The sequence below is a fragment of the Talpa occidentalis genome, unplaced genomic scaffold (assembly GCF_014898055.3).
Source record: "Talpa occidentalis isolate TD23 unplaced genomic scaffold, MPIMG_talOcc4v2.1 talOcc4.5, whole genome shotgun sequence".
In the NCBI taxonomy this organism is placed as follows: Eukaryota; Metazoa; Chordata; class Mammalia; order Eulipotyphla; family Talpidae; genus Talpa; species Talpa occidentalis.
This window is the reverse complement of record NW_023604861.1, coordinates 126,559,569-126,687,648: the sequence shown is the minus strand read 5'-3', so window position 1 is coordinate 126,687,648 and position 128,080 is coordinate 126,559,569. Positions and strand designations below refer to the sequence as shown.

Genomic DNA, 128,080 nt, shown 5'->3' with positions numbered 1-128,080 from the left:
CACTTTTCCAGAAGAATGCCCAGTTCTCCAGTCAGAGATTGAGGTAGGAGTGTGACGCTGAGGCCAGGAAGGATGCTGATAATGTACATCCATTAGTGCCTCACAGGAGAGGCATTCAGAAGCCCCGGAACTGCCTGCCTTCCTTGGGCCCAACAATGGCTGCATGGAGGGAGCCTGAAGTGGCCTTTTACAGGCTCTCAGCTCAGTCCCTATCTCTGAGCACCCCCATTGCAGTCCAGCTCCCGTTTCCAGGCCCTGCTCACAGGAGCAGAACAGCCAGGACTACAGATCTGAGCAGCAGGCCTGAGGCCTGGAACCTGATCTGCACCCTGGAGCCTCAGTGCCAGAGGACAGTGACCCAGGCACAGAGCCGTGCACAGTGACCTGATGTGGGGCAGCCACTTCTCTGCACGTGTGTCCTCGAGCTCGTGTGTGCTATGCCTGTGTGAGTGTGTGTATGTGTATGTGTGTGTGTGCATGTGTGCAGTGCGAGGATACCTGAAAGGTAGTTTGGTTTTTAAAAAAATGGCCAAGGCCTCCCCTGGTGGCACAGGTGGTTGAGTGCCACACTGTGAAGCTGTCTGCAGCCTCTGCAGCGCGAGTTCGATCCTGGCTGGCCAGCAAGAATCCCACATGGCGCAGCAGACCTCTCCTGTCTTGCCCAGTGCTCCCCTCAGCAGTGTACTTCGGTCCTTCTGCCTGCTCTGCTCCCTGCTCTGGCTCTGGTGAATTCTCTTACCCTCCCACACTTCTGACTGTACCCAGTGCATGTATAAATAAACAAATCTTTAAAAATAAAAAATTAAAAAGTCACATTTTTCAAAATCTATCAATTACATCCCTGTTATGTCTCCTTTTTGTTATATTAGGTCTTTATATTGGATTTTTTTCTATTCATGATGGGTGTAGGAAGGATATATTATCTGTGAATTTCATCTCAAGAAAGTAAATATGACCTAACAGAATATTGCTCTTAAAAATGAGCCTTGGGCCTTCCTGGTGGCCCAGGGGTTAAGTCTCAGCACTATCGAGCTATCGCCAGCTACTTTGGCATGAGTTTGAACCCTGGCCAGGGAGCTAACCCACATGAGGCAGCAGACCTCTCCTGCCTTGCCCGCTGCTCCCCTCAGCAGTGGATTCCAGTAAATCTGCCTGTTCTGCTCCCGACTCTGTCTCTGGTGAATCCTCTCACCCCACACACACCTCTGGCCTGTACCCCAGTTCTTGTTTGCATAAATAAATAAAAATAAATCTAAAAAGAAGACTCCACTTTTCAGAACACAAAAGCCACTCTTACAACTCAACAATAAAAAATAATTAAAACAAGGTATAGAGGCTTGAACAGACATGTCTGCAAAGAAGTAGACAACGGGGCTCCCTGGTGGTGCAGGAGGTTAAGACACAACCTATGAAGCTGTCTGCAGCCACTGCAGCATGATTTCGATCCCCAGCCAGGGAGATACCCCCATGGTGCAGCAGGCCTCTCCTGTCACCTGCTGCTCCCCTCAGCAGTGTATTTCAGTCAGTCTGCCTGTTCTGCTCCCCACTCTATCTCTGGTGAATCCTCTTACCCCCGACATACACACCTCAGGCCTGTACCCCAGTTCTTGAATGCATAGTAAAATAAACCTTAAAAAAAAAAAAAAAAGTAGACAACCGCCAACAAAGACATGAGAAGATTCTCCACCTCATTAGCCATCAGGGAAATGCAAATAAAGATCCCAGCGAGACACCATCTCATACCCGGGGAGGGGCAACTAGGGTGAACTGAACAGAAAATAGTAAGCACTGACCAGGACGTGGAGACATTGGGACCCTCATACCTGCTAGTGCCATGTCAAATGGTGTGGAGTTGTAGAAATCAGTCTGACAGCCTCATTAAAACTTCAACACACATTTATCATGTGGCCTACACCCACAAAATGTCATAATGTTCACAGTGACTTATCCAAGACAATCATGAACTGGAAACAGCACAAATGTCCCCCCACAAGTGGATGAATAAGCTCTGATATGTTTATGCAATAGAACCGTCCTCAGCAATCAAAAGGAACAAAGTCTGATACACACAATAACATGGCTGCATCTTGAAATCTTTACACTGAATGAAAGTCAGGGGCCTCCCCTGGTGGTGGCGCAGCGGTTGAGCGCTGGGCTGCGAAGCTGCCTGCAGCCTCTGCAGCGCCGGTTCAATCCCCGGCTGCTCCCCGGCCACCAGAGGAGGGTCCCACATGGCGCACAGACCTCTCCTGCCGCCCGCTGCTCCCCTCAGCAGTGTATTTCATCAGTCTGCCTGTTCTGTTCCCCGCTCTGGCTCTGGTGAATTCTCTCACCCTCCCGCGCTTCTGACTGTACCCAGTGCTTGTATGAATAAATAAATAAATCTTTAAAAAAAAGAGAGAGAGAATCTGGAACTTTGAAAACTACTATTAAAAAAAAAAAAGTCAGGCGAGTTCTCACTGGCAGAGCAAGCCCCCCGACAGACAAAGGGTGAGGGGGGCTCACTGAGAAGTTACAGGAGGGCACTCTCTGGGATCAAGAAAATGTTCTATATCTCCATGGGGGTGTAGGCTACACAGGTTTAGGCATTTGCCAAACGTGAACAAAGTTCTATTTACCACGTGTGCTCTCACCCTAGGTAAATTACACCCCAATTTAAAAGGGGAGGGAATGGTGGGCAGGTTTCCCCTCGAGGATCTCTGGAATTTTTAACAGCCCAGCAAAGCCATGTCCCACACATCAGCCTCCTGAGCGGCCCAGGCCCTCCATCCCGTTTCCGGCCTGTGGGGGCTGGTCCCCAAGTCTGGTGGTGACCTGTCCTTGAGAGCACTGGCCCTGCCCGAGCGTCCAGGGGCCCCGCCTCATCCACCGAGGTCAGTGGGGAGTGAGGTCTGCTTGGCCTTCTCTCCGAACAAAGCCCTGGCCCCTTATGGGGCAGTTGCTGCCTCCCTTCACAGGCCTAGATTGGGGGGGTCTGGAAGGGACGTCAAAACAAAAGGGGGTAGTCATGGCTCCATCTTCTCTCTGTGCTTTTAAAAAGCTCCAGGAGTGGAGTGGGGGCAAGGCTCGCTGGGTACTGGGTAGATTTCCCAGCTGGTGCTGGTGGGGAGACGAGCTGGGGGAGGCTTTCAGGCCAGCCCGGCCCTGCCGCATCCGCGCGGCAGGCAGCCATTTGCCATCTGCGTTTGTGCCTCAGCCTTCAGCCCGCTGCACTCCAGGTGAAGTGGGTGGAAGACAAAGGCCCCAGAGCCCAGTGACTCGAGGCCGGATATGCTTCAGCCGCTAATGGTGGCCAGACCAGGGTAATGGGATGTGAAGGGCATGGGGGGATGGGGAAGAGAGAGAGCCTGGCCCGCGTGCCTTCAGAGCTTCTTAGCAAGGGTGAGGGTTGCTCCTCCACAGCCAGCCTCCCAGGGCCCTCTTGGGGCCTGTTGTTCATCTAAAATGACAGACTCAACACCCTGAGGCGTACAGGTTGGTACATGGTGGGCAGGACTGTGCCCTTCTCCAGGACTCTTTGTCCTTCAGGCCTGAGGCTGGTCAGAGCCTGTGGAGGTCAGTACAGACTGACCCAGACTGGCCCAGGGAGGTCAGTACAGACCACGACCTCCCCCACCCCGAGGCCAAGGGGAGAACATGGAAGAATCAGAGCCTCTGCAGGGAGGCTGGGTGCCCACGCTGTGTACCCAGGGGGTCCTGGGAGCGCTTGTTTTTTTCATCTCTTTTCCCCAAACTCTCTGAAATAATCACACGCCTTAAATTAATGATAAAAATGAGGATGGACCGTGGGTGCTTTGTACGTGGGTGTGGGGTAGTAACACCACCCGAAGGGGGATCCTAAGCCTCTAAAACACAAGTGATGATGTACACCCCTGTTACTGCAATAAAAAAAAAAGAAAAAAGCTTGTCTCACTTCCTGCCATGGTAGCTGAAACGCCCACGTTCCAAAATGATTCTTTACGTCAAGGCCTCGTCTTCAAGTGCGGGGAGGAAGCTGGGGGCAACGAGGGCCTGCGGCTGAGTGTCCTGTCTGGTCCCAGCTTCTCGCCTCAATGAAGACGTGTCACTGCGTGAGAGGAGCGTGTGGTCACGAGCCAGAAACTGGAGGGAGAGCAGCTGGAAGGGCCCGGCCTGCGTGGACGGGCCTAGAGACACTGTAACTGGGGCTCGGGATCTGCAAGGCCAGTCTTTGGAAACATTTTCCCACAAGACCTTGAAGAGGCGGTTTTCAAGGTGGTGCTCGTGCATCAGGCCTTCAGGGCCGCAGGTGAATGAAATCCTGGGTGGCTGGGGAGGAAACCTGAGCAGGGAGGGTGGAGGCAAGGAGCAGGAGGATTTGCATATGCATTTTTGCATTTTTAGCCTTGAAGAATTTACATGAAAACAAAACACAAAGGGTTTGGACACACTGGATGACTAGCTAGCTGCTGGCTCAGTGAGATTAGGGCATTTCCTCTATTTATTCTGGTCTCATTTTTACTTTTCTTTAACAACCATGTTTGATTGAGTACGAAAAAACACAGTTGTGTTAAATTTTAAAAACAATAACATGGAAGTAAGTTCCTGACCCTGAGCATAATAAAATGGTTATTTTGAAAAACCAAATTCTTATTCTTTTTTTTTTTTTTTTTTTTTTTTATAGAGGCATGTTTTATTTGTTTGTTTGTTTGTTTATACATGCACTGGGTACAGTCAGAAGCGCGGGAGGGTGAGAGAATTCACCAGAGCGGGGAGCAGAGCAGGCAGAAGGACCGAAGTACACTGCTGAGGGGAGCAGCGGGTGGCAGGAGAGGTCTGCGCGCCATGTGGGACCCTCCTCTGGTGGCCGGGGAGCAGCCGGGGATCGAACTGGTGCCGCAGAGGCCACGGGCAGCTTCGCAACCCAGCGCTCAACCGCTGCGCCACCGGGGAGGCCCCCAAATTCTTATTCTTTCGAGAAGAACCAAAACAGGGTGGTGAAACACAGGTGTAGGGGGTTAATGGTGTAGTGATGGGTGAAACTAGACTTTCAGGGTGAGCACAATGTAGTCTATGTAGATGTTAAAATATAAAGCTGCACCCCAAACTTAAATGAGAAAAAATAAACTCATAGATTATGGAAGAAAATGGTGGTCACCAGGAAGGAAGGGAGATGGTGACTAAGCAAATTGGGTAAGGTGGGTCAATTGTAAGGTGAGCAGTGAAAGCCAGACTTTTGGCAGGGATCATGATGAGCATGTTCACATGTTGAATTAAAACACTATACAGCTGGGGGCCTCCCTGGTGGCACAGGGGATAAAATCTCAGCGTGATCAAGGCTAGCGCCAGTCACTGCAGCATGAGTTCAATCCCTGGCCAGGAAGCCAACCCACACAGAGCAGCAGACCTCTCCTGTCTCGCCCGCTGCTCCCCTCCGCAGTGTATTTCAGTAGATCCACCTGTTCTGCTCCCCACTGTCTCTGGTGAATCCTTACCCCCCCAACACACACATACCTCTGGCCTGTACCCCAGTTCTTGTATGCATAAATAAAAATAAATCTTGGGGCCTCCCTGGTGGCGCAAGGGGTTAAGCACCGCACTATGAAACAATCCACAACCTCTGAAGCATGAGTTCGATCCCCAGCTGGCCAGGGAGCAACTCACATGGCACAGCAGACCTCTCCTGACTCGCCCGCTTCTCCCCTCAGCAGTGTATTTCAGTCAATCTGCCTGTTCTGCTCCCCACTCTGTCTCTGGTGAATCCTCTCACTCTCTGCATCTCTGGCCTGTACCCAGCTCTTGTATGAATAAATAAATAAATCTTTTAAAATAAATAAAAATAAATCTTAAAAAATAAACTACACACCTGTAAGGGCAGGACTGGATACAGTGCAGGTTTTCTGATCCCATGCAGACCGGGTAAAGGAGGAGTCAGAGTCCTCAGTAGTTTTGCAGGTTTTTTATTTGGGGTTCACCAGGCATATGGCAGGCAGGGGTGCTGGCTGGGGGGCTGGGAGGCTGGCAGGCCTCCCAGCCCCCAGCAAGTCCTCACTCTATCTGGGCTCTCTAGCGTTCGTTCTGCTGCTTCTCGGCTTCGGCTTCGGCTGCGGCGGCTGCTGGTGCTGGTGCTGCTGGCGTCCCCCCGTGACGCCGCCCTTAAAAACACAGTCTTAGCTCAGCTGAATCCCATCTACCTATGCCCACACCCTATTCCAGGTGCCCACCATCAGGCATGCATTCAGGACAAGGATCCATCATCTATCCTGATGGCGGAAGGGCAGAAAAGCCTGATATTTTCTTTACCCTACAGTCCACCCCCTCAGGGTTTTCTGCCATACAGTCTATACATATATACACAATTTTCTAAGCAAACAAACAATGCAGCCATGGCCCACAAAAGCAAATACATCAAATAACAAAATACAACATAACAAAATACAACAGAACACAAATAAGTCCAGGCAGGGCACCAACCAAGTGCAAAAGACAATTATTGGTACCAGCAGATGAGCCACCAAATCTGCTGCCGAAGGCACTGCTCATACGAGGGAGGGGAAATCACACACGGCATCTGCTATAACACACCAGGAGCCGTCAGGCTTCCTGGCCTTCTCTGGCTGTAGTCTCGGCTACAAGACACACACAGCATCCACCCCCAGGATGCACTAGCTCTGGGATTGGCAATTTTATTCTGTTGGGGGTAATCGCCAACCCTCAGGGTTTCTGTCTGCAGTCGCTCCAACACTCGGCCTTCATGGCCACCCATGCGACTCACAGACCCCTGCTCTCAAGCCAACCCACTGCACAAGCACATGGGTCGGGGATCCAAACTTTGCATTTGGCTTGGGCTCCACCCCAAGCCACATTCCCCACCCGTCCCCCAAGGACGGGCTCCTCAGCTCCTCACCCTCACTCAAGAATGAGCAGGGCATCACCCATAGGTGATTTTACGAGACTCACAGGGCTTCAGCATACCCAGGCTGCTTAACAGCCGCTTTAGGGCTTCTCAACTTAGCATCAGTACCAGCTTTTGCCACCTTAGTTGGCTTTTCTCCTCCACCTGGCCACTGGGCATACACAGGCTGCTTTTGGCCATCTAGGCCCACTGGCCACCCCCAGATTCTCAAAAAATAAACATAACCTGCTAAGGTCCTCCGCCTTCTGGCGAGATTGTCAGTCCAAAATCATCAGTTCATCAGTCTATCAGTCCATTGGCCTCTCCCTGCTTCAGCAATGGCCTGCTGCCTCAGGGGTCATTGGCTGGTCCTTTCCGGTGTCGTTGGCTGGTCCTATCCGGTGTCGTTGGCTGGTCCTTTCCGGTGTCGTTGGCTGGTCCTCTCGGGCGTCTCCCCACGCCAGGTCTTGTCCTGTAGCTCGTGGACGTATCCATCTTCTGTACCGCCATGGCGCCTCCAGCGTCGTCACAGTCAGTCTTTTACTCCTTAGTCCCTCCAGGTCTTCGGAGGGCTCCAATACCCGTCTGCATGGATCTTGCCGACATACGCCAATTGTAAGGGCAGGACTGGATACAGTGCAGGTTTTCTGATCCCATGCAGACCGGGTAAAGGAGGAGTCAGAGTCCTCAGTAGTTTTGCAGGTTTTTTATTTGGGGTTCACCAGGCATATGGCAGGCAGGGGTGCTGGCTGGGGGGCTGGGAGGCTGGCAGGCCTCCCAGCCCCCAGCAAGTCCTCACTCTATCTGGGCTCTCTAGCGTTCGTTCTGCTGCTTCTCGGCTTCGGCTGCGGCGGCTGCTGGTGCTGGTGCTGCTGGCGTCCCCCCGTGACGCCGCCCTTAAAAACACAGTCTTAGCTCAGCTGAATCCCATCTACCTATGCCCACACCCTACTCCAGGTGCCCGCCATCAGGCATGCATTCAGGACAAGGATCCATCATCTATCCTGATGGCGGAAGGGCAGAAAAGCCTGATATTTTCTTTACCCTACAACACCTGAATGTTATAAACCAACGTTACCAATGTTACCTCTTTTAAAGAGCCAAAACAATGATGTGGAAGAGTATTTATTTATTTTTAATTTAAATATTTCATGTTATATAATTCTTACATCTTTTTTCATCTTTGCACAATGTATGCATTTTCATTTTGGTTATATTCCCCATACAATTGCACCCCCCTTATTTTGACTCTAGTCCTTCCTTTCCCCGCCCCTCCCTCCTTCCCCCCCCCCGTAGTGTGTCTCTGGTTTATAGTTGTTTGTTGATTTTCATTTTTTACTTTGTATTGATTAGTCTTTTTCCTGATCTCATATTTAGGTTTTCTAGATTCCTGCTATGAGTGAGACCATCCGGTATTTTTCTTTTTCTTTCTGGCTTATTTCGCTGAGCATGATCCCTTCCAGCGCCATCCATGTTGCTGAAAATTGCATGTGTTTATCTTTTTTGATTGCTGAGTAATATTCCATGATGTATATGTACCACATCTTGATCCAGTCATCTATTTTGGGGCATTTGGGTTGATGTGGGAGAGTATTTAGCCTTTATAGCTCAAAACAATGGCGAGCATCCCCAACAGATCTATCAGAGACAAACAGAACCAGGCAAAGGCATCTCCTCAAAAAAGCCCGGCTATGAACACATATGCGGCCTTTATAACTTGTTGTTTCTAAATGCGGAATGCTATTCTGTTATAGAGATCTTGTACAACTTAGCCAACTCACCAGCTACTGATGGCAGTGTATGTTCCCAATTTTGCCGGCTCACCTTACCCATTGGTGTGTATTGAGCTGTCTGGTGTGAGACATGGAGCAAGACCAGGTGCTGGGAATGCACTGTAAACAAAGCAGTCTTTGTTTTTGAAGGTTGTGTTTCAATGTGAGACAGACACTCAAGAAAATAAACACCCAGATAAATGTATAATTGCAGATTGTGATAAGGAACATGGAAGAAAAAGCACTCCAGCATGGAGTGCTCCAGTAAGGCGCTCCAGTATGGTGCAACATTTGAAAACGATCAGGATTATGATGACAATAACAATAATAATAATAAACATTGCAAGAGATGAAGCAAGCAGTTAAAGCTCTGTGCAAAGCAAAAAGCTGTTTAAGGAAGGAAATATAATCAGGGCACTAATTTGTCATTGCAGTGAGTAATATTTACATTGTTCCAATGATTTAACTAAATGTGAAGTATCAGTTTAGAGATCTTGGAAAGGAGTAGGGTCAGAGGAAATCAATAACTGTTTAAAATGGATACATCAAACACAGCAGCAATAGAGTGTTATTAGAGAAACTGAGTTAACTACCAGGAAAAAAAAGGGAAGTGAAAGTTGCCTCTAAGCAGAGGGCTAGATGTTGAAAAAGGACAAAGTGGAAACATTGCTTTTTATTCATTCATTTATTCATTCCACACACACTAACACGACCAGGCCTCGTCCTAGGCACCAAAGATACAGAAGAAAGCAAAACAGCCAAAAAACGGAGTTTACATTTAGGAAGGGGACACCACAAGTGAAATCCACCCTATGTTAGAGTGGCAAGTGCTACGAAAAAAAAATGCAGGCGAGAAGGATGGACTGGGGAGGGCATTACAATTTTACATAGATGAACCAGAGGGCAGCTAAGTGATATTTAAGAAGAGAAATGGGGGGCCTCCCTGGTGGCGCAAGGGGTGAAGCACCACACTGTGAAGCAACCCTCAGCCTCTGCAGCATGAGTTCCATCACTGGTCGGCAAGGGAGAGGCCCACATGGCACGGCAGACCTCTCCTGTCTTGTCCGCTGCTCCCCTCAGCAGTGTATTTCAGTTGTCTGCCTGTTCTGCAACCCACTCTGTCTCTGGTGGATCCTCCCACCCCCAGCATCTCTGGCCTGTACCCCAGCTCTTGTATGCATAAATAAATCTTTGAAAAGAAGAAGAAGAAGAAGAAGAAGAAAGGGGGGAAGCAAAAGCAGCCACAGCTGGGAGAAGAGCATATAAAGCAAAGAATAAACGCAAAGCCGTAGAGGCAGAACAGGCCACTGAGCAAGCGTTCTATGATCCCGAAGACCGGGTAAAGGAGGAGTCAGAGTCCTCAGTGGCTTTGGCAGGTTTTTTATTTAGATTACCAGGTACACAGCAGGCAGGGGTGCTGGGGGTGCCGGGAGGCTGGCAGGCCTCCCAGCCCCCAGCAGGTCTTCACTCTGGGCTCTTGGGCCTTCTCTCAGCTTCTGCTTCTCTTGCTTCTCTCTCAGCTTCTCTCTCGGCTTCTGCTGGCATCCCTGTGATGCTGCCCTTAAAAGCCCAGTCTCAGCCCAGGTGAATCCCATCTACCTCTGCCCACACCCTACTCCAGGCGCCCGCCATCAGGCATGCATTCAGGACCGCAAGGATCCACCATCTGTCCTGAGGGCGGGAGGGCAGAAAAGCCTGACATTTTTCCTTACCCTACAAACGCCCCTGTGGCAGGAGAGGTCCCATGGTTGGGAAATGAGACCTGTGCGGCTGGACTCTACAGTTAGCAGGGGGAGAGAGGTAGGAGGGGAGGCAGAGAGGTAGCTAGTGTTCAGGTCAGGGAGCACCTTGGGGGCCGCTGGTTGTACCTTCTGTGAGTAGTTGATCTTCTCCCCACGTGTTTCCCTAACTGGTTCACATTGTTAAAACCTGCTCTGGCGCTTGCAATCCCGACCGTAGGGCAGCTCTGCCCTCTGGTGGCCACCTAGTGCAGCGCCGTGGTGGCAAAGCTTTAATAATTCAATGTGCTCTCATCACCTTAATAGCCTGGATGCTATTCCAGCTTCCAATCTTTGGACTGTTTCATACCAAGTTCCGGCATTCAGCCAGCATCGAGCACACCCTGCACATCCCAGGCCCTGGGCCCAGGCTGTGAGCAGAACAAGGAAAAGTCACTGTTTCTGTGCTGCTGTTCTGGCTATCACCACACTGCCTTTTTCACCCGATGTCTTCAGGTTATTGTAACTGGTGTTGCCACATACTCTTTGTAAGAACTACTGCTGATGCCAGCCCCTCAGGTGAAAGTCCTCAGCTGAGTAGCTTCTTCAAATCAGAACAAGGCAGGGAACAAGCGTTTAGTCCCTGTCTTTGCAAGAGTGAGGGGAAGCTGCGAGAGAGCCTCCACATGCCCCCACCGGGCTTGAACGGTCCTGGGCTGGAGGCGTGCTTTGACTCCACAACTCCCACCTGCCAGGCATCCTTCTAGGGGCTGAGGGACAGCGGTGGGCAGAGCACTGTGCCCACTTGTGAGAAGGGGGCATGAGACACATCATCAAAAAATAACATCAATTTCATTGTTATACATGAAAGGGCAAAATAGCTGACCCCCCCCCCCGTCTGACTTAATCTGAGGGGTTCACTGCCCCAGGGAAACCTCTTTTAACCTCAGAACTCAGTAGCAGTCAAACAGGGCCCAGCAGTGGGGGGCAGGGATGGCGCCCTGAGCCCAGAGGCAGGGGACAAGGAAGGGTAGGGGCAGGGCCAGGGGATTTTGTCCTCCAGGCAATAGGAACCCACTGCAGGGTTTTGGGGGTTTTGTTTAAATATTTATTTTTTTATGCATATAAGAACTGGGGTGTAGGCCAGAGTCGCGGGGGTGAGGATGCGCCAGAGACAGAGTGGGGAGCAGAACAGGTGGATCGCCTGAAATGCGCTGCTGAGGGGAGCAGCGGGTGAGACAGGAGAGGTCTGCTGTGCCATGTGGGTAGCTCCCTGGCTGGCAGTGGCTATGGATAGCTTCATAATGCTGAGACCTCACGCCGAACCACCAGGGAGGCCCCAGTGTAGGGTTTTGAACAATGTTTTTGGGCAGGTCTGGCCTCTGAGAAAGGTGCCCTGTAACAAACATAACCACTTAGAAAACGTACTCAGAGAAGAGAGTCCATTTATAAAAGTAACAGAAAGATCCAACTATTTAGAGTGTCACTAATGGAGAAATAAGTAACCCACATCCTAAGAAAAGCTGTAAACTTTCCTGAGGGACAGAAGAGAGGATTTGAATTTGGAAAAACATATTTTTGTCTTGAGCAAGACAGTATTGTAAAAATGTGAAGTTTGCTTAAACTTACCAATATATTTGCCACAATTGTAATAAAAGCTCCTGACCACAGGGGCCTCCCTGGTGGCGCAAGGGATTAAGCACCGCACTATGAAGCAATCCGCAGCCTCTGCAGCACAAGTTCGATCCCCGGCCGGCCAGGGAGAAACCCATGCGGCGCAGCAGACCTCTCCTGACGCGCCCGCTGCTCCCCTCAGCAGTGTGCTTCGATAAGTCTGCCTGTTCTGTTCCCTGCTCTGTCTCTGGTGAATCCTCACCCCCCACACCTCTGGCCTGTACCCCAGCTCTTGTATGCATGAATAAGTAAATCTTTAAAAAAAAAAAAAAAGGATAAAAGTCCCTCATGGCAAAAATACATAGTCAAAAGGCAAAATGTCCAGTCATATGGGAGACATTGTGTTAATTTCCTTAACTACAAAGAACGCTTAGAACTCACTCAACTGAAGATCAAGGATGCAGTAGAAAGAACAGGCCAGAAGACACAGAGCAGAGGAGAGATCCGGGTGGGGGTGCACAGCTTGGCCTCTTACATTTTAAAATACAGATGAAAAGAAGTTACAGTTTTCCACCTGTCAGGTTGACAAAGGTATGGGCCAGTGGTGGGAAGGGGGAAGAGAAACAGACTGTGGAAAGCGGCACAGCCTGAATGAGAGATAACTGGGTGACAGAGATTGACACTTTAATTGCACGTCCCCATTAAGCCAGCAATTCCACTTCTAGGAATTGATTTCCCTGCAGCATTATTTATAAGAGCAGCAGGCTGGGAACAACAGGGCAGGATGCTGGCCTGTGAAGATATGAAAAGATCCCCAGCCTACACTTGGAAGCAACAATGCAAGGTGTGGAGGTCTAAATTGTTGGGGTTTTAAGGTTACATAATTTCCATATGTATAACTATACATTTATGTGCAATTACTGGCAGGCAGGAAAACACATACTTTGAAAAGGGTTGGAAGGATGTAGAAGAAATCTGGAAGAAGGCCTGGAGGTTGGGGATGGGGAGGAGGGGTCCATCTTTGACTTTTCACTTTCTAGCCTCCTTTACTTGACTTTTCGCCAGGAGCCTGGATTTCTTTGGTACTGGTATCAGAATGCGTCGCTGCCACAGATGCGGCTTTAAGTGCTGAGGCTGCTGCAGCGTGAATTGAACACAGGGGCTGCCGTGGCTGGTGCACAGTGGGCATCACACACATGACGGGGGCTGGGTGGTGGTGGCTGAAAAGACATGCGTGAATGCGGGATTTACTTAAAGGGCAACACTGACAGGAAGGAGGTGAGAATTGGGGGCTCCTGGAGTCAATCCTCAAACCCCCCTTTGTGTCCTACACACAAGTTCCATAAAGACAGACATGGGCCTCCCCAGTGGTGCAGCGGTTGAGCGCTGGGTTGCGAAGCTGCCCGCGGCCTCTGCAGCGCCGGTTCGATCCCCGGCTGCTCCCCGGCCACCGGAGGAGGGTCCCACAGGGCGCGCAGACCTCTCCTGCCGCCCGCTGCTCCCCTCAGCAGTGTGCTTTGGTCCTTCTGCCTGCTCTGCTCCCTGCTCTGGCTCTGGTGAATTCTCTCACCCTCCCGTGCTTCTGACTGTACCCAGTGCTTGCATAAATAAATAAATAAATAAATCGGGCCTCCCCGGTGGCGCAGCGGTTGAGCGCTGGGTTGTGAAGCTGCCCGCAGCCTCTGCAGCTCCGGTTCGATCCCTGGCTGCTCCCCGGCCACCGGAGGAGGGTCCCGCATGGCGCGCAGACCTCTCCTGCCGCCCGCTGCTCCCCTCAGCAGTGTACTTCGGTCCTTCTGCCTGCTCTGCTCCCCGTCTGGCTCTGGTGAATTCTCTCACCCTCCGCGCTTCTGACTGTACCCAGTGCTTGTATAAATAAATAAATAAATAAATAAGCAAATGAATAAATCTTTAAAAAAAAAAAATAATAATAAATAAATAAATAAATAAATAAATCTTAAAAAAAAAAAAAGACAGACAACACACCATGTCTGTTTTGTTCGCTGCTGGGCATAAACCCCAGGGACCCCCGGTGGCAGGCCTAAGCGGGGACCCCAGCACTGGCTCTAGGTGCTTAGGACCTGGCAGTTGGACACTTGCCATGGGCTGCTGCAAAGACAGGCGCACAGCAGAGGAGGGCCTCGGGATGACAGTGGGGTGACAGCAGGGTTCTGTACCCACTACCACACACCCTCTCAGGGACAGGCCTCAGCTCCAGGTGGGGGCCTGCCCAGGAGGCACCTGCTGCACAAGTATTTGCATGGACAGCACCGACCCCAGATCCAGAAGTGCCCCATTCCCCACTCTTGCGTCACCTCCCTCCTCCATCGCTCACAGCCCCCTCATCAGGGGCCAGCGTGGTGCCATCTCCTGGCTGGGCAGATGTGGGGCTCCAGGCAGGCTGCTCAGACTCCCTCCCTGCCTCCCTGAGTCCAGCTCCCACACCCTTTGCCCTGCCTTTGCCCTCACTGCTCACAGAAAGTCATCCTCTGGCCTCCCCTGCTGCTCCGCCCACCCCCCAGCCCTACCCCAGCCCTCAGCACCTGCAGGCCCCAGACCTACTGAGCAGGAAGACACAGATGTGTTCCAGAACCACCAGGGAGGTCAGGATGGCTTCCCAGAGGAGGTGACATCTGGGGTGGGCCTTGAAGCATGAAGGGGAACGTACTTCTGCCAGATAAGAAAGAGAGAAGGGTGTTCAGGCTGCAGGAGCTTCCCAGGGTGGGCCCGAGTGCCTGGGCGGGAGGACTGGAGGCAAAGCTCTAGAGAGTTAAAGCCGCACCCGCTGGGCCTGCAGGCGGGTGTTGGGATGCTCCCTCCCTCCACAACCCAGACGCCTCTCATAGGGGTTGCAGTTGCACCTGAGGGAGCTCACCTCTGCCCGGTGCCCGGCATACCCCAGGGCGTAGGTGCGCAGCGTCTGCTGACCTGAAGAGAGAGCCGTCTGCACCTGAGGTGATCACACAGCCATTCACAGAGGTCAGAACTCAGGGGACTGGCTGTTGAGCATGGCGCCTGCGGCTGCCTGTGAGGCCAAGGAGTGAAAGTCTGCCGGTCGCCCAGCATCTGAGCTCGCCATCACGCATCTCCTGCAGCCCCGCCCAGCCCCTCCCGCGCAGGGGCCTGTAGCTCACCAGACCCAGCCTGGGGGCGGGTTAGGGGCCGTGGGCCCGTCATGGTCGGGAAAATGCAACATGGGGGCCCCTGCCGGTGCGAGGGGCCGCTGCCGCCTGCCCTGGGACAGCCCCCCAGCAGCTCCCACGTACCTTTTTGTTAGATGTCGGGGTTCTGAGTCAGCTACCCCCCAGAGGAGGCTTTCAACTGCAAAGCGGGTGACTAGATTGAAATAAAACCACCGGGCAGAACACGGGGGATAAATTTATACTCAATAGAACATGCTAAAGAGGATCTACTCCGGCTAATAATTTATCCGCTGCTTGTTTGAAATTCAGGTTTAACTGGCCAGTCCTGAATTTCCTCTGCTGACCTTAACTGCAAAAACTGCAAAAAAAAAGAGAAAAGGTTAAGTATAATTTAAAAATTAAATGATTCAATGAAAACAAGACAATAAAATACTTAGAATAAAAATGTGCAACGCGTAACCTTTTAAGTATACAGTAGAACTGAGGTTCAGAATAAAAGAAAAGAAACCAGAGGGGGAGGCCGGGCCCTGCACCCCGCAGGCCCACAAGTCGCAGAGGCGTCGCCAGCCGGCCCTGCCGCCCCGCCCCGCCGGCCTCAGGCCTCCCCCGCGCCCCAGCACAGGGAAACCCAGCAGCGCAGAAAGCTCTGGAAGAGCTGCCCGCGGGCGCGCCTGGCTGCGCCTCCCGAGGTGGGGCCCTGTCACCCAGAGCCCTCCCCAGGGCGCCCGAGGGACGGGCCGCCCCGGTTGCTCAAGCGCCTTTTAACATAGTCCAGTGTGTTCTGGAATCGGCTTCCTCCCCTCTGAAAGGAGCGCCCCAAGACTGAGCCAACGCTGCTTTGTTTTCAGGAAAGTCCCGCGCCCCGCCTCGCCTCTCTGCGGCCGGCCGCTCCACCCCGGGAGAAGGTGTGGGCGCGCAGCCCCGGAGGCCCCGCGTGGCCGACCCCTGGGGCTCCTCCAGCTGCGCCCGCCCTTGCCTCGGCCTTCTGGGCTTCCTGGCCGGGTGACACTGTGGAGTAGAAGCCCCTGGAGGTTCCCTTGTTTTTTTTTTTCTCCTACAAATCTGAATGCCCAGGGCTCCCTGGTGGCGCAAGGGTTAAAGTCTAGCTACCCCCAGCCACTGGGGCAGGAGTGTGAGTTTGGTCAGGCCTGGGAGCTGACCCACGTGGCTGGGGAGACCCCGCACCTCTGGCCTACACCCCAGTTCCTGTATGCATAAATAAATCTTTAAAAAAAATCTGAATGCCCAATTTTCACTCACCTGGGAAAAAGCCAATCCTTACCTTAGAAAAGGCAATAAAAAAGATATATTAATGACACATAATATAGCTGTAAAACTGCAAATCCTTAGGCCCAGCAGCCCTCCCCACCCCCCATTGATCCTAATGAAATGTAGCTGAACAATGTAAGTGCTGTGTCCCCGTGTTCACAAGGCCGTCCTGACAGCAGCCAGAGCCCAGCAAAGGAGAACCTGGTACAGGATTTCCCACCTCACGCTTGGCATGCGAAGAGCCCTTAGGCCTCTAGTGCCCAGACTGGGAGATGTTCACAATGCTATTTCAATGAAAAATAGTTTAGGGGCTCCCTGGTGGCATAAGGGATTGAGCACAGCACTGTGAAGCTATCCCAAGCCTCTGCAGCACAAGTTCGATCCCTGGCCGGCCAGGGAGCTACCCACATGGCGCAGCAGACCTCTCCTGTCTCGCCCACTGCTCCCCTCAGCAGTGTATTTCAGTAAATCTGCCTGTTCTGCTCCCCGCTCTCTCTCTGGTGAATCTTCTTACTCCCGCCACCTCTGGCCTGTACCCCAGTTCTTGTATGCATAAATAAATAAATCTTTTAAAAAGAAAAGAAAAATAATTAACATGAAATGGTATGTGCGCATGGCTCCTTGAGAAAGTGTTTTTATTTGGCCTACAGATTGGCCTGCAGTTGTAGGAAATAAAGCACCTGTAGTTTCCCTCAATGGTTTCATTTTGCAAAACCAGTTTTATTAAACTCATGAGTGTGTTTCTATATAATTTTATCAGAATTGCTCTTTAAAGAACATGTGCATATATAGAAATGTTTTAAAGTGGTGGGATTTGAGAGATTTTTTTTTGAAGATTTATTTATTTATGCATATAACAACCGGGGTAGAGGCCAGAGGTATGGGGGGTGAGAGGATTCACCAGAGACAAAGTGGGGAACAGAACAGGCAGATTGACCAAAGTACACTGCTGAGGGGAGCAGCGGGCGAGTCAGGAGAGGTCTGCTGTGCCATGTGGGTCACCTCCCTGGCCAGGGATGGAACTCGTGCTGCAGAGGCTGAGGATAGCTTCATAATGCTGTGCTTAACCTCTAGCGCCACCAGGGAGGCCCTGAGAGATTTTCTTTTAAATGTTTCTCTTTAGGGCCTCCCCTGGTGGCGCAGCGGTTGAGTGCTGGGTTGAGAGGCTGCCCGCAACCTCTGCAGCACCAGTTCGATCCCCGGCCACTGGCGAGGGTCCCACCAAAAAAAAAAAAAAAAAAAAGTTTCCTTTTGTGTTGCTATGTTGTCTTACCAATCAAAAGAGGAGGAAGGTTAGACAAGAGAAAGCAGGTGAAGACAGCAGGGAGGCCCAGGGGGCAGGAGGTTGAGGTGCCCACCTAGCTGCCAGCCTTGGGCAAATCAAGGTACATCTTCTGAGCTGCAGTTCTCAGGGGTCAAGCGGGGCTCACTCCTCCTGCCCTACCTAACAGGGTCACCATGAAGTTGTGTTTTGGTCCCTCCAGGCCCTGAACAGTCTGTTCACCAGCCCCCTCAGAATATGAGCCCCTTAGGGAATCTCTGTGTCTCCCACGGCCTTCTTACCACTCAGCCCAGCCGCCACCAAAAAGGGACTGCTCTCCCGCTCCCATCTCTGCCAGGCGGGAGGCGTGACCAGGGCTTTCCCAAACGTTTCCAGCTGCAAAAGGCCTAAGTCTGGAATTGAACTTCAGGCTCAAAAACGAGTCTCATCTGGCAGTGGGAGGAGAACGGGATCTGTGAGGGAAGCGGCAAATAAACAGCACCCGCTGGGCCTCCCTCTACTGGTCCTGAGAAAGTCTGACTTGGGCTTTCTCTCCAGTGAGGCCCACCAAGGTCAGGGGCAGGGAGACGGCCTGGGCTCCTTCCCAGGTGTACCCTTTCAGATCTGCCCCGTGCCCCTGGTGCAAAAGTCCTCCTACCCTCTCCTCTCCAGCAAGGAGAAAATCTAGGGGCTGTTTCTGAAGGTGTTTCAACGCAAGGTGCTTTGTGTTTTAACTCTAGCTCGTGAAATGCCTGGTGGAGACATTCCCTAGAAGCACCCCTGACCTTCACCCTGGTTAGACTTGCTGTCCTGTGAGTCCGTGGTACCCCTCATTTTCTCCTCCTGATCCTTTGAGGCAGGGAATGGCAAACCTTTTCTACAAAGGGCCAGATGGTAAATACATCAACTTTTCATACAGTCTCTGTCATAGCCACAAAGAAAAAACCGAGTCAGAATGGATGATCCCATTCATTACATTTTATTTATGAATACTTGTTATGGGTTGTACTGTAGCCCCTCAAAAGATGGGCTGAGGGCCTCCCCGGTGGTGCAGGAGTTAAAGACACATTGCTATCAAGCTATCCCAGCTACTGCAGCATGAGTTCAATCCCTGGCCAGCCAGGGAGCAACCCACATGGCGCAGCAGACCTCTCCTGTCTCACCCGCTGCTCCCCTCAGCCTGTATTCCAGTCAGTCTGCCTCTTCTGCTCCCCACTCTCTCTGGTGAATCCTCTCACCACCCCCTCACCTCTGGCCTACTCCCCAGTTCTTGTATGTATAAATAAAAAATAAAATCTTTAAAAAAATTTTTTTAAAAGGGTTGAAACCCTAACCCCCAGTACCAGTGACTATGACCTTATTTAGAAATATGGTCTTTGCAGATACCAAGTTACGATGAGGTTATTCATGTGGGCCCAGATCCACATGCCCAGTGCCCTCATTGGAGGGGGATTGGACATAGCCACACAAAGGTCATTTGAAGACTGGAGGGAAAACAGCTGAGTGAAGATGAGCAGAGAGTAATGGGGGGCCACAAGCCAAAGAAACAGGAATACACACACACACACACACACACATACACACATGCATTGGAAGGGGCAGGGAAGTAGGATCCTCTCTAGAGGCTTCAAAGGGAACAGAGAGCTGCCACCGTCTTGATCTTGGCCTTCCAGCCCCCAGAACTGTGAGGCAATATACTTCCATTGCTCTGAGTCACCCAGTGAGTGGCAGCTTCATACAGCAGCTGTAGAAAAGTAATACAACACTGAAGATGGAATTTTACATCATGTTCACTATATCTTCTATCTTCTCCAGGCTTGCCTCTTCAATGCAGACGGCCTCTGGACCAGCATGGACACCAGCGGGAGATTGAGTGAGGAGCCAAGGCTGGTGCCTGGATTTGGAGCTTGGGACACAGCCTTTTCGAGTGGCCGTTGGGGGTAGAAGTATGGGAGAGAAACCCAGGAGCAAGAAGCCTTCCGCAGCTGGGCTCCTGAATGCCTGATGGCCTAGTCTATGTGCCCCTCTACGTAAGCAGCTTAGGTAGCCTGCTGGACCCTGCAGTCAAACCAGCTGCCATGGGACAGGACAGACCCAGCCCTAGACAGGTTCTCAAAGATTGTCTCCATCCAAGGAGAGACCTTATCTTTCCATCAGCCTTCCAAAGCTGGGCTTGTCCACAGGCTTCAGCCCCCCTTCTGCTGGGGCTTCCCATGGCCTGAGAGGCCCTTCCAGTCATGCCAATGGTGAGGCCTGGCCGAGTCCAGTGGGGTTCTTCTCAAGGTCAGGCTGGCTCCTCACCCCAGTGGTGCTGGTCCAACAGCACCCTGACATGGACAGAGGTCCACCACCCAGTTCCATAAAGAGGGGGTTAGGTGTCCTGACAGTGAAGCATGGCAGGTCCCAGCCTCATCTACAGAAAGCCTCAGCTCATAGGCAACACAATCCTTTTTATAAACAAACACACACACATTCATTCACATACATTTGAAAGTGTCTCGAGAGTTAGAATCTGTGTACATATATTTATACAAACACACATATGTACATGGAATAGAATATATACTATATATAAATAAAACTATACACATAAATATACTAAAATGTCAACAGCGGTGTTTCCAAAATAATTTTTTAAAAAGATTTATTTATGCATAGAAGAACTGGGGTACAGGCCAGAGGTGCAGGGGGGCGGCGGTGAGAGAATTCACCAGAGTGGGGAACAGGACAGGGAGATCAACTGAAATATACTTCTGAGGGGAGCAGCAGGTGAGTCAGGAGAGGTCACCTGCACCATGTTGGTTAGCTCCCTGGCCAGGGATCCAACTTGTGCTTCAGTGGCTATGGATAGCTTCGTAGGCTGCATCTTAACCCCTTGCGCCACCAAGGAGGCCCTCAAAAATAAATTTTTTAAATATAACTTAATTGAGGTAGAACGGACACAGAATAAACTGCACCTATTTTCAGATACAGTTTAATGAGTTTTGACAAAAATATACACCTATGTCACTGCCAGTTGGTGTGACACTGTTGTGCCTTTAATTTGTAATATTTTTAATTGAGTGGCCTGGTGTGACTTCAGTAACTGGAGAGAGAGAGAGAGAGAGAGAACCTGTTTCTGGTGTTGCACTCAGCATCCAGCAGAGGTCCAGCCCCTTAGACAGAGTGGACAGGGGACTTCATAACCACCAACCCTCAGGGTCCTGTTAAGACAGAACATTGACCCATTTTGTTGGAAATAAACCACAGCTCAGAGAGGTCACTCTGTGACTCAGAGGTCACACTGCCTGCAAGTGCATACCAAACCTTTGAGGAGGGAGCTGGGGGGCACCACAGGGACCCGAGGGAACCAGCTCAAGACCTGTGAAAGGCAGTGGGAGGGCAGGTCACTCAGGTAGTGTGCAGGAAAGTTTTGAAATTCTGCTGTTGCCACTATGCACCTGCTGCCACAGGGCAGGGGTAGAAAGGGAAGATATCCCATTTGTCAAATGGGATAACACCACCTAGCACAGAGGTCCTAAAGGTAGAATTAGTCAATACAGAGTGATTTCTGGTACCTACTGGATGCTCCATTCCTGTTAGTTATAACCATCATAATTACATATGCTTGTGTTCCAGAGCTGATCTGGGCCCTAGGGATACCGCAGCAACAGGAAAAGCCTTTGTTCTTTGAATCTTTCATTTTAATGAGGAAAACAAACAAAAAAGGCAAATAAAATAATAAGAATGTCAGAGGTTGGGCCTCCCCTGGTGGCACAGTGGTTGAGCGCTGGGCTGCGAAGCACCGGTTCAATTCTGGGCCACCGGTGAGGGTCCCACATGGCGTGCAGATCTCTCCTGCCACGCCCGCTGCTCCCCTCAGCAGTGTATTTCATCAGTCTGCCTGTTCTGTTCCCCGCTCTGGCTCTGGTGAATCCTCTCACCCCCTGCGCTTCTGACTGTACCCAGTGCTTGTATAAATAAATAAATAAATCTTTTCTTTTTTTTTAAAAAAAAAAAGAGAAGAATGTCAGAGGTTGATAGCTATGAAGATGATATAATAGAAGAGCGGACACAAGGCAACTTGAGACAGTCGGGGAGTGTTTCTCTGAACCGAGACCTGAATGACGGGAAACAGGCAGAGCAGGGAAGTGATGAGTAAACTTTCCACGGGCACAACATGTGCAAAGGCCCCGTGGCAGGGAAGAGCGTGCAGGGGGGAGAAGGCCAGCGCGGCTGGAGTGCTGTCAGTGTAGGGTGGGGTTTCACGGGCCAAAGGAAAGTGTTTACTATTGTTGTAACAGCTACAACAATGGATTTCTACAAAGGTTTTGGATTTTAATGAGATTACTGTGTGCACTGAATGGGCTGGAAGGCACAGGAACAGAAGCAGAGAGCTGTGGTGGCGGCTTGCTGGGGACAGAACCCAGCGAGGGGATGGATGACGGGGATTTGTGCTAAAGCTGGAGAAGGAAGATGGTGAAAAATGGCCGAATGGAGGTTATATTTAGAGGTTTATACTGTCAGAACAAGCTGGTGAACTGGAGGTGGGCTGTGACAGTAAGAGGGGAATCAAGGATGTGAGTCCCTGGGTTTGACACCAATTAAGCACCCGTTACTAAGGTAAGAAGACAAGAAGCAAGTTGGGAGGAGACCAAGAGCTCTGTCTGTGACAGGTAGCATGTGAGGTGTCTGTTTAACACCAAGAAGAGCGAGAGGCAGATATATGAACCTGGGTCTCCAGGGTGGGAACAATGTGAGGGCCCTGGGGCCCCCAAATTCAGAGAACAGGAAGAAAGGACCCAGTGGGTGGGAAGAGGGAATACGTCAGGAGCCCAGGGAAGCAGGGGTGTTGGGAGGAGCGCCGCCTGCTCCTGAGAGGCCATGTGGGGTGGAGGGGACCCAGAAGCAGAAACTATAGAGCAGAGAAACAGCATCTAGAGAGGACCAAGGGGCACTGTGTGTGTGAGATGGGTGGGTGGCAGTGTGAAATGGGTGCTGCCAGACAGAGGGAGCCACAGCCCAGCAGGAGGGAGGGTGGGATTCAGAGGTGGAGGAGGGGCAACCCCAGTAGGCTGGAGGGTTGGGGAGAGGGAGGAAGGACAGGGGGTCATGGAAGTCCTCCCTCTGGGCCAGGGGCGCTCAGGTGATCAAATAGTTCATTTCTTTGTCACCTGACCTGAGTCGGGCCGAGCAAGGGGTGGATATGCAGAGAGGTGGGGTGTTCTCTCTCCCCTGGGCCTCGAGAGCTCCCCTCTCCTCTGGTGGAGGACGGCATCCTGACCCACCATGAAGCTTCTCCAGAGGCTCTGAGTTGCCTCCCTTACCTGAGTACAAGGATTTGGGCCAAAGCCTTGCTCTAAGTGGCCTGTGTCTCTGCTGGTTCAGCTCCTCACCCCACTGGTCCTACTGCTAGGCCTGGCAGGGGCCACCAGAAGCCACCTGCTTGACAGAAGCCGGAAGCCAGGTTTCTGAGAAGGGGAGACTCAAGATGGCCTGACTTCTCTGCCCAAGGTCACAGAGGACTCCGATCCATGGGTTGCAAATGCAGTGGACTTTCTTCTGACACAGTTCAAGGTTGAAAATGAGGGGTTGGCTGACTGCTCTCTGGGATTTGAATGTAACTTTGAAAATTGTTTTAGTTGTCTGCCCCTCAGAGGCCTTGCCTACACCCCTAGCCCTCCAGGCACTATCCTCAAACCCAGCTGCACCCCCTTGTAGGATTCAAGCTTAGAGGAGAAAAAGGTGCTACTGAGTGTACTGGAGCAAAGAAGAAAGGGCTCTTCGGGGGTGACACCAGGAGGCTGTGCCAGGGTATGATTTCCTCGTGTCCCCCACTCCCCTCACTGCAGTCAGTCCCCTAACACCCACAGCCCCCAGGAGATCCACTCAGCACCCAGGCCTGCCACCTGCAGGCCTGCAGTCATGTCACAACACCTTGTCTTCCACCAGACTTGACCCTTCGGTCCCCTGATCCCTCTACCTTATTTCAATCCAGGAAGTTCACAGAATGAATTTTTTTTTAAAGATTTATTTATTTGTGCATACAAGAACTGGGGTACAGGCCAGAGGTGGAAGGGGGTGAGAGGATTCACCAGAGACAGAGTGGGGAGCAGAACAGGCAGATTGACTGAAATACACTGCTGAGGGGAGCAGCAGGCGAGACAGGAGAGTCTGCTGTGCCATGTGAGTCACCTCGGCCTCAAATTCGTGTGGCAGTGGCTGGCGATAGCTTGATAGCGCTGTGTCTTTTTTTTTTTTTTTTTTATAGAGGCATGTTTTATTTATTTATTTATTTTATTTGTTTGTTTGTTTGTTTTTGTTTATACATGCACTGGGTACAGTCAGAAGCGTGGGAGGATGAGAGAATTCACCAGAGCCAGAGTGGGGAGCAGAACAGGCAGAAGGACCGAAGTACACTGCTGAGGGGAGCAGCGGGCGGCAGGAGAGGTCTGCGCACCATGTGGGATCCTCCTCCGGTGGCCGAGGAGCAGCCGGGGATCGAACCGGCGCCGCAGAGGCCGCGGGCAGCTTCGCAACCCAGCGCTCAACCGCTGCGCCACCGGGGAGGCCCTAGCGCTGTGTCTTTAACTCATACGCCACCAGGGAGGTCCCACAGCATGATTTTTTTTTTTTTTAAATTTTTTTTTTTTTTTTAAATAGAGGCATGTTTTATTTATTTATTTGTTTGTTTTGTTTATACATGCACTGGGTACAGTCAGAAGCGCGGGAGGGTGAGAGAATTCACCAGAGCCAGAGCAGGGAGCAGAGCAGGCAGAAGGACCGAAGTACACTGCTGAGGGGAGCAGCTGGCGGCAGGAGAGGTCTGCGCGCCATGCGGGACCCTCCTCCGGTGGCCGGGGAGCAGCCGGGGATAGAACCAGCGCCGCAGAGGCTGCAGGCAGCTTCGCAACCCAATGCTCAACCGCTGCGCCACCGGGGAGGTCCCCCACAGCATGATTTTTAAGGAATGAAATTATCCCAGCAATTCCTTCCCATTAGCTCTGACCAAACCTCCCACCTTGTATGACCCAGGGCGCTCAGTGGCTTTCAGAACCAGCGGGCACTGATGTCACTTCCTATTTCTCCTTGGCCTGAGAACTAGAGCCTCAAAGATCCTGTCTGAATTACAATCCACACCAGGCTACTTCTGGATGGGCACACCCATGGGCTAATTTTCAATTTTCAAACTATAGTGACCAAATAGAGGTGCTGCCACTGCTTGCTTCTTGCTACAGATGTCTAGCCTCTCAAAAAAAAAAATAATAATATTAATAGGGCCTCCCCAGTGGCACAGTGAGTTGAGCACAGCGCTGTGAAGCTGTCCGCAGCCTCTGCAGTGCAGGTTTGATTCCCGGCCAGCCAAGGAGATACCCACATGGCGTGGCAGACCTCTCCTGTCGTGCCCGCTGCTCCCCTCAGCAATGTATTTCAGTCGTCTGCCTGTTCTGCTCCCTGCTTTGTCTCTGGTGAATCCTCTCACCCTCCCAAGCTTCTGGCCTACACCCCAGCTCTTGCATAAAAATAAATTTTTGGGCCTCCCCGATGGCACAGCAGGTTGTGCGCCACCATAAAATAAAACATTAATTCATTTTATTCTTAAAAGCATAGAAGTCCTGGGCCTCCCTGGTGGTGCAAGGGGTTAAGATGCAACCTTTGAAACTATCCACAGCTACTAAAACACGAGTTCAATCCCCGGCCAGGGAGCTACCCACATGGTGCAGCAGACCTCTCCTGTCTCGCCCGCTGCTTCCCTCAGCAGTGTATTTTATCAGTCTGCCTGTTCTGCTCCCCGCTCTGTTTCTGGTGAATTCTCTCACCCTCCCACACCCCTGACTGTACCCCAGTTCTTGTATAAATAAATCTTTAAAAATAAATAAATCTTTAAAAAATAATAATAAAAGTCTTAAGTCTTCACTTCTCCACTGGGGTTAACACACTTTCAAATCGATCAAACTAGGGCCAATGTTTGTTTCTCTCTGAACTGACAGCCTCCGTGCTAAGCTGGACTGTTGCTGACCCACTTGAGGGAGTCAGACAACCCAGCTTGCTCTTCTGCTTTATCCCCAGAAGCTACATTTCTGGGAATCTGTCTGAAGGAAAAAAATACAAAATGGAGGTGGGGAAGGAGGAATCGTCACAGAAAGGTATTTATTGCAAATCTACTTATAGCAAAAATAAAACACATATATAAACACCAGCATCCAACAAGATAGTGCCACGCAACTTTTTTAAAAAATGCATACTACATCAATACTGAGAAATACTAAGAAAAAAACAGGCCAGAAGTTGAATGTACGTTGACAATTTGGTAAAGAAAAAAGGTTCCATGAAAGAGACCTTTTTCTCGAAGCTGCCAGCAACGTGGTGTGGTCCTGACGCTCCCCTAAAGCCTAGCATTGGAAAGAAACCTTGAAAAACCTTCCTCGGGGGAAGCAGCGGTAGGCAGACCTGCCCGGCACTGAGGAGACCACGTCCCAGCTGGGGAGGCCAGGCCTGAGGGCTGTGGTGTGGGGGCAGCTTCCCAGCAGCTCTGTGCTGGGATTCCTCACAGATGGGGGGAGACAGGGAAGGGAAACTGAGAATGAAGGGGTCACTATGTGACACGGCTCCCCAAAGCCCAAGGCACCAGACCAGACCTGGGGGCTGCCAAATGGCTGTCTGGCACTTTTTCAGGGACCAGGGACGGCCCCGTCCTGTTAATCGGTGGTGACAAAGGACATTCTTTAAGCTGCTGCCTGCCTTCTGGAACCACCCAGGCCCTGTCAGTGTTTGCAAACATCTCTCAATTCTCTTTTGTTAGGGCAAACACCTCAGTTCGCTCTAGAGCATACCCTGCACTGCCCAGTCTCTCACCCTGGCTGCTCCCCCGGAAACGCTCTGGGCTGGAGAACCCCCCCCCACCCCGAGTGGGGAAGAGCCCCATAACCGAAGTCCTGCAGTTGTGTGAGCCACACACTGGCACACATCATTGTCCCCTCCCGGGTCCAGTCTGAACTCTTACGGCCCAATCGGGCAGAACTGACTTGTCCAGCACCCCTGTGTCACTACAACTTATTTTAGAGTTTCAGGTCCATGGGAGGCATTTTTCCCACCCAGGTGACAATCCCTACTTAAGCTCCTGCAGGTGATGTTCTCAAAGGCAGAATCGCGTTGTCTGGACCCAGGCTAGCCCCACTTGGGTCCTCGACCCCCTGGAGAAGGCCATGAGCAGTCATGTCAGGGGAAAGGAGACGCAAGACAAAAGGACATTATTACGGTGCTTTTTCCGTTTTTCTTTTTGCACAAAAACAGTCCATTTATTCAAGTGTTCTCCAGCACAAGTACATTAGAAAGGAGCTTTATTATATTCTTCTGGGCACAAAAAAAATGTGATGAAGGCGGAATTGACAGACTTTCTACATCTGCTGCACGCATTGACCTCTTTAATTATTTCATAAACAGCTATGTCACGAGCATCACTTACACAGAGATACAACAGGACCCCAGGGGAACGGCGAGGGGGACCCGCTGGGGGCCCCCCCACACACGCGCCCCGCCCTGGATGTCCCAGAACCAGACTGTGAAATGTACATTATTATTGTCAATAAATAGAGAAGCAACCCTAAAAAAAATACAGTGGTGAAAGGATGCTGGAACCAGGAAAAACAAAAACAAAAACAAAAAAAAAGAAAGGAAAAAAGAGGAACGGAAGAGAAAGGTTTCCGGGGCCGGGAAGGGAAGGGTCGGGGTAAGTCCTGCATTTAGCTGCGTGGAATGTGGAGTAAAAGTGCTCTGCCGCCGGGGTCAAAGCGAAATCGTCTGTAACAGTAAAAGTTATTACCAAATCAGCTACGGAGTTTACTCTTCAGTATGAATACATGATTTCCCACAAATAAGTAAGCACCCGCTACTTCAATGCCTCAGCTAAAACACGTGAAATCGCTCATTTAGTTTTCAAGTACAAAGTTAAAATGCCTTTTTAATAATAATATATCAGAGTAAAATAATAGTCTCTTTTAAACTCCACTACAAGAAAACAAAACAAACAGTCATTGTCCAGACAGCAGACTTAATTTAACAATATATATTTTTAATAAAATGTTTTTAGCACCTTGTTGAGTCACCTCCTCCCTCTGCGTATTCTAAGGAATTTCGGCATTTTTGTTGTCTGTTGAATTCTAGGGCTGGGCCACCCAATTGTCCGGAAGTGAAATGGGACTAAGGTGAAGCTCTGATTCCCTGCTCATCGCCTCGGGGCAGGGCTGGGCACTAGACAAGGCTGGAGCAAGCCACCCTGGCTCCCTCCCCGGGCCCCTCCTGTGGAGCCGTGGGGGTGGGGGGGGCGTTCCAACAGGGGTCTGCGGGCCTCAGCTGGGGTGAGTCAGCTGTCTCTACTTGAAAGGGACTTTCCAACCTTGTCCTCACTGCTTCGAACCTGCTCCCCCAGATTCCACTCCCCCAGATTCTACTGCCACAAGCAAGAGGCCACCAACCCAAGGCTCGCCCTACCAGGTCTCACACATGCAGCTACAGGGGTCTCGCTTCCCAAAGGCCCCCAACCATCCTTCACCAAAATATAGAGTTGAGAGCTTCTGGCAGAACAGTGGGATCCATTCTCTAAGCTGGTCTGTTCTGTTTCCTCCCAGATTCCCCAACACTGTAGTTAATCAGTGCCTCATCAGGCAATGGCAGAGAGGGGCTGGTTCTAGCTCTGGGCCAGCCCCCCTCCCAACACCTCTTCCATTCTGGGGTTCGGGAAAGGCTTCAGCTGCTTCCTGCTGAAGCAACTGATCACCAGCGCTGGAGCAACCAGACTAGACAAGGCCCGGTAACAAATCCAGATTCCTCTCCTCCTGGATCAAAATGGGTGCCTGGCTAGGAACACGGTTCTCACCAGAATCTTGGCTCTGCGGTCCCGTCAGAAGAAAACTGCCAGCCCCCTTCAGGCCACTGTGCCAGGCAGGCCCGGGACCCTAAGCCACAGCCCAAGGGGCTCCTACGAGCTTCCTAAAAATACTGTGCCACAGCAAGTCTGCACCAAGCAGGATAATGGCAGGAATTCAAAAACGCCCCCAAATCCACGGTCTGTTCTGACATAACTGGAGAGAGACTCCTGCCTGCAGCTGTCCCGGGGAGCATTTCCCAGATGGCGCCACTGAATCATTCCTCCCTTGGCTCCTGCAACAGGCCTCCCTGTGCTGGAGATGGTGGGTATTCCCGGCGAGGCTTCCCCAGATAGCCAGGAAGCAAGGGGAGCCCATTCTTTCTCGAGCCTTCCTATCAGGACTGCCTGTTCCAGGCAGCAAAACTCACATCAGTCAACCACTCCAGGCCCGTCACAAGCGAAGACGTCCGAGACACTCTGTGGGCAAGTCGCTTTCTAGAATCACATGCAATAGCAAGAAGGTTCTAGGATTGAGAGAAAAACAGCGATACCCCTCCATCTCCACCTGCTGCTCTCCAGCTGACTGTTCTGTAGTCGCTCCCAAGGGGGAAGGGTCAGCACCGGCCAGCTCGAGGCCCTCAGCCGCCTGCTGGAGACCAGCTTCCTCCTCACAGGAGACCAGGGCTCCATGACCTTGCACCAGCTTCCCTCCGCCCCCCTCGGACCACAGCCACCCTCACTTTGGCAACATGTTCGCTTGACACCTGCAGTCAGCGAGGCATCATCCTGACCCCTAGCTCCAGGGTAAACAGGCCTGCTCTTTAGAAAATCCCACGGGAAACATAACCCAGAATTTTCCCTGGGCCCTCCTTGGCTTCTCCCACTCCACTGCCTCTCCCCCAGTCCTATATCAAGTGCAGCAATCCCTGCGTTACCCGCCCAGGACGCTGCCTCAGCCTGTTGGAGCACAGTGCCCCTTTAGGTGACCTGACCTCTCCCCAGAAACCACGCAGCGGGTGGGGGGACCTGACAGCATTAAGAGCATCCCGGTGTGGCCACATTGGCACATTCTCAAGGTGCCCCGCACTCTACCAAGTTCTACTGTGTGACCAAGCCCACGGGTTAGACTGGAGGAAAAACCAGTGATGAACTCTCACCCCAGGAGGGGGGCGCCTGGCCGCCTGGGGCCTAGTCTGGTGGTCTGACCAGGGGACTTACGCTCATGTCAGCCATAGCAAGGCGGCTTCCTCTGAGCATCTGGAAGCCCATGCTAATTCCTCGGGCTTGCCACTTCCTAGGCCACCAAGTTCCTCCCCCATGCCAACTCCCTGGGTGGAGCCTGCCCCCGGGAAAGGCAAACTCCTTCACATGAGTAGTGGACAGAGGCACAGGGGAACCAGAAGAGCTGGTGTCTTTTTGCAGAGGGTGGCCCAGAAGAGACTGTCCCGACACCGAGGCTGGGAAGACCTTGGCGCTGGCCGGTGGGGAGGGAGCACCTTGGACTGCCTGAGGCAGCCCTCCTCCCCCCAGCCCTCCTGAAGTGGTGCTGGTGGACTCCAGGCCAGGAAGATGGAGCCTGGCAGGAGCGAGGATGGGACGGGGCGAGCACCACGGTTAGGAACGGGACTCCCACGAGGGAGGGGCAGCGGTTTTCCACTCCCAGCTGCCCCAGCCCCGTGGACGTCCCGACCAACACCTGCCACCTTGTCACGGTGCCGGCGGGAAGCAACTGGGCATGACCTTAACCAATCTGACAAGGGAGTAGACCGGGGTCTGGGACTAAGCACCCAAAAACAGGAGTGGGTGACGGAGGCCACCCGCTGTGAGCTTTCTCCAGAGCTATGAGCAGGGAATCAGAGCCTTGGTTTAGCAGTGTCCAATTGTTAATTTGTTTCATTCCAAAGATTGAGGTTCACCGTCCCATTTTTTTTTTCCCCCAATGAAAGCCCCTGGCCAAGACAGACTTGGATGCCAATTTTATTTTGGTTGGGGAGAATAGGTAGGGGGAGTTGAGGGCTGACTTGACTGGTGCCTCGAGTTGCAGGTCAGTATCACAGGTTGCTAACAGAAGAGTCTTGACATCACCAGGGGCAAAAGAGATAGAATGCTACCTGCTAGAGGAGAGCACCTGCGAAAATAAAACCTCCTCCTTTCCCTGCCTTCAGCACCTAGCAACTTCTGGGATTGACAGTCTACCTGCAATCAGGGCAACAGAGGTAAATAGCTGCAGGGCCGACTCCACAAAGTCCTGAATCCTGGGGAGAACAGCGCTGGGAGCTCCCTGGCTCTGTGTGTGTGTGTGTGTGTGTGTGTGTGTGCATTCATTATGCATCCATATAGAAATAGGTTCCTGTGTGTGAGTGTGGGATTGATTAGTGTGGGGCTTATGTCTGCAGTGGGGTCCGAGGCTCAGCATTCTGAGCCCCCGCGCCCCGCTCCCCCACCACATAATATTTCTTATACATGACCCTATCTATGTATTTATAGAGCGCCTATCACCATAGGCCCTATCTTTCTAGGGATGCGAACTTGAGACCGTGTGCTTAACAGCACACCTCCCAGCTCTGCCAGTCCCAGGAGGTGCCATTCCCCCCTCCCATTATAAAATATATATCTCTATATGCCACATATCTACACCCCATCTATTCAGTTAAGCATCTGCCCATTGGGCCTTCACCCTGGAGCCACCTCTGCCGTCCCTGCCTACCGCCACCACCAGGCCGCCCCCTCGGTAGGAAGAGGAACGAGAGCCGTGCCGGGCTCCAGGTGCCGCTGACTCAAGTCAGAGCGCAGCTATCATCAGACCAAGTACTAGAAAAGCAACACACACCACTCCAATCACACACGCGCGGAGAGAGGCGCCCGGCCCTCCCTCCAGCCCTGACACACGCGACTCGAGAGGAGGGGAAGTAGAAGAGAAGGACGCCGGAGGGCCGCCCAGCTGCCGCGGCGCCCGGCGGCCCACCTGGCCCGAGGGGGGAGCCAGGGCACCAGGGCCACCAACCAGAAGCACCCTGCTCCCCGCACCTCGGTTTGAAACCTAAAGGGAGGGGTGTTGGGTTTTTGTTTTCTTAAAGAAAATCTGAAAACATAATTATAACCAGAACCATAAGAATAATGATAACAAAAGGTGTCGTCAGCCTCCCAGTATAAAACTGCAGCCTTTGGAGATGACCAAAAACATCGCATTCCAGGGGCCGCAGCCGCCTTGTGCGCAGAGGGTGGGTGGTGGGGCCTCATAAAAGAACACACAAAAGGCGACTTAGACAGGAAAGCACCAGTACGTTTTGTATGTTTTTTTATTTGCTCCAGGTGGGGTTTGAACTGTCACTTCCCCGCACGCTGGATTATTTCTGATCCCACACAAGGAGCCCACCAATCGGCTAATGTGAGAAATCGGGACTGAAGACCCCTTATCCTGCCATCTCGCCGAGAGGGGTCTCCTTTTAGAAAAAAAAAATCAAAAGGTTATTGCGTGAACCTGGATGAAATGCCACTCTCAGCTTTCCACGGTCCCCACCACCTCATTGTACCCCCCTTTTTTTTTTGGCAGGGAGAAACGGGAGAGCGCTGTCCCCAAGTGCTTCTCCTTCACCTTGTTTAAAAAGCAAGGGGAAAAAGAGCCCCCTAGGATACCGACTTGTCTTCACGCTGTCTCCCTTTCTCCATCCTCGGTTAACACCCTTTGCACATAAGGCAACATGGAAGCTGATGTTTTTACTCATCTCGCTGTTTTAAAGCACCATTTTGAAGTCAGGTTGTACAGTAGTTAACAGTACCTTTTATATATATATCTCATATCTATCATATATATATAAACTGTAAACAAGAGGTAACAGCGGCTTCTAGAAACTGATTTTCTTCAAGGTTTCCTGTGTGGTAGGCACCTGAAATACTGTATAAAAGGGTCTTGGTGGTATTCTCGTCTCCCTGCTCTAGATGGGTTCTGCTCTGCAAACCAGGAATGGTGCTGGCAAGAGGCTGGGGCTGGCAGGGATCCTGCCGCCTGAGCATCTTGCAATGTTCTGTCCCCTGCTTGTGCTCCTATCTGATCAGGCCAGAGACAACAAAAGATATATAGTTTAAAAAAAAATCCAATATATAGATTTCTATAGAATTTTCTTTTTTTTTTTATCCTTCACGTCCATCCTTCCTCTGCAAGGTATTGTTACTAATTTTTGTTACTGATTTTTGCTGCAATAAACCCTCTTGTTTCAGTCACAGCAAGAAACAAAAACCCAAACAAACAGAAAACCCCTCTGAAAAGAGTAGAAAACAAAGGTTTCACCAAAAAAAAAACAAAAAAAAAAACAAAAAAAAAAAAAAAAAAAAAAAAAATTAAGGGGTGGGGGGCTTGGTTTTCTTTTTAAATAGGACTGAAGATTAACATTGAAAAAACCAGGAGATGATATCCAACCCTTTTGCAAGGCAAAAGCCCTCCGTTATTTCCGCCTCTGTGGTTTTTGTTTTAAATTCCTTTTTCTCTTCTGGGTGCTGATACTTCTCTCCATCCTCATGTTCTTGATGTTTTTGTTGTGTTTTGTGTTTTTTGTTTGTTTGTTTAAATTTGTGTCACTACCTCAGTTTGCCCTCACGTCCCTTACACACAAGCAAAATATTCCTTCAGCGGAGCGAAGAGGTGGCGGATGACCGGCACGCTCCAGGACCGGCCCAGCAGTCTCTGCCTCGCCAAGCGGCTCATGTTGGAGACGTCGGTATAGTGGACAGGGAAGCCAAACACCCTGGGGAGACAAGGTGGTAAGGGCAGCGGTGAGCACCGGCACAGGCCGTCCTGCTCAGTCTCTGTCCTTCAGCGCTAACTCCGTCATTACTCAGGTCACCAGCCGCGGGCCGGGCACCCAGCCACTGAGCCTAGAGATTTACCACAGAAAGTTAGTACGGGTGACCCTCGAACACCCTGGGGGTGCGGGGCGCCAAACCCGGCGTCAAAAATTTGAGTGTAATTCGACTTCCCAAAACCTTAACAGTCTGCTGCGGACAAGAAGCCTTACTGACACCACAACTGCCGACGCACACGTGTTGCGTATGCTGTGTGGACTGTGAACCACAATCTCACTAAAGCCAGCTGGAGAACAGACACTTTCTGAGAAGATCACGAGAACATACGTTTACAGTAGCACACTGCTGCGTTTACCGATCCTCTATGTTTGTTTGTTTGTAAGAAAATCCACATGTGAGTGGATCCAAGCAGTTGCTGAAGGGTCAGTTGTGTGAAAACACCTCCAGACAGGCTTCACCTGAGACCTAGCGCCTCAGGGGACGCCTGGAGTCTGTATGTAATGAATATGCACCCCGAGATTCTTCCCCTGGAGAAGAGCAAGCTTCTCAAAGGAGCCCAATTGTTGGTATAAGTGGCCTTCAGCTAAACCCCAGTCCCACCCAGAGGATCAGAGGCTCCCAACACCCACTGGCCAAACACACACCATGTCGGGTGCTGAGGCTCAAGCCCACTGGGGCTCCACTGGCTCAGTCCACGGCCCCAGGAGAGGAACAGCAATCTGGGAGCGCCTGTAGCTGCCATGTCCCCTCAAATTCAGCAGGACTTGTGAGCCTGGGTATCAGGGGCTGGTTTTAAGACACCTCTCACTCTGTGCCTCCTGCAGGAACTTGCCATGCTGGGAAACGTGTGGAAAGCCCCTGCTCACACAGTATTTGGAAGATACAAGCCTGACGGGCAGAGGCAGAGCAATCGGGACCTAGCTCCACGACACCCCTCAGCCTCGGTACCTTTCCATTTCAGTGCACCATAAGATGTCCTCTTTCTCGTTCATGAAGACGGGGAAATGCTGGTCTTTGCCCTGCTTTATGGAGTTCGATCTAGTAGTGATGGTCCTCACTTTGCTGAACTAGAAGATGAAGAGAGAAGAGGGGTGAGCACTCGCTTCTGGCCGAGGGGGCAGCGTCTGTGCCAGGCTCTGGTCAGAGCTGGTAAGCCAGCTCACACAAGGCTGGCCACTGGGGGCTGGTTTCAGGTTTAGCTCAGGAGCGCTGCAGACCCCACTGTTCTGCTTTCCTGCCCACTCTGAGGTCACCCCGCCATCCTTAGTCTCCTCCCTGCTGGCCCAGGACTTGGGAGTGAGTTGTTAGCTCGAGCCACTATCCTCAGTGCTTCTAAGGAACTGGCTCCTTCACGGCTACAGTGATATGCAGGCAAAAGGATGCCAAATTACCGAGGGCCCAAAGACACCTCTGATGCCAACAGTCCAAGTGCTGCCTCTGCTCTGGCAAAACCTGCTGCCCAGCACACTGCTTCCCATAGACTGCCCCAGAAAAAGGGACTCTTCACATCACAAGAGAACCTCTGCTCCCAAGGTTCTTGCCATAAAATTTAAAAGTCCCTGCTGCTACAGGAACCTTGGCAGAAACTTCTCAATGTCAACCTCACAGGACGGTGCTGTGGGCTGTGCTGCATGAGCAAGGGCTGACCCCCCGGAACACCCCCCCCAACCCCGGTGCATGACCCCAAACCAAAGTTTAAATGACACTCTCCATACCAGCTGTGCCCACCAGACCCTAGAGGGCAGGCAGGACACCACCTCGGTCCCTGATAAAGTCCATCCGCCCTCTGCCCTCCTCCCTGCCCCCCCAGCAGCGGGCTTGGGTGCTGGGCTAACCTTGGCTATTCTGCCATGCTCCAGACACTCCTGCAGCTCCAGCTTGTCGTTCACAGTGGATGCCAATGGCCTAGGAGGCAGAAGGGAGAAGGTACCAACCAGGAGAACAGCAGGAATGCCCCCAGGGCCACTGACACTGCAACCACTGACCTCACCAAGGGTGAGCACGACTCCCTGTCACCCACACTTTGGGACTCCCTTTAAACTCCCCTAAAACACATGAACGACACATGAAGCCATCCTGTGGACACAAATCCCCCGAGCCTTCCTTCTGAAAGCTAAATCTGAAAGTGCCCTCAAAGTACCAAGAGGCAGGTAACACTCGCCCAGCAGGGGGATACCCCAACTATTTTACATCACTGAATTTTAGAAGTATCCATCACAAAGCAAGCTTAGCAGTGGCAGTATGTTCTATTTCTCAACTATGGTGACAGTTACATGGGTATGAACAGTGGGTGAGATTCACTAAACTCTACACCATGAATGTACAGTTAAAAAGATTTAAATCTTGCCCAGCCCCCAGGAGACTACAATTCTGTGATATGTCGCTACTCAGAAGGTAGACCAGATGACTTAGCATGAGTCCCTTCTGGCAAGGTCCCTCCCTGACATTTAGAAGGACTTAAATGCTGGTCTCAGGTTAGCAGCCACCACCTCAGTGCGGGGGCCATGGAGGGGGCCAGTTCGTCTTCTCTCTCCTTCTGACTCTTAGTCCCACTTGCTACCTCTGCTGCTGGAAGCCCAGAGTTCTATCATTTTATAGCTGGAAGAAGCTGGTGAGAACAATCTCACAGGACCCAGGTCCATTAGGAGATAGAGTCCATATCCTCCCTGCAAACACTGGACTGTAGTGCTTGTTCCAACACACACACACACACACACACACACACATCTTGGGAATTTAGGGGGACAGAGTTTCAGATCAGATGCACCAATGACCTTCCCATCAATAATCCCTGGCAAAAGTCAACAGTTTCACCAAGTGGGTGAAGTTTCTGAGACCCCCAGCTTCTGAGACAGGAAGTTTCTGCACCCCCAGTTAATGACAGAACACAGGAGATGACTGAGGCCAGGATAACGAGACGTTCCAATTGAAGTTACACCAATGACGTTTAAAATCCATACTCAAAACATTCTGCAAAAAATTTCCCTCCATAATAAATATCTAAATTGGGTAGATCTCACTCTTTTTTAATAAACACCCATTTGATTTTTTTTCTAAGAACTCATTCATAATACTTGTGAACAAGAATTTGAAATTCTGGGAATCGCAAAAACATACAGACTTAAAATATGACTCAATAATTTTTTAGCTACTCTAAAAACAGTCTTACACCTCTAAAAATATGGTGACAAACACTCTCAAGTCAATTTCCTTAAAAATGAAAGAGTTAAAACTCACTAATTTAGACTATACTCAGTCCTAAATTAACTTCACTCTGCTTCTGAACTGCCAACTCAACCAGAATTCCTTTCTCCTCATAGGAGTCTAATAATACAATCATTATACTAAAGAAATGTTTCTTCATCCTGAATATTAAAATCTGTGTAACCTAAACAAAGAGCATCCTTCCAGTAAGGGGCCTGAAGCCAACTCAGGCAGGACCCACTAATCTGTGGTGCTGCTGGGAGACCCTCTCCGGGAGGCGCACACAGCCTCTGTGGGCACCACTCCTCATCACCCCCACCCCCATCCTCTCCTGCTCTTCCTCAGCCGATGCGCACTCGGGTCGCAGCCCCCCATGTAGGAGAACCAACTACGTCATTCAGCAGGGTACGGTTCCTCTTTGATATAAAGAGTAAACTGCAAATTCCAACACCAGCCACTCATTTCTCAGGCAAGTATTTTCTGCACCCCAACTCTCTTCCTCTGCAAGGAGGACAAAGAGGTGCCAGGCCAAGCAGCAGGTTTTCAGCAGGGGAGGTGACCCTGAGGGCCCACCCAGCGATTCTCCTGCCTCGGGTCATTGCCACTAAGCCACCTGCAGACACCACCCGTAGCCCCCAGGACCAGGCATGCTCACCAACCTGTTCATACCAGGAAGGTTCCCCCAGAAGTAGCGGGCCCTGTGTGCAGCTGACACTTCTTTGGCATCAATCATCACAGGGTTGGACTACAAAACAGAGATCAAGATGAGCAAAAGAGGAATAGTAACAGTGCCAGGAACTTTTGCTGGTCTAGAGCCTTAAAGCCTCAAAGGCTCTTACTTCTCCCTTGGGGCCACCTGCTAGTACAATCTGAAGTCTCCAGGAACAGCCAGAACTGTGCATGCTCTCCCTGGAATCTTGGGGACCAACATGGTCCACCCAAACTGTTGCGCACTGACGGGGATGTTCTGATGTCCTCCCCAGGGTCGCTAGCGCACTGAGCTGCAGGTGGCTAAGGATACGTGCAATGAGGCTAGTGAGACTGAGTGACTGTAACGATAATCTAAGGTGTGGCTGGTGATGCCATATTGGACCACAGAGCTCGACCTCGCCCAAAAGCTTGAAGGAAGAAAGTGCCATTAGGTATGGATACATTCACAGTGCACCCAGATGACAGTCAAATAAGACACCTGCTCACATTTAAAGCTAGGACACCAGCTTGAGGTATTGATTACCTCTAGACAGGGAACTGTGCACCCTGAGAATGCCTCTGGTTGCAGAGATCCTTTGTGCAAGGCTCGAATCTTGTTCAGAAATGAGCAGGGACCCACATTATGAGGAATCAAAACTGAGGGAAGTCATTATTTTCTTCCCAAGTGCCATCTTAAACATGTCTAGGTGCGAGGGAGTAAGGATGACCCATCTGGACAGGAACTCAACTCAGGCCCTCAGTGATCCGCCACACAGAACTCCTATCCCAGCTGCCTGACATCCCTAATGAGTAACTGTCAGCTCCTTCGAGGCCCGAGTCCCACATACCATCTCTTAGAACAAGACCATGGGTTCTTTCCAGGGTGGGCCTCTAACAAGGCTTCCACCCTCTCTAACAGGAAAGCTCTGAGCTTCCCAAGTGGGACCTTGCAAAGAAAGCAGAAGTCACCAGTCCCCAGCTCCACAATGCAGATGAGACAGGAATAAAGCAGCAGTCCAAGGTAGACGCCATTAGTGAGCTGGCCAAACCAAGGTTGCTGGCTATACCTCAAGAAATCGCGAGATGTCCCTCTTGTCACTAACGCCCATGGCCACCACATTCTCAAAGAGCCAGAAGAAGGGGCGATCATCTCCCTCCTTGGGCCGCGCATCATGCAGGAGGCGGTAGAACTCAAAGAAGAGCCGGCCAGTGCCCTCTGAGAGGTTGGAAGAGAAAGCCATCAGCTGGGCTATCTGCAGCAGACAGTGGTGTGGCTCGGGCACGGGGAGGGGAGGGAGGATGGGGCGTGGGGAGTGGCCGACCCAGGGCAGAAATATCTAAGTAGGAAATCTACATGCGGAAGCCCCAGCTCAGAAGGCGGAGGGGCGAGCAGACACCTACCATAGAGTCCCTTGCGGGCAGGGTTGACGATGGAGAGATCGTTGCAGGGACTGCCCCCAATCACCAGATCGAATGGGCCCCACTCCTGGATCTGGGAGGATAAAGGTAATGTGATGGGCTTGATGTCCGGGGACAGAGGCAGAAAGGAAAAGAGAAATTATCTGTGAATTTGGCAATGGCATGGGAGAGAGGAGCCCCGGCTGTATTGTATGCTCATTACACACACACACACACACACACACACACACGCATGCATCTCACACACACGCGTGCACACACATCTGCAGCTTCAGGCAAGTCATTGGGTCCAGGCTCAGTTTTCTAAACAATAATGTGAAGGGACAGAGTGGGGGGGTGGGGCGCTGAGCCCAGTGGGAAAGGCAGTGCGCTCCCTTAGCAGAGCTGCGCTTGTTAGGAAGGAGACCCAGGCTGAACAGCTGGCTGAGGGGCTGTAAGCTCCCTGCATTTTGGGCAGGGTATCCAGGACATCTGAACACCCCTCAATGCTCTGAAGGCCATTCAGAGATACGTGCAGGTAAGTGGAAGAGCCCCCCAGAAATGGAGGCTGGCAAAGCTGTCTCCAGAAGTACTGAGAGGATAGGAGCCTGGCTCCAGGCCAAAGCACCCACCAGAAAGGGCCCTCAAGTAACCAGGAGGCAACCTGATCCCAAATAAGTAACTCCCCAATTCCCATTTGGAGTCTGCCAGTTACCCTTTCAAGACAGTGGGGAAAAGGGAAGATGAGAAAGAGGTTGGGGGGTAGGGAGCAAATGAACAGAAGGAAGTGGGCTGGTGTGCAAGGGAAGAGAGGACTTTACAGCCCCCCAGCACTGACATACATGCTTCTGCGTGACGCTGCGGACGTCCCCGACGTACATGATCTTCCCCTGGTGCCGCACCATGCCCACCGTGATGGAGTCCTCGCACACCTCCGAGGCGATGTAGCGATCCACCTGAATGCCCAAGTCCTTCAGCACCAGGAGCCCTGCCCAGCCAGCAAGAAGCACGGTCAGGGGTCACCTCCCAAGCACCCTGGTCTTCACGGGGGAGCCTCTGACCAGCTGAAGATGTGGGTCAGTGACGTCCCCAAGTCCTACCCGCCTGCCCAATAAAGTACAGGATGCTTCTGGATGCAACTGGAGTGTTAACAACACAGACGTCAAGGCGATCCACGCCAGGCCTGATCTGCTTAGAAGGCAGTCAGGCTGGGAAGGACAAATCAGACAGCAGGTGGTTTCAGGAGCCACGGGAAATAGCAGGTAACCTTTTCTGGGCCGTTTTTCATCTTGCATACACTGGTTCTTTCTCACCCCACTCCATTTCACCTCCTGCTGCAATTCTTCCAGCCTTCAGTACCCAACACAAGCGCCACCTGCTCCAGAAGGATTCATCTACCCACTGCCCAATCACCCCTCCTGCTCTGTGAGCCCCAACACCTCGAATCCCTCCACTCAGGCTAATTCAGCCCTTCTAGTGGGTTGCAAGTGGTATCCAGCACAGAGTAGGGCTCCTTTGCCGTGCTTCCTCCTCAGCTAACCACAAGTCCCTTCCTACCATGACCCTTCATGAACATTTGCTGATCTGAGACAAGGAAAGAAGACTGAGAGTTTCAGAAGAGGCTGTGGCGGCACCATTTCAGGCTCCCAACAGAACCCCCATCAGGACCCAAAGGCCTCCTGGGGTGCGACGGAGTTTAAGGTGGCCTCAAGCTTCCAGTCTGCGAAACCAAGCAGTGAATTGCCCCCTCTGAGTTTCTAGAACATGAGAACAGACAACAAACCCACAGCCTGGGATTCCACCCCACTGGCTGGCCTAGGTCCCCAAACTCAGCCTGCCTGACCTCGCCTTTCAGGACAGAGAAGTGCTCAGACAGGGAGCAGGGCAGACGGGGGAATTTCAGGAGAGATTTCTGGCAGGGTCAAGAACCACATGAGAAAACCAGCACCTGTGTTCACATGCTGTCAGCATCTCCTCAATGATAATAACTTAAGGTATAAAGACGCAGATAAAGAATGCTCAGTATAGTACTGCTCTGAAGACTGGAAAAAACAGTCAACAAATCAGGGCTTAAATAAACCGGGGTACTTTCACTATGTCGCATGAAAAGTTGTCACAACACATGGAGAAAACAAGTCACAACACAGCACGGGCTCACTAGCCCTTCATTTTATTTATCTAATCTGTGATTGTATCAACACACACACGTGCACAGAAGAAAATCTAGAAACATACACCCCAAACACCAATGAAAGGATCCAGGGTGATTTCCATAGTCCGAGACTATCTGGTTTAGAGGTTTTTTTTTTGTTTTGTTTTTTTTTTTACTGTGACTGACAATCCAAACAGAACTGCCCCTTTTTGTTGTGGCCACCGAGTCTGTCCTTTGAGGCTTTGTGAAAATCTTCAATAACCTCTCGCCAGTGAGCACTCTGACCTCCGCTGGAGAGTCTCCTCCATTAAGCAAAGGAAGCGCCAGACACGCTGGTTTACCACTTCACTGAACACACACGTCTCCTCTCCAGGATAGTATTTTAACAGTTGTAAATGTTAATCATTGTTTTGCCAGAATTTTACACACACACACACACACACACACACCGGCCCCCAGCAGAGCTTCCATATCTCAGGACAGGATGCCAGGGCTTCTTGAGACCCGTGCCTGCCCTTACCTGTGGCAATTCCATCAAAGAGAGACAGCACCCGGATGGGCTTCCTCTTCTCTGCTGGCACGGGCGGGTACACCTTCGGAGGGTCCTATGCAGGAAGCAGGACAAGCCAATGAGCACCCGGCAGGCGCACACGAGGGGCTGGCCCTCCCGGCCACTGACTCTCCAGACCCTCACACCCAGCCAGCACCTCAGGCACCTCTGCTCAGCGATGGGGCGGCCCCGCCTCGTGGGTCAGGAGCGAGCGCTCAGGAGAACCCCGGGCCCAGCACTCACAAATTCCTGGTCATGGTTGTTGGCGAAGAACATCTGCAGCCGGGAGGGCCAGTCGTCCCGCCGCCGCAGCAGCCCATAAGTGCCCTTGTGCCCGCACATGTAGCAGTTCCAGGGGTCTTCCTTAATGGCGGCCTGGGCAGCCCCCGGCCCCACCAAGAGATCCACACACTCCACACAAAAGCACCTGGAAGGAAGCCCAGTATAGCAGAGGGGCTCCGGGCCGGGGCTGGGGGGGGGGGGGCACGGCTGTGCAGGCAGGTGGGCAGCGAGACCCAGGCAGCGGCCGGCTGGGGCGGGCTCACCTGCAGCAGTTATTGTTCCCGCACATGAGCACCTCACGCCCCCCACAGCAGATGGTGCAGTAAGACTGGTAGCCATCATCGTCGTACTGGTACGCGCACTCCAGGAAGCAGTTCTAGAGGGCAGCGGGAAGTCAGAGACCCCCAGGCAGGCTCAGGGTAGTCAGGGGACGCCAGCTTTGACCCAACTTCAGCCTCCCATCTGAGAACCGGGACTCAGCCCTGGAGCCATGACCCTACCAGCCACCCAGGCAGGGTCCAGCCCGAACCACAGAACTGGGAAGGGGACACCAGCTCCCCTAGGACAACTGCAGTGGACAGCAAGGCGGGAGCCGAAGTGCTGTCCCTGGCTACAGCCCCGGGCCAGGCTCCTGGAGCCCAAGGGCTCCACAGCCCAGTCATCAGCTTGGTCTTCACACCAGTGACTGTGACGAGGAGAGCCCACCTGGGGACCACAGGGGGTGGGGCCTTAGAGGGAGAGAGGGTCTTTCAGGGGTGGAAATATATCATGCCAGGGGCCTCCCCTGGTGGCGCAGCGGTTCAGCGCTGGGCTGCGAGGCTGCCCGCAGCCTCTGCAGCGCCAGTTCGTTCCCCGGCTGCCGGCGAGGGTCCCACCAAAAAAAAAAAAAAAAAAAAAAGGAAAGAAAGAAAGAAATATATCATGCCAAGCACTGGAAACCCGATGGTCTGTGTCATCAGAATTCTAAGTCCAGAGCCAACATCACAGCCACCCCCAGCACTGCCCCTACGAGCCCGTTTGCTGAGTAAACCCCCACCTTGCAGTTTTGGCACATTCCTCCAATGAAGAGCGGGTGTTCCAGGGTGACGTTGAGGCTCCCACAAGAGATGCAAATGTCTGGAAAGCAGAGAAATGGAGTGAGACTGAAGATCCTATTCCCAATTCAGGCCAAAGCCCAGCTCCAGAAAAAATGCACAAAAATGGACATGATGGAACAGTCGCTAAAAAGGCAAGCAAGTCTGCGAGGTGACCCAAGGACACAGAAGGCACCCCGGCCGAGATCTCAGAAGCCACCTTGTCTCCGAGCGGCAAGGCAGCCACCCAGAAGCAGTGTGACCAGTAGAGTCCCTGGGCCAGCCGTACATCCTGTCCCCATCCGTCCCCGCCCTGGGAGCCCTGAGCCACCTGCACTACCACCAGGCCAAAGGAGATGGTCAGGGAGGCTCTAATGACTGCTGTTGAGGGGTGAGGAAGGTGAACACCACAGTCATTTTCAGACAAGTTCACTTAAACTTAAAAGAAGCACCCTTCTCTGACCCTCTGGAATGTGGGTGTCCTAAGCCAAACCCCAGTGACCAGCCCATGCCATAAATATGCCAGTAAGATCACGGCACCAGAAAGACAGATGCGTGTGTGAAGACAGGCAGCAGGACATGCAGGACAGAGCCAGTGGCCATGCCGGTCACCCCTGAGGACCCAGCTCCTCTGCATAGGAGCCAGGCCTGCACGCCTGCCCCAGGGGCCACAGACCAGACTTCCCGGGGAGCAAGGCCCTGCCGTCCTCCAGGACTCACCCTCGATGTTCCGGCACTTCTGCCGCACCTCGTACACCAGCCGCTCTGCAGAGGGGAGAAGGCCCAGCATCAGAGGAGGCCGCGAGGGCCACCCCGCGCCTCTGAATACTGGCCTCGCCGCCACTCTCTCCAGAGCCAGGCCCACTACCTCTTGTGCGTTCATCAATAATCTCCTTGACCTTGGGCTTCTCCGTTGTGCTCTTTCGGGGTTTTTTGGCTGGTGGGGGTGGTGCATAGGCAGCTGCCTCGGGTTCGACCCACATGTCTGTGTAAACTTCTTTGTAGGGGTTCTTCTCCTCTGGGTCAGGAAAGCAGGTAGGAACATGGTCACAGTTACCTGCTGAAAGGAATCCCAGCTCCCTCCCCAACTCTGTTCTACCCACATGGGTGGGTACAGTCTGGCCCCCAACATGTCCCCAGCTTCCTACTCTGCAGTCAAAGGGAAGCAAGTTGTTCTGACCCAGTGAGAAGGGACCCATGAGCACTCACGAGGGGCTGCCCCTAAGCATGGCTTTCCCAGCTTGGGCAAGGATTTGCCTGTCCAGCAGGGGGGTCCCAGAGGCTGGGCTGAGCAGTTGCGCTTACCTTCTGGGGGCTCCAGGCCCTTGGGACCAGAGGGCTGGAACCCCCCCAGGGCCCATTCAATCATCTGCTTGTTTTGCACCTCCACCGCCTTGGCAGTGTCGCTCTCATCGCTGTCGTGGCACGCCGGGAACAGCTTCCCTGCTCGGCTGCTGGCCACCTGGAAGGCAACACGCGTGGGGGGCAGTGTTGGGACACACTGGAGGGCAGACCCGAGAGGCGTGAAGGACAGAAAGACTATGGTGCCAGGAAGGGGGCACAGCCAAGTGGGAGAAGGTGCTGAGAAGGGGAGGCAGGCGGGAGGAGGTCTGAGTGTGTGGAAAGTGGGAGAGCAAGGCAGGGAAAGGGAGTCCCGTCTCCCCGGGGGGGGGACCCCTGCGGCTTAGGCCTACCCTCTGCACTCCAGTTGGAGCCAAGCAGAGGCAGGTCCCCATCTCTCAGCTCCCGCTCTTGCTCCCGCTCCTAAGGGCTTCCACGCAGCTCACCTGCAGGACTTCGTAGATGGCTTTGCGGTACATGGGCTGCTTGTTGTAGGTGGCCTGGTGGAAAGCGCTGCAGAAGGAGCTCAGCGGCATCAGCTTCTCCACACACACCTGGAGAGACAACCATGGCCGCGTCTGCTCCCACTTCCACTCTCCCAGCACCGACCACCCGCCTGGAAACTGGCTGGGGGGCAATTAGACTTGACCTATCTATCTGCCCTTACGGACTAGAGGCACTGGTAACCACTGGTGTGCTGCAAAGGAGGAGCCCAACCCGTGTGGGGGAGCACCTGAATGTAAGTGGGGAGCACCTGAATGTAAGCAGGAAAGGGTTCCTGGAGGCAAATGGGGCAGCCATTCTGCTCTGGGCCTCTGAGGCACGTCTGAGCCTCTAGGCTTTCATCCTTTCATACATATCCTGAGTGGGGGTGAGCTGGGCCCTCTTCTACCACCCCAACTCCCCACCGTGCCCCCCAGCCAAGACCACAGGCCCTGTCTCCCCCCCCCCCCCTCCCCCCCCTCCCCCCCCCCCCCCCCCCCCGGCCCCAGGCTACCGCCACGCCCTGGAACTCACCACTGAGAACTTGCCATCTCCGAACCACATGACCCAGCGGGTGCCTTCAGCTGCTCGGCTCCGGCCCGTCATCCACCAAGACACAATGCGGCCTGGCCACCAGGAGAAGCCCCGCAGTTTCCCCCACACCAGCTCCCCAATGCCAAATCCCCGGCCGTCCTGGAGCCCCAAGCAGAAGTCATTAGGCAGTGGTCGAGAGGCCCTGCCACCCGACCACCCACGCCACCCGGCCCTGGGCATGTGATGGTCGGGACAGCTCCATTTGAATGCACTAAGATGGAGCAAAATCGGGGCGACCAAGAGGCTGGGGGTCAGGTGGACCGGGGAAGAGCAGAGGATGGCAGGAGCTGGCAGTGGAAGGACCCAGGAGGGGGCTGGATGAGGTGGGCGAAGAAGCAAAATGCTCACCTCGTACTCTGGTTCGTCATCAGCTGCTTTGGTGGCGTTCTTGTCCCCGGTGTCGGCCCCCACGGGCTCAGGTGTGGTGGCCACAGTGGGGGAGGCAGGGTCTGTGGGCTGCTGCACGGCAGGAGGGCTGGCCTCCTCCACCTTCTGCGACTCACCGGATCCCTGGTTCTCTTCTACAGCATTCATTACTGCGATCACCTTGGCTTTCTTCTCAGCCTGGACAAGCAAGGAGCAGAAGCTACCTTGACCTCCACAGGAATTAGCAAGACCCCCTGATACTCAGGGTGCGCGTCTCAATCTTTGTGGTCTGGAGAGAGTGATGGAAGGTAAAGAGCCAGGGAATTCTTCCCTCAACAACCCAAGTGGCCTCCCATGGAAAACAGGAAGAGCTGAAGTAGAAGGTGAACTCAAATCATTTGGTTCCATTCCCACCTGCTCTCAGGAAAGCTTCCTCCCTGGCCTCATTACCCTTCCTCAATTGGTAAGTATCCGCAGCTGCCCACACTCCAACACGGAGAGGTTAATTCTAACCATGAATGATTGTTTAGGTTCAAATCTTGGTTGGCTCGATCCTTTCCTAGCTTACTTCCCAATCAAGAATTGGATCCTCTTGCGGTTTCCATCACAATTTTCCTGGGCAATCAACCCCAGCTATTCCTGATCTTGGCTTCCAGACCAGGATTCTAGTTTTGTCGTGATGTCTACTGAAGAAATCACTGCACTGTGTTTAAAAAGCTCATCTCCTACTCCATCTGCTCAAACACCCTAGAGTTCCATAAAAGCTTGCCTGCTCCCATGCCATCCTGGAGTTCCTAGGATTGCATCCAAAGTGTGTTCTACTCCTTCTTCTAAGTGCACCTTTCAGATGCAGACACATTTATTCTTTCAGCAGTTACTGACTGAGCACACACTCTATGCCAGGCATTCTCTCTGCCATCCCACGGACAAAATAAGCCAAACCCAATTATTCTCCGAACTGGGCAGTGCCATCCGTACCTTTCCTTCTCAAAACCTGCTCCAGGATTCCCGTCACCCTACAGAGAATGAAATCTTGCTACTTAGCTGAGAGCTACTCAATCTAATCTCAGTCACTCCAGCTGCCGAATGGAACACAAGTGGCCCTCCAACTTCAGCTCTGCACCCCTTTCCAGCACAACAGTCAGAAAAAAAAAAAAAAAACCCACCTTCATATGCCCTTCAATGTGAAGCTTTCCCTGAGAGCTCAGAGCTATGAATGCAAACCCATCCTCAAGATTAAAAAAAGAACATCAGAAAGCCATGTGGAGAGTAAGTCCTGAACCCGATGTCGAGGACAACGCCCTACTCTTAGCCTTGCAGCTAAGCAAGAGCCGGCTGGGAGCAGAACCTTCTCAGTGTTGTTCCACACTAAGTAGCATTTGAACCAAAAGGATTTCTGTTAACCTTTGCAGGCTGGCTTAAGAGTCTGATGTATAAATGTATCAAGAATTCCAAGGACTCTTCAAAGCCTGTCAAAGGATCAGGGGATCCCAGGGTCGCAGGTTAAGCACCTTTGTTTTCCGCTCAATGGTCTACTGTCTTGTAGATTCACTTTATTTCAGTCAGTCTTCAAAGACTTTGCCCCCTGGCAACAGACCAAAGCTGTTTTTGTAGTCGTTCCCAAACCCCTGAGGATGGAAGTCCTGGTACTTTCTCTGACTCAACACTTTCTAAAGTGGGATAAATGCCTCCTTCGCCCCCAGTCCACAAACAGCAGGGAGGAGGAGCTCCTGGGGCCTGGGGGCGGGGGTTGGGGGAAGAATGCAAAGTAATTGTTCATCCTTTCCTACCCCACTCTCACCTGGCCGGGACTCTGCCCTCCCCTCCTACTACCAATTATCTATCATCACCTCTCAAGAAGGTGCACCTAGGTGTGGACTCAACCCCGTGTGGGAGGAGGATTCTCTTCTAGAATCCTCAGCTGCGGCCCAGATCCACTGACTATTAGGCGCCATACCTGGCTGTCTCCGCTCCCTTCCCTCCAGCCAGGCCTCCTCCGGAGTGCGGCATGGAGGCTCATCTAGATCAGGGCGCTGCCTTGGATGATCCAAAGGCCCCATTTCCGGGGCTGACAGGCCCCTCAGTCAGAACAAGGTATGCAGGTGGCAGGAGGGGGCCTTCTGAGGGATGGAGCCGAGTCACTTCCACGGCAAGCAGCAGCGGGTGTCTGGAAGGGAGTCGTGCCTGACACCACCCTCCGTACTCCACAGCCCCTTTGTCTCTCAGCTCAACCCCTCTTCAGTGAGTTCCTGAACATTCTTCTTCCCCCACAACTTCCCCCAGCTTGTCAGATGCTGCTGCTGATGGCTGTTAAGCAACCCCCCCCCCCAACCCACTGGGTGCAGGAGAACACGCACCCTGCATGGTTTTGGCAGGCAGAGGAGGAAGGGGGCCTCCATCGGGACAAGGCCAGTGGGGGGTGTGGGGGGAGGAAGAGGGGGTGGGTTAGCAGCAGGAGGCGAGAGAGAAGGGGAAGACCAGCAGAGACAGTGGCTGGGTGGGGGAGGGGCTCATTAGAATAGTCAGGGAAGGCCTTGGGGAATGCCTGTTTCCATGTTCACTCCAACCCTTCTCCCCCGGCAAACAATAGGAGAAAGAAGGGTTAACTCAGGGCTCCAGCATTTGGGTTAAAGGCTCCTACCCTCAGTTCAGCAGGTCCCACCCCAGAGGAGCCAAGAGATTGGGTGGGATCAAGGAGATGCTACTGCCACCCCCCACAACTGCATCTCAGTTAAGCCACTTGGCCCAGAGTCTGTGCAGGCGGGGAAGCCACTGATAACTCCGCACTGCCAAGGCAAGGCCTCCCGTCCAGTCCCGTCCCCTTTCCTCCAACAGCTGTCCCGCCTCCACCTCCCTCTTCCACTCTGGCTGCTTCCGCTCCAAAGGTCAGAGTTCTGAGCGACCACGCGGACTCCTTGCTCCTGCAGCAAATCCCAGCCTGTCCCCTGCGCTTGTCCCGTCACCGGGGGCATCAGGCTGCCCCTCAGGCCCCCTCGATGTGCCACAGCCCCGGCAGGGCCACGCTGCCACCCAGCACCACGTCTTTCTGGTGCCTGCCCAGTGGCTCGCAGGGACACACGGGAGAGGAAACTCCCTCTCAGGAGTCTGCAAGGTTGGCATGGCCTGAGGACAGTGTGGTCCACCAGCCAGGAACACAGGTCAGCAAGGACATGCCAGCAGCCCATCTGCCAGCCGCTCAGCCAGAGCACCCTTCCAGGCAGGCCTGGCCCTGCCTTCATTCACCACGGCCCCGGGCGCACGCAGGGCTGCTGCTCCTGGCCTCCGACCCGCCAGGTCCCACCTGAGCGCAGGCACAAGTGGGGCCTTGGGGCCCCTAGGAGCGAGTGGGTGGGACAGCACCAACTAGCATCTCCAGAACCCGGGCCAGGGAGGTGCACTGGACTCTTCCCCAACCCGGGGATCCTCCCACCGGCCCCCCCCCGCCCCCCGCCTCCCCAGGGCTCCGTCCAGGAACCTACCCATAAGGCCAGGTGCAGCCCCTCTGCGGTCCGGCTCAGGTGTGAGCCCCGGGCCTGAAGCTCTGTAAGTAGCTGCCCGACTGGGGGGAGGGGAAGGGGGCGAGGGGGCTGGGGGCGGAGGGGGCCAGAGAGAGGGGGAGGGGGGCGGTGGGGGGGAGGGCTCGAACATTTCTTTGTCTAGAACTCCAGGTCACGTGGGCCCCGCTGGAGGGCCTGGTTGGCTGCGAGCGGGCCGGGGGAGGGGGCCGGCTCTCGGCGCTGGCAGCGGGCCAGCCCCTCTCCTCCGGTCCGAGGGGCCGGGGGGCGAGCCTGGGCCTCCGCCCGTTCCCAGGGCCCCGCCCCGGCCCGGCGGCCCCTCCCCTCCCCGGGGCCGGGCCCTCCCCGCCCCTTGCCCCCAACTCGCGGAGAGCTGGGCACGCCTGGGGGGCGAGGCGGGGACCCCGCGGGGCGGAGCGAGGGCCGCAGGGGTCCCGGGGGGGGACGGGCCGGCGGAGGTGAGCTGGGGGCGCTGAGAACCAGGAGCGCGGGCCGGAGGGCCCGGGTTTCGGGCAGTTGGGCGAGCCAGGAGAAAGTTGTTAAAAGTGAGTCCCTTAGAAGCACTACCAAACAAAAAAAAAAAAGAGAGAGAAGGAAAAACTTACAGATGAGCGAAGCGGCCCAGGAAGCCGTAGGAAAACTCACAGCACAAAGACGGATAGAAGGCACAGCCCAGAAATTGGGAAGGCTCCAGAACAAGAGCCATTGGGGCGGGGGCGCCCCTCTGACATCCACACTGCAGGTGGACAGAGGAGGCCTCTCAAGCGTGCGTGAGGAGTCGGACCTGGAAACCTGTCTTCCTGGCAGAAGCCCCGGATCCCCCAGGTCACTTTGGGGCTGCCATGGACTTTTCTCCTTTTCCTGCTCGGAGGTGGAGAGAAGGGGGTATACCTCAAACTTTGAGCCATTTCCTTCACTCCCAGGCCACCAGCGGAGCCTCCAGGTGCAGCCTCAACCATTTCAAATTCCATCCTCCTGGCCTTGCCCCCAAGGAGAACACACAGCTCCGCCCACATCAGATAAGGACTCCCTACTGTTGCCCTGTCCGCAAGGAGCTGACAGATTCTACCAGAGTTGGAGAGGCAGGAAAAGGTCACTAAGAGACGACCTCTGTAAACTTCACTCAATCATAAATACCAAGCCAAGGGGGCAGGAGGACCTAGAAGACAACAAATAATGTGTGGTTTGAAGGACAGTGGGGGGCAGAGCAGAGGCCTGGCCGGGAGGGTGAATCAGATTTGGAATATGGGGTAAATAGGAAATCAGTGATGTCAGGCTGAGAAGGGAGGAAATCCCTGCCAGTGACCTCTCCAGGCACAAGGAAGCTTGAGGGTGCAGTGGAAGATGCCCACGGACACCATCCACAGCACTGAAGACCACTTGCAGGTTTTTTGATGAGACCGGTGGGTGGGGGTTTTGGAAAGGTCAGCCTAGTTTCAGTTTGCACAACTGGACTGGGAGGAAGAGCAGAGGAACTGAAGGCAAATGCTGCCAGCAGCACTTGTCAGAAGATCTGAACTTGGGTCTGGTTCCACCATCATGAGGGTGAACAACCTATTTCATCCCCAAAAAGTCCCTGAACAGTCTAGTCCCAAGAAGTTTTCTGATTTGCAAAACAAGAGTGATGACATCTGCCTCCCCTGGCCCTAAAATACCATCCTCTCTTGAAGAAAGAGCAAACCAACTAAAGCAGGTGCCTGTAGAAAGAGGTCAAGGGCTATGCTGTGAAAAAGAGCCCATCATCCTTCCTGAGGCTCAGAACCTTCCAGGGGCCACCAGAACAAGTCAGCCTGAGGGAGGAAGAGGACTCCAAGTCAGAGCGCTTCCTCCAAATAATACAAACTCCACCTACACCCACCCTAGCGGACTGAGACCCAGACTCCACAGAGCCATTCCCCAAACCACCAGTCCTGCTCTGCCCCACCCCAACTTTCAAGCCTCCCTGCCACGCCCCCCCCCCCCCCCCCGGGAATCTGCTTAGTGTAATTCTCTAGGAGATCCCCATGTAGTGTGACAGCCTAAATTTCTATCTCTTGCCTGCTCCTAACTTTTAAGGAATGTAATATGACCAGCTTAGCTTCTTCTGTCACTGATGTATCCAGGCCTTGTCAACAAAACTCCAGACCTCACACCAGGCCTCCTTTCAAAATGAAGTTTCTGATCTGGTTGGCAGCTTACTTCAGATACTCTGTCTCATCTCTGAACCTCCTTGTCCATTATAATGTGGCTAATCACCTCGGACTCTACACCTGTGCTCCTGGGAGTCCTTCAGACAGCGAGCAGCGAGGCCCATGATGCCCATGTACTGTCCGGCCTGAGCAGGGCACTGTCGGGTCTGCTTTCCCTCGGCCTACTTATAAAGCAGCCTCTTGCCTCCACCTGCCAAAATTCCCTAGTCTTTAAAATTAAGCACACAGGGCCTCCCTGGTGGCGCCAGGGGTTAAGTCTCAGCACTATGGAGCAATTGGCAGCCACTACCACACGAGTTCGATCCCAGGCCAGAGCGCTGACCCACATGGCACAGCAGACCACTCCTGTCTCGCTTGCTGCTCCCCTCAGCAGTGTATTTCAGTAGATCTTCCTGTTCTGCTCCCCACTCTGGTGAATCCTCTCACCCCCCCGCACCTCTGGCCTGCACCTAGGCTTTTGTATGCATAAATAAATCTTGCAGCCTACACTCCAAGGAAGCCTACACTCCAAGGTGTCCCCTCACCAACCCAGGGCACCTCCCCTCTCCTGTGGCTCTGCAGCTAGAAAGTCACTCTCTCCTAGACTATGAGTCAGCTACATCCCTGGCTTCTTTGTGCTCACAGGGCAAGACAGACCCCAAAGCAGAAAAGACCTTGAGATCTAGGACAAGAGGTCAAGAAAAACACCAGGGCCGCCTTCGAGGACTCCCAGGTCACATCTGTCCTTGACCTTCCAAAGTGACCCAGGAGAGCTGCTGGGATGGGTCCTTTGATTGAGATAAAGATAGGAAGCCTAAAATAGCAGGGTCATGAGAAACAAGCCAGGATCTTGGAAATGTTATAAAGGTATGTTGAAAGGAGAAACTCTGGATGAAAGGAAAATATGGTAGATGTCAAGAGCCTAAAAGAAGTGCTGGAGAGGAAGTATCCAGCCTGGTCCAAAAGAGAGGGTGACCTCAAAGAGAGGACACATTTCCTGTTGGCAGGCAGGTGGCAGTGATTCAGTAGCCACCAAACCTGATGAAAATATCTCTTAGGGACACCTGACTCTCTTAGCCCTGATCCCGTAGTCATCAAGCAAATTCTAATTTTAATTACATTTTCCAGTGACTCTGGTACCAGTAAGCCAGAAAACAGCAGGAGAAGTACTAGGGTTTGTGTGGCAAGGACATGTCCTGTTCTAAATCAGTAGATTTCACATTCTTGTGTCTGTCACTCTCCTGTGTCTCTGAAGAGCAGTTCACCTGACTTTCCAGCCTCTCAGAACTGAGATGAGACACAAGGCCAGGACCCCACCAAAGAGCAGTAACCCATAGGCCCAGGTAGGAACACCTGACTGGTTTTAACTGAAGCCCATCCTCCGTGGCATGCTTGTCATAGAAGCCAGTGCTGACAACATGTGGGAAACATGACATTTACCATCTGAGTCCCTTTACTCAACATCAGAAGCCATCTGTAAGACAATATGCTGGGAATATACTGGAAAGCCAATGCTTACGTATAATGTTTTAGCCACACAAGTATTCCCACTGACCCAAGACCAGGGAGACCTTGTCCAACGAGAGGCTGTGACATCACGGTAGATGTCTGTTCTGATCCTGGCCTCCCCTACCTGTAGATCAAAAGCCTTAGCGTTCTGCGTCTACCTGCCGATTGGCCTGGTGCTCTGGAGCCCATCATCTAGAGACTGTGTCACACCACGCAGCCTCCTTCTGCCCACCCACCCATGTGCTCTTCCCCAGAGCTGCCCTTGCCCTGCCTCTTAGTCTTTGCTCTCTTTGCTCCTCACTCTTCTCCTGCAACTTCCACAGACCAAAATCCTGCCCATCCTTCTCAGCCCAGTTCAGTGATGATTACTGCAACCAGGAAGTTTACTCTAGACCTGAGCTATCCAATAAGGTAGCCACTGGCTGCATGTGGCTTTTAATTTAATAAAAATAACATGAAAATCCAGTTCTTTAATTGACCAGCCACATTCTAAGTGCCAGGAGTCACATGTGGCGGGGGCTACTGTACCGGATGGCACAGATCTTTAGTAGAATATTTCTATCATGGTGGAGAGTTCTAGTAAATGGTGCTGCTATCGCTTCTCGGCCTTTTGGCTAAGATCAAGTGTAGTAAATGGTGCTGCTGTGCCACCTGAGTCCCTTACTTCCCCCTTCTGCTTAATTACTCTGTTCCCCAGCCCCTTCCTCTGCCTCCTCAGGTCTCCCCATTGCACTTTGTAATCTTCTCTTAGCACCTGCCAATCTCTGCCTGCACTATGGTGATTGCGTACTCATCTTTTTCCTCCACATGATTAAAATTCCCAGAGAGCAAAGACTGGGCCTCATTCAGCTTCATATGGAAGTGGTGGGGACCAAGGCTCCTTGCACATAGTGGTGATTAAAACAGCATTTGCTGAACTGAATTTAACACTGCCTTCGCAGCCTCGTCTGGAATCCACTGTCCAGGGTCCCCCTGGGAACAGCCACTTCCCGTACCAAAACCCTAATAGATGCTAAGGGGTTCAGGGCTCCCCAAAGAGGCCAGGAATCTTTGTATTCCTATTCCCCTGCAACCCATATGGAGGTTGTGAGCAAATGACCAGGACTGGGCTGCTGGCAGGGAAGCTAAAAATAGCCATGGAGCCAACAGCAAGGAGTTAGCAGGACTTGTTGCTAGGGAGACTGGTCTCAGAGAGAGCCACAAAGCAGGAGAAAGTGTCAGACCTGCGTCTGGAGAGCAGAGGAGATGGTGGGGGGATTCTGAGTTGACAGGGGTCCAAGACTCCTACCTGGAGATGTTCTGCCTTCTGGCAGGTCCTGATTAATGCTCTAAGTGGGGCAACTGTTCCCCCTGCCCCTCAGAAAGCCATCTCCATGGAAACCACCATTACTGGGGTGAAGTACCAGCCCCTGGAAGGGAGGCCTCTGCCTGGAGCTGGTTGTTATGGCAACGCCCCCCCCCCCTCCTTCCTGCCGTTCTCTCGCTCTCCTGTGGGGGAAAGGTGGGGGCCTGGTCTAGGCTAAGCCAGTATGACCAGGAAACACCGGCTTCCTGACAGGAGGATCTGAAGGGGTTCTTCAGAAGCTCCTGGAACCCAGAAACGCCAGTCAGACCTCAGCACAAGCAGAGCTTCCTTTTCTTTCCATGACAGCCTAACAGATCATCTTGCCAGAATCCCAAGCTCACTTGGGTTTAACCAAGAAGGATTTTTAAAAATACAGATTCTTGGGCCCTACCCAGCAGATCAGCAGGTTTGGCGTAAGCCTCAGAAATCTATTAAAGCCGCCCCCCCCCAGGTGATTGCGATGCCAGTCAAGCGGAGAAACCACCAGTGGCACTGGCTGCCCTGTTCCGAGTGAGGAAGCTGAGGGCACCCAGAGGGTCAGAGCCAGTCATGAAGATGGTGTGCGGGACGAGGGCAGGCAGGAGCCGCCCTGGCAAGGGCCCTCTGTGCCATATCTGAGGTGAGCCACCCCATCTCCTGGGCCTTTCCTTCCTGTTCCCCTTTCTAACCAGAACGTACTATTGTCCGATAAGTAACTATGACTGGAAACTGACAGTCCCCGCCGCCAGAGTTGGCAGGAGGGCTGGGCAGTCTGCCTCCCAGGGTGTGCTGAGAAGTGGCAGCCCAGGTAGAAGGCTGGGGCTGAAAGAGAAATCCACCCGCTTTAGGAAGAAAAGTAAGAGGGTCACCATGGTAACTGTGGTGTGCTGGCTGCTGGGGCGCCATGCCATTGCCCCAAACCTGGAGAGGTATATTGCTAGGGCAAACATGGGGTAGGGGCCTCCTGACCCCTGTGCCAGTCTGGCTTGAAACCTGTAGGAGGCTGTGCTCTGCCTGGGAGTCAGTCTCTGAACCTGCCGGAAACACTTGGGCCCCGGAGTCCTGAGCATCTGCAGGAGCTGGGCTGTGAGGCGACTGAGGAGGTGAGGACACAGCAGAGGTGGCCTCGGCCCTCCATTACTCACAGCCTTATTGAGTGCCCAGGGCCCAGCATGTGAAGCCACAGCCCTCACTCAAGACAGCGCGCACTCAGACAGTCACTTATGCGGTAGAGAAGCTCCTCTGTGGGCTGAAGGAAACCTGAGGAGGCAGTGATCAGTCAAGGCAGGGCAGACTGGAGGGAGGGTGAGAGGGTGAAACGCACTGGGCAAGCCCCCCAGGGCTTCTCAGATAGGAACGCCACATCAGTTGGGGTGTCAGCAATTGCATGAGCTTCCTGGCAGATGTAGAGGAGGAATGAGAACACACGCAGGGCGCTGCTTGGCACTTGCTGGATGATCATCTGCCCTCCCTGGGGCCCGCATGCTCTCTAGGTGCTCACTTCATTCCCCAAAGGTGCATGTCTGGAAGCTAACTTGCCAGATCTGCCTTCAGCTGCTACCTCCTCCCTCCTTTCCTGTCCTCCCCTACAGCTCTGGGTCTGCACCCCAACAGGCTTCTCCACAAACCCGGATCACCTTCGTCCCCAGCAGGGGCTGCTGGGCCTATGTAGCTCCACCTGCAAGTGAGACAGTTCAGGGTCTGGGCAGTGAGTGTGTGGGCTTGGGGGGAGGGGTGATAGCACCGAATGTCCCCAGACCTCAGTGCCCCTTACCAGGAAAACCAGCAGGAGCGGGGTGTGACGTGTCAGGCTGAGCAGGGTATCAGCTGATAAGACCTTAACTAAGTACCTAGTTTCTTTGGGTCTTGGTTTCCTAATGGGACACAAATACCTGCTGAGAAACACAAATGAAATCAGAGGGAGTCAGAAGGGCGCACCATGTGACAGGTGGAAAAAACCGTCTGATGAGTTTGCTCGAGGGCATGGGGATGTCCCCTTGCTTTCAAAACCGGACCCGGGGAGAGAAGTGTTAATTTCATACCTAGGCTTAGGTGGGTCAAAAGGGACCAGGTAAACCGGAAGGGCCTGAGCTGCTTTCCCTTCCCTCCCCCATCCCTCTCCAGGCTGCAGGGACCAGAGGGAGGAGCCTCAGGGACCACCATTCAGATTCAAGCCTGCAGACGCTCTCGGGTTTCAGGGTCCAAAGAGAAGACCCAGGTGGAGCCAGCAGATAAGCTTTGCAGCAAACTATTGCTGAAAACAGCAGGGCCACCTACCATCTCCATCCCAAAGGAAAAATTTGAATTCCTCCAAGTCCTTTCCGGTCTTTCCCCCTCCACCCCCTCATGTTTGAAAAGGGTCCCCTAGCTCTCCCTGCCTTAGAGTCCCGGTGGCTCAGCTTCAGCTCGTTATTCAAGGTCAGAGATTGCCAAGCCAAGCTGGGCCGTACCTCACACCTGCACACTTTAGAAATGATGGGCCGGGGCTTCACTAAAATAGGCACAGTGACTCCAGCACAAAGCAAAACTCCCACGTGACTCTGTGTGGGCAAAGGGCGTGTGTGATCCTCCCGCAAGTGCGTCTTTGGGGCTCACTCTTCTGTGACAGATTTCGTTCACATCAAATCATCCAAAGCTTGGCAGCTCGCAGTTTCATGAACCCCACAACCATCTGAGGGGCTGGCTTGAAAATCACAGCACATTTCTGCCTAAAAAGGCACATTTCTGCGCCCCATTCTAATGGAGAAACACTAAATTCGAATAGCATCTTGGGCATGCAATAGAGTGAGTCCAACTCAACTTTTGTTTTTGTTTGTGTTTTGCTGCATGAAAGTTGCCGTCCAAACTGCATCGAGCTCCAAACATACCGGAGACCGAGCTGTTTTGTCCCTGTTTGTGTTTAATCCATCTGAGTTGGAAGCGAGAAGTTGAAATATTTACACTGCCCGCCATTCACCGACTAAAGAAGAATGGGGGAGAGTCAGATGGCACCTGTGAAGAGTGGTTATTAAAGAATGGCAAGTCAGAAGGGTGGTGAGATTCCCACACACGCCCAGACACCCGGGCGCAGCCTGCAGGCTCAGGAGAGTGTAAAATCAGAAGTGAGGGGTGGGGGTGGCCACGGGGCCTGACGGGGTAAGAAAGGGCTCTGCAGGCTGCTGGAAATGGGGCCTTGAGTACTACTCTGACTGGTCCCAGAAATTCTTCCAACGCTGTCCCGGTTGCCAGCTGCTTCCAGAAGCCTCAGGTCCCGGACTTTTCCTGCCTCCCCCACCCCCACCCCACCTTACTCCCCGCCTCCCCCTCCTGCCCGCACTTGCCCTCTACATGAGTGACTCCCAGTCTGGTTCCAGGCCCAGTTTTTGAGCTGCTACTAAACCTCTCCCCACAGACAACCACCCTGCCGGCTTCTCAAAAAGCAACTCGTCCAAAATCTAACTCAGAAATCCTCCCTATTGTGAGACTACCTTCATGAACTTGGGCAGGCAGAGAACTCTTAGAGATCCTACACTGACCAATGAAAGGAAAGAGGGATCAATTGGACGTCATTACAGTGAAAAACTTCGGCTCATCAAAATGCATCCTTCGGGGCTGCGCTGGTGGCCTAGGGATTAAGTCAGCGCTGCCACTGCGAAGGCCCCACCTCCACAGCCAGAATTGGACCCCTGGCCAGGAAGCTAACCCATATGGCACAGCAGACCTCTCCTGTCTCCCCCGCTGTGCCCCTCACCAGCGTGTTTCAGTAGATCTCCCCACTGTCTTCGGTGAATTCTCTCACCATCCCCTCGCCCACCCGCACCTCTGGCTGGACCACAGTTCTTCTGTGCAAAAATAAATAAATAAAATTTAAAAAAAAAATGCATCCTTCAGAAAACAGTTCATAGTGTAACAGGGTGGTCCGCGGGGTTTGGGCTGCCCCTCTCCCTGTCCTATAACAATAGCACCTTGTAAGGCCAAACCTACCATTCCTCCAGGATTCTCGAGCTCAGATAATGATCCCCACCTCAGCCTCCAAACTCCTCTCCCTTCCCACCAATTGGAGACCAGCTTCATCAAGTCTCTCGCTTTACCAGACCCCTCAGTCCAAGTCAAAGGTAATGCCCTCCAATCAGTCCTGCTCCTCAGCTTCCCAGGCTCGGCACCCCGGCAACCCGGCAAGGCAGCCAGGGTTTCCCTCCTAAAATACTCACTGCACAATGGAGCCCAAGTTCCTCACTGTCAAGAGGGAGGTCCTAGTCGATCTGACCATCTTCCTTTGTAGTATTATCTCTTCTTACATTTCCTCCCCAACCCCCACACCCTAGTTACCAGATCTCTTGCTGTTCCCTAAGTGAAACAGTGGTTTCTTTCCCTTGCAGTCCTTCCTCTCATTTACACCTTTTGGAATTCTCAATACCTCCCTTTCCCAGAATTCTCCAGAAAATCCAAACGAAACTTTCTCACCTCTGTGCTCACCAGACTTGGTGCCAGGAGCACAGACCAAGGCTCCTCCGCTAGACGGTGTGTGCCTCTGGGACAGGACTGCATGCGACTCGTGTCCAGGACAGCACAGTTCCCAGCATTTAGTGACCCCTGAATTCAGATCCATTACCTCCTTCAACTAGTATACCTGTGAGTCACAGAGAAAGGTCACCCCCTGCTGAACACCCCTGGGGCCTCACTGACAAATGGCCTAGTCTTTAAAGCAAAGCAGAGAGAAGTTCACCATCATATCTTCTCCTATGTTGGCCCCATAGAAAGTGCTATGAGGCTGCTTCTAAAAGTGAACTAAATATGCAAAGGCCCTTGAGGCACTATAGACCCAAACTCCTGGGGCTGGGAGACTTCTTGGAATAACTACAGACCTTAGGGTCCCGCTCTGTGCCCATCCCCCTCTGTGTCTGACAGGCACCTCCCATTCCTGGTGACAAGACAGCTCTCCCCCAGGCCTTCCGGAGCCCTCGGCAGGGCAGCTGGTGTGCCCACGGCCCCTCTGCTCCTGTCCCTGTCACAGCCCTGACTGGGGTGCAGTACACTTTAACCTCTGGGGGAGGGGAGTGTGGGACCCCCAACTTCCCCTTCATGTTCCCTCAGTGTCTCGTGAACACTGGAGCACAGCAGGCGCCCAGACTCACAGGGCATTATCTAAAAGTCTCTGAACACAGGATTTGCCCGTTAAGGCTCAACAACACTTGAAATAACAGACGAACACTAACACTAACGTGATTAATGAAAAGAAAACTGCCGGTAGGGGCAGGTCCGGGGGTGACCAAAGCCAGGAGCAGGGATGTAACTCCCACGCTTAGGAAATGCCAGCTGCAGACACTGAGTCCTACTGTGCCCCCTTCTCAGCGAGGACCTCAAGCCCCTCCCTCAAGCCTACACCCCAGCTTCCCGTTCTACCTTTCCAATGCTGGCAAGAGAAGGACAGAGGAGGAAATGCAGACAGTGATGAGGAGGAAGGCAGACAAGACACTAGCACCGGACTAGTGAGCTTTATGGAAAAAAAAAAATTGAATCTTTGTAAACATGAACCTGCTATTAGCAAAGGCACCTCTTTGCCTCCTTCGGGGTTTGCTGTGGACCCTGGGCAAGTTACTACTACTCTCCCTGCCACTTACTTTCTCACGCTAGGAAGTGGGCTGGTTCTAACTGCCATTCTTCTGCGGCCCCAGAATAAGCAAACACTTCCAGGTGTAAACAGTCCACCCCACCTAAGGGTAAATGGGGAGTCTCTGTGATGACTATTTCACAGCCTGTTCTGAAGGCCAGCCCTGGACAGAGGGGGCTGTCACCACAGCCCCCTTCAAACACGTTCAGCCTTTTGGTAAAATACACTTGCCGGCGCCAAATGGCATCACCAGGTGATGCTATTTTTTGAGGCCAGCCTGCCCAAGTTCAGGTTTTTGTTCATTTCTACGTGGTGAATGATGGAGAGAAAGGTCTGTCCGTTCAGAATACCCGAACTACCCACATCCTTTGCTAATAATTTGATTTTATCCTTAATGGTCCACTTTGCTTTGCCCTTTCTCATGTCTCCTGGCAAAGGCCCAGGAGATCACACTTAATTCATTTCCTTATTTCCAAAGCCCCCAGTACAATGCCCCCCTACTCAGTGGGTGCTTAGTGATTGCTTATTAAAGGAATATCGCCCAGCAGGAGAGGACCCTCTGGACATTCCCAGGCTGCTCTTCCCAGGCCGACAGGAAGCACAGTCTGCGAAGCTGCAGGGCTGTAAAGCAAGAGGAAGCGCCATTTGCTCAGCTCACAGAAGCAGCAGCACAAATGGCCAATAACCATATGAAAAGATGTTCAACCTCACTTATCATCTGGGAAATCCAATTAAAATCATAACAAGATACTGGTTTCGCACCCATTAGATTAGCAAAATATTGATGTTGGCAAAGGTGGAAGTCTCCTCATACGCTGTTTACAGGAGCATAAATTGGCGCTGCCTGTTTTGGAGGGCAATTTGGCAGATTTTATTAAATGCAAAATGCACAATCCCTACGATCCAACATCTCTCTTTCTAGGTATCTCAGAGAAGCACAGATGCACAAAGAGGCAGGACACTGCTACAATGCTTAGGCTGCGAAATACCATAAACAACATAATGGCCCACGACAAGAGAGCAGTTCAATAAAATCACGGCCGTCCATATGGTGGAAGGGAACAGTTCGTGCGTGGCTAGGTTGACCAGACTTATTATAAGTGAAAAACCAAGATGTAAAATGAAACTATGGTGTGGTTCCACTTATGTAAAAAAAAGAAAAGGGAGAAAAAAGCAACTGTGAAGTAAAGTTATGTATTCACACACACGTAGATGGCTAGAAAAAATCATGTTGTATATACACCAAACTGATAACACCGGGTACCACTTGTAGAGGAATTAAAATCATGGGGGAGAGGTAGATTTGTTTTTTTCCCAGAAATATGTTTGTGTAATACTTAAGCAATTAATATCATTTTAAGAATTATCAAGTTCCTATGCTATGGTAGCCCTGTGTCGGGAGCCTGTGTTACCCTGTTAATGCACACGATGCTAAGATGAGAATTACTTATTCATTCAGCAAACCTTGACCCAGTACCTCCCCGACGCCACCCCTGGCAGCAGAGATGGCCAGAGTGCTGGCACTGAGCTGGGTAGAGCACAAAACAAACCCTAGTAGGTGTGGCTCTCCAGGACATGAGACCCGCCCAGGCGAGCAGAGCACAGCTGAGTCCAGCATGGTGGGCGACACCAGCACCGTGAAGGTAGGTGATGCGAGCCCACCTCCAGGGGAGTGACAAGTCCACACCTGCACTCATCACCAAAGGCCCTGCCTTTGAGAATGTGAAGACTTTGCTACCTGCCCTGCAGCCTGAGGGGAGGAGAAAGGAGGAGAGAAGATGGATATTTCAGCCACAGATTATTTGTTATCATCAATATTTCTATGTATTAAGCACCTAATTAGTGTAAGGTTAAGTTGGGTCCTCCCTTCAGTTAGAGAGCCCAGAAAAGGTCCAAATTCTAGAACAGCAGGATGTGATTATTTTGCCTTGAAATAATTTAGACTCAGGATGGGGTGAAGCGAGCTGTGACATCATCACACCAGCCTGGCATCCTAAAACCACAGCCCGGATACTATCTGGGGCCCATGGCCAGAGGGCTGTTAGGCGCTTGCTTGGAACTCCACACCCCACCATCTCAAAGTGGGGGAGGGCCAAGGAAATAACACATGACTGAGAAGCCTTTCCTACACCCAAAGCGCTCCCTCAGGGTTTCTTTTGTTCTGACCATCAGAAAGGGGAGCCCGGACAAGCCCTCCTCCAGGAGAAGGATCTGCCTCCCCTCTGCCTGCTCCCTATCTGGTCCGAGGCCAGTTCTGCTAGGTCAAGGAAGGCTCTCCTTGGCTTAAGCACAGCAGAAGGCCCATATGAGAGTTTGTTCATGATTAAAGCGAGTTTAATCCTTGAAAGGATTAGTAAAACGGTGAAGGCAAGAGAGATGGGACAGAGAAGTTAATAGCAGCTCCAACAGGAATTCCACTTCCATCCCAGGGAAGGAGGGAATGTCTTTTTTTCCTCATCCACTTATTTTAAATGTCATTCATTCTGTGCTATTCTAAGTCTTCTTTAAAAAATGTTGGGAGAGGGCCTCCCTGGTGACGCAGGGGGTTAAGCACTGCACTGTGAAGTGGTCCACAGCCTCTGCAGCACAAGTTTGATCCCTGGCTGGCCAGGGAGCAATCCACATGGCGCAGCAGACCTCTCCTGTCTCGCCCGCTGCTCCCCTCAGCAGTGTATTTCAGTCAGTCTGCCTGTTCTGTTCCCCATTCTGTCTCTGGTGAGTCCTCTCACTCCCCACATCTCTGGCCTGTACCCCAGCTGTTGTATGCATAAATAAATAAATTTTTAAAAATAAATAAATAAATAATGTTGGGAGGAAGTTTTTTTTTTTGGGGGGGGGGAATCTGGGAGATAGATCATCTTGGATGGACAGAAAAGAGCAGACTTCACTCAATAACTGTGACCTAATTGACAAGGGTGCTCCTGGGAAAAGGAAATGGAATTCAAGGGGGTGTTTTGATGGAAGGCTGGAGAGGGGGTCAGGAGAAGGGGTACGTGCAGATGAGGGCCTGGTGGAAGCCCCACAGCAGGGCATAAAGCCCCCAGGTCCCTCAAACTCCCCATCCACTCTCCTAGCCACACCCCTGCAGCTCTCAGCCCAGCACACACTTGAGAGCCCACATCCTTGTGCCTTGGAATGCCACACACGCCGTGCCCCTCATCCTGCATGCCCTCCGCCCCTTCTCTGACCCCCAGTCTTTAGAAGCTGAGCCACCTTCTGCTGTGGATGACCCCAAGCAGAATTAGTCTCACCCCTCAGGAAGAAGCTCTTCCTGAGGTTCCAGGAACCCTCATCTAATCATGGATAGCTAGGAATTCTCTGACAGCCTCTTACACAGCACACATTCATGGAAGGTTCTGGTAATCAGCTCGTAACAGTGCCCCGCGCAAACTTTTAAAAAGCAGGCTAGGAGAAGATGGCTGGACCTTCAGTGACATGGCCTGGGAAACAGAAGCCCCGTCGTCCAGCAGGCAAGGTAGGAGGGCGGGTAGCAGGATCTAGGCCAGCATGCAAGTGGCAAGGGGATCAAGACTGGTAGAGAGTGGGGCCAGAGACCTGGGGAAGCCACCATACACGGGCAGAGGAGGACGCTGAAGAGATGCAGTTGGAGAAAATGGGGAAGATTTCAGGCCTGGGGAGGCAGTTTCAGAAGAAAGAGTCAAAGACCCGAGAACCCAGCTGAGACAGCGAAAGCAGCTGGATTTCTGTATTCTCAGTAAGCTTGCCCCTGAGAACGCTGGCTGATGTGACTGCTCCACTCTTTAGTCCACGGGAACTTGGGAACCTTGAAAGCTATCCCCACATTCTTGTTACCTGTTCTTAGCCCCCGCCCCCACCCTTTGTCCTCCTGGGATAGCCCAAAAAGTTAGAGTATGGTATTCAGGGCCAGGCCCAAGTAGCAGGTCAAATTCTAATGCCCAGCGCATCAATGGCACAAACACTCATATGAAGTCATGGAATTCTGTAGGGACATCTTCAGTGACAGCATACGAATAAGGGACAATTTCACTAGCATGAAATAAATTTTGTTTGTAGGTCTTCACAACTCAAGTCACATGTACCCAAAATATTTTATTATTTTTTAAAGATTTCTTTATGCATACAAGAGCTGGTTTACAGCAGGGGGTGAGAAGATTCACCAGAGACAGAGTGGGGAACAGAACAGGCAGCCTGAATGAAATACAATGCTGAGGGGAGCAGCGGGAAGACAGGAGAGGTCTGCTGCACCAGGTGGGTTCTCCCTGGCTGGCCAGGGGATCGAACTCGTGCTGCAGAGGCTGCGGCAGACCTTTCCTGTAGCGCCCGCTGCTCCCCTCAGCAGTGTATTTCATCAGTCTGCCTGTTCTGTTCCCTGCTCTGTCTCTGGTGAATCCTCTCACCCTCCCGTGCATCTGGCCTGTACCCCGGTTCTTGTATAAATAAATAAATAAATCTTTAAAAAAACAAAACCAAAAACTTAAGGTTGAGAAAACAGCTATCACCTTAATTTTTCCTGCTGAGTTGAGAGAAGGCATCCTCTTGCCCCCGCCCACAAAACTTCCCTTTTATTGCCACTAAGGGCAGGCCTCCATGCTGCTTCTTCATGGGAGCACGGTTTGAGAACCATAAAATTTCTAGAAGTTGTTTTCAGGTCTAAAAAGCATTATGGGGGCCTCCCCGGTGGCGCAGCGGTTGAGCGCTGGGTTGCGAAGCTGCCCGCAGCCTCTGCGGCGCCAGTTCGATCCCCGGCTGCTCCCTGGCCACCGGAGGAGGGTCCCACAAGGCGCGCAGAACTCTCCTGCCGCCCGCTGCTCCCCTCAGCAGTGTGCTTCGGTCCTTCTGCCTGCTCTGCTCCCCGCTCTGGCTCTGGTGAATTCTCTCACCCTCCCGCGCTTCTGACTGTACCCAGTGCATGTATAAACAAAACAAATAAAATAAATAAATAAAACATGCCTCTATAAAAAAAAAAAATAAAATAAAATAAAAAATAAAAAGCATTATGGGGGGACAGGGAGAGGAAGGATTAAGGTCAAAATAAGAGGGGGTGAAATTGTATGGGGAATATAACCAAAATGAAAATGCTTATAGTGCAAAAATGAAAAATGATATAAGAATTATATAAAATAAAATATTAAAAATAATAATAAAATAAAAATCATATGGCGCCTCCCTGGTGGTACAAGAGATTAAGCATCAGCGCTATGAAACTATCGCAGTCACTGCAGCATGAGTTCAATCCCCCGCCAGGGAGCTGACCCACATGGCGCAGCAGACCTCTCCTGTCTTGCTTGCTGCTCCCCTCAGCAGTGTATTTCAGTAGATCCACCTGTTCTGCTCCCCACTCTTTCTCTGGTGAATCCTCTCACTCCCCGCCCTCCTGCACCTCTGGCCTGGACCCCAGCTAGTTCTCGCACGCATAAATAAATAAATCTTTAAAAATAAAATCATTATGACCCTAGAGTGAACAAAGGGAGAGCTGAAACAGCATCACACACAATGAGGGGTTAAAAGCGAAGCCCCAAGAGCAGGACCACTGAACAGATGGAGAGAATAGGCCAGCTCTTGAATTTCCATCCCAAAGATCACACTTAATGCTTAGGGTCAAGTACCTCGCTTCCCCAAATCCTGGACAGGCAACCCCCAGCCCAGGCTCTTCTAGGAGAGTCATTTCTGCCTGCCTAGATCCCCAAGGAACTGGAAACAGTGGAGTAGCCAAGCCCGTGCCTTGTTTTGAACTTTCTCTAGTCCCCAGAGCAAACTCTCACCCCACTGGCTTCCTTTGTAGGCCTGGGGTGAAGATCAGCCAGAGCCAAGCCCCACTGGAGCGCCCCAGGGCATTTCCGCTCCTTTCCTGGTCAACAGCTTCTCTACTAATCCTACATACACAACAACAGCCCAACCCATCACTGTGGTGCACTGTTTTCTGCCCAGCCTGGTCTTTCAGTCTCTATCAGCTCGAGACAACAGAGGTAAGCTGGGTGGGATGAGCTGCCCCAAGTCATATTTGAACAGGTGGACTGAATCATGGACTGGGAAGCCCTGTCCAAGCAGTTTGGCCCACCATGAGGCGCATCACAGCAAAAAGCGTCAGACCCTCACAAACGATTATCTCATGAGCTCCTGGGGGGACAAGGCCCAGGGCTCACATGCGGTCAGGCTGTAACCCAACTGCGCATGCCCAGAACAAGCTCTGACACTGCTGCCCCCATCTCACCCCCATGTGGTGGACTTACCCTTTAAACATCTCCACCTAGTACCTTTGATGAGCCAGGCTAAATTCTCCTTTTCAGCATTGGTTTCTGGTGCATGAGTCTCTAACAAAGCCTTCATTCAACTACACCTAGCACTCTCAGTGAATTCTTCCCCTAGAGGCAGAGAACCCACTCTTTGGGGTCCGCCGTAACAGCTCCACTCCACTCCTCATTGCTGAAGCACTCCATGACCTTCCATCCACCGGCCCTCACCAATCCCATGGAATCTGCCATCTCTGTCTCCACTGCTGTCCTGTTAATCCTCAGCAAATCATTTCTCTACATAAAATGGATTCCCAGTATACGCAGGATGAAACCAGCTTTTGACCAGGACCTACATGGCCTGGACAATCAGACCCTTCTTCCCTGCAAGACCCTTTTGGCTTCACTTTCTTGCTCCTTTCACCCTGGGCACACTGATATTGCACGTTGCCTTGTTTGTGCGGTTTTCCCTGCATTCTACCAGATCCCACTTTTCACAGAGCCAGTTCTTCTATTCCTTTAGGTCTTAATGCTGCCACCTCCAAGAAGCCTCTCCTGACTACCTCACATAAAGCAGGCCTCGCTAGCCTCTATTTCAGCCTCGGTTTGCTTGTTTTCTGCTGGGCTCTCCCATCAGAATGCCAACTCCATGAGGGCAGGAATTAAACAAGCAGAGCCTAATATTCTGCCTGGTACAAGGTATGTGTTCAGTAGACATTTGTTGAAAGAACAAAAGAACCACTCACTGCCTAGGGATTAAGCAGTCCCCTATAAGTGTGAGAAGTAAACCTGAAGAGGAAACTGAGGCTCAACCAAGGCCTGACAACAGCCCCAGAGGGTGGCTGAAGCTAACATTTGGTTTTCTAGTTCTGTAGGATGGGCTGGGCCCCGGCCAGAAGGCACCTCACCTCCCTTTTCCAGCGTGCCAGCCATTCGTCCCGCTTGCGCTTGCTGATGTAGTAGGGGTCCCCCGCCTGGAAGGTGAGTCGCTGCATGGGCCGCTGCCGGAGGCTGGACTCCCAGCCCTGGCCACCCCGCAGCCGGCCCCGGGAGCCCTAGGACAGAGAGATGACAGCATTCAGACGGGCACCGAGAGCGTCCTCCTGAGGGGAGGTTGAGCACTGACCTCCAGCACAAGGCAGGCACTCTGGCCAGGGAGCCACCCCTGTGAGTGCCGGGTAAGCCCCTGTCTGGGTGGCAGGCAGTAAGGGACAGCCTGGGGGCACATGGACACAACCATGAGGGGAGGTGCTGGCTCTGGTGGGGGCTGGCTTGCTGGGGATCTCCAACCTTCACCCCCAATTCTCCTCCTCACAGAGATCCCCTCAGCCTCCCCCACATACTCCCCACACAGTCACAGTTCAGAGTGGGGCTTTCTTCTACAATCAGGATCCACAGAGCCCCGGGGGGTGAGGAAAACACTTGCCTCCATTTTCATGGACTCGATGTTGGTCTCCTTCTGCTCTTTGCCTGTGGAGAGGGAAGAACAAAGGGACTGTCTTAAGGGAGTGGCTGAGAGGCCCCACCCTGTGCCTGGGGGCCCTGTCGCCAAGGTGGGGCCCCTCTAATACTGAGCTGTGCATGTGTGTACCCTGATGGCCTGCCATGTGCCTGGCTCTGTGCTGGCACTGAGGACTCGGGGCAAACCAGAGCAGAGAAGACTGGAGCAGGGCTGGAGGCCCAAATCCAAAGGAAAAAAGAGATATCAGGGCTGTGGGTTTTGGTCATTGACTCTGTCTCAGGCACACAGAGGGGACCCCAAAAAACCCCACCTGGCTCCTCCCCTTCCCAAAGGAGGGGTCATCCTGCACAGCCTTCCTGGCTCTGACACACCCGAGCTCTTGCTTTGGTTTCACCTGTCTCTGTGCCCTCTATGACCCCTTCTGGTCCATTGCCACAAGGCAGATCATCCTTACACCACTGCTAGGTGATGGTGAACAAGTGCCTAGGGCAGGGTGTGCATACAGTAGGGGCTCAATAAATGTCAGTTTTGTCCCCTCTGGTTAAGATAGCATTCCTGTGCCTCTTCCCCTGGCCTCCCTGCAGCTCCTCAACTGGGCCCTGGATCCTGAAAGGGAAGTCTTCCCTGGGAGCAGCAGCCCTGGGGCACTGTCCATAAAAGGGTTCTTCTCTCCTGTCCTTCCTGCCAAGCAAGGGGGCAGCAGCACTCCTTCAGAATGCCCCTGTGTGCCCACCCTGGTCCTCCGGGGCTCTTGCCAGGCCCAGCACCCACAGCTGCTCCCTGGCGGTAGGATTGGGTTCATTATGCCTTCCTGAGCTTCCTGCTGGAGGGAGGGGGGAGTCCTCCTTCTACTGGGCCTCTGAACTCCTCGCTCTGAAGCCAAGTGCACTGGGCCCAAAGCAGGAAGGTCACTTAGGTTGCCTCTTGACAGCTGGGGGTGGGGGGGTGAGAGGTGGGGGTGGGAACAAAGAACCAAAAACGGAAAAAACAGCCCCTACTGCATCTCCTGGCTGTGAAGCGGAAACCAGACAGTACTGAAGGCCTCTGAATCCTCAGCCCCCAGAGGGATGTTTCTTTCCTGCTCTCACCTAACAAGACTAGGGGTTCTTCACTGCCTCTGCCCCAGGGGGCCAGGGCTCCGCTGGGTGACAGTGACACCCCCAGCACTGGGGGCAGGGGAGGCAAGGCCAGCACCGACAGGGAAGCCCTGGGGAAGGGGCTGGATGTAAAGATACCAGGTAGGCTTGGGGTGCAGTGCCAGCTGCTGCCGAGGGAACGCAGGAGGAAGCGCCAGTGTCTGTAGCGAGGGCTTGAGCGTGTGTCCAGCGAAGGTCTTTTAAGGTATGTCCTGCCGGACTGTCTCTCCCTCCACGCTTCCTTTAGGCCCTCTCTGTTCACCACAGCCCCAGACTTTTTCTCAGGCCTTGCAGAGAGGGGTTCTCTAGCGCCTCTCTAGGTCCCTCTCCTCTCCACCAGCGCGGTCCGCCCATGGAGGCTTTGGGCTACCAGAAGGGGGCGCCCAGGGGTTCTTTGAACCTCAAACGGCTTGTGGTGGGGGGGGGCCCTCCATGTCCTTTGATTTATGGGAGATCAGTTATTGATTAGAGTGACAGAAAATCAGGGCCAAAGCATTGTGGAGGTGACGGGGTACTCATTCAGCCCCTAGATCTTGCCCATGGGGAGACTGAGGCCTCAGGGGAATGGAGTGATTTACCACCAGAGCCAAAGTCAGATTTCAGGGTCCCTAACTCCCAAGCCAGCTGGCTTGATGCTGCACCACCTTGATGGTTTCCCCCTCTCTATGCCTCACACTCCCACCCCCAAACAGAATGACTTTCCTGTATGCCATTTCCAACTGCCTTCTCTCTGGAATTTTTTCCCTGACAGGCTGGGTATGCCCTCTTGAAGGATACCACACGTAGCCTTTCCAGCCTGGTAAGCAGAACAACAAACTGGGCTCTGAATGCTGCACTTGACCCGGGTCAAGGAGGGTCGGCTGCTCTCTCGACACACCGCAGCCTTTCTGCTTCTGGCCAGACACAGGGCCACAGGCAGGGCCAGATGGCTGTGTGCCTTCCAGGGAGGCCCTGGAGGCTCCACATGTCCCTTGGGCATCTGAGGTCCCGGGGGCAGGAGAAGCAGGTGCTCAGAACACTCACCTGTTGGTCTGGGACCATACTCAGTCAGGGGCTACCTCAAGTTCCCCTTAATGAACCCAAACCTCAAAATCTCAATGACAGGGTGAGGACAGGATTGCCTCAGGGCAGTCACTAACCTATTCTGGATGCTCAATCTGAGCAGGAGGAACACAGTGCTGACCGCAAGCGGGTCCTTTGCCAGGTGTGTACAGTTTCATGTAGTACAACTGGGTTGTGACACACTAGTGGTATAATCGTGGGTGAGCAACTTCTCCAAACCCTCAGGGTCCCCATCCCAGAAATGAGATGAGTCTTCCTCCCATGATCATAAGGACAGGATGAGGACTTACATAAGAGAGGGCTCCTCTAACTTTGATATGCTTAGAAATCAGGAGGATCTCTTTAAAATGTAGATTCTGAAGCAGCAGGTCTAGAGTGAGGCCTGAGAGTCTGCATTTCCAATTTCCCAGGTGAACCTGCGGGTCTGAGGACCACTGTGAGGCGTAGGGACACAGCGCGCTCAACACACTAATGCTCTGTGAGAGAAGCCACACGGCCACGTGGCATGTGGCATCAGGCGGGTGAGTGCGAGCAGTCCTAAGTCGACCACCTGTCTGTCCAGCTGGCCCGTGTCCTTACTGCTCCCATCACCCTGCTCCCCGTCTTTCCCCTTGCTGGGACTCCCATGGGCACCCGGGCCGCACCCGGGCCACAGCCATGCTGCCTTACAGTCTTCTGTTTTTCCTGTATGGTTCCAGGAAAGATCAAGGGGGCCCCTAAAAAGAAACCTGAATGAGGGGAACTGAAAGGAGACCACGGCCAAGTCACTTCCTCCCTGGGGCCTTAGTCTCCTTCCGCCTTGGAACCAGGCAGCTGAGTACGCGTTCTATGTGGCGGTTTGCCCAGCCTCCAACAGGCCACTGCCCACCTCGCTAGGTCACGCCTCGCCAGTCTCAGCATCCGGGCAATTCACAGTGGCCTTCAGGCGTCCCCACCAGCTCCGATCCCTGCCAGCATTTCCACTTCCTGGCCAGCTGCGACCACACAGGAGTGCTCCCAGGAGCTGGAGACCAAGGAGGCTGGAAGCCTTAGTGCCACGCTCAGCACCAAGATTCTGAGGAGGGGCCAAGCAGTGTGTGACAGTCCCAAACCCTCTTTCCCCTTGAGCCCCTGGCATTCCATCCCACTCCTTCTCTGCTACTGCCTTGCTCACTGCAGCCACCCTCCTCCACGTCTGCAGCAGTCTCCCAAGCGCTCAGCTGCTCCCCAGCCCTCCACTCCATTCCGGGATCCAGATGGCAAAGTGATCTTTGCAAAACACAAAGCAGAGGGCAGCCTTGAAAGTCTGCTCTGGCCCCGATTGCTCTGCCCTTGACCTGTGTCCTTTCCCTTCCTCCCTGCACGCCTGTCTAGGCCCCGGGAGCCCTGATACCTGTTTTCACCACCAGCCTGCAGCACCCCTCGCCTGGTAAATGCTGGCCCATCCTGCAGCTCGGGCATGACAGCCCCGCACAGCTTGGGTTCCAGTATTATAGTCCCCCATGGAGCCATGTTTGTTTTCCCTGAGAGAACTTATCTCCATGTGTAATCACACGCTTTTAAGTGTGGGTTTCTCATCAATGTCTGTCTCTCCAGCTGATGGTGAGGTCCTGGAGGGCAAGACCCAGATTCCTGCTCATGATGGTTTCCCCAGGCCCTGGCACATGGGTGTCTCATGAACACCTGCTGACTGACTGAAGAGGGAGCTTCTGAGAACTAGCAGAAATGGAGACAGGGAAATCGCAAACTGCAAGCAAAGCCTACAGGTTTAAGAGCAGCCTTGGAGCTATGGCTCTGTCACACCAGGCAAGAGGGACTGCCCGGCCCCGGGCGGCAGCTGGGTGCCGATGGTAGGATCCCAGGAGCTGGGAGTCAGCCGACATGGGCTGGTGGAGAGCAGCTGGAAGGGCAGGAAGGGCTGGCAGGGCCCCAGGTTCTGCATTCACACACTTGGCCTTTTTCAACATCTCCCCGCCTGTGGCTCCACTCCAGCCCTTGAACCCGCCCAGCAAGGGTCAGGACACATCCCCAGAGATGCTGTGGGGAAAACTGGGGAGCCTGTTACTTACAGGCTTACAGACTTGCGGTCCCCGACCAAGTCACCTCATCTCATTAACTCTCCATTTCCACCCCCTTCTTAAAGTGGGGTAATAATACCTCTCAAAGAGGACTGTTTGAGGGAGTAACTGAAACAACTAATGCAAAATACATCAGAACAGGCTTTACACCTAGTGGGAGCATCGTTTACTTGGATGATAAATGAAGGAAAGGTATTTTAAAATACATTTGAAAAGCTCTTTTCTGGAGATGCTGTCGATACATGCACAGTTTGGATCCGTGCACAATAAGTTACTCCAATTAATCAATTTACTCATCCTATCATACACACTTGGAAGGAAGACTTTCTGAAATTAAAATGCACATATGCAAAACAACCTGGCAGGGCCCTAGGAGGACCAAATGTGATAATGTATGAGAAAGCACTTTGTAAACTGCGAAGCCCTGTACAAATGCTAGTTGTCCTCATTACTAACATGTTTACAGCTCGGTTGGCCCTGAAATCGCTGGCTTAACCTGAAAGAGAAAAACGGGCAACGTTCCAGGACTCTGGGGCTAGGCCAGAAAGTCCCCGGAGGAAGAGGCCTGGGCTGGGCCACTCCTGCCTACCCCTCCTGCACCCCCACTCTGTCACTACCAGATTTTCCGCAGTCAGCTGCACTGTGCTAGGCTGAGGACATCTGTACCGCAGAAGGCCAACGGGGCATTTAGGGCTCACATGGGCATCTGCCGCCCTGCAGCGCCCCAGGGGCTGTAAACACAGATATCCTTAGCAGCCACTTATGGACGAGTAAGCAGGCTGGAGGAGGATGGTAGGAACTAAGGGAAACTAAGGCACACAATCAGCCTACCAGAGAGGGGCAGGGCTGGGTATGGGGGGTGGCAGCCATCACCCCATTAGAGCAACTCCTGGCATTCTACAAACATGCTGTTGCCAGAGCTAGCCTCCCCCGCTTCCCCCAGGAGAAGCCCAAACTCTACAGATTTGTACAGATTTGTATGCGAAATTTCTTGATTTTTAAATATAGCTAACAATTTTTTTCAAATGTTCAAAACACCATGTGGGTCAAGTAAAATGTGTCATGTGCAAGCTGCATCCAGCCAATGGCCTCCAGGGCACAGCCTCGGAGCTCCCATGCCCAACTGAGGCCTCGTGGGGCCTCCTAGGTCTCAAGTCTCTAACACTTAGGAGAATCCCGGCGAGCCCAGAAGAGGCTGCCCCTGGTGCCAGGGACTCACCCTCTTCTGCAGGGGCTCCTCGGCCATCCTTGGGGGTGCAGCAGCCATTCTCCACTGCTCTGGAAGCTTCGGGCGGGGTCTCAGCTGCACCCTCTCCCTCTGCAGGGGCCCCGCCCTTCTGCCCCCCAGCGGGGCTCCCCTCTTCCGGCTGGGGCTCACTTCGCTTTTCCAAGTCCCCGTTGGGTAACAGCTCTGAAGGGCCTGAGTCCTGGGCCATGGACGGGGACTTGGAGGTCACCACAGGGTCCTTCGGTGTGTCACTGCTTTCCACCTGGAATGCAAAAGAAAGGTATTTCAGGGGAAGCTCAGATCTTGGCCTCTTTTGGGTCACTGACACCCCTGAAATTCTGGTGGAAGCTATATATTACACTCCTCTGTCCAGATAAACATTCATGCAGGCAAAAACCCTCCCAATGTTGCTCTTTGTTTCGAGATACATGAGTCTGGCCTCCTGAAGTCAAGGAGGGTGTGGAGTCCAGATTTTCAAAGAGAAGCACCCAAGTCGGTCTGCTTCTACTGCCCACCCCACCTCACCCTACTCCCACTCACTAAGGTGGTACAGGGCTTCCAAGCCTTCTTTGCTCTTAAGATATCCCTCCTTCAAATCAAGACCCCACCTCAGAAGATTCTAGACCAATTCTAGGCCAACCAGACCAATTCTGCTAATCCCAGCTAATCTGACTTGGGCTATCAGAGCCCACCCACCTCCTCTCTGAGTCTCTCAAGGCCCAGACTCAGTGACTAGTTGCCTGGTGGTGGGGGCTGGGGGCAAGGGTTGGAAGGGACCTCCCAAAGTAGTATCCCTCTGGGTCCCACTACCTAGCAGCCCTGGCCCCCTCAGGAGAGCTATGGCCCTGACAAGCAATTATCAGTTTCTGCAGCAAACCCTCCAAAAGGAAATGTAGGCTTTGTCCCCAAGAGTCTAAGAGCTGGCTTTGCGACATACCTAAGCGTCACTGCACGATGGGCAAAGCGCCTTTTCACTCATTACCCCTTTAGATCCTCTTGAACTTTCTGGAAAGGTTCTCAGAGAGTTTTGTGATTTGCTCAAGGTCACACACTCTTTGAGGACAGAGCAAGCACAGGGCAGCCTGAGAGAGCCCCTTGCTCGTGCCATTCGGGGGCAAGTAGGCCAGGACCTCTCAAAGGAGATGGAGGCGTCCACTTGGGGCAGGAGAGGCAAGTGCGCCCTGTGCTCAATGCCCAGCAATGCCCACAGGCACCAGGCTGCCCTCAACCACCCTGCATGCCACTCCATCTGCAGGTGCCCCTCTAGAGGAGGGCAGGGAGGTGTCAGCTCAGTAAACATGCTGGCCGCAACATCAGGTAAGGCCGTGCCTTGGTTTTCCCGACTGTCAGACGTGATGGCTAGAGCCATGGAGGTGTCTGGTCGTCGTTTTGTCTACATATAAAAGCCAGACACATGTGATAAAAATTTAAGCCACATACCAGTGAACACTATTCAAAGGTTAAAAGCTCCTATTTCAATCTCCTACCTCCAATCTCCCCCTCACAAGGGAGGGATTAATTATTAACTATTATTAATTGTTTGGAGAGCATGCATCTTCTCCAGACTTTGTTCTATGCATCTGCAACTATGTGTAAGTTATATGTCTATACATATGTATTCACACACATACACACTCACATACACGCACCCATATACAGATTCAGATTTTTTCCCCTAAGAGTCTCATACTCCTCATCCTGTTCTGCAACTTGCTTTTTCACTTACCAAGCACAGAGCCACCTCTCCATGCCAGGGCATATGGCGCTGCCTCATTCTACTTCACAGCTACACAACAGTCTATCGATTGGATGTGCCATAATTTATTCCAACAGTTGGTGGGTCTTTGGACTGATCTGCTCTTTGCTGCAACAACCCCCTTGTATGCACAGCTCTGTGCACCTGTGGATTTCTGCAAGCCAGGGCCCCAAAAGTGGATAGGTTGGGGTAGAGAGCCTGCCATCTAGCTGTGAGTAGATGCTGCCAAGCCCCCTGCAAAAAGCTGCAGTGCTCAAGGGCACACCAACATCTGAGAGAGTTCTGGTTTCCCCAGGACCTCAACTCGAAGCTTGCTCTTGTCTGGTGAGGAACTCCCAGAAATGGCAAATAGGGACAGGACCTTAGAGAAAAATAATAAAAACAACACCCAGAAGGAAACTAGCATCCTCCCTGAGTGAGGCTCCAGGCACATGGAGCAGCCTGGGGGCGAGCAGAGGCAACTCCAGCTGCCTTGCCAAGCTGTTCTTCCTGCAGCCTTGGGTGGCCTGGGCAGCCCCCTTCCACGAGAAGCTCCCTCTAGAGTGTGAGGGGGCGCTGCAGCAAGAGGAAGAGGTCCTGAAGGAAGAGAGCGATCTCCCCAAGACGCAGGCGCAGAGAGCAGAAGCTGGCAGGGCTGGGAGAAGCACAGGTGGCTCAGGGAGGCCCTCAGCCTCACCCGTGTATCAGGACCACACACTTCGACCAGGCCTCAGACAGTCTTTTTCAAAAACCTCCTTGCTCAAGCCAAGGGGGCTCCTCCCCAGTGTAGATCCTCTCACCCCTCAAGGTTCAGTCACATGCTGAGAAAGCCAGCCCAGGCAGCCAGGGGAGCGGAGCATGCCCATCCTCAGTCACACTGTGCCAGGCACCATGGACCCCAACCTGGCACTGACAGAGGTTGCTGAGGGAGTCCAGCAAGCCAACTTGGGCTGAGGACTCTAGATCAGAGCCACCTCTGCCAGGGCCATGTCCTTTCCCTTATCACTCACTGCCCCACAGACACCCCAGAGAGGTGCTGAGACAACTTTGATGTCACTCACTTCCTGCTGGGGACCAGATGGCCTCCTCGCAACCTGGGACGCACTTCCTGTTGACTGCCAGCTCCAGAGCACAGAGACCCAGGAGCACCTACCTGGAGACCCCACCTAGCCCCAGGATCCCGACCACTCCCATCAAGCACCCTGTCCAGACCTGCCCTGAAAGACCCCACCTGCGGCAGCACAACACACCCGTCCCCCAAGAGGTGGTGGACGTGCCCTCTGCACAACTAAGGCCCAGGGTTAACTCAGGGGCTGAAATGCCCCTGATCTCGCCTTTCCCGTGCCAGGCCAGCCTCCACTGCCTGCCCTCTGGTCCTGCATGAGACCAGGCCAACTGGTGCTCTGGGACTGGGGAGCTAATGACTTCTGCCATCATCAATTTTTTTTTTTTTTTTTTAAAGATTTATTTATTTATTTATTTACATAAGCACTGGGTACAGTCAGAAGCACGGGAGGGTGAGAGAATTCGCCAGAGCCAGAGCGGGGAGCAGAGCAGGCAGAAAGACCGAAGTACACTGCTGAGGGGAGCAGCGGGCGGCAGGAGAGGTCTGCGCGCCATGTGGGACCCTCCTCCGGTGGCTGGGGAGCAGCCGGGGATCGAACCGGCGCCGCAGAGGCTGCGGGCAGCTTCGCAACCCAGCGCTCAACCACCGCACCACCGGGGAGGCCCCATCATCAATTCTTGATCAACGTGGTCCATCAAGAACGTCCTCTCCTACCCGCCCTGCGCTAGAAGGTAACCCCACTGGCTGTCTCTCTGGGGTCCTGGGTACCATGGCAGGTCAAATCCACCTGAGGAAAGCACCTAGAGAAAGGAAGGAGGCCCATAGACGAACAGCTGAAGTGACTACCCACATCTCTGGGAAGAGCTGGGTGCTCCCTAAGAGCACAAGGTGCTCCAGGTGAGAGCAGCAGATACCACATCTGGAGGCTCCTGGGCCCGTGCACCCCTTCCTTTTACCCCTCCCCCCTTTCACCATTAAAAAGGCAGACTCAGGCGAGTAGGGCCCTGGCAAGGGCTCAATATTCACAATTAATTCCCCAACGCCCAAGATTAGGTAAAGAGAACATGTCACTCACAGGCTTAGGGGGAATTTCAACTTTATTGCATGTCAGATGTAACTGCGGAAAATTCTGGTTTTGTCGCTTTTACTCTTACAGTAGGTTGCCTTGAAGGAAGACAGAGAAGGCCCAGGAGACCCCCATTCTTCTCATGACCTGGGTGGGGAGGGAGGGGGAGCGGCAGAAGCCCCCAGCCCCTATAGAAGGCACCACCAGCCGCTGGAGGTGACAGTTTCACTTCCTCTGCTTCTCACCTGTGGCTGGGGGGAAGGGGTGGGACGTGCGCAGAATGGAGCCTGCGGTGGTGGGCGCCCCTCCAGTCTCCCCCCTTCAGTGGGGGGCCGGGAGGGGGTGAACTGGGGCATAATACCAGAGTAAAACTTGACCCTATCAATCCCGAGCACCTACTTCCCCCACCCCAAATGGGGTCTCCTCACCCTGCTCCTCAGAATTTGCTGACCTTTGCCTTCTTTCCTTGCAAAACTCGTCCACCCCCACTCTGCCTCCAGATTCTGGGGGGTTTGGAAGCCCAGCTCCTCCAAGGAGCAGCTTATTCCAAGTGGGAGGAGGTAGGGATCCTCACCCTGGACGATTTTGCCCCCAGACGACATCTGGCCGTGTGTCTGGGACACGCTTGGTTGCCGCGTGGTATGGGGGAGGGGGTTATGTGGGTGAGGCGAGGGTGTCGCTGAACATCCTACAAGATGCAGAATGGCCCCACCAGCAAGAACCTGGGGCCCCAAATGTCAACAGCGCTGTTGAAAGGCCGTGGGCTGCGGGTGGGGGCTCTGACCAGGGCCTGGCCTTTTGCTAAGGACCAATTTTATAATTAAAAAAACATGTAAAATACACATAACGTAAAACATAGTGGCTTAACCACTTTCAAGTGTGTAATTCAGTGGCGTTGGGTGTACTCACGAGGCCGTGCAAACATCACCACCACAGTGTCATCTCCCAGAGTCACGCTCTACCCATGAAACTCAAACTGCCCCTCCCCAACCCCCAGCCCCAGGTAACCCCTATTCTAATTCTGTCTTCTAAGGATCTGCCAACCTGTCTCTCTCTCCCTCTGACACACTTGTGCGCACCCACACAAACCTGGAAGGGATTCGAGCTGGGCCCTGGTCCTGGGACCCTCAGCTTTACCCCCACACCCAGTTCCCAGGCCCCTGTGTCTCGGCGGTGTCCCAGCTGGCTTGCAGGAGTGGGGTGAAGTCCTCTCTGGCATGCATCGCATCCTCCAGCCCACGGTACCCACAAATATTTACTTTCATGTCCTGTCTCACTACGGCACTCCTCACCCTGTACCTAATGATTTGTTCACTGGTGTCGCCCTCCAGGACTGTGAGCTTGGCCTTATCTATTTTTATTTCTCTTCCTTCCAACCGCTCCACCTCCAGCTCTCTAGTACCAAGCACAGGACCTGGCATAAATATGCCTATAAAATTAACAAATCTAATTATCACAATTATTCTAATGAGTAATGTTACACTCACTTCTCCAGGAAAAAGGCCCCAGGCATGCCTCAGGTCACACACCTTTCAAGTGGTAAAGGTTCCAGAATGACCCAGGTAGAATGGGAGGCAATGGAAAGCAGGCTCCCCCTCTGGGTTGAATCTCTGGAAAGCCCAACCTCAAATCCCCCGGCTCCAAGAGAGAGAAGGAGGCTTTGATGTGCTTAAGCAGGGCCAGGGAAAGGCTGCAGTAGGCTGGGTGTGTGTGTGTGGGGTGTGTGTGTGTGTGTGTGTGTGCGCTCCCCTGGTAGCAACCCCCTCGCCCACCAAAAGCCAGAGGAGAAACAAGAAGGAATCTTCTGCAGTGAACCCACTGGGTCCAAAGCCAGCCCTCCAGCCCCCACGCTATCACCTGTCCCCTCCCGCCCCCCACCCCCGGCACCTTTGCTCCAGTCGGGACCAGACAGCAGAACTTCACCCTGGCTTCTCAGAGGTGAGGCCTTGTCTCCCCAGGTGGGGCAGTATTCAGGTTCCAAACAGGGCAATCACTTTTGAGAATTCTTTTATTATGTTTTCACACACATAATAAAAACCTGGCAAAGGTGAGGGAAACAAACCTAGAGAGATGAGGCCCAGGCATCTGCGGGTGCAGGAGCCCATGACTGTGAGCCACCAGGGAAACCCCGCCTTGCAGGCTCACCTGGGCCCAGGGCTGCTCCAGGAAGGGGAAGTGTGGAGGGGGGAGGCCCCAGGCAGCCATTCTTGTTCCTCCTGCTCCTGCCTCTCCCCACTGGAAGCCCCCCAGGACAGTCAGGATCCGTATCTCTGGGTGCCTGCCACACTCTCCCCTCAGCTGCTGGGGGCTGTGGCTGAAAGGGGCCTTAATCCCCAGTCCCTGGGGGCAGCTCTGAGGAGGGCGGCCTGTGGCACAAGTGGGGGTGCCCCTCCCCTCCTCCACAGTGGCCTCACCTTGTTCCCCCTGCTCTTTCACCCCCCCACCCCCAATGTTATCACCGTTGTGCCTTTAGGGCTCTCTGCAGCTCAGCTTCGTGCCAGCCAGGAACCCTGGCGTCCAGCCAGCAGCGGCCTCTTGATTAAAGACACACAGACACACAAGCACATGCGCAGACACTCAAGGGGTGCGCCACTGGCTGCAGACACCCTCCTGCCTGTGTGGACAGAGATGCGCTCCAAGTCAACAAATACACAAACAGCCCCCTCCGCTCACACTGGCCCTGCTCACCCCAGCTCCTCCACTCTGAGGGCCCAGCCTGTCAGCCCCCAACCAAGTCCTGGATTTTTCCAGGCTGACTTTAGTTTCAGGAAACAGCGGCCAGTGTCTGTCGGCAGGGCAGCCCTGCCCCCAAGCGTTGGCACAGGGCCTGTTCCCCCTCTCTGCTCCAGGTCTTCCTGCAGCCCCTTCCCTGGCAGCTCTCGGATCTGATTGGCCGGAAGTGGCCTTGAGGCGGGAAGAGCAGAGAGGCCTACCCATACCCACTCCCAAAGAGAAGTCCCCAGTGGCCTCCACGTTCAGCCTTCCTGAGGAGAATGGAGCCAAGCTCTATGACTTTGGAGGTGGGGTCCTGACTCCTCCAATTTCCTTCTCCCTAGTGGAACAGTTAAAAGGCGACCAGTGGGGTCGAGGGACAGCAGGACCAACTCTGGGAAGCGTGGCCCCAACCCACCTCAGGTCCTGCCATTTCCTTAGCCACTTACGCTGCCTCCCCTCCTCTTCCCCAGAGATCTCTGTGCGCAGGCGCACGGGTGCGTGCGTGTGTGTGTTCTGAGGAGGAGAGAACTTCAGGGCTCAGTGCCTTACAGGTCACTGACTCCGTGCCCCTACTAGCCACGGCAAGTGGACACGAGAGCCAACATGCCTGGTGAGTGGCCAGCCCGCATGGGGTTCTGCTTCCGGCAGGGATACCTGTCCATCTGGAAGAGGGCCTGGCTATGCTCTTTGAAGTCAACCTCAAAGGCTTTCAGAGTGAGCTAGAGGCTCCCTTTAAAAAGCCATTATATATAAGAGATCCACGTATTTGAGAAAATCTCTTTTGAAGTTAGGTCGACTTTCACCCTGCACCTCCATGCCTAGGGTGACAGGTTTGGTTAGAAGGGAACCCGCCGTGGACAACGGGGCTTTCTTTTCCACACTTCATTTGCTTTTGTAAAATATTTCTAATGGGTGTCCACACCCACACGCACACCGGCTGTGCTCGCCAGCCCCACCCGACATGCTTTCCCAGCTCTCATCGCAGCCCCTTTCAGCCTTTGTCTCTGCAGCCCCAAGAGCCGCAGCCTCTAGCCCGGCCTCTCCTGGCAGCCGTGCCTCCCCTGGATCAGTGTAGCCGCCTCCTCTGGAACTTTTCCAGCTCAGTTATATCTTCCTGGAGGTGGCAGAAATGCACCAAGTTCTCTAGGTGGGGATGATGAAAGAAGACCAGTGTCAACAACTCTGCCCAGATGCATGTGCCGGCGGGTACCTGCAGCAGTGGGGGAGGTGCAGCATCCCTGGAGAGCAGCCCAGGGGTCCCAGGGAGACCCCTCAGGCGAGGAACTGTGGGAATGAATGACTTTTGCTGGTGGTGGCCCTGGAATGTGTAACTCTGGGGAAGGGGCCAAGGAGGAATAAACATGGATATTTTGAAAAACTAGAGATTCTAGGATTTTAGAGATGCTTCTTCAAGAAGGCCAGCTTTCTAGCACTGCCCCCAAGAGGGCTCTTGCCCCCAAAACCTGCTCCCTTCTACTGGACTGTTGGAAAAGTTATGACGCATTTTTGCTTGAAAAACAGAAAAAATACGTCATGACTTTTCCAACAGTCATAGTCTTCTGGGTCTATGACTACACCACGTGGTCCCCAGGGCCTATTACATCTCCTTTCACCCCTGCACGGCGGCCAACACGTAGGCCCTGCCAATTCTGTCCCACCTCTGGCACCAACAGGCTCAGGGGTGTTTTCTGGCACCACCCACCCCACCCTCCCCCTAGTTCCCAGCATCCTCTTGTACATAAACCATCATGCTCATGGAGGCCAGAGCGAGTGTCCCAAAACCCGATTCCCGTCACTCCATGCTCTTCACAAACCTTCCAGATAAACACGTTTTTGAGAAGATAAAATGCAAACCCCTCAGGCTGTCTGCAGACTTACCTCATCAACTGAGATTGAATGTGTCTTTGAATGAAACCCTTGTCCACTCAGGCAAACCAGTCTGCCTGCTGTCCTGCCTTTGGAACGCCCCAACAGCCACACCCCTGCACGCATGCCCCACCCCCCACGCCCAGAAAGGTCCAGGTGGGAAAGTCTTCCACGCTTTCTTTTTTTGTTTGACTTCTAAATGCTACCTCTAAGACTCAAGTCAAGCCCCACACCCGCCCTCAACATGTCTCCCCTGACCTCCCCAGCCTCCTTAGAAGTCCAAACCAAGGCCAAACTCCTACTTGGGGGCTGAACAGAGTGATCAGATGGGGCAGCGAGCAGATGGACCCCCAGGACACAGTGACAAGAGAAGTCTCTAACCTCATGAGAGAGGGGGCCATGCTGTTCTCACACCTTTGCAAACATGAGAAAAGGGGAGTGGGCCGCAGCCTGCCAGGGGCAGAGGCCCAGGAGGGGAGATGCACTTTTAGGGCATTTTGTGCATAAAAGCAAAGGGCCACCAAGTCAGGGGTCAAGATTCAAGAGGTTGGCCAGGAGCACTTCTGACCTGGAAGCAGAGAGGGGATTTGAGCTCCATCTTATTAGGCTGGAAACTGAGCCAATTTGGCCAACTCGCAATAGCTGAGGTAAACTGTACCCTGCTGGCTGAAGATGCAGTGGAAGGGTCCCCCAATTTTCCAGTTTATACCCAAGTCTTTCATTCTGACGTGGGGCAGTTCTGTCTTCTGGAACTCAAACTGAGTGGCCCAGCGTTTTGTGTTGGAGGGTTGGCCTCCAACACGGAGTGAGTAACGCTGGCTTGGGGCCGGCTGAGCTCAGAGCCTGCTCTCAGCACCCTCCTCCCCGCCCCCCCCCCCAACTCTGCCTTTCTGGGATATTCTTAGCAAGAGGTGACCTCAGAGTGCTCCCACTGAGCAAAAATAACCCTGGAGGAAGTTGGTGGGTATAAATCTTCAATGAATAAATACGTGCTAGTAAACAGGGTATAGAGGCCCGGAGGGTCGGTCACCCCCAGGGTCTGGTGGGCAAAGGCAGAAACCGTCCCTCCCAGCGGCCTAGTTGTGATCAGCACAAAGAACAAAGGCGGTCACAGGGCTGTCTGGACTGGCAACCAGGCAGGAACCAGCTTCCCACACCCTCACTGTCACTGTGCAACGGCCTGGCGCACAAGGACATGCCTCTGCCGCCCCCTGTGCGCCAGCCCAAACCTGGCCTCACACTCTCGGGCCAGCAGAGCCCAGCCCGGCATGCCACTATCCCCTCCTCAGCTCACGGGCCCTGGACAGCCCGCCGGCCCTGGGCCTGGGTGCCAGCTCCCTTCCTAAGCCCCGCCCAGCCCCTCAGCGGCTTCCTGTTTCCTGTTGCTGCTCCAGCTGCAAGCATCCTGGCTCTGAGGCCAGGGCTGCAGACCAACACTGCTGCCTGGTTTTAAGGTGGCCCACCTCTCTCTCCTCTGACCACCAGGCCTTCCCCAATGGCCCCAGGGCTCCCAGGTATTTGGGTCAATCACCCCCGTTATATTTTCTTTGTATGCTTTTTGGACTGGGTCTACACACTTAACAAACAGCCCTCCCTGCGTCCGCATGTCAACTTAAGGGACTGCGGATGCCCAGTCTTCCAGAGCACATGGTTGGAGTGGTGAGGAGGGAAGGGCACTGTGGCTGGCATGCGGGAGCCCAAGTCTCAATTTGCCCCTCTGAGCCTCCGTCCCTCCATCTACATGAGGAGACAGCCTCTGTTCACAGCCTGTCCTCAGGCCTGGGGTAGACAGGGCCATGGGTGGCGGGGCTAATTGTTAAATCTAGCGGAAGGGACAAGTTCTCTCCACCTGCTTTCCAACTATCTCGGATAAAAGGTGAGGTTTTGTCTAATTCCCCATCTATCAAGAAATGATGCTTTTGTAAAATGTAAAATCATGCACGTGGATGTGGCAATGGCATCAGCATGGCATGAAAGCTCCTAAACACTTATTCTCAAGGTCTGAACAGACAGGGGACAAATGGTCTCTGCAGACCATGCACCGGAACTGAGGTCTTGTCTTTCATTCTGAGTGTTCATTTTGATTCATGGTACAAGTGGGACAAAAGGGAAAACTGGCATGGGTCCCGAGGCCTGACCTGGGCTTCGTCTGCTAGACAGGCTCAGACAGTGATGGCGTCCAGGCAGGAGACACACTTTGATGTGCAGGGAGCAGCGGGAAGATGGGGCTTCTAGGAAGAGTGGTGGCTACTGAGCACCAGCGAGGGGCAGGAGGGACCCGACTGTGGGGGGCAGACAGAGCACTTCGGATCTTGTCCCACAGAAATGGAGTCCCTGGAGTCTTCAACAGAACTGTGTCATCAACTGCCTTACGTCTAACTGTGTGTGGCAGCCTGTCTCCAGCACACCAGGTTGAAAAATGAGTCTTATTTATCTGTGTGGTCTCCTCATCCTGGTAGGTACCTGGGAGATGTAAGGTGTTCTTTGTTGAGAGGAGGAAGGGCTGGAGGGGGTGGGCAGAAGGCCCTACGGGGTGGGGAGGGCTGGTCTGGGCCAGGGGGCAGCCAGCAGGAGTGAGGAGAGGGCAGCCAGGGACAGACAGACCTTGGAGGGTAAAAGGAGGAGAGAGACAAAGATTTCTTAGCCTTGGGCTGGGGGAATGTGAGGACACTAGTGGGTGCACCTCATCCTCCTGGTCCAGCTCCAGTGCTGGACATGCAGCTTTGCACAAACAACGCCCCCAGCCTTCAGCCAGGTTTTCCCTGCTTGCTCGCCAGCACCGCCCACTCGCTCCCACCTGTCGGGATCTGAGCCAACCTCCTTCCCGTGTCCAGGCTGAGCTGGATGACATGCACTCAACTGCTTTAAAGCTCCCTGGTAGGGCCTCGCTGGTGGCGCAAGGGGTTAAGTCTCAGCACTACCAAACTATCTCAGCCACTGTGGCCTGAGTTTAATTCCCCGCCAGGGAGCTGACCCACATGGTGCAGCAGACCTCTCCTGTCTCACCCGCTGCTCCCCTCAGCAGTGTATTTCACTAGATCTGCCTGTTCTGCTCCCCACTCTGTTTCTGGTGAATCCTCTCACCCCCACATCTTTGGTCTATACCCCAGCTCTTGTATGCATTAATAAATAAAATAAATATTTAAAAAAAAAAAGTTCCCTGGTAAGTTCAGTCTCAGAGCCACAGCTGCACCAGGTCCCCAAGAAACCCTCCCTGTTGAGCTCCTCCGCCAGGGAGGGGAGGAGGCCAGGGTCCTCACCTGCTCTACTGAGTGCCTATGGGTCAGGATACCATGGGCTGACTCCCGTGGCAGCACCAGCTTCCCCTCCATGGGCTCCCTTGGGGGCCAGTAAGCCCTGTGATGCCCGTTTTCTCTAGGGTCGGTCTTTCTGTTCCCCCAGGTGCTAGGGGGTCCCTTTGACAACAGTTGCCTCAGCCCCAACCCCCCAATCAGTATTGCCTTCCCCATGTTCTCTCTCATATCCTAGGGCCTCTCTGAGAGTCCAGGTGGCTGCAGATGTCACCCAGGACACAAACTGGACCACATCCAGACTATGACCTATGGAGGATGTGCACCCCTCCCACCAGGTTGGCCAGGGGCTGATGCTCGGCTCCTCTGACCTGAAAAGCCTGCTAAACACCTGCCCTGCTGGCCCCTGCAGGCTTATTACACTGACAGTCCTACATTTGGACTCTGCTGTTTGCAAGCACCCCTGGAAGTGGACAGGACGGGTAATACTGGCAGCCATATTTTACCAATGAGAAAGCATAAGTTCAGAGAGGTTTAGTAACTTGCTTAAGGTCACACAGCAGAGAAGCAGTAAATCCATGCTGTTTCTTTTGTCAAGTGAGGTTGCTGCGGCCTCGTCAAGAGGAAGGGTTTGGCCATGCAAGGCAGAGCCAGCCTTTGCTGGAGCTCTGGCTCCTCGGTGCTTGAGCCTGTAAGAGTCTCACAGGAGCCTAGGAAGAAAGCATCCTCATCATTTCCACTTTGAAAAGGGGAAAATGAGGCAGTGACTTGTTCAAGATCACAGAGGCGGCCAATGGTGGAGCAGAAAGTTAAATCCAGGCCTGCTGGACTCAACGAGAGCTTTTCCTTCCACACTGGGCCGGGCTCCAGGCCGGGGACACATGCCTCGCTGACCCTTCACCCACTCGGCATGCCCCTCTTTCTCATCATCTGTCCATCGCCTGCCCCTGGCTTCTTCGCACCCTCTTGCCCCCAGGGTTTCACCCCACTTCTCGGTGCCTTCCCTCTGAGCCCAGGGACTCACAACAATGCAGCCAAGGACTGAGGGTTTTTATTTGCTCTAGGCGATGGCTCTTGTCTCCAGGGCCTGGGCCGCGGGCACGGGTGCACATGCAGGCTAACCTGGGCTCTCACTCGGCCTGGCTCCCCTCCCACTCCAGTCTGCACCTGCTCTCCACCTTCTCCCTCAAGGTGCCCCCGGGGAAGAAGAGTGGAGGGCACCTGGGAATCTGAGTGCCCGCTGGAGTCTGCTGCAAACTGGGAATTCCCTGAAGGTCCCTGTTTTAGCATTCAACTTCACGTGAATTTTGCATTCTATGTTATAAAATGTCCATATTTGCTTTAATACTAAATTGTTTAAAATTATTTACCAGCTCAATTTCACTTCTGCCCTCCACCCCCAGCCAGAACTGGCAGTGGTGCACTGCATCCCCCGTGGCTTCCGGAACCCCTTGACCACCGGCGGGTGCAGCCTACCCACCCTCCCTCCCTCTGCCGTCCTTTTTCACTTCAGCTACCCTTCACCCGACACTCTACCCTGGGAAGAAAATCCTGTGCTGCTGAGAACATTCCCTTGAAGGGCTGAATTACAAATCCGGAGCTCCTGGCTCCCCTTACCTTCTTGCTCTGTTTCCCATTCCCAGCTGGAAGGGGCTAAAAGAAAGGAACCAGCTGTCCTTGGTGCTGGGAAATAATTACGGCTCTGCCCAGGATCAAGGCCTGAGGCCCACAGGCCTTGTCCTCTGGAGCCATTCTTATCACAGACAACCCCGGCGCTCCCTCAGCTCAGACGCAATAGTTCCCAGAAACTGGGACTCAGGGGTCACTCCCATGGGGGATACGTCCACGGAACTGAAACAGTGCCTGGTTCTTCTTACTTCCTATGGTGTTCAGGATCCCCAGATGGGGCTGACCCCAGGATGGGAGTGGGGGATTGAGAGGGAGGGGCCACTGCAGGCAGGTCAAAGCCACCTTCTAGGAACCCACCAGTCTCTCCAGCTGCCCTTACAGAGAGAAGGTAGGATCCAGGGGTCTTGGTGAAGCCCCAGCTCTATCATGATCCACAGCACGAGTTCCCTGGCCACTAGGAGTCTCCAGTTTGATGCAGCAATTAGGAAATGTGTCAGGGTCATAATGGAGTTCAAAGAATGAGGAATGTAAATGAGCTCTGCCCTGGAGGGAAGCGCCCCATTGCCTGGTCTCCACATACTGGGGTCACTGTAGCCCATATTTCGCTGTTGAGAGCGTGCACACGTGCCCATATGTGCTGGGGGATGTCACCACTTACCGGGGGGTGCTTGCGCTTCCTTCCAGGCCGTCCCACCTTCCGTGCAGTTATGCTGGGCTCTTGCCGCTCCTCCTTGCCACGGGCCTCCTCCTGCTCCTCTCCCTCCTGTGGACACAGACACAGTTCGTGAAGCCAGGGCTGGATCCAAGAAGCACATCAGTAGACACCAGACCCACCAGGCCTTCTCCCTGCTTGCCCCACCCCCACAACAGCTGATATCCAGGGCTGGACTACGTCATTCCCCCAGACAGGGATGGTCTTCGACCCAGATGGTGGAGCCTGAGCCACCTTAGAGCCCCACTTAAATATATCCGGGGTGAGGGCACCTACCCTCCAGCAGAATGTAGTGCTCCCTCCTTGTGCCCATATTTTCTGAACCACAAAATCATTATCACATGCTCTGACAAAGAATAGGCTTCTGAGAAAATATGAGAAGGAAATATTATCCAAGATCTGTAAAGAACTCAGTATACCTCAACAAGAAAATAGACAGCCCAATTAAAAAGTGGGCAGAAGAGGGGGCCTCCCTGGTGGCACAGAAGTTGAAGTCTCAATGCTATCAAGCTAGCACCAGCCACTGCAGCATGAGTTCAATCCCCAGCCAGGGAGCTAACCCACATGGCACAGCAGACCTCGCCTGTCTCACCCGCTGCTCCCTCAGCAGTGTGTTTCACTAGATCCGCCTGTTCTGCTCCCTACTCTGTCTTGGATGAATCCTCTCACACCGCCCCCCAACCCGCACCTCTGGCCTACACCCCGGTTCTTGTGTGCATAAATAAATAAAAAATAAATCTTAAAAAAAAAAGTGGGCAGAACTAAATAGAGCCTTCTCCAAGGAAGCCATACAGATAGCTAACAGCAAATGACAAAGTGCTCACTGTCACTTACGAGGGAAATGCAAATTCAAACTACAATGAGATATCACCTCACTCCAGTAAGAATGGCCCATGTCAAAAGGACCAGTAACAACAAGTATTGGAGGGGGTGGAGGAAAGGGAACCCTCATACACTTTTTTTTTTTTTTTTTAATAGAGGCATGTCTTATTTATTTATTTATTTGTTTGTTTGTTTGTTTTGTTTATACATGCACTGGGTACAGTCAGAAGCGCGGGAGGGTGAGAGAATTCACCAGAGCCAGAGCTGGGAGCAGAGCAGGCAGAAGGACCGAAGTACACTGCTGAGGGGAGCAGTGGGCGGCAGGAGAGATCTGCGCACCATGTGGGACCCTCCTCTGGTGGCCGGGGAGCAGCCGGGGATCGAACCGGTGCCGCAGAGGCTGCGGGCAGCTTCGCAACCCAGCGCTCAACCGCTGCGCCACCGGGAGGCCCAACCCTCATACACTTTGGTGGGAATGTAGACTGTTTCTCAAAATATCAAAAATAGATCCACCTGACGACCCAGAAATCCCACTCCTCAGTATCTATCCTCAGGATGCAAAAACTAATTTGAAAGGATATGTACATTCCTAAGTTCACTACAGCACGATCTACAATAACCAAGTTATGGAAACAACCCAAATGCCCAACAACAGGTGAAGGAATTAAGAAGATGTGATATATTCACAATGGAATACTACTCAGCCATTAAAAAGATGGTTTTTTGCCACATGGAACTGGAGGGAGTTATGCTAAGTGAAATAAGTCAGAAGGAAAAGACAAATATCAGATGACTTCATGCATATGTGGGATAGAGAGAAACTAATTAAGGGAACAGAAAATCAAAACCAAAACAAATCCTAGAATTCTAATTGTAGAATTGAAGCTAATTGAAAGGGAGGATGGATGAAGGGGGGCAAAGTGGGGAGGGGGTCCAACAGCCCACGGCAGAGGATCAAGGGTGTATTAACAGTGGGTGTGGTGTTGTGATATACATCTGAAGAGGTATGGACCTATACCCCCAAATCCTATACATGTTGTAAACCATGGTTACCTCAATAAAAAGACCAGTTTAAAAAAAAAAAAAAGAATTTGCTACTGGATGTCAGTTTATTTACATTAAAAAACTTATACAAGTACCCAAAATGAATGGTTACATACTTAGTGAATCACTTTTATTGAAAAATAAATTCAAAGGAAAAGTAGTATTAAATTTAGGGATGTATATTAGAAGTATGCGGACTCTTGCAGACAACAGAGGATTTTACAGCCTCTGTAAACAGTCTGTTCTGAGGCGCCTGCCATGTGGTGCTGGCATTACATATGCCTGTCACCCGGTCGGAGCATCACAGGGACCATGTCTGGGCTATCTTGGTGCTCCTCATTCACTAAGTGCTGGGCCAGAAGTTTGGTTTTGTTACCCCTCACCCTGTGGCTGCTCTGGCAGGGCCTTGCAACACTGTCTCCTGGGGCACTCAGACAGAAATCTAGAAAGTCCTCTTGCCTTGCTGTTCCAGGCTGGCCACAAACCACCCACAAGGCCCTTTTGAGTCAATTGTCTCCAGCATGACTAATCACAAGCAGAAACAAGGCTGGAAAAGGACCCTGATCCAGAAAAGGGACCCAGCATGCCCCGCAAGAGGTCAGGAGTGAAGACAGCCTCTCAGCCCTCCCGGGAGGGCACCACCCCAGAACAGGGTTGGTGGCATGGGAAGGAAAGGAAGGGTGAACAGGTTTCCAGGGGATTGCATCGAGACGGTCCTCCCCTTCTCACTCAACTTTCATTTTCTGTGATTTCAAAATAGCTTGTGGTTTGCCGCATTCATTCTCAGGTGATGGTGGGACATGCAGATGGAAACCTTCTGTGACCATCGTAGACATTACGCCAACGGAAGAACGGCCCCGGCCCTCCATCACTGTCCATTTGCGGCACGTCTGTGGGCCAGACCCGTCTAGGAGGGAGCCTCAGGGACGTGGCAGACGAGGCTCCGGGAGTCCTCCAGAGACATGCCAAGTGGAAGAGTCACAGACACACCAGGCCTGGCACCAAGGGGAGGCTATGGTCAAGGCGGAGGGCGGGAGGAGGATGCCAGCGTACTGTGGGGAGAGGAAGGAGAGAGGTGCCCATCCAGGAGGCCAAAGTCCTCAGATGCAAAGAAGCTGAGGACAAAGCGGTTTGGCTAGGGGTGGTAGCACTGACCTTAGCGCAGCCAGTAAACTGTGCAGGGTGACATGGCCCTGAGAACCAAGGAGTTAGAGGGACAGTTTGAAGAGCCCAGCTGAGAATGATCTGGAAGAGAAGGCAAGGGGGAGCCCACTGCCAATCTGTGGACATGAGGGGAGAGTTCAGGGTGAAGAGAGAGGCTGACAGCAGAACTGAAGATCCTTGAGTGGCTCTTTTTAGGAGACCATGGCAGAGAAGCAGTGAGGACAGAAAGGCCACAGGGGCACTCTGGGAAAGCCCTGGAAGCCTGGGCTGAGGGTGCCCCATGAGGGGCCAGGCCTGCTGGTTCTGAGTTGTCTTCGAAGACCCCACAAACACCCCTACTTAAGAAAAGATCGCTTGGGTCCCACAGAGAAGTATGGGCAAGGCAGTTTAATATTTGTGAAGGTTCCTGTTGGATCTACATAACAAAAATGAACTTCAGGCTGAGATGGGACCTTTCATGTCCCCACTGCTGCAAAATGGGCACATTGCAAAATGGTCAGTGCTCCTTCTGACCAGGTCACTCTGCGTGTACAGAACAATCAGAGCCAAGGTAAGGTCTCGGAAAGGCACAGGGCCTAGAACAAATCAGTGGGGTCTGGGCCCCGTTTGTCCACTTGCTAGTTAAAGACCAGTACCTCTTGGGCCTCAGTTTCCTTGTACATAAAATGGGGGTATCCACACACATTAAGTGTCAGGCCTGTTATAGGCACTGGGGATGCAGCAGTGAACGAAACAGGGAAGGGGGCAGACCTTGTGTTTATCTGACCTACATGTGGTGCCCACTTGTCCCAGGGAAGAGGGCTAACATTCCCGGGCAGCAGGAAGCCACCCGACCCAGACTAGCTGGGAGCACTAGGCCAGGCCAGGCAGAGCCTCTGCCCATGCTGGGAGGCTGGGCCCCTATGCCTGGAGAGCACAGGGCAGCAGGCAAGAGGGGGTGTCTGAAAAGACTGACTGCCCAGAAATTCTGGGCTCTGAACAATTTCTTGAACAAACTGCATTTGTCAGAAAGGACTACACCCACTGTCCTAATGTGGATTCTGAACAGTTTAATATTTGTGAAGGTTCCTGTTGGATCTACATAACAAAAATGAATTTTTGTTCATTTTTGTTCAAAGGTGTGAACAGCAACCAGAGCCCCTGATCAGCAAAAGGGACCACAGTTACCAGGCCCAGATGGCCTCAAAACAGACACTTGATGTTTCTGACTTCCCTTGGCACATAACAGAAGGCTTGGGGTGGGGGGTCCCTGATCAGCAACCCCGGTGCAGTCTGCAGACTTGCTGTAATTCCTTGCTCAGGTGCTCTGCCTGGGGCATAAGGGATATCAACACAGCTTCCCCACTGAATGCAGTTCAGTGCAACACACCCCAGGAGGAAGGGGGAATCCCCTGACGCCCCCACACCTGTCCAGGGCCTGGTGGGTTGAGAGTGTAGTGATCACGAGGGCAGGCTGCGGTACCAGGCCTGCGTGTCCAGCTGACGTGGGGCTAGGCGCTTTACGCCCTGTCCAGCACGCAGGCCCAGCTCATGCCTGTAGAAACCAAGTCTCCGTGAGAGAGGGGTCAGCCCTGCATCTGGGTGTGAGTGGCAGAGGCCCATGCCCTTCTTGTCAGGCTCGACTTTGGGAAAAGCATGTCATTTTTGGCCAACGTACATTCTTCCATGATGAAGCCGCAATCGCCAGGCAAAGAGGACAGCTCCTATCTGGGCTGTCTGAGTCCCAGTGCAGCAGTAAGTTAGGGGGATAACACACTGAGAAGGGTGAGCAGGTGGCACAGGGGGCCCCCCCAAGGAGGCGTGTCAAGTAGCTCATTCCTGAATCTGTCTCGGGGCCTTTTTCATTCAGTATCTTTGCTAATGGGTCGAGCAAAGGAATGTAAAATATGCTTATCAAATTTGTAAGGAGCCCTGAATTAGGAGGCATCCCTAATCCCGGGAAAGGGAGGAATCTGACCCTCGGTGACTTGGAGCAGCTGGGGGAACAGTAACAAATGCAGCAGGAAGGGATTTGAGCCCAGGCTGGTTTCTTCACCTGTCAGGGGGACTGAATTATCAATCCGGCAGTGAGGGTTGATGGAGAGGGGGCAGAAAATCCAGTTGGGTGGGCTTCAGAGAGGGTGGGGAGAGGCTGGCCTTTAGTTAACTTCTCTGAGTCTTACCTTCCTCACCTATGCAATGGGGATAATAATATCTACTTCACAGCAATGCTCTAACAATTACCTGAGGTAACGCTGAAAGCTGATATGTGATAGTCACTCAAGAATTGCTAACTGATCAGAACTACCCCCCAAAGTGCACCCCTCCCTCCCGGCCCCACACTCTCCCTGTGCCAATTCCAGCTCAGCCCCCTGCATATGCAGCTGTCACTCAGCCAGAAAACCCCCTCTGGCTGGTACCAAGGCAGTGAGGCCTGGAGCACTGGGGCTTCATGAAGTGTCCAAAAGGCAAAGCTGATTAGGTCACTAGGCGGCGGAGCTTCAGTCCTAGCTGAGAGGGTTCCCAGAGACCTGCAGGTCCAGGCCAAGCTCCTTAGCCCAAGTGAACGAAGGCCCCCACTACCTGGCGGGCTGCCATGGTCTCCTCTCCACCCTGCTTTCTTCCCACCCTGCACAAACTGACCACACCAGGTGCAAAGGCGGCCGCTTCCCTCCCCAGCGCCTTGGCATAAATACCCCATGTCCCAACCACCTTCCCCTCAGGTTGGCCAGCAAACCCTTACTTTTCCAGCCTCACTTCCTTGATTCCCTTCTCCTGGGCCCCCTCCTCTAATCGCCTTACCAAGCCAGAAAGTCCTCCTACAGAGCCCTTGACTCCATGCCGCTGCCCTGTCCTGGCCAGGCTGTGAGCAACTTAAGAGACTGTGTTTTATCCCCCTGGACATTCCCAAGGCCTAGATCGATACACCGGGCGCAGGACATGAGTGACATCACACAGCAGGCGTTCAATAAACGAATCCACACACGCTGAGAGAGGCGCACACGCCAACTCTCTCAAATACAACTGGTGCTGCCCTGGGTCTCACGGCTCCAAATCAGGAAACAGGACAACGAAAACATACCTTCTAGGCTTAAACATAATGATGTCACCTTACACTCACGTAACTCTTTCCAGCTTTCAAAGCACCTTCATGTTTGGTGGCCTGTTCGATTAGCAGCTACGATCAGCCGTTCTAAACTTCTGCGCGATGGTCTGACCTACATTTTCACATGGCTCACTGGGTGGATTATTTTAAGCTACATACAACTTCTCTTTCTGATGAGTTGGGCTATGACAATGATAATCTCTCGCATTTGTACAGCTCATAGTAATTAACAAAGTACTTTCACATATGTTATTTCACTTTATTCTTGCACTTTTCAGAAAGTAGAGCTTTCCCACTACACAGGCTGGAATCTGAAGCTCAGAGAGGTGATCGAATTTGCAGAGATGAGGGAGTTGGGAAGAGAGGCCTTTAGAACCCAATGTTAGGGCCTCCTTGGTGGCACAAGGGGTAAAGCACAGTGCTGTGAAGCTATCCACAGCTTCTGCAGCATGGGTTCGATCCCTGGACGGCCAGGGAGCTACCCAAGTGGCACAGCACAACTCTCCTGTCTAGGCCGCTGCTCCCCTCAGCAGTGTATTTCAGTCCATCTGCCTATTCTGTTCCCCACGCTGTCTCCAGTGAATCCTCTCATCCCCTGCACCTCTGGCCTGTACCCCAGTTCTTGTATGAATAAATAAATAAATCTTTTTTAAAAAGAACCCAATGTTAGATCTCTGGATTCCCAAGGGTGTTGCCACCATAGTAGGCCACTACACCCTCCTATGTCACACACACATGCATACTCACATACACAGTGAACCCGAGGGAACATCACTCACTGGCATTTATATGCACACACTCACACACAACTGTCTAGGGTCTCAGGCCTAGACTCAGGACCCCTCCCAGGCGCTCCCCCAGAGACAGCCAGCCAAATTTGCTCTCTTCCCAACACACACCAGATGCTACTGACCCAGCATCCACTGAGCAGGTGCCTCAAGTTGGCATCTGAGTAGAGGGGATGAGCTTGCCGGATCTGCTCAGCCACGCCCAGTGCCCCCACCCCCTCCCTGGGACAAGACGCATGTGCAGCCTGGGCCAGCTGGCTGGCTGCTCTCTCAGGACCTGGCTGTGGAATTCAGTGAAAGGGACTGGCCTCTCCGCCGGGGGTGTGAGCCATGACAGGGCCGGATTCCCATAGCTGCAGCCACAGGACCTGCACAGCCCCCCCCACACACACACTCACGCACCCCTGGCTACAGGCTGCACCACCAGGGGCACCAGGAATCACTATGGATGCTCACACTTCTAGGCTCCCACTCTGAATGACCTCAGTCACCTCCCCAAGGCTCATCAGCCCATTTTTCATTATTCAACAATATTCATTAGCAGCTTAGTCTGTGTCCTATAACTATAGATGAAAGCCTCTCTAAAGACTGTACTCCTGCAAGGCAGCAGCCCTGTCCTGTTGGCCCCCCATGTTCCCACAGTTCCCTTCCCCTGGAGTACCTGCACACAGGGTACCCACACACAGCAGGCAGGGTACCTGCACACACAGGGTACCTGCACACAGCAGGAGCTCCAAGAATGCCAAGTGGCTGGAAACAGTCGTGCCTGAGGGGTTTCCCAGACCCTCCTCCACAGCCTACATGACACACTGGGGCCTCAAGTCATCCATGAAGACTCCAGCAAGCACACCCCTGCCCCCCCACCACACACACACACACACACACACACACACACACACACACACACACACGGCAGCCCAGCAGGGTCACCTTGGTGGTGGAGGGGCAACTGTGAGACCAGTCCTGTGGGTGTGCTAAAAAATATTTATTGAGCACCTACTGTGTACTGCATATAAAGATAAGCAAATAGGGAACTCGGTTTAGAGGGGAAGACATGTTAACCAATGAGTTCCTGACACTGCGCCAAGGGCCAGAGGGACTGAGCCCACCACCCTGCTAGCAGCCATCTCTGCAGGCCCCAGGCCTACTCATAGTCTCTCCTTCAGCTGCCCACCCAGGCTCTGCACAGTCTGATCCTTCCCCCACCCTCTACCCCTGGGGACCCTTGCTTGATAGAGACAAAGACTCCAGATGAAACAACTTCGTAGCAAGTGACCTTTCTAAGACTTAACCTTAACCTCTCTAAGGCTCAACTCTTCATCTGTGAAATGGAGGCAATGACACAGACCCTTCCTGGGTGACTGTGAAGATTAAGTTAAATGCCAGACAAAGGAAACTCCTTTACATGCCCTTTCCTGTTGTGGGAACGTTGAATGGGACGATTCTGAGTAATGCCCTGTGGTGCTCCACAGAGCCAGCTGCAGGGCATGACCAGGTGCCCAGTCCAAGTGCCAGAAAAGAAAAGTGCCAGAAAAGAAGGGCATCTCCCCACTTCTCAGCCACCCTAAGATACCTACTCAGCTCAGTTCCCCGCCAGGCCCTGTGGGCAGGGATGGGCTACGTCCTTAGACCGGCCGTTGAGGGTGTGAGGGACCCAAGCGACCTAGGGCCCAGCCGTGGCCCCTCACCTCGGTCTCTAAAGTGGACACAGCTTTGCCCTCCAAAGTTAGGGCTTCCTGCCACTTGCCTTGGCTTTGCTTCTTTTTGATGGGTGAGGGGAGATAGGAGATCAGGCCTGCCTACACCTGCAGACCGGAGAGAAACAACCTTCCTTCCGCGTGTGGGTTCCAGCAGACTTTAAACCCATGCCATTCACCCCCTCCTGCGTTTTCCACACTCTCCTCCTATGCCCCTGCGATCCCTAGGGCTGTAGCAGATGTAGGTAGATGGGTAGGTAGGTCAGTAGGCAGGCTGACAGAAAGAGACAGATCTAGATAAGTTATCCTAAATAAATCATGACTAACAACACACGCTTGGTCCCTGGAGCTCAGGCCACAGACGCACACACACCATTCCGCGGAAGCCTCTCATTGCTCTGCAAGGGGCACCCAGCTGAAGTACACTGAGAGACTAGATTCAGACACAATCTGTCTCCAGAGCCCAGGGATTCCCACTCGAGACTGTGCGGACCACATGTCATAACATTGAACTCAGAGAGCCTGACGCTAAACACGGTCAGCTCAGGCGTGGGCAGTGTTTACGTCCCTGCACCGTGTGCCAGGCAGCCAGCAGACTCCACCCAGCTAAAAATGGACATGTCATCTGACAAGAGTGTTCCTGAAGAGGGCAGGTAGAGCTGCTGCTTCTGTAGCTGCTTAAATGGGATGACACTTAAACGACCCCTATTATGACTCTTGCACAGACAAGAGCCAACCCTAAGTGACCCTGCGGGCACTCAAGGGCAGTGAAGGCATCTTTCATGAGACAGAATAATGTAGAGCACCTACCTTATGGAGGAGTTGCAAGAATAGAGCAAGACAATGCAAGAGTGGAGCTTCAAAGAGCGCCTGGCAGACAGTCAGCTCTCACTGTGTGTTGGCCAGAGTCACCCGGGCCAGAGGAAAGGCGGAACACAGAATCAGGGGCCAGCTGAGGCCTGAGCTCCTGGCCAGGGTCTAGTTCATATCTGGGGACCTGAGGAGGTCCTTGCAGCCACAGGCTTGGAATGTTCCTGGTCTCCTTTCTTGCTCCCTCTACGCTCTTCCTCCTCTCCACACAGCACCTGGCACCTACCTCCATGATCCTCTCTAAGCCAGGACTGCAGCTCCCCATCCATCTCCCACAAAGTTAGCTCCCCTCCCTCTGCTGTGGCCACATTTACCCAAAACCAGACTCCTCCCCACCTTCCCAAGCAGCCACCCTCCTGCCCACCATGTGGATGGCATAATGGAGGAGGCTGCAGAGAGAGAGGACCCCCCACCTACAGAGATCTTTCTCTGTGTTTCCTGACACAAATGTGGCCATCTTGCCCATCACCCACAGCTCTGCACCCTGCCTGCTTGATTCCGGGCTCTGGGATTATTCTGCAGAGGAGGGATCTTCTCTGCTCTCATCTTCCTTCCCATCTACTCACAAATTACTTCCTGCGCACCTACTCTGTGCTAGTCCAGGCCCTGAAGATGCACAGGGGGCTCAACCACTGGGGCCATGCCCTCCAGGAACAGCAGTGGGCCGGGGACCATCCACATAGCACTTTTCACTCTTCTAGAGGGCCTGCTAAAGCCCCATCTGATTCAGCAGGTCTGGGGTGTTTGCAACTGGTGCTGCTGGTCTAGGGAATAGATTTTGAGAACGGCTCATCCCCCGGGAACTGAAGCAAGGGCTTGGATTGGAGAGGAGAGAAATGCAGGGACAGCACGCGCAGAGGAAACAGTATAAACAAAGGCCTGGCCGCTCCAGGAAGTAAAGGGACATGGAGGCTGGAAGGGCACGTGGGGCTAGGCCAGGCAGGGAAGGGGCCAGTAGGAGGCCACACCCCTTCCCTCTGGCTCACCAAACAGTTCCTCTGTGCCAGGTGCTCCTGGCAACTCTGCCAGGTTCTTTGGGCTGCAGCCCAAGCCTGTCTTCCCTTCTGCAGCTACGCGGCCGCTCTGCCCCAGGCCTGGCTTTCACGGGCTGCCGTGGGCGGCTGTCAGTGTCTCTACCCGCCCTCCCGGGCAGCTCCCCCGGGAGTGTGCCAGGTGAGCCAGCATGCGCCCTGTGGGTGTGGGCGGCTGGGGCGGAGCGCCCGCCGTGCCCGGCCCCTCTATCGGTGGCATCTGGGGCTGGGTGTGTGTTTGTTGCTGCCTGAGCCAGAGCAGTTACTATGCGTCGGTAATAATAGCAGTCATAATCCCTCATAATTGGACCAGACTTTGCTGTCTGCAGGGCACTTCCCTGCCCATGACCTCATCTGACTTCCACAACCACCCTGTAAAACAGGCGCAGCTAGAGCTGGAGCCCCATTTCACAGCCGCACAAACACGAGCCTAGAGGGCCTGGAGTCACAGCTACAGAAAGCAGCATCATGAGCCTGGGACCTGGCACTTCTGGCCCCTGATGCCATGCTTGCTCTGCCCTAAACAGAGGGCCCGGGCGCTGCTCTCGGGAGGTAGCGGGCTCTGCTGCCCCGGGTGCAGGGTGCGGCAACGGAAGGAGACTGGCCTGGCTGTCCCACCTTCCCCACGGCGGGAGGCAGCTGACCCAAACTGCAAGTGTGTGGAAGTAGAGCTGTGTCAGCACCAGCGAGGACATAGGCAGGAGGGGGCAGGGTCACCTAATCCAACAGTGAAGCAAAGCCAGGCTCACAGAGGGGAGGGAATTATCCACGGCCACAGCTGTCACTCGAGAGCACAGGTGGCCGCAGGTGGGCCTGACACTATAGCGATAGGCGGCATCCCAGGCGGGGGTAGCCCAGAAGGCCAGGGGTATAACCTCAACTGTCTGTTCTTTTTCGATGGGGTCAAAAAGGGACTGAGCTGTACCCCTATGAGCCCTGCCCAGTGACCACAGCATGCATTTTTTTCCCCCGCTTGCTGGGTGCACACCCCACTGCACTCTGCAGGGTTCAGGCTGGGAAGTTAAGCGTCTGGGCTTCACGCGCATGCGTGTGTGTGTCCCTACCAGGACCCAAGTGGGGAGGGGGGAGGCTCTGATCCGGTAGGCAGAGATCCGGCTCTCATCCAGACCTGCTGCCAAGTCCGGGGCCCAGCTTCCTCATCTGTAAACTAGGGCCGCCTGTGCTTGCCCCACTGTTGGAAGGGTTATCCCCAAACGGATCGAAAACGGAGCCACACTCTTAAGGATAAGCCAGCCCAGGACATGGCCGAGCCCACCTGTGGGGGGTGAGCAGGGAGAGATGTCAGAGTCGCCCCAGGTGAGCTGATGTTCCTGAGTGCCCCAGTGCCCCGCATCCATGCTGGTTCCAGAAGGGTGAACGGTGCCTCATGAGCATGCTCTGCTACTCCCAGACACCACCTACCAACACCTACCACCACCCCTCACCCCGCTCAGGGGAAGCAGAACATGCAGGAAACTGTGGGGACAAAGGGACAAAAGATAGGACACCCTAAGAAGGCTGGTGGCCATCACGGCCTCCCCAGAAGGGCAACAGTGGAGTTCCACGGATGGGGGAAGGGAAGCAGGGCCTAGGTGTTGCACGAGTGGGGCTTTGCCTGCAGATGACACAGCCTGTCCCCAGGCAGCCGATCCAGACCCAGTAGGGCTCCAGTTGTGATGTCCTAACTGACTTGTGCTCCTCCTGGAGTTCGGCAGAAAGCTCACCCCATGGGGCTCTGCAGACAAGGAGGTCACCAGTTCCATGATCAGCAGTGACACAGTCTTGGTTGGGGGTGGGGGCAGGAAATCATCATCTCCACAAGCCTGGCGTCACCCAGCGGACTGCAGTGTGCCTGCGTGTCTGTGCAGGAGGGGGAGCCCGCCTGCTGGCAGCCTCGTGTCTAGCGTTCCCCCACCCAACACCACACACAAAGCTTGTCTTTGGCCTCCCAGAAAGTACCGAACACTAAACAGGAGGGCAGCTAGTAAGAGGCTGACCCCCACAGGGGTCAAGTCAGGGACCCTCCCTCTGCAAGTCTGACCCCTCCCAACCACACAGCTCTGGGGGTTCTAAGCGCTTGGGTCCAGGAGCCTGACTGCTGGGCTCCAACTCCTGCTCCACCACCAGGATTTAACCTCTTCAAGCCTGTTTCCTCATGGCCAGAGTAAGACGCCAGTTCTCCCCACAGCCTGTGCAAGGACTGAGCACAGCTGAGCTGCCATTACTTGGAGAAGGGCCCTTCCCTCCCTGGGTGCCCTTCCCTCCCCAGGGGTGGTCAGCTGCTCACCTTGCGGTCCTCGTCCCGCTCCGGAGCGGAGCTGCTGGTGTCCCCGGGGCCGCTGGAGGGCATTGCGGGCAGCTGGGTGGTGGGAGGCAGGCTGGGGCTGTGCGGGGCTGGGGGACTGCTTGGCTTTGGGGAAGGAATTATCGTGGTCTTTGTAAGCGAGAGTTAAAACTTAGACATAGATCCTGGTACTGAGCCCTCCAGTGAAACTGCCTCAGGCTGCCTGTGATTTTTGGCTTCTGATGGTTCCACCTGTAGGGAAAGAGAAAAGGGGTGAGCAGGGCAGGGCACCCCCAAACCCAGGTCCCAACTAACTCCCCATACCCCCTGGAATAAGGCCTTCTACCCAGGACCACGGTGGTCTGTGAGGCCTATCCTCCAATCCCACCCTTCCCAGCTCACCGGCAACTCAGGCCAGCCCAGCCCCCTGGAGGGCAGGGAAACTGAGGCAGGCTCGGCTGGCTGGCTGGCACAACACCTGCTGATTTCCCTCAGGTCGCCTCCTGCCTCTGAGGCAGCAACAGTCTCCCCAGGCCTCTGCGTTGCTGTGGTACAGTGGGTGCCACTTCTGGGACTTCCAGTTGCCTCCCACCTCCTCCCTTCTCTTCATTCATGTCTGTTCTTTCCTTTGAAAGCTTCCCGCACCCTCCCTCCCACCCCAGCCACCCCCCTGGGAAATCCCAGAGGTCCCAGACAGGCTACATTTTCCTTCTAATCTGTCCTCCCCACACGCCCCCACCCCCACACCACTCCCACCACGTGGAGGAAGTGAGCGTCAGTCACAGGATGTAGTGAAATGAATGTCACCTCACTTTAGGACCAGCGCCTGGGCCCGCAGAAAGCTTGGTTGTACTCAGGCTGTGGCCAGGCTGAAGGCCTGGGGTTACAGAGCTGTCAGAGCCCGCCCTGGAAGGTAGAGGCCACAGCCCAGGCCACACTGAGGGAGGAGGTGAGGCCGCTCTTGCCCCCGCCCCATTAAATAGCCCCATTTGCCTTCGGAAACTGGTGGGCTTGAGGAAGCCCTACTAACCCACAAAGCTGAATTTTAGGGGCTTTTCACCCTCCCTGCTTCAGGTGTGGGCCTCAAGCCAGTGAAATAACAAAGCCTGCGCGCCTCGGGCCTCAGCTGGGGGTGGGAGTATTGCAGCTTCAACTCTCTTCACTCAGAAACAGTTCTCCTGCTCCCCACCCCAGGAGGAGACCTGGCCAAACCCCTCCAGAGCGCCAGAGATTGGCAGGAGAAGGAAAGTGGGAGGCAGGTTGGATCTGGGCCCACCCACACCCTTCCCCTTTCAGTTCCCGGTTCTGCTTTCCCCAGCTCCCCCTCCCTCTTGAGCCTCTTCTCCCATCCCCCTCCAGCCAAGGCTCCCTGGAAAACCAGGAACCAGAGAAAGCACAGGCTTGGGTCTCCCAAGGGTGCAGCCCCTTCTCTAGGGTGGGTGCCTGGCTAGGAGGTGGGTGGCCCAGTCCTGGCTCTGTCCCTGGTATGGAGGAGGGCACTGGAGCTGGGAGGAGCCATGTAGGGCCAGGACAGGAGAAGTGCTCTAAGTGAAAACCCAGACAGATGGAAAGCAGCCCAGAGGTGAGCCCAGGTGTAGCGCACACCTTTGGAGGTGTTCTTAACACAGTGCTGGGCTCCTTGCATGTCTGTGCCCACAAACACAGTGAGTAGATGGCAGCAGTGAGAGGGGCTCCGGGGTCGGAGTCTGTGCTGAGCGTGTGATGGGCCTTCCTCACTGGGCCGCTACTAGTGCTACCGCTCCCCCAGTTCACAGTTGAATCTAAGGCTCTACAAGTTGAGTATCTGTCCACATTCCATGTCAAGGCGGAGGCTTGAACCCAGATCTTCAACGCTAAGGCTGAGGAGGTCTCTATCAAGCCTGACCCCCCAATTGAGACCACCGCACAAAACAACTATGAGGGCCCATTAGAGACCTAGTCCAACTCTGAGCCCCTGGAGGCCTCCAGCTGCCCTTAGTCAGTGACTCTCCTCACGGCCCCCCTCAGGTGTCAGCACAAACATCCCCCTTCGCCCCCACATCAAAACCTTTAAAAGGAGGCGGAAACGAAGAGAGGCAGAGTCAGGCGGGAAAGAACACTGACCCCAAAGTCAGCAGAGGTGGGTTCTGCTCCTGACTGGGGCTTATCTGGCCCATAGTTTCCTCATCAGTGAAATGGGGGAGCTGGACTAGATGAGTGTAATGGGGGATTTTGATTAGATGATCTTCTGGCTTGGGCTGGGCTCTGCCCTGCCTTACTATTGCAGGCCTCAAGGGCAAAGAGGGAGAGCAGACAAGGCTGGGACGTGGTCAGCAGCTGCGAGGGTCCCTAACCTGAGACTTGAGACCCACGCACAAAGTCAGAAGTGGATTACTCCCTGCCAGATGTTTGTTTCAGTGCTGCCCTAAGGCCTAGAAATATGCAGGAGGCTTCTGTGAGGGAAAAAAAACACTTTCAGCTTTTGCTACTGGTTGCCAGTGAGAAGAGGAAGGAAGCAGGAGGAAAAGGTCAAACATGACAAGGCGTTGACCCCAAGTAGAGACACCCCAAAAAGGAAAGAAATGCTCTTCCTCCTCCCTTTCCCCGCCACATGCAACACCACTCTTCCTCCTCACTCCCTCCATGTAAGACCCTAATATCTGAGCGGCATACACTGTCATCACAGAAAACTCAACTGACCTGGGCCCGTCTTCAGGGGCCTTTGTGTTACTCCATGGACCAGTATGTCAGTGAGTGTCCCTCAAAATCACCCGCGGACATTGAAAACCACCCAGCACGTGGCTGGGCAGACCGTGCACAACAACGCCAGGAGCTCACTGTGAGGGGCAGGTCCAGATTCTGCTTCCCACAGCACTTCCCGTCAGCCCTCAGGAACCTCCTTCTCTCAAGCAGCCCAGGTGAGGGGTGTACCCTGTCCACCATGGGGGTCCTTCCCCAAACACCAAGCACAGTCCAACATCTGCTCCTGACATCAAGGCCTCCTCCCCACCCAGGCCTCAGGCCACACCATGCAAACTGGCACCAAAGAAAAATCCTTGCCAAGCACACGGCGCCCATGACCAGCAGCTTTTATTTTCTTCCTTATATGTTTAGCTTTTATTTTCTTCCTTATATGTTTACCCTCCACAGTGGCCGTGAATAATATTTATAACAACAACTTCAAAATTTTTTAAGGAATCGGGCCTCCCCGGTGGCGCAGCGGTTGGGCGCTGGGTTGCGAGGCTGCCCGCGGCCTCTGCAGAGCCGGTTCGATCCCCGGCTGCTCCCCGGCCACCGGAGGAGGGTCCCACAGGGCGCGCAGACCTCTCCTGCCGCCCGCTGCTCCCCTCAGCAGTGTACTTCGGTCCTTCTGCCTGCTCTGCTCCCCGCTCTGGCTCTGGTGAATTCTCTCACCCTCCCGCGCTTCTGACTGTACCCAGTGCTTGTATAAACAAACAAACAAATAAATAAAACATGCCTCTATAAAAAAAAAAAAAGTGTTAAAAAAAAAAATTTTTTAAGGAATCCCTCACAAAAATGTCTCGGTATCACAACTGGCAACAGTTACCATCATCAGGATTTCCTTTTGAAATTATCATGGGGTGTGTGAACATACACAGCAAATCCACTACCTGCTAAATGCAACTTAGGAGAAAGGCCTTTAAAGAAGATATAACGGCACTAGACTAGGCTGCTCAAGAAAATGCAGGGGTCTGGAAAGCATACTTACGAAGCCTGATTTATAACAGGGTCCTTAAAACCTTCACTCCTATGTTATTGCAGCATTTTTTACAATAGCTAAGATATGGAAACAACCTAAATGGCCCAAAGAGATGCATCAAGAAGGCGTGGTACATATACATATACACAGTGGAATACTACTCAGTGATCAAAAAGGATGCTGTCTGCAGCAACATGTATGGAGCTGAGAGGGATTACTCTAAGCAAAGTAAGTCAGAAGGAAAAAGATAAATATTGGATGGTTTCACTTATAGGGGAAATACAGGAAAACCAAACATAGGGTCAGGAAAAAAGACAAAACTTGCAAACTGACCACAGATTTGAGGCATACAGCAGAGCAAGGGGAGGGAGAGGGATCAAAACAGAGGAGGGAAGAGCACCAGGGACTATGGTGATGGATCACGGGTACTATGTGGTAGGCTACACCTGAGGAGAAAATCAAGTATTGTAGAAAAACAAACAATGATAGAAGAAAATAAATTAATTAAAAAAATGGAAAAATATATATGTATAACAGGGTCCTTCAAAGGCACCTGGCCTGATCGCACCAGGCACCTCCAGTGAAGTGATGATGTTTGAAAATAAAGAGGACTGGGTGAAAGAAGTAAACTCCCCAGATTCACCTCACTCTGCAATCCGAATGTTTATTCTCTGGAAAGCACAAAGCCGGGGTCTTTGGGCAGAGTTGACTGGAACAGTCAAGAGAGCGAGGGCCAGAGCCAGGGCTGTATACCAAAACCAAAGAGATCATTTACATGCTAATGGTAAGTCCTCCCTGGCCATCCCTCCCCTGTGCTTCTAGAACACTGGCAGCCAGATCCTGGTTTTCTCTGGGGAACCTAATCAGTCCAAGGAGAAAAACCTGAGGATACAGATGCTGGTACCAGAACCCATAGGGTGTTAGAATGGCTCATCAGGTGAACCAGTGTCGGTCCCAGTCAACAAGCCCACCATTGTCCTCAGAGTTTTCAGTTTTCTGGCTCATGTTCCTAACCCTGAAAGGACAAACAAAGACCACAGACACCCAAGAGAAGTGTCTCACTTGGAAGAGAGAGACAAATAAATCATTTAAGCCCAACAAAACACAACCTGGAGGAAACAGACTTAATGTACAGAGATGTTACCAATTTCATGAAACAAGAAAGTGATGCTATTAAGTTTCAGGAATCAGAATGCCTTCAGACTGCTCAATGTAAATGATGAAAGCAAGCAAAGGAGCAACAGCCTTGAAATTCTTAAAAAGAATTCTCCCATTAGAACCTTTTCCCCAATCCAGTCATCCCGGAAGTGTGACAGCAGAACAGACATTTCAGACAGCAGGGGTCTCACACTCTTTTCTCGGGACACACAGGAGGATGTCCTCTAAGACACAGGAGACAAGGGAAAGGAATCTCTGGGATTAGGTGAAAAGAGGACGGGCTTCTCGAAGCCACCATGGCAATCTGGGTGGTGTGACTTGAGACGCTGGAATGTTGAATGCTGCCATCACCAAGCCCTCTGCCGCTGCACTGTTTTTTACCTGACAAAACAGCAGGTCTGGTTAGATGTTCTTACTCTGCTATTTGATCACAGAAAGGGAATGCATTTGGATGTCGATGGATATTTTTCCAGGACAACATGCTCCAAATGGAGTACACCAAGCAAAATGAAGTCACGAGATGCAGAAAACAGGAACTCCAGCCACAAGGACGGCAAAGGGAAGGCTAAGAAGGACCACAAAAGGAAGTCACAGAACAGCGAGCACGTGCCACACACCTAGAAAGCAAAGGAGTGGATAACTCAAAAAATGGAAATGAAACCTGTAATACTTGATGTGACCAACCTTGTGGAAAGTTGTTGAGACAGCTATTAGAAGGTATGGCAGGAATTAGCAGAAGGTATAAAGAAGCCAGACAAAAAAGCAAGGTAACCACTAACTTCAGGAAAAACAAAAAGAAATTCTTACTATAAGTGCACTATAAAGCTCAGCTTGTGAATAATTCCACAATACAAATTTCTTATCTTGAAGTTTTAGAAGTCAGAAGTCCAAAATGGTTAAAATCAACATGTTGGCAGGGCTGCATTCTTTTCTGGAGGTACTAGGGAGAATCCATTTTCTTGACTTTTTCAGCTTCTAGAAGCTGCTCATGTGTCTTGATTCCTGGCCCCCTTCCATTCTCAAAGACAGCAATGTCAGTCTTCCTCGGCTTATTACTCTGACTGCTTCCATCACATCTCTGACTCTCCTGCCTCTGTCATTCGATTCTAAGGACCTTGGTGATTACCCTGGGCCCACCCAGATAATCCAGGATCATCTCCCCAGCTCAATGTCCTTAACTGAATCAAATATGTGTAGTTCCTTTTGCCACCTAAGGTCATATAGTCACAGGTGGGGGATTACGATATGGCCATCTTTGGAAGGCCATTAGCCTGCCTACTATGTGCATATGCACATGCCATTTCTGAAGGAACACTGGAAGGGTACTGACAATTGCATGCCTACCACAGGAACTACTTAGGAGTATTGCTGGAGAGCAGAGAGGGTGCCATGTGAGAGAGCAAAATTCTTATCTACTAAATAGTAAATCAATGGAAAATGTCTAAAATGGTAGAGTCAAAAATATACACATTACTCAGAAACATGAGACATAAAATTGCTAGAAGAAACAGCCAAAAGTGGTTTACCTCTGAGAAAAGGAAGAGGGTGGGAGTGGGCAAGAAATAACTGCACTGGTGAAGAGATGTTAGTGCTACTTGACTTCTTCAATTATATGTGTGCGCCGCTGTGGGGGAAAAGAACTAAAAGTCGAAAGCAGAGAGAGGGGATGGGAATGAAGCCTACATCCCAGCCCCCACCTCGGGCTGGGCTGGACCTCCGTCTTCTCCTCTGTCAGTGAGAGAGCAGCGAAGTCCCTTCCACCTCTGTTGCTCTATGAAACCATCACATCCCACAGAATAACCATTATCAGCAACTCACACCCACACAGAGTTCCATCACCAGCCATAAAAGTGGTACCGCCCTCCCCACCGCCCCATCCCACCCCTCACAAAACGTTCAATTCTCCAGACACATCATTTCCACCAGGTCCAGCCCCTGCACTGCAGGGCGAAGCTCCTCTGTGCTCCTCCCAAACTGCACCAGTGCGTGGCACTGCTGCAGACGTCCCGAACCACAGGCCTGCTCATGGCCCATCTGAACCATCTCCCGGAGCCGCCACCCCACCTTCCTCACCAACCCGACCCCATCAGCACCCTGAGGTGACCAGTCCAGGCTCACCTCCACACTCACTCTAACCAGCACCACCGAGACAGTCACCCTTCAATCTCACCACACCATGGGCGTGCATCGAATGATCCTCTTCCATCAACAAAACCAAAATTGCCCACATACCTAAATCCTTGTTCCATCAAAAACAATCCCAATGTTATCACCGCAAGAGACCCTTCTGCTCCACCTCAAGTCCTCTGTCAGCATTGCGAAAAGATATTTGAGCATCTTTCTCCTTCCTCTCTCTGAAGTCTACTTTGCTCCTAGCGGACTTGGCCCGTCTTGGTCTCTTCACCTTCCCTCCTCACCAGCGAGGCTTGCACTGACCTCACCAGTGCTTGCACTGACCCCACTCCTCATTCCAGTTACAGAGGGGCATGTGACCAGGCAGGGCCAATCAGAGGCCTCTTGGGAACTTTTCTACAGTGTGATGGAAAGATGCTAATGTGGTAGGATGTGAGTCAGGAGCTGGGGCTGCTGTGGGGACAGCTTGCCTGAGAACAAAGGGATGAAGACAGAGGCCTGGCACACTCAACACTCTGTCCGGGCCCCTGGGTCCAGCTGGACCTCGAGGCAGGGGAGCTCCTGGCCTCCCAGTATGTGGGCCTGAGCCTCGGTGTGTCTGGGGCTTGTGGCCAGCACTTGACGCACATGCTAATCTCAATCTTCTCCAGTCCTCCCTGGGAGACTGTTTGGGTTCAAATCCTATACTTAACCAGCTGTGTGACCTGAGGGAAAATTACCTCAGCTTTCTCAGTTGTAAAATGGGGAAAATGGGCTGATGTGAGAATTGAAATGAAATGTATTTTGTTTACAAGTGTGCCTGGCACAGAGGAAAAACTCTAAATTCTAAGCACTATTAGTCCCTGACTAATCCAGCCCACGGCTTCTCTCGTTTCTTGAAATCCTTGGCTGCCCGTAAGTGTACATTGTTCGAAGAGCAGCCTGTCCCCATTAAGCTCCTACGATGTGCCAGCGCCTCTGAAGAAAGCTTTGCCATTTCAGCATCTTCGTGCACACGCCGCCGCAACCCTTTGAAGCAGATACTATTTTTATCCCCATTTTCCGGATGAGAAAAATGAGGCAAAGAGGTAAATAAAATTGCCCAAGGTAGTACAATTAGAAAATGGCGGTGCCAGACACAAACCCGGGTCTGTCTACCCTGAAGCCCACGGCCTTCCACGCGACTGTGACCCCTCACAACTAGCATGTAACCGTTGCAGACATATTAACTCTGGACATGGATTGGTCAAAAACATGTTCCAATAGTCTCTCTTTCCTTGTTAGGCCTGACTGCAGTGGGGCTGAGGCCTGGGGGCGGAGGGCAAGGCAACCCTCTAATCACAGGGCCTCACCCAGGGCTGCGTTCATCTGCTCACTTATTCATTCAACCATGTCCTGAGCACCCACCGTGTGCCAGCTCCCATGTCATCATCACAACAATCCTACGACATACATGAAGTAGGCTCTATGGAAGGAGAAACTGAGGCTGAGAGGTTTGTTACCTCTCCAAGGTAGCACAGTTAGAAAGTCCCAGGGCAGGTCCATCAAAGGTGCACCAATGCTGACTTCATAAAGGAGCCGAGTTCCAGGTGTGGGGAGTCAGAAGTCCCGTCAGGGCACTGGGTGGGCCGTGCCCAGGGGTTAGGAGCACAGGGTGGCCAAGTGGAAAGTCACCGTGAGGATCAGCCATGTGGTCCCTGGTGTGGCCGGCTGTCTGGGGCAGCCATGAGTGGGGTGTTTCTGTTCTCCCCAGCAGTGGCCAGTGGAGACCATTCTTCTCCAGCACTGCTTCACTTTCTCCCCCCTTGGTCCTTGCTTCTTGCCCCCCCCACCCCACATCCCACCCCCCCAGAGGCAGTGAAGGTCTTAATCCCCAAGGGGACACCATGATGGTTCCATGGAGGATAAGTCATCACCTGGCTTATCACCTTTATGATAAGCCATCACCTTTATGCCACTGAACCAACAAGCCAAAAAAAGGAGCTCCTCCACCACCTGGAGGCACTGATCCTAGCTACCAAGGGGAAGTTGGGGTGCTGGTACACCAGAGAGGCAACTCGGGCCCGAAGGGTTCTCAGGTAGCTCTGCTTTAACGGGAAATTACAGCAAGCAAACAAAACCAACAGAAGGCAGGACAACTGAGTTTTCAGCTCCTTGAGAATCAAGGTTTCGATCCCTCCACCAGGTAAAAGCAACCTGACCTGCTGAGGTTCCAGCTGAGTGCAGAGGAGACGCAGGATGGGCTGAGGGAAGGAAACCAGGTATCAAATGCGCCTTGCAAACAAATATAGAAATGAGAACAGCAAGAGTTTGGCATATTTTCTATTTATTTGGTAGAGATGTGCATTTGTATATGGTCGTCACCATGTTTTCCTTTTTCTTCCTACTATTTTACATGTAAGTTTTCCCAGGCCAACCTTAAAATTTATTCTGGAGGTGACAACTTTCAGTGGGGCTGAGTTTGAGGAGTTACTCATGTAGAGAGCAGTTGAGACAGTGATTGCTGGCATGCCTCACTGGGGGAAGAGGTGAAAACTTCAAGAAGGAGCATCGCTGTGTCTTAAGAGGAGGACGTAGAACTATTTTGTAGTTGAGAGGAGCTCAAATGTGGGTAAAAGGGTGCAAACGGAAGGTAGCCAAGAGAGGAGACTACACCAATTAATTCACTCACCCTCCATCATCTGCTCTATGAAAATGGAGCTGGGCCCTTTATTATTTTCCTTTGTCAGCTGGCAAGACATTAAACTGTGTCAGCAGAGGGCACCTAGGAGACAATGAAGTTGTTTTCCTAGATCCCCCTGTCCTCATGGGGAATTCCTACATTGTGTACAACCTTTCCAGGGTCAGATCTGCTGCCCCGTGGCCTCCTAGTGCCCAGTCCCATTCTAGCAGTATCTGACAGTTGGCAGGGACCAGCACCCCCTTTGGGCAGTTCAGTAACAGTGTGCCTCCAGCAGATACTTCCACAAGATCAGCTCTCCTTGGGACCCAAAAGGATTGCTTTCTAGTGAGTTCCAAAGAGCAGGTTTCCAGCCAGTTCTGCCAACATGGCATGACAGTGGCTACTCTGCCATCCAGGGAGCCATGGCCTTGCCCTCTTGGTCACAGTGAGAATCTCAGTCCTGAAGGGCCTCTTCCTTGGGTACTAGGAGTAGTGGCTATTCTCACATCTGCTATTTCTTATTCTGTGGAGTTCTTACTAGTCAATCCTTCATCACCCCAAGCCCCTCTTATGGTTAATAACTCCTTACATGAAATGTCTCCTGGGCAGGTCAGTAGGTGGTGTCTGTCTCCTGAGTGGACCTGACTGACACAGACACCCAGGGATTCAAAAGGCCCTTCTTCATCCTCATGGTCCTTGAACCCGAGTCAGCATCCTTTCCAACTAACTACTCTGTTCTGCCTCTGGGCTGGCTGGTCTCTTGTTCTCCCTACACCCCGTAGATACCTCTCACGGGTCACACTCACTCTGCCTTCTGCTGTATTCTAAATTCTCCTCCTCTGACATACCGGGCTTAAATGAGTGCAGATCTCCTGCTGCAAGGAGGTCCTTATTCATTTTTATTTACCTCTGTTCATTTTCTGGACACTCCCCACTGGATGACTCGCAGTCACCTAAAATCCCACATCTGTAGACCCGGTGCCCTGTCTTCTAGCTGCTCTCTACCCCAGAGAGCAAAACCCCGGCGAGAACTCAGGTCCCACCTTCCCTACCTGCCAGGCCCTGACCCTGACCCATACCCTCCGGGCCCTCTGGGCCACAGGCCTACACCCCAGCAGTTACTCTGTAAGGGGTCTTCCTGTTCAGATGTCTCTACCTCCTGTGCCAGCCTCTCAGCCGAGATCTTCCACGCATGACTTCCCCAACCAAAAACCTGTGATGAAAATGTTCTCAAAATATGTGCGGTGATAGCTGCACAAGTCTGTATTCATACTAAAAACCATCAAATTGTACACTTTAAATGGGTGAATTGCATGATATGTGAATTATATCTCAGTAAAGCTGTTATTTACAAAAACCTATGATGCCAATGATTTTCACACATAATAAAATCTAAACTCTGGTCTGGTCTTACATCAATGCTCGCTATAGTATGGCCTCAGCCTGTGGCTCCCACCTTGACCCCTGCCTCTCCCAGCTGACCCCATCGTTCTAGGGTCAGTTACAGCCCTGGTTCCCACACTGTGTTTACGCTTACACCATTCTCTCTTCCAGTAGAGAGCTCCCTCCCCAAGGGTCCGCCTAGCACACCCAACCCCTTCTTAACACCTGCCCAGGGGTCTCTAATCCCATCCTCTTCCATTCAGTTTTTTGTCTGTACACAGATGTGTCTGTTTCCCCACATAGATGATGTCAGAGTTTGTGTCTTGCACCTTGCTGCCCCCACCCACGCCATCAGCCCACAGTTGGGTGCCTCAACCCTCCCAGCCCTCTGATCCTCCCTGTTCTGGGTGACCCTTGAGGCAGAGAGGACTGTGTGAAATCACTCCCAGGCAGCTGCAACATCCCCAGCACAGTGCTGCGGTGCCTAGAGTGACCCCCCACAACCCCCATTCTAGAGGTCGCTTGGCAGAGCTCCCCAGGGCACTGTGCCAATGGAAAGGCCCTTTGTGGGAGCTCCCAGGCTCCTGCCCCCTTTTTCCCAGGCCAGAGTGTACACCTGCTATGGGGTTGGCAGGCCCCACCAGCCCCCAGATGCACAAGACAAAGGGGGTAGCAAAGGTCCCAGGTCAGGGTGCCAGCGAAGCACAGGAAACAATGGGAGGGTCTGGGCTCTCCTGCTCCAGGTCCTTGCAGGCTGAGTTCCAGGGGTCTGTGCCCACTCTCTTTCCGGTCCAGCCATGCACATGCGCCCCCACTGCACTTGCCAACCTTCCCCACCCGACCACCCACCTGAGCCCTCCCAGCCCAAATCATGAGGACCCCCAAAGGGTCTTCAGGACCTGGGAGCTACTGTGGGAGCCACACATCCCCTCTCACCAAAGCAAGCCAGAGCCCGCTGCAATTGGAACTCTCCACTGGCTCTGGTTTGCTTTCTCCTCACCCTCCAGCTCAACCCAAACCAAACCGTGTGTAGAGGGGCCGAGGAGAGGAAGTGCCCTAAGATCTGGGCACAATATCCCAGAATCACTAGCCCTTGGCAGCAGCCCTGGCACAGTTGAGCCATCCCTTCAGCCCTATGTCTAAGTGGCTCAGCAGGACCCCACCTCAAACCAGGACATGGGCCTCCCTTGCCCAATCTACACAAGGGGCGAGTCAGAGTCCCCACCTCACAGCTCTAGTCTAAGAGGAAAGAATGCAAGTTGAGAGCTTAGCACCATGCCAAGCATGATGGTAGACACTCCATACAGGTTTTTAAATTTAATTTTTTAATTTAATTTTTTTAATTATGTAATTAATTAGGGTGAAAGGCCAATAAAGTATTCATAGGAAACTTAGATTCTGGCTTAAGACCAAACCCAGGAGAGACGCTCCCTGATCCTTGGAAGGGCTGTTGTGGCCTGATCCAGAGTCCCTGCCCAGCTAATGTTCCTGAGTCTTCCCCCAATCCCCAGCCCTGGCCCCTTACCATGAAAATGGGTAACCTCTTTGCCAGAGCCCTTCAACCAGCCTCTGAGGCTTATGGGTCTCTCAAAGACACACACAGACGACACACAGATGTAAGCAGCACGTATACTGACATAGATGCACACACTCCAGACATGTATGTGCACAAAGTCCCACTGACACAACTACACACAGATGCACTTATACAGACACACAAACGTACATGGACACACAAACCGACACACAGCCACACACACAGTTGCACACAGACACACACCAGCACTTAAACACACATACAGATGCACATACAGAGACACACACAGAGGTGCATGTACGCACACATACACAGTGACACTGGTGCACACACTTATACACACTCCTCTCCCCCTCTAGGCTCCCAGAACCTTGAGCAGGAGGATGCGGGCGAGGCCTCCCCCACACATGCCTAGCACATTTCACCTACAGCATGGGCCAAAGAGGCATTTGGAAACCAGCTTGGGAACCTCACAACCATTCATAACATTGTTCTGAGAGAAAATACAAAACAGTGCCCTATAAACAAACATTTGCAATAGAATCCCTCCAAAACCCAGGAATTGCCTGTGCTAGAAAACAAAGCGAACAGGAAAAGAAAACCACATAAACTTAGTTTGCCTCTGCAAAATTAATACCAATTACAAAAACATTTATGTGAACTGCTTACCATTTACACCTAATTAGCATGCGGCACAATTACGCATATCATTAAGGATATGCCAGATTAATTACGATGTACGTCTCATCTGATCAGCCACCCACCCTCCGTCCACCTCAGCCCAGCCCCCAGAGCCCTCGCTGCCCCTGTGACCTGGGTACCAGGTCACACCAGAGAAACGCTGACTTGTACCCTCAGACTGACTGTGGGCCCCACCCCGCCTCGCCCGACCCCGGAGAGGCGGCCCCGACCAGGCCTCCCGCCGACGCCAGCCGCGAGAAGCCTTCCAGCGGGCGCCTCTGCCCGTCACAGCGTCCCACACAGCCCAGTGGCTGTCTCGGGTGCCCGCTCGCAGAGAAAGGCGGGGTCCCCGGCCAGACCAAAGTCCCCGCCAACCCAAAGGTCCCCCGAGGGGCCGCTCCGGCCCCGCCGCCCTCTGCCCGCCTCACGGCCGGGGCAGCCCTGTCCACACGCCGCTCCTGCCCATGAGAAGAGAATGCCCACCGCACGCGGGCGCTCCTCAAACATGCCGGGGTGACCCAGGTACGGGCCACAAGAGTCAACGAAACACGGTAACTGAGCCTCCCCGGGGACAGGAACCCAGAACTGACCGGGACGCGCCGGACGCGCCTTCGGGGCCAGCAGGGCGGGGGGGGGGGGGGGGGGGCGCATGCGCAGTGCCCCCGCCGCGCCGGGCCACGCGGGCTGCTCTTCACCCGCCGATACCTGTGACGTCGACAGCATGAGGCTTCGCCTCAAAGGCGAGGGACACAAAAGATCCAAGCTTAGGGCAAGAAACAGTGTTTGAAGCAAAAACACAGGCCCGCGCGTCACCTCCGCGCTGCAGACGGCTGCACGGAGGCGGAGAGGCGCAGGGAGCTGTGGGCCCGAGGATGCAGTTCCGGGGTCGAGGGTCAGGGGTCGGGGGTTGAAGGGGGATGCGGAGGTGCGAGCCGGTGGTCCAGCACCATCTCGGGCTCAGGACCCGGCCACGCTGTCTCCTGCCTCTGCTGGGCTCCATGACGTTGATCTGGCTCACGCCACTTTCTAGAAATTCTTTGGAAACAGCCCATCACGTGACACACAGAGGCCTTCGTGGAGAAACAGGTTCGTTTTCTGCTTGCTTACCAAGCTGCTGGCCCTGGCCAGGCTTACCCTGTCTGTCTTGCAGAACCTGCCTCTGAATGGAGGGTGGTCACATCCCTGCCTGAGACCCCGGGTCAATGAATTGGGAGTAGAGAAACATGTCAAAACCGTGGGGTTCATCTTTCAGGGAACTCCTCAAATGCAGAAGCCCAGGCTCAGGCCCTGATGTCTGCTGATGAGCACCTGGTCAAGTCGTTTCCTTCAGTCCTCTGCATTATTCCATTCCTACCAGTTATGGAATAAAATGCTCCTGCCTTTCTAATCCATCACATTGGGCTCTGGGCTGCCCTGGGCCCTCCCACCCCCAGGCCTTGTGACACAGGCTCTCTTACCTGGGCAAAACCTAACTGCCCTCACTCAACTGCCAACTCCATTTCTGCCTCCAGGAAGCCCTCCTGGATCTCTCCCAGATTCCCTCCAATAGGTGTCCTCCCAGTGGATGGCATATGCACCCAGGCTGAGGCAGAAACCAAGTCACTGTTGACTCCTCTCATCCATCACCTGTTTGTTTCCTAAGGGCCTCCCAAAGCAACCCACCTCCATGCCCACACTACTGCTTCCCTGGATTTAATGCATCAGCCTACTGCCATCCTCACCTGTCCAATTTCTTCTCCTTGATGCCCAGAATGATTCTCAGATATACATGGGCCTATCACTCCTGGCCTAATACTCAGCAATGGATGACATCCCAGCCCTCCACAGTCCAGCCTGTTCAGCCCTCCAGACTCACATCCCTTCACTCAGCCATACGAGGCCCTTGACAACCTGGCTAACTGTTCTCTGCCCTTCCAGATGCAGCTCAAATGTCACCTCCTTTAAAAGCCTTTCCTGATCGTTTACCCCCCACCCCCACCATGAGACCTCCCTTCTCAGGAGCCCCATAATGCTCCAGATACACACTGCCAGAGCTCTCTCCAGCCCACCATTCTGTAATGGCTGCCTCCTCTGCTACAGACACTGCGCAAACCAGCATGGTCTCTTTCATCTTGGCAGCCAGTGTGTGACACATAGTAGGTTTTTAATAAAAGAATGAATATATGAACATTATTTGTGAGCCAAAGTTAGAGACTTCTGAAGGGAAAACTTGAGAGCTGCCAGGTCCACCAACTTGGGGGCCTGCATCTCACCTCACCCTGCCCAGTTCTCTGAGTCCAGGCGGCACAGAGGGTGTTGACAGAAGGAAAGGCAGAAAACCAGAGGCTACTGCCTGGGCCCCATTGGGCTTCCCAGCTGAGCTTTCAGTACCAGGCAGACCCTAGGGCCACCACTTGGGCTGAGAGGCACGGGCCTGTGAGAGATTGGCAACAAGTACCACGTTGTTGCTGGTAATAAACCATTAGGAGCATTGCTGCATGCCAGCTGCCAGGCCTGGCTGTGGTCTGGACCCTCCCATGCCTCCAGGCCAGGGGTAGAGCTAGCCCTGCCAGCAGGCCCAGAACCCAGCAAGAGGCCACTGCCCGCTTGATGTCCAAGGAGACTAGAGGGCAGCGAGGGAGAGGGCCCAGGCTGGGGTTCTGCTGGCTCCCCAGTGGGCACAGACTCTAAAGCGACTGGTGGAAGTACTTCAAGACTAAAGGCCTGGAGATCAGCGAGCCAGGGCTGGAGGGTGGTGGGAGACCAACCAACCAAAACCTGGCTTTGCAGAGGAGGAAGCCAAGGCCCAGAGAGGCTCGCTGCCTATTGGCTCCTGAACAGCAGCCGTGGAGCAGAGTGGGGAAGCGCCATCTTTCTGTGTGTCACTCTCCCATTCTGCACCCCGCCCGGTCCAGGGTCCACTGGGGACTTGGGGGTCGTTGGCAACCTGACTCCCCTTCCCTTTATCCCATGGGGTGATGGGAGCAATGGGCAACATTTAGGGTCTTACAGGCTTTCTCTGGGGTGGGGAAGAGCCAAAGAAGTGCACATACATACCCTTTCTCCCTTTCCCATGCCTGGGAGGACAAGGCGGGCAGCCTCAGAGGGCAAAGCTCTAGAGGGGCAGCTAAGATCAAGGGAGACAGTTGGGGAGTGTGGGTACTATTGCCAAGCAACAGGCAGAGTATTTGTATCTGGCCCTCCTCCCCTCTGTACCCAGTCACCTGGGTCACTGCCACCTGCTCAGGGGCCTGCAGATCACAGAGTGGGGCCCAGCTAGAGCCCACATGCCAGAGAAGCCCCCTTCCCCCACCCCAGGCCCTGTCTCCTGAAGCCCCATCTGCCCATCTCTGCATGAGGCTGCCCTATGCCCACGCTATGCCAGGACTGGATCACTGCTCATCACCCCGCCAGGGTCTTAGTTCTGCCTCCAGTTCCAGGGGAACCATCTGGGTCACAAGGGCCCAATCAGAGGAATGCCTGATGGAAAGGTTGTCAGTGATGAGATCCCACCCTGAGGCAGAACTGAAGGTTTCCAGTCTCCTTCCTATAAAGCTATCTGGGCCCACAGCCCCTAGACAATGCCAGGTGCTGTCCTCCTGAGGCCTGCTTTCCACTCTCACTCACCCCCTCCCCGACTAGCCCAGGCCTTTGCTAGGAAGCCTCCGCGTCTGCAGAATTTCACCCCACAACGTTTTCAGAAAAGACAAGTGCTGCGTCACCTCACCCTGTACCATCAGTCCCAAGCCAGCTTCTTATCCATTATAAAAAATAGTCCATCCTCCAGCCCTAGAGTGACTCAATTTTTTTCCATGTTTTTATCCAGAAGCTTTAAAAAGGTGTGGTTTTATTTTTGTTGTCATGAAGAAAATAACACATGTGGTTTTACATTTTTTCAAAGAATACAAAAATATATAAAGTATACAAAGTAAAAAGACAAAATCTTTGTTGACCTGTTTGCTGTATATCCTCCCAAAGGAGTGTGCGCGTGAAGTCTACAAATGTGTATGTTTGTATATATTTTCAAGGAATTACAGGAAGATGAGATTACATTGCACCCTGCTTATTTTGGCAACCCACCACCACATCCTGGCCCTCCAGCACATCAGAACCTCATTTCAAAGGCTTTGGGAGAATCTAAATAGATTCCCCTTTATCCGTGAATTTATTTCTCTTTTCAGAATCTATAAAATGAATCACATAGGACCACGGAACCTTTTCTCCAAGAAGCGCCTTCCCAACAGGGTCTGCTGCTGGAGTGCTGGGGATCCTACCTGCCTGGCATGCGTCCAGGCGCCCCTGCCTGTCTCTTTCAGGTCCTCTAGGGAACCTCGGAGGGGAGGCATGTTCCCAGGGCCTCCACTCTCCCAACCCAGCGTTCCCAGACATCTACCGTGTCTGTGTCCCGTATGTGCGGGACACAGACGACCCGCAGCTTAGTAAACCAGAGAGGGTACCGCTCACAGCTTGCCCTGTAGGCATCTTTTAACCTTTCAAGCAGGGACCACTGGAGCTCCATGGTCTAGCTGATGGAAGAGGTCTGCAACATCTGCACCCACCCCCAGAGTCACCACCCTATTGGCCGAGAGCACGAGGCCAGGAGTCGGGACACCCCAGGCTGTGAGAGGTGGCCCTCCATCCCCTCTGTTCACCCAGAAGGGGCGGGGAATAACTGGCTCAGAATTAAAAATGACCTTGACATTTGAAACAGAAACAGAGAGGGAAGATCAATAGGGATGACAGCGAGCAGGGCCAGGACCGCAGGGAAGGGAAAATGGGAACCTGGTTCTAGAGGTAAATAAGGCTGACAAGCCTCAGCAGTCAGAGGGAACCGCGGTAGATTCAGAGTGAGTGGTGCCGAGCTATGGTTGAAAAAAAGTCCACCCCCAACTGGGATTTGTTTGGAAAAGTCCCCGGTACCTACTGGGCACCTCAGCCCTGTTGCTATCCTCCAGGCGCAGGAAATCAGCAAGAGATGGGGCCTGGCAAACCCTGCCCGCAGGCCACACCTCGGTGCACAGCCCCCAGTCCAAGCTGCTCCCTCCTTTTGGGGGGCTCAGTCCTGATGCATGTGAGACAGGAAGGGAGGGAGGAAAGCAGGGTGGAGTCAAGTTCCACCTCACTTTCCTCTCCTAGGAATTTTCTGGATGCTGGGGCACCTCAGCCCAGGGGTGGGGTGCAAAGGGGTGTCATAGATCTCTGAGAGGCGGGGCAGAGACCCTTCTCAGCCCCCACCCACACTGTGATTGCCATCACTGGCCTGCAGAATTTAGCCTGGTGCTCCCCTTAATAGCCACAACCCCCGGGGTTGGTGTAATTTAAACCCTGCTCTGTTTCTCTCCAAGTCTAAGCTCTTAAGCTCTAGTCTACAGAATATAAAGGAGTCATCAAGCTCCTATACCAAATGAGCTCAGTGGGCCCTTTCGTCTCCTTTCACCCCTCTTTCTTCCCTTCCTCCCCCCTCCTTCTTCTCCCCACCTCACCCCCAAAACCACCACAAGCAGGGCAATTCACAACATTTCTCCATGGAGCTGTAACAGGACCACAGAGCACAGGCCCACACCCCCACCATGCACCCCTCCCGACAGTTGACAGTCACCCCTACACTCCAGCCACCCATGATGCCCTTCCCCAAGAGCCCAGCTTCCTTCCGTCAGCCTGGAAGTCCCATTTCTGTGCTTTGAAACCGATCTCAGGAGCCACTTCTTCCAAGAAGTCTTCCCTGATCCCCTCTTGATTGTAACCTCACTTTCCTTTGGCACTTTATTTCTCGCTCTCTCTTCCTGTGATCCTGGTTCGGGGTCATTAATTAGTTGGCATAACCTAAACTCACTGTGTCCCACAAGGCCTAGTACCAGGCCTTGCCCACAGGAAGTGCTCAGCACATCTTTGGTTAATGAGAGCAGATATGATGGGAAATGCTACTGTATGAGAGACAGAATCAGAATAAAGAGCTGAAACCATAGCATGAGGGATTTAAGGTGGATTCAAAGGCAACCTGTTGACAGTGCATTTTGTTCAACTCTGGAACAGATCTATCTCTAAGTGGCACTGAGGAGCCTCCCACCTCCCTCCAAAGATTTTTCAAATCAATGAGCATTTTCTTCAGGTGTCCAAGATTTTGCAAAAGAGGCAGGAAAGTGGACAATACGTCTCAGGGCCCTCCCTTCAGTGCCAGTGCACATGAGCTGCCCAGATGATGAATCCCTGCTGGCTAACACTGAGCCCTTCCACTCTGCTGAGTGACATGAACCATCTTCCATCCTCACAACCACCTATTAGTAGAGCCCAGCCTCCTAAGGTGGGGAAACTGAGGCTCAGAGTTCAGTCAGCTGCCCCCAATGCCCCAAATGTCAGAACATAGCTCCTTCTGACCCCAGGGCCCTCATTTCAGCTGCCTGGAAACAAGCGCATGTCTAAGTTGTGTTACCCCAGTGTGCTGCACACTGTGCACATGGAAATATGCAGACACACGTGTGCCATGCCCTGTATTGCCCACACACTTAGCCAAATGGAGGCTTGGACACACACGCAAATCTCATACCGCGTGGATCTCAGATCTGGTCATTTCTTTAGACAAAAATAGTCAAAGAGAGAAATGATTGAAAACAAGCCTTCAAGATCTGAGTGGAAAGGAATTTAGCACTTTGATTTACTGTGAGAGCCCCGCTCCTGAGCAGTGAAGCGCCCAGGACCAGGAGCCCAAGATGCCCAGCCTCAGGGATGGCAGGCCTCTGACTTGCTCTGCTATCAGATACCAAAATGGAAGTGGACACAATTCCCGTCCACCGCACCTTGGCTCTAACTGAGCCTGTTCCCAAGCTGGAGCCAGAGACACACTCAGCTACCAATGGGACATGGGATGGGGGGACGGGCACAGGCATCAAGTCTGGGACCCCAGGCCACACAAGCCAAAAGCAGCAGGGAGTGCTCAGGGAGTGGGCCAGCTGACAGGCACACAACTGGCCCTCTGGCCACAGGTTTTGGACAGCATTCCAACCGTGGAAGCAACAGGGCCTGGCCCCACACCCAAACACCCCAAAGTAGTGCCAAGCCTTCTCAGCACTAAAGTTCTCTTTCAACCCTAAACCCTAAGGCAGGGCTTCTAAGGGTAACGTTCCAGGCCCAAGGATGGGGAGGAGGGTTCGATCAATATGCTTAACTCACCCATCAGAGCGCCAACAGGATTGCTTTAGTCCCCTTTCTACCTGGTTCCCCCCAGAAGATGCCTTGATGGAGTCCAGCCTTTCAGGGAGGCTGGAGCCTAAGGAACTAAAGGCAATGGCCCTCAGCCGGGGCAGAGCAGCAGCTAGCAGAGCGCAGGGCCACCAAACCTGGCCTCAGCAAGCGGACAGGAGTCTTTACAGAAGTGCAGCCAGCTTCCCTGCCTGTGAAGGTCCCACATGTCTCAGGGGAGGGGGTCCCAAGGCAGCCAAAGCCAGGTCCCTGTCCTGTGGAGATCACTCACTGACAGAAGAACCGGACACCCAGAGTGCACCCCAGAAGAGCTGGAGCAGAGGGCAGGCCAAGCTCCTGACGCAGGGCTGGTCTCACTTCTTCCCAGCAAGGTGACCCTGGGCCTGTCCCGTCTCCTTTCCAGGCTTTTCAGAGGCCCATGGGCAGGCATGTGTGTGACTATGCATAAGGGACTCAGGAGCTTAGGTGCATCAGCTTTAGAGAGGAAACCCCAGAAATGATGACACGGTCACAGATGGGCCCGCAAACCTACAGAACACCTCTGTGTGAAGGCTCAGCCAGAGACTGTTCACACCCTCTGTGGAATCAGATGCGGCAAACCTGTCTCCTGCAGAGCCCCCAGCCCTCAACTACCTCATCCCTAGGGAGGCCCTGCTCTCTGGCCTTCTCCGTGTGGTAAAAAAAAACAAAAAACACAACAAACAGACCACCCCGCCCCCATTCCTGGGTCTGAAATTCCACCACTAGATTCAGAGCCATAGAATTTCAAGTTGGAACCGACTTTCAAGCTCCAGTCCAACCCCCACCCCACAGAGGAATCCGGTCTGCAGACACCCTGACAGATGGCCACGGGCATGCTCTCCCCTGCTCCAGTGCTGAGGGCAGCCCTGGAGCTGTGGACCAGTTGTCACTCCCCTGAATCTAAAACAAACCACCTTTTCTGAGGTCAGCTCCTAGCGCTTCTCAGCCTGAGCCTGGAGCTGCTCATCTGATGAGTAGCTGAAGACAAGCACCAAGGAACTGGACAAGAGGCCAAGAGGGAGTCAGGGCCCAAAGAAGTGGGGCCCCGGAAGGGAGGCAGACAGGTGCTAGACATGTTATGCAATCTGCTGGGGTCCCTGCCTTGGTGCAGCACATGCAGGCACTTACACTGCTGCCTGCCAGACAGCCCTGCCAGGGCCTCAGTGGGACCTGGAGGCAGAGGGAGCACCCAGACCCAGAAGCTCAGCAGGAGCTCCAAGCCTCCAAACCCAGACAGCTCGGGAAACTACCAGGAGACGGTCTGTGCAGCAGAGGGGACAGCCCAAGGAGGGTCCGCCTGACAGCTGGGCTCCCCAAATCCCACAGGCGAGTCCGCACTTCTGCAAGCCTAAGGAGAAGAGCTTCCCTGGCTGCAGCTGTCACATCTGCCTGGGAGGGAGGAGGCACAGCGGAGCAGCACCTGATCCCAGGATCCCTTGGCAGCCACCAGCCTAGGAGGCCGGTTCAGGGCTGGCAGCCCACGGTGAAACATGAAGACCGAACAGTCCCCCGGAGATGCTGATGGCAGTCTCTGGGCAGGGCAGTGCGGGGCAAGCGGGGTCACGGGCGGAGGGGCTACATGCGCTGGCGCCTGTCCCAGCTGGTTTGGAAGGGGCGCAAGATGCATGGCTCTGGGGCCCCGGTGGGTCCGTCCCCCGCCTCCAGCCTGGCCTGCCGCAGGCTCGAGCTGCCCAGCTGGGTGCAGGACGCCATCTTGGGTCAAGGTGCAACCCCAGGGGGCTCCCCTCAGAGCTAGGGAAGAAAATCGCCGAGTACCTGTGAGCACCCCACTCCCTACTCAGGGCGCCAACACCTACTCAACTGGCTTTGCAGCAGAGAGCGAGATGACGAGGGTACGCGCGAGAAAAGGGAGAAGTAGCAGAGGGGGAGGAAAGGAGTGGGTGCCCCAAGAAGGGAGGCTCCAGGAAAGCTAAATGCAGTTTGGCAGCCCGGGGGCCGCAGGCCCCAGCGTTGGGGGGCTGGGGGAGGCCGGGGGCGGGCCCTGGAGCCCCGCCAGCTCCGTCCGTGCGCGCAGGGGGGGAGAGGGCAGGGCGGCCTGGGGGAGGGGAGCCGGGGTGAGGGCGGGACACGGACCGCGGCCGCCTGTGGCTCCGAAACTCCGGGTCTCCCGGGGCGCGGGGATGGGGGGCCGCGGACCCCGAGCCGCAGCCTCCGCGAGGCCTCGTCCTTCACTGTGCAGATGCGAAGCTTTCAAGGACACGTCTGCACCGGCCCGGCGGGGGTGCGTGTGCGTGAGTGTGTCCGCGTGTGCGTGTGAGTGTGCCCGGGGGTGCTGCCGCCGCCGCGGCCGCTGCGGGGGGCGACCCCGGCCGCCCACGCCCCCCAGCCGCTCCCGGCGCCGGCCCCGCGGCGCCCGCCCCCGCGCTTTCCGGCCCCCGCGGCCCGGGTCCGGGATCCTCGCCCGCCCCCGCCCCGCCCCCACACTGCGGCGCCGCCGCCCCGGCTCCCACGGCCCCGGCGCGGGCAGGGAGGGGCCGGGCACCTGGCCCCCCGCGCCGCCGGTGCCCGCGGGAGGTGCGCCCCCCGGGCGCCGCTCCCCGCCCCGCGCCCCTCCCGGGGCCGCCGGCGCCCGCGCCCCAGCCACAGGTGGCCGGAGAGGCTCGCGGCGCGGCGCTCCCCGGCCGGGCCCCCGGATCGCCCCGCGTCCCGCCCCGGGGGCCTCCCGGGTCCCCGCCCCGCCGGGCCGGAGCGGGCCCGGAGCCGGGGGGAGGGGCGGGGGGCCGGGTCGTGCCAGGCTGCCATTTTCTGCCGCCGCCGCGGAGCCTGCGCGGGGCCCGGCCCCCGCCCCCTCCCCGCTCCCTGCGGGCCGCGGCGGGGCCGGCGATTCCGGGTCGGGGTCCGCGCCCTCGGGCGCCCCGCGGCGGGCCCCGGCGGGCCCCGGGGCGGGGGCAGGGCCCGGAAGGCGGGGGCGGCCGGGCCGGGCCGGGCCCCTGCGGCAGCGCCGGGCCGGGCACCGCGGCGGAGGCCGGCGGCGGAGGGGCCCCCGCGGCATTGTATGGACTTGAACTTGAGCCCGGGGCGGGCGGGGCGCGCGGGGGCGCCGCGCCGGGAGCGCGCGGGGCGGGCGGGGGCGCCGGCGGGGCCCCGGGGACATAAACAAACCCTCCGTCCCCCGCGCCGCCCGCCGGCCCGGCCCGCCGGCCCCGCGCCGCCCCGGCCCGCGGGCGCCGGCGCCGAGTTGCAGGGTCCGGGCGCGAACCCCGAGCCCCGAGCCCCGCGCCCCGCCCGCGCCCGCGCCCCGCCGCCGCCGCCGCCGCCGGGCCGGCCTCCCGGCCGCGGGCCGCGCGCTCTTTACCGTGTGGCCGGTCGGCTCGGGCGGCCCGGTGCGCCCTGTGCCGCGGCGCCGCGTCCCGGCTCGTCCTCTGCTCGCGCCGCCGCCCGCGCGCCGCCGCCGCCGCCGCCGCTCCCTCCCTGCGCCGCTGTCGCGCTCCCTCTCTCCGCCTCCTCCGCCGGGTCCCCCCGCCCGCCCCTTCTCTCCGCCTTCCTCCTTCCCTCCCTCCGGCCGCCGGGCCCAGCCTCCGCCCGCCGCTCGCCCCCCGCGGCCGCGCTGGCCCGCGCCCCGGCGCTGCGGAGCCGGCCCGGGAGGCAGCGCCGACTGGGGGGCCCCGGGGCGCCGCGGCGGGAGCGGCCCGGGCGCGCGGCCGGTCCTAGCGCCCTCGCCCCGACGTCCCGGCCCCCGCGGCGCCCCGGGGGTCCCCGCGCGCCGCGAGCCGGAGGCCCGGACCCCGCCGCCCGACCCCGCGCGGGGCCGCGCGCCCCGCCTCGGCCCGCCGCGGCCGCCCCCCGGGGCCCCTGCCGCGCCCGCCCCCCCCCCGGCGCCCGGGTACCTGGCGCTGCCTCGGCGCGGGGTCCCCGCATCCAGCACTGGCCGCAGGGACAGCGGCCCCTCCTCTCCCGGGCCGGTGTCAAGTGCCTGCCCCCCGCAGCCCGCGGAGCCCCCGCGGCCTTCGCCCTGCAGTTCTCGCGACCTCCGCCAGAGCCCACTGCTCCTGCGTGCCTCAGCACTGGGGCCGGGGACAGCAGCGCCGCCCGCCCGCCCCCCGCCGCCCCGCCGGGTGCTGCCGCGGAGCGAGGCCGGCCCCCGCCGCGGCCAAGGTCGGGGCGCCGGCCCAGCTCGGCGGCCCCCGAGGCTCGAGCGCCGCGTGGGGTCAGCCCCCCGGAAGGGAGTGAGCTCCCGTACCTTGAGGCGTCGAGTGGAGTTGGGTGCCCTCAGTTGGGCAGCGGAGACCGCTGGATTTTATGGGGAGAGGTCGAGTTAAATGACATTGAAGATCCCTTCTTCCAGCTCCGAGAGTCTGTGCACACCTACACTCCGCTGTCATGCTTACTCACCCCTCTGCCGGGGGGGGGGGGGGGGGGGGGGTGTTCTCGCTTCCTATGGCGTTCTCAGGGCTCCCGCTTTCTGATTTGGGGCATTTCTCTTCCCCAGATGGCCACCCCCTGCAGTCATCACTCGCCTCCAATCGCCACCTTTGGAGCCTGGTGCTGAGCCTCTGAACCCCACTTCTGCCTGTGGGGAGCCTTCTCCCACTGTGCAGCCCCCCATTCTGCTCAGCGCTTCAGCTGGGTCCTGAGCTCCCTGCCCCAGGACATGGTGAGCTCTTTCCCCCCAGAACCCCCCATCCCACTTGTGGGCAGGGACTACTGAAGATGGTCAACCGCCCCTCACTGTGAAGCCAGCCCTGCACTTCCTTCTATTCCACCAACTTCACCCCCTCCAGGGTCACAGGAACAGTCACCTAGCTCTTTGGGATGCTACAATGACTTCCTTCAGGAAATTCTCTGTGCTTCCAGGTCCTTTAATCTGCCCCATCCCCAGGCCTCAAGGTCAGAGCCAACCTCCACACAATGGTCCTGACTCTTTTGGGTGTCATCCTCACTCAAGTGGTCACACCACCGATGATAGGAGAGGGATGTCATAGGCCCTGCTATCCATGGACTCTGTCTGACGGGTCCCCAAGATTCATGATAGTCCTTCCATGAGGACAGGGGCCATGTCAGTCATCTCCGCAGCCCCAGCAGTTAGCACAAGCTATGCTCTCAGCAAACCTTGGTTGAATGTGTGTAGCGCAGGCTCCTCCCTCTTTGCTTTTTACAACAAGAGAGGCATCCACAAATACTAAAGCTTGGCTAAGGGGAAACCAGTTTTAGAAAGATGGCTGACATAGCTCTCCTTTCCTCAAGGGCTTATATAACACTGCCCCAAATAACAGGGGCCATCTACTGAGTGTCTCCTGTGTGCCAGGTACCAAACTTGGCACTTTTCCCATAGTCCTTACCAACCCTCTGCGGCAGTTTGTATTATCCTCCCCCTACAGATGAAGAGATGGAGGCTTAGTCAAAGTCACACAGTTGGAAGGTGGCAGAGTCAGGATCAAAGGCAGGCTCATCTGAAATCACCATTTCAGATGAAGTTTCAGATCAAGTTCAGATGGAGTTTCATAAAACTTTATAGTTGCTTTTAGCCAGCTGTAATTCTCAGGTCCCAATGGGCACACATTAGTGTCTATTTAGCAGAACTCTTTATAATGAAATCATTGCAGCCCATGATGTGTGTGAGCTTGGGTATGCGTGGCTGGGTCCAAGGTGCCCACAGTCACCTGCTAAGGGGTTTGTGTCCAATCAGAAGCAACTTTGTGGCTGCGAGGTTGATTCTGGAGCCTGGCCCTGATGTCCTTGGCATGATGAAGACCCTCTAGGTGGTCCCACTAAGAGGCATCTCAGTGCTGGTTAACCCTACTAGGAGCCTCCTCACCACACATCACGCTGGATTCAGTCTGGATCGATCTAGCCTTTAGTTGCTGTAGCCCCTCACTTGTGTCTGAGTCACGGTGACTTCACCAAAATCCTAATTGAGCCTAGATAATCTCTGGGCAAGGGGTCGTATCAGTCAGGGTAAGCTAGGTTATCCTTTGGTATCAAACAATCCCAAGTCTCAGTGACTTAAAACCACAAAGTATGGCATGTCCTCCCAAACATTAAAGTTAAAATTACCATATGATTCAGGAATTCCACTTCTGGGTATATGTCCCCCAAAATTGAAAGCAGAGACTAGCTCATGGCAGCATTGTTCACAATAGCCAAATGGTGGAGACAACCCAGATGTTCATCAGTTAATGAATGGATAAGGAAAATGTGCTATAGAAATACAATGGAATATTATTCAATCTTTAAAGGAAAGGAAATTCTCACACATGTTAAAACATGAAGGAACCTTGAGGATATTATGCTCAGTGAAAGGAATCAGACACAAAAGGACAAATGTTTTATGATTCCACTTACTAGAGTAGTCAGATTCAGAAACCAAGTAGAATAGGGATTGCCAGGAAATGGGGGAAGGGAAATAGGTGGTTAGTGTTCAGTGGGTACAGAGTTTAATTGGGGAAGGTGTATGGTGGGATGTACTTAATGGTCTGAACTATACACTTAAAATGGTTAAAATATAAATTGTATGAATGTATGTATATGTAGCCACAATAAAAAAGAGCATAGCGCAAGGTTATGTTAAATGTATTAAATACATTATTTTAAAAAACCAGGCTTCTTTTCTTGCTTCTGTTACATGTCTGTGGCAGGTCCACTGAGGGGTAGAGCTCATTGAATATCCTGCTTGACAAGAGCCACCATCTCGAGAAAAGCCCTAGAGCAAACCACATTGACAATTGCCATTTGTCACGCATTGGCGAAACCACTCACACAGCGCCATTCAACTGCATGGACCCAGGAAGCAGACACTACCGTAGACCTCAAGTTGGGAGAGGACCAGACACATTGAGTAACCAGCACGGGACCCCTTCCATTCCCTTCCAGGACAGCTTGTTCCAGGACAGTCCATTCAGGGACTCCCCTGGAATACTCAGTTCCCACACACCTAACTCAGAAGAGAGAAGTAAAGTTGGGCTACCCTGGGCCCCAACGCCCTGCAAAACCTTACATCCTCTCCATCAGTTTGCTCCTGAAACCGTTCCACGTGGCTTTGCCACACTTTCTCCCTGACTTCCAGGGAGGGCTTCTCCCATCCTGCTAGGAGATTTCACCCCCCCCCACACCCAGTGTCTTGCTACTCAGGTCATCTTAATATCCATTTCATTCTGGGCCACTTTCCATGTCGGTTCTTCATCTAGAACACATGGTCATAATTCCACCTACCTTCCAGCTGGGGTTGTCATATTAGTCAAGATCTCAAGAACTGAGGAGTATTTGTGTATGATAAAGGACACAGCCTGCAAGATGTGTGCCTTCTGCAAGACTGAAATCAAGACACATCCGATGCCCAATTCCATTCACTGGTATTTAAAATAAATATATATCGCATTTCTTATACGCCCACAGGTAGGATGGAGCTGACCACGTATGGAAGAATTGCTTTACTGGTCTTATACTTCAAGTTAAGTTCTGAAAAGGCTCCAGCTGTGAAAGCAACACACATGGGTTCAGTCTCCATACCTGGAGGAGCTAATGTCAACTCATCATGTGATAATTTGCACAATAAATTATGAGCTTGGGTGGGGGGGGGTGCGGGGAGACTTGCGAAAAAGTTGCTAGTGACTGGATTCTAGCCTAAACTAGCTTGAACAAAAAATGGCGTCAGTAGTTTAGAGTTTAGACAATTGGGTAACCCAGGAATAGATCAATCCCAGGCTGAAATGCCCACTCCAGAGCTAGCTCTCTCTTTCCATCACTCTCCTCTGCTCCCCACTATGTTGCTGTCTCTTCCTCTTACTTTAAACGGATTCCAAGATAGCGGCCAGCAGTTTCAGGTTCTCCCAGCTTAGAATTTCAGTAGAAGAATACCACTTTCCTTCAGAAACCCCCCTAATGCTTCCAGGACGTGAGACTCCATGCTCTTTAACAACATTCCCTCCAAAATCTGAGCCTCAAGATCTGAGACACATGTAAAATATGTGCAATACGTGTGTGCGCGACTGTATGTCTACACGACGTGTGCTTCCTTTATCCCTGGAGAGCGCCTGCGAGCAGTGAAATCTCAATAGCAATGAGAACTCCTCATGCTCAGAGCACCAGTCTCCACTCAAATGAACTGGACCTTCTCAGAGAAGTGGCAGACCCAGAAAGTGGGCTGAGCAAGGAACAAGATGGACCCAGAATATGTCACACTTAAAAGCAAGGAA

General features: G+C 53.6%; 1 protein-coding gene and 2 long non-coding RNA genes across 6 annotated transcripts; 1 reads left to right on the top strand and 2 right to left on the bottom strand.

Moving 5' to 3' along the window:
• Positions 1 to 12,297: 12,297 nt before the first annotated feature.
• LOC119258706 (uncharacterized) lies at positions 12,298 to 15,515 on the bottom strand. Its single transcript, XR_005128289.2, has 4 exons — positions 15,224 to 15,515; positions 14,833 to 14,982; positions 14,520 to 14,627; positions 12,298 to 13,177 (listed from the first exon to the last, which is right to left on the bottom strand). It is a non-coding gene; the product is annotated as an uncharacterized LOC119258706 (long non-coding RNA).
• Positions 15,516 to 25,520: 10,005 nt separating this feature from the next.
• DNMT3A (DNA methyltransferase 3 alpha) lies at positions 25,521 to 123,296 on the bottom strand. 4 transcript variants are annotated; one of them, XM_037528405.2, is made up of 23 exons: positions 123,244 to 123,296; positions 99,501 to 99,749; positions 86,659 to 86,763; positions 72,664 to 72,934; positions 67,154 to 67,197; positions 66,636 to 66,782; positions 45,392 to 45,607; positions 44,984 to 45,142; positions 44,413 to 44,520; positions 43,931 to 44,087; positions 43,494 to 43,643; positions 43,346 to 43,390; positions 42,589 to 42,668; positions 41,816 to 41,928; positions 41,514 to 41,697; positions 41,241 to 41,325; positions 39,411 to 39,556; positions 38,572 to 38,662; positions 38,238 to 38,386; positions 37,140 to 37,225; positions 35,112 to 35,181; positions 34,225 to 34,343; positions 25,521 to 33,218 (listed from the first exon to the last, which is right to left on the bottom strand). In XM_037528405.2, exons 2-23 carry the CDS (start codon positions 99,561 to 99,563, stop codon positions 33,077 to 33,079), a joined length of 2,730 nt encoding a protein of 909 aa, XP_037384302.1. In that variant the 5' UTR covers positions 99,564 to 99,749; positions 123,244 to 123,296; the 3' UTR covers positions 25,521 to 33,076. The 4 variants fall into 4 exon arrangements, with proteins under 4 accessions (XP_037384302.1, XP_037384303.1, XP_037384304.1 ...); XM_037528406.2 differs by lacking the exon at positions 123,244 to 123,296 and having other exon boundaries at positions 72,823 to 72,934; positions 99,501 to 99,597; XM_037528407.2 differs by lacking the exons at positions 66,636 to 66,782; positions 67,154 to 67,197; positions 72,664 to 72,934; ... (1 more) ...; positions 99,501 to 99,749; positions 123,244 to 123,296 and adding an exon at positions 48,889 to 48,989.
• Positions 49,403 to 57,029, top strand: LOC129146849 (uncharacterized). Its single transcript, XR_008554128.1, has 4 exons — positions 49,403 to 50,310; positions 51,738 to 51,959; positions 54,398 to 54,565; positions 56,759 to 57,029. It is a non-coding gene; the product is annotated as an uncharacterized LOC129146849 (long non-coding RNA).
• Positions 123,297 to 128,080: the final 4,784 nt, after the last annotated feature.

Coding starts and splice junctions, on each gene's coding strand:
- DNMT3A (XM_037528405.2), bottom strand. CDS start 99,563: ATGCCCTCCAGCGGCCCCGGGGACACCAGCAGCTCCGCTCCGGAGCGG. Junction 39,557..41,240: donor CTTTGATGGAATTGCCACAG/GTAAGGGCAGGC, acceptor CTGGCTGGGCAG/GGCTCCTGGTGCTGAAGGAC. Junction 38,663..39,410: donor GCAGCGTCACGCAGAAGCAT/GTATGTCAGTGC, acceptor TTATCCTCCCAG/ATCCAGGAGTGGGGCCCATT.